At 33.7% G+C, this 144,179-nt stretch overlaps 5 protein-coding genes and 2 long non-coding RNA genes across 15 annotated transcripts in view; 2 read left to right on the top strand and 5 right to left on the bottom strand.

Moving 5' to 3' along the window:
* Window positions 1-22,798, bottom strand: part of LOC139780831 (uncharacterized) — a 91,110-nt gene extending 68,312 nt beyond the window's left edge. The window contains exon 1 of the mRNA XM_071719538.1: window positions 22,506-22,798. The gene's annotated coding sequence lies outside the window, so the exon portion shown is untranslated. The remainder of the gene's footprint in view (window positions 1-22,505) is intronic.
* On the bottom strand, window positions 16,475-18,481 carry LOC139780832 (uncharacterized). Its single transcript, XM_071719540.1, has one exon. It carries the CDS (start codon window positions 18,293-18,295, stop codon window positions 17,075-17,077), a length of 1,221 nt encoding a protein of 406 aa, XP_071575641.1. The 5' UTR covers window positions 18,296-18,481; the 3' UTR covers window positions 16,475-17,074.
* A 9,457-nt stretch (window positions 22,799-32,255) lies between the features above and the next one.
* On the bottom strand, window positions 32,256-34,435 carry LOC139780836 (uncharacterized). Of its 2 annotated transcripts, none has more exons than XR_011720353.1 (2): window positions 33,117-34,435; window positions 32,256-32,996 (listed from the first exon to the last, which is right to left on the bottom strand). XR_011720353.1 is itself a non-coding variant. In XM_071719545.1 (2 exons), exon 2 carries the CDS (start codon window positions 32,970-32,972, stop codon window positions 32,286-32,288), a length of 687 nt encoding a protein of 228 aa, XP_071575646.1. In that variant the 5' UTR covers window positions 32,973-32,996; window positions 33,117-34,266; the 3' UTR covers window positions 32,256-32,285. The 2 variants fall into 2 exon arrangements, 1 of the variants encoding a protein (XP_071575646.1); XM_071719545.1 differs by having other exon boundaries at window positions 33,117-34,266.
* A 37,442-nt stretch (window positions 34,436-71,877) lies between these two features.
* Window positions 71,878-73,806, top strand: LOC139780830 (uncharacterized). The gene is made up of 4 exons (XM_071719537.1): window positions 71,878-71,968; window positions 72,046-72,159; window positions 73,231-73,480; window positions 73,794-73,806. Exons 1-4 carry the CDS (start codon window positions 71,878-71,880, stop codon window positions 73,804-73,806), a joined length of 468 nt encoding a protein of 155 aa, XP_071575638.1.
* LOC139780829 (uncharacterized) lies at window positions 73,807-75,171 on the bottom strand. The gene is made up of 3 exons (XM_071719536.1): window positions 74,519-75,171; window positions 74,343-74,442; window positions 73,807-74,265 (listed from the first exon to the last, which is right to left on the bottom strand). The coding sequence occupies exons 1-3, from the start codon at window positions 75,169-75,171 to the stop codon at window positions 73,807-73,809; spliced, it is 1,212 nt and encodes a 403-aa protein (XP_071575637.1).
* A 2,872-nt stretch (window positions 75,172-78,043) lies between these two features.
* Window positions 78,044-141,475, top strand: LOC139780835 (uncharacterized). 8 transcript variants are annotated; one of them, XR_011720350.1, is made up of 6 exons: window positions 78,044-78,339; window positions 79,193-79,284; window positions 79,821-80,221; window positions 139,696-139,883; window positions 140,144-140,308; window positions 141,172-141,475. It is a non-coding gene; the product is annotated as an uncharacterized lncRNA (long non-coding RNA). The 8 variants fall into 8 exon arrangements; XR_011720348.1 differs by lacking the exon at window positions 79,193-79,284 and having other exon boundaries at window positions 78,047-78,339; window positions 79,800-80,221; XR_011720345.1 differs by lacking the exon at window positions 79,193-79,284 and having other exon boundaries at window positions 78,047-78,577; window positions 79,800-80,221.
* Window positions 104,576-105,427, bottom strand: LOC139780834 (uncharacterized). Its single transcript, XR_011720344.1, has 2 exons — window positions 104,892-105,427; window positions 104,576-104,791 (listed from the first exon to the last, which is right to left on the bottom strand). It is a non-coding gene; the product is annotated as an uncharacterized lncRNA (long non-coding RNA).
* Window positions 141,476-144,179: the final 2,704 nt, after the last annotated feature.

Here is a 144,179-nt window from a genome sequence, read left to right as displayed (position 1 = left end):
GCGTTATACAATTACGAATACAATCGCTTATTGTTATCTGCCCAATATAACAATGTACTCGAAAATGAACTTGGGCTCTTTTAGAGAGCAACTATTTATTTCACCATCAGAACGTATTTGAAATTTTTTTCAATTACATATAATTATATATTTCACGTTTGCTAACATAATAATAGTATTCTCATCACAGTTACCTAACGTTTCTCACACTACTTCCGAGGACACGTGCCGAGGACGCGTGATTTATGTCCTCGCATTCAGAGGGGTCTCAGGGAAAAAAAATCTCGGACAAGAGAGCCCTTCCGACTTCCCCGAGGCCGGGAGCGCGAATGAAACTGGCGACAATTTCGCCCATCAGCGTGGTATTCAGACCGGCCTTCTTGGTCTCTTCGTGAATTATAGGACCTTCTTCTCCGTGTTAGTTTACGTTGGCAGTGATATATCACTCTTTAATAGTGCGTCTGTCTCGCAACGATTTCGGTAACCGTTGCGTTCCTGGCAGCAGTTGCGCGAATGACGCCTCTTTTTTATACGAAATCGTTCGTTTGAATTTGTGATGAGGAAGATAAGTGGGACTAACAATAAAAAGCCTAGAATCGAATGTCATGCGAGACAAATTATTCGAAAAGAAAATTTGCAATCTCTTTGTTTTCAATAAAGTATTTTTTATAGCTTACGCACATACGCTGCAATAATTTTAATCTAAACCTACAATGATTTAGACTTACTTTTTCAATAATTCAATAGTTCAATGATAATTACTCTAAACTGAAATAATAATAATAAAAAATTTCAAATATTTCACAAAACGGACCGCTCGCGGATTATATCATAAGAAGGAAGTTAAGATATTACTGTATCTTATCCTGAAATACATCGCACCTATAGTAGTAAACGCTTTAACGTTGGTTACATATTATAGCGGAAAGGCAAGAGTGTTTTACGGTACGCTGGAAATAACGATATATCTGAAGTGTCGATTCCAAGGAAGTCTTAATCGGCACGGAATAAATTCTCCTCTCTGCACATTCTTCTACCTTTCCCGTCTATTGAAAACAAAATTAATAATATTCTTGTTTAGTTATTTATTACCATTCGAAAATTGATGCATTGCGCATTTCTCGTTCTCGGAATGCAGTCTCAATCATTCAGCGTATTTTATCACGTGTTACAGTTTTATTGGATAGTCTTGCTCTTGTTCCTATAACAGAATACCCTTCTAACGTTCTCTTTTTATAAGCTAACCTTCGTTATTCCACGAATAATCTGTTTTCTTAATTAATCGAATGCCATTATAAATATCACAGTAAAAAAATCAATTATTCTAACAGTAGGGGAGACCGGGGCCTAACCGTCGCCGGGGTTGAACCGTCAAATCAAATATCTCGGAACCTGTATATTGTGCGAACTCGCTATTAACATTGTAAACGCTGCTTATGGTACCCATGTGACCAACGGAGTTTCGGCAGGTTACCTGCCGTGTTATGATTTTTACGAGGGTAAACGTGTTTTCGGAAGGTGAAAGTTACATTTTCTGCGCGTGGAAATTTTGTAATATCTGCAATAATATTTGCTCTCCAAATCTCGAGGTACGTGATTATAAAGAGTAATGCATGCTGAACACGAATCCAGTGTAGTTTTTTCATTATCGTTGATGTCTAATATTTCGTGGGCGATCAAACCTGAAACTTGTGTTTGGGGTTAATCCGTCAGTAAGCAGTCCGGGTGCATTTCCAAAGCATTTCCGGGCATTTCCAGGGTCATTGCATATGGAATATGGATGAGACGGGAATTACAACCGTTCAGACACCGAATAGAGTCATCGGACGTCGAGGAGTGAAACAAGTCGGGCGAGTGACTTCTGCGGAAAGAGGAACCCTCGTAACTATTTTTTAATAACGTTTCGCATAAAAATTTTAAATAAATTTTTATATTTTTCTCTTAAAAAACAATTATTAAGATGTATCCTATCATTTTTCAGGATTAGATGTACGTATATGTATTGAACATGCAGTGTGACGGTTAAACCCCGGCATTTTTGAGATTTCAATTTTTCCACCGTTGTCGTTTTTGCTCTATACCGGTTAAACAAAGCGACGTAGATAAAAATTTCCTATATAAATTTTGTAGCTAAAGGTTCACTCTTTACAGTGGTATACCACATTTAACTAAAATTATTTATTTTTTTGTTAAAAATCGGCACCGAAAAAAAACTGACGGTTAGGCCCCGGTCTCCCCTACTTGTTCTAATAAACTGATTCTTCTTGATGATTAATACGTAAAAACACATACATATGTGTAAAGAAAAATTCTTGATTTCATAAAACTTTATTTTTATTATATTTATATTGTTTGTATTAATTTGTTTAATATCTCGAAATATTTTTCTTTATTGAAAAATGAAAAGTGAAAGCTTAGATAATCAAGAAAAAATATATAAAAATATATTCTTTATCTTGTCGGGATAATTGGCGGCTGTTCTTCCGAAAACGTCCGTGCTCCGATTTAGTTGAAACTTTGTGAATAGGTTCCTTTTAGATAAAAAAGACATATACCAAAAGGATTTTTTGCGACTCCAAAGTTTAGCAACTTTTTTAACATTTTTAACTTGCTGCCTCCGCGCATACATTTTCCACGCGAAACGAGGTGTCACATGGGTTTACAACTTTCCATGCGTGGAAAGCTCAAGCATGTACTTTGCAAGGCACACTATGTGTCTAGTTTAACAGTAGTGGAGCCCCCTGCAGAGGGAGGCGGAACCTACTGCCTTTACGCATACACTTTTCACGCGAACTGAGGTTCACCCCCACCCCCCTGCTTTCGGGGGAGGTGCGGTAGCCTCTCCCCCGCTTATTACGTGTGTACTGTTTATACACACACAATTGAAGTATTATTTAAAAATTTATATTAACTTTCCACGCATGAAAAGTTCACGCATACTTTTCACGCGAACCGAGGTTCATCCTCACCCCCCCCCCTGCTTTCGGGAAAGGTGCGGTAGCCCCTTCCCCGCTTACGTGTGTACTGTTTATATACACACAATTGAAGTATTATTTAAAAATTCATATTAACTTTTCACGCATGAAAAGTTCACGCATACACTTTTCATGCGAACCGAGGTTCACCCCCACCTCCCCCCTGCTTTCGGGGGAGGTGCAGTAGCTCTTCCCTCGCTTACGTGTGTACTGTTTTTCTTTCTCTCTCTCTCTCTCTCTCTCTCTCTCTCTCTCTCTCTCTCTCTCTCTCTCTCTCTCTCTCTCTCTCTCTCTCTCTCTCTCTCTCTCTCTCTCTCTCTCTCTCTCTCTCTCTCTCTCTCTCTCTCTCTCTCTCTCTCCTCTCTCTCTCTCTCTCTCTCTCTCTCTCTCTCTCTCTCTCTCTCCTCTCTCTCTATCTCTCTCTCTCTCTCTCTTTCTCTCTCTCTCTCTCTCTCTCTCTCTCACACTGCTAATTCTGTGTATATTATTATACTATGTGATAGATTATATAAATTGATATCTCGAAAACTATGCATCGTAGTTTACAACGTTTCTGATTTTCTGAAGTTTCGCCAATGATGTTTATGTTATGACTTTGACGGGTATAACTTTATGGTTGTTTACATTACTTGAGAGCTGTTTTGGTTTGTTTCGCGTGGAAAATGTATGCGCGGAGGCAGCAAGTTAAAAATGTTTAAAAAGTTGCTAAACTTTGGAGTCGCAAAAAATTCTTTTGGTATATGTCTTTTTTATCTAAAAGGAACCTATTCACAAAGTTTCGCCTAAATCTGAGCACGGACGTTTTTGGAAGTTTCGCCAGCGCCTACATTCTAAATTACATAATGTAGAATTCAAAAATTATATAAAATCACACTGTTTCTAAATCCCGCAGACTTAGAAAAAATTTCAAATTTTAGTCATCTCTTTATATATAAATCTTATCTCCAATTATAATTTGAACTTATTCAAACTTTAATATTCTTACTGTGCGACAATGCGATGAGAGAAAATTGATATTATGAAAGGTAATGAAATTGAGTCTACCGCTATTTATTAACATTTCAGCGCATTGAGACTCTTCCGTCTGTTTCCACTTCGGGAAATCATTATTAAATTATTCCCCCCACGGCGTATTCCGTGAAGAGATGCATAATCCCGCCATATTCGCACGCAAGATTCCGTGGAATGAGTTTCACTTCGTCCCGTGTAATCGATGATATAGGTATAGCAAGGTGAAGGAAAGCGTATGCGAGGTTTAAGATGTAGGAAGCACTTCGAGATATACCGCGCTTATATATCGTGCGGGTCTAGCTCAATTATTTACCGGTAGGTCAAATCACCACGTGTCGCACGATAGCAGTCTTCGTAATAATTTTCCTGCCGATAGCTAGACACACAGATTTTGTCGTGATATAGATTTACGAATTGGCACGCGAAGCGATCTCGTTCTGTCGACGGTTACGATGCTGTGATCTCCGGCAGATTCGTCATCGCTCCTGTCGTTACAGTTGTCGGAACGAGAATCGAGTCATATGCGAATACCGTCTTGATCTCCTCTCGGAACTAAGGACAGTTATCTGCAATTCCGCCGATGAGTCTTCCATTATTCATGCTCTATGAATAATCGCACGAACGGATAACGCCCGACAAGCAGCGAGACGATGGCAAACAGCACGAGATCGGAAGAATGATGGGATGGAATTTGCAACGGTGGTGCCCAGTGCTTGTCGTTCGGAATTCATAGAGCAAGTACCGGTGATGAATTTTAGAAATGTGCGAAATTTCCCGATGAAACTTTGCGTTCACATGGATGCTATCTCAGGTTTTAATTAAGAAAATTTTTAATTTTGCTGATATGCTCTAATTATTAATTGAATGCTGTTAATTAATGATTTAATAATTTGATTTAATAATATTGAATAAACCGTGCGAATCTGCTCAAATATTCCTATAGAAATCCTGAAATCATATCATTTCTTCTCTATGTATAATACTTATATAATAATTTGATGAGTATTATTATCTCATCTAATTTATTCAGAAACCATTGAATTTGAATAATATATAAATATTATTTGTAATCTTGTTACCTTGAAAATCTTGAAAAATAGTAAAAAAAGATCTAAATTTGTCTAACGTGTAAAAAAAAAAGGATAATGTTATTTCCGGGGCCCCTCAATTTGATAGGTGTGTTTGATAGATCTTTCACTGAGAAAAAGAATGCCGCAAATCACAATGCGCTATGATGCATAGTTTTCGAGATATCGATTTTTAAATGTAATAATAGCAATATTTTGTTGTACGGTATTACATGGGTTTGTAATTTACCACGCGTAGAAAGTTCACGCATGTACTTTGCAAGGCACACTATGTGTCTAGTTTAACAGTAGTGGAGCCCCCCGCAGGGGGGCGGAACTTACTGCTTCCACGCATACACTTTCCACGCGAAACGAGGTGCCACATGGGTTCGTGGCGTGCTTTACGAGCTCCTGCTCCTCCCCCCTACCTTAGAAAAAAATCTACATGTACAATGTATTTATAAATGTATTTATAAATAGTGTAAATATTGATAAACAAAACCAAAAACCCAAAAAAATTTTTAAACTAAAAAATGTCCAAAAATTAAATGTCCACGTCTTATATGTCTGTCTTAATCTTAGTTCTGTCCTATATTTGTCTTTTCCTTGTCCTATGTGTTGGAATGCACGGCGGACGCCTCCACGCGGCACATTCCGGGTAACGCTTATAAGTTCCACCAAACAACTGTACAACGACATTGCTATTATTACATTTAAAAATCAATATCTCGAAAACTATGCATCGTCATTGTGATTTGCGGCATTCTTTTTCTCAGTAAAAGATCTATCAAACATACCTATCAAATTGAGGGGCCCTAGAAATAACATTATCCCCCAAATTACTTTGTTAAATATCAAGTAATTCAAAAACTTTTTTTATTATAATGCAATCACTGCAATCTTACCTATCCCGCGATAAACTTTAATGTACACCGCGATAGTTTCGCTTTAATGCGTTCTATCTGTATTCTGTCGTCACGGGGTGCTCACCTTACTACATAATTCGATCGATGACTACACAAAGACGTAAATGATAGCTCAGATATAGGTATGTACAGTTATGTATGTCATTGAGTAGGTACATAAATATGTAGGACATAATTTTTCCCTTGTTCACCGAAACAAGGGAGGAATTGTTGGACACGTTTCTCGAACAAAAAAATTTTCATCTTCGATAAAAATATACGATTTCGAAGCATGCGATTTAAATCTTTTATACTTGTCGAGTCCTTGATTGCGAATTTTCAGGAGATAATAACGCGATATTTTTATTTCGATGTGGTTACTCCATTCCAACCAAACGTGCAAAAATTGCGTCAGGTTGATACGACAAGGAGCGCAAGCGGTAAAGATATCAAACGGAAGGGAGGTATCAAGATATCATTACGTGCACGGGAATATCAAGATATCGTTACGCGCGCTCCCGACTGCTCCGTTTTAAGAACCCATTCATTGTCTCCCGCTTTTTTGCGCAGCAGGATCGCGCTGTGGCATGTCGCTTCCGTTTCTCACGAAATATCGCAATGGCTCCGCATCCACTTCAGAACGAACATTACAACTTTAGTAATGTAGTTTGCAAACTTGAAACGTAAATTTAAACTGTGATTAATGGCGTGCCGACTGCGAACTTTATATCCTACGGTTAAATGTCGTTTTGTATTCCGCACAATTCTGATTGTGTTGAAGTTACGAATATAGAAGTTTATTTAAAGATTCAAAGTTTTGCATTCTAAAAAACTGTAAAAAGACGAAATATTGTGATTCAATTGAAAAAAAATACATGAGTTAATTTGATCATAAAATATGGCTTGAAAAAGTTTTGGAAACGTAATATCTTCTTGTACATTTGTATTTTTTATTTTTCACGAGTTCTATAAAATATATAGCATGTAGGAGTTTCGGTCATGTTTTATTCAGAATATATATTAAGTGGCAATTAGCAAGAAACATGTTACATTTGATTCGAATGTAAAACGCGACAGCATTTTTCAATCCAATTTTCTTTTATTGTCAATTTGCGTGGATTATGGTTATAAATCGTTTCGTAGATAAATATAGTATCCATAGAAACATCAATGAATGAGGGATAAGTAAATTATCACGTGTAAATTATTAACGTACGAGTGTCGTGGTTTGCCACTGTTTCGAAATCGATGGCGATGGTGGATAAATTGTTATTGACAATGTATCAGCAGCTTATGTAGATTGTCGGTGAATAGTGGATGGCAGTTCTGTTCATTAATAAATCCTACGTAAATCCTAGCAAAAGTAACTTATTTTTAGCTAAGTATATAACAATCGGGCGTAAGTATATAACGCATATAAATGTCAGAATTTATCGCCTTTTTTTAAATCTTTGGACATCCGGGATAAAATTCTATGATTTATTTATAAAACGTTGGCTAAACCAATTTTTATTAGGGAAGACCGCTATAGTTGGTACACTTTTTTTTAAGATTTTTTTTACACGTAACTAATAAATGGAATACAAGCCGCAAAAGAATTTTTCAATAGCCGCATGCTTATACGACACAAAAATTATTTTTTTAACTGAATAGTATATAATTAATTTTGTTGCACCAATAACAATTATAAGGTGACGACATTTGTAACAACCAGCCCCATATACGAGGTAAGTTGTTACAGTACTGGATTAAGTTGTGAAAGATCCAGTTTTCAAAGTATAATATATTTAATAAAGGAAAATAACAACATGTAGCAATATGTGTTATATTACATTTACATTGTTGAGTGCAAAATTATAATATAGATATAATTTAACTGATGTTCTGTATTGACTGGTTCTGATACCTACGTAATAAGAGATGTTAACGGTGAAATCTTACATAAGATTAAAATATCTGTCGCTGGTTATACCGAGGTTATGTGTTACATCGACGGAGTTGGTCGAAATTATAAGTAGAAAAGCAGTAACAACCTACCCGTCACAACCAGCTCCGACCTGCCATATTTAGATATTTGGATTATTGTTTAAACAAAAAAATGTTTTAAGACATTAACATAACTGGAAGTTGCTACGTTTAAAGTAAAGATTTTAAAGACACAGTTAGAATTATGATATAATGACCAGATTTATAAATATAATATTTAATACATCACTGATTTATTTTACTTTTGGCTATACAAAAATAAAAATATTTTCTGTTTGTGAAAATACGCTACTCAGCCTAAAATAACTAATTGAAATATTGTCGCAATGTTTTTGCGGAAATACTATATTTTTTATGCAATATTATCTTTTGTCACGGTATATACAATAAGTGCCGTGTACCAACTCTTGCCCCATGTACCATGCCCCGGTCTCCTCTACATCTGTTTCCAGTGTTTCCACAGATGTTGTATATTAAAAGACGATTTTATAATAACTTATGCTGCTGGGTAAGCGAAGAATTTTTTGTAGCACTAAAATTAGAATAACTTGCATTATCGTTCGATAAACATCATTTTATTCAGAAATTTCTTATTCTGCGTAGAATTATCGTTGTAAAGGTAACGTGACGGTAAGTATATACGAATAAAAATATCACATGTTCGAGGAATTAAATTTTCAATAATGCCGAGAACTTAGTGCATACTTGGTACGTAGAATGGTATTCAAAGGTATATAATTCACCGATTTGACGAGAGGTCATTTTCTATAGCGGGAATTGTAAGCTATCGCGATCGATTTATTTGACGGACTCGCCGCGACATCGCCGTGTTACGAGTCCTCGCGGGACGTGAGGATCCCCGATCACGTCCCGATGAATACGTAACTGTTGTCGTAAATATCCGACCGTGGAATAGCTCCGGTTACGAGAAACGCCTTTCTCTCTGGTCTCGCGTTCAATTTCCAAAGATCCGTTTTGTGCGAGGCGTCGTCGTGCGGCAAGGCGTCGCGACGCGACGCATCGCGCGCGCGCGTCCGTCTTTTCAATTACCCCACGGGAAGAATAAACAGCGATCATCGTAAACTCTCGACGGTGCGAATCGCAGAATGCCGGCTAAGGGCTTGTGAGGTGAGAGAGAAAGAGAGGAGATACGGGTGTGTAGCCAGCACCCACGGGTGCCGCGTTCGCGAGTGTTTTACGGCGCGTTTAGACTTGACGTTTATTTTATGACCTTCTCACCCCGCGCGTCCCCTCTCTCACCTTCTCGTCCCGCGTACGAAGGGTTGATGCGCGCCGAACGCAACAACCATAATAGGCAAAACAGCGTGAAATAAATGCCCGCGCGCGGCGTGTCTCTTAACGACGACGATAAATGTAGCTTGCTATTGACCATGTCGTACTTGACATCAATGTGTTATTACAGGTCGAAGGCCACCGCCGTCGAGTGAATGAATTATATTAATTGATAATAACACGCTCTTCGAACGACTCCTTCTCTATGATGATTACGTCGCTATATTCTTTTCTAGTAGTAGTTTTCTAGCATTTATTGTATGTCTGGCAATTAATTTCTTTTGCTTTAATAATTACATTATTTTTATATTTAAAAATTAGAAGGGGGATTATTTCTGTACTCCTAAAGTTTTTGTAAATATAAAAATAATGTGATTGTTACACATTGTACTTTATTTTAATTAAATTTTTGCTAAAGCATCGCAAAAATAAATTATTTCTATATAACAACAATTCATCTCTGTATAAATAGTTATATAATATAACAAGCGGGCATTTAAATACAATATAAAATAAAATTGGAAATTGTTTCTTTAATCTGTTCAGCCTTGCATCACGATAAAACTAACTGATTTATCCCGGGTGACAAAAAGTTTATTCTCATAACGAGCAAAGAAGCTTAAAAAAACTCGGTCTACCGGCACAAATGTCGTGCTCCACGTGACGAATAATTCCGCCTAACGGTACTCGTTACATGCCATCGTTGCAGGTCCTCGGATTCATTGCGAGATCGATCGTTCGTTGCGTTTTTGCTCGTTAAAAGTCTCGTTGTCCCGCTGCGATTTCGGCGCAACTATATTTGCATAGGTTTTGGCTCTCGCTGCGGTTGCTCTCGAAGATTTAACAGGGCGTTAAGAAGTGAAATATTGACCAGTCGGGCTTCGCCGAGCGGTTGAATCGTCACACAAGTCCCCCCTTTGGCATTCAAAGAATACGTAACAAATCGATTTTTGTAACAAGCTTCTTGTAGTAATCAATATCTTCTAGATCATAATTCGTCTTTTATTGGCTCTTAAGTATCTTGCGTATCTTTTATAATCGTTATTCGAAGTAATATCAGCGTGCGGTCGTAACTGCGTATGATCATATATCAACGCATTTATTTATAAATTGATATTAGTCATCCGTCAAGATTAAGCTAAAAAATGGCTTTTAAATAAATGAAATTTCGCAAAAATGTCATTTGGATTTTACATTGTGTAAAGTTTTAGAATAGTAGTAGTAGTAGTAGTGGTAAGCGGGGGGTTCTACTTGAGCCCCCGATGGTACCTAGATCCTAAGATTCTTTGTACCTCCCGCTCTTTCTTTGCTAGGTGTTTTGGGGCCAGGCCTTAGCCTATAGTACCTGGTTTATCAGGTCTGTCACCCTACCACTTTTCCAAAATCCTGGTGTCTTTAGGTACTTTAGTCCCAAGCTTTTGGGGGTCTTAATTAATTGCCTACGATGGCACCGTTTCTCCGCACGAGCCCCACTCGTGCGGCGGAACGCAGTCTGGAATATACTGGTGGAAAAAATTCCTGTGATCAGGTGGACTCGAACCCGGTACCTCGGGGTTATGAGTCTGGCGCTTTCCCACTAGACCACACTGCGCCCCTAAGTTTTAGAATAAAATCCTAGAAAATAATTTACAAATTTTATCATTTTTAACCTGTTTTAGTGCTCGTGTGGAGGTCAATTTGATTTATATTTTAATTTATTTATATTTTGTACATTATGTGTAAACAAAAGTCTTTTATTTTTACTTATAATTAATTATATAAACTGGGATATGTTTTAAACAAAATAGTAATTTTTAAGGGTTAACACTGTTTATGCGTCTAAATCATTTTTATTCGAGCACTTATGAGTTAGTATACGAATAATCTGTGTAATAGCATAACAAAAATAAAATTAAATTATGTATAGTGTATTAAATTATATGGATATAACAAGATAACAATATTAGTTAAATAAAGTATAATAAATGTAATTTCAATGTAGTTTATTGTACAAAATATGCAATTAGTTCGCGTAGCTTCACATTGTTAATCGAGTATAATACGCATGTATTAATAAATTATTGCTATTCGAAATCATTTCATCTACCAGTTAAGAGGAATTTATTGCTATGTAACAGCATGAATGCTTCATAGCGTATATTGCATTAATAAATTATATGTTAAAATCATGCGGCAATGATTAGTGAAATATGTCAAATACGTATGTACGGTACAATTCATGATACGTATTGTACATTCAAAGCCTCGTAATGCTAAATTCTAATACAATAATTGTATTAATTGTAATAATTATTATTACTGTTGATTTTGAGATTAGTGAGACGATGATTTAATATCTTTCAAAAGATTTTCTCTCGATGCGTTGTAATCAATATTTCAAACGTGAACATAATCGAACTTAATATATTCGCGGCTACTTATTCCTTACCGTGCTCTGAACGAGATTAGCATTACATAAAAAGTATAAAGCCTTTTGAAAAGGAGGGGGTGTAAAAGTGGCCGTTTTGTGCCCCGATGGGAAACCTGTGAAACATTTTTTTCCACCTTATTTAAGGTTGAAATAAGAAGGAAATAATGGTCATTTACCCAGGAAACCACGGGAAATATTTTAAAATCTATAATAAATGTGTTTAAAACGTCTGTTAAAGTAACTGTGTTTGAGCGGTTTAATAAAAGGTGAAACGTTTTAAAACAAGCACTACATTTCCATTTAATAAATTTTGCATCATGAAATTGTATATAATATTTTTATTACATTTAAATATATATTTTTTATTACATACATATATATATTTTTTTATACTTTCTGTATATACACATATATGCAGTCACATAACATTCATCTTATTTCTGTTCTGTTTCTTTACTAACTACGTCAACCATTTATGAAAAATATTCAGATATATTTAAATAATTATTTTGAAAATGATTATGATGGTTCATCTGAATCAGATTCTGAACACTAAATCTCGTAATCTTTCAAATATATCTGAATATTTTTCATAAATGGTTGACGTAGTTAGTAAAGAAACAGAACAGAAATAAGATGAATGTTATGTGACTGCATATATGTGTACATACAGAAAGTATAAAAATATATATATATGTATGTAATAAAAAATATATATTTAAATGTAATAAAAATATTATATACAATTTCATGATGCAAAATTCATTAAATGGAAATGTAGTGCTTGTTTTAAAACGTTTCACCTTTTATTAAACCGCTCAAACACAGTTACTTTAACAGACATTTTAAACACATTTATTATAGATTTTAAAATATTTCCCGTGGTTTCCTGGGTAAATGACCATTATTTCCTTCTTATTTCAACCTTAAATAAGGTGGAAAAAAATATTTTACAGGTTTCCCATCGGGGCACAAAACGGCCACTTTTACACCCCCTCCTTTCAATGAATTTTCATAAGTCCCTACGTACAGTATAGCAGAGTGATAAAATATTCGTAGTGAACTGATACCCTATTAAGAACCGGCCTGACGAGTGTCTCGATTAACATCACGTGTTAATTCAAGAGACAGCTCTGACTTCCATGCGGACAATTTACAACGTGGCGAACAATTACAAGGACGAAAGTGGAGGGTCGTTATTAGGGCATAATTTGCGAAACTCGAAATTGTCGGCCGAGGCGGTATGAGACAGGCACGACAGATTTATCGTCGACTTATTGTTGGTGCTCGTTTAGCGATCGATAGGGAGTAGTGAGTTTGCAGATATAATCTCGCGGCGCGATAATTATTTAACGAACTGTTTCAATGTTGAATTTTCGTCTCGCATTCTTGCGCACGGACTCTCTTGCACGTGTTTAACCACGCACCGCCGCCGGACCGACTCTGCTACGCTGGCTGCGCACGCCCGAGCAACAGACTTATTACACACGATGTAATTAGTTCTCAGTGATTGGAAGTATAAGCCACACTTGTACCTTATCCAGGATATTAATGATTCAATGCGCAGCGTGCGGCAACGCTTCTATTCTCATTTCCTCGACGATAGAACCGATATTTAATAAGGGAATCTTATCTTCTCATGCATTTTAACTAAAATCTTATGGAATTCTCCAACAAATGAGCTTCACAATTTTCAGCACAAAAAAACATCTTTAGAGAGAAACTGTTTTAACTAATTTTAAGAAAAATTTTTTGTCTTTTTTCATGTATTTTATAAACTATAGTACTTACATTATTTATACAAGCAATTTTTGATAAAAATATTATTATTTAAAATGATTAATTAAGCCGTTTTTCGGCGACAATTAATAGTTTATTTTTCGCAGCATCCAGTTGCATTAATATCGATAAATATGATTTTCTTTTATGATTACATTAGATATCACTATAAGTGTTTCTTCATTGAGACATCTATTGAGACATTTTTTACATTAATTTTTTTCCTTTAACACTCAAGTGGATATAAAATTGGTAAATGAGCATGAGGCATTGTTGCACGGCTGGATGTGTCATTATTTCTAATTAGACATCGAAAGCCTCTTACAGAGGAATGTCGGTATCGAGTAAAACGGAATCAGTATTACCGGGTGACTCGTAGTCGTGATAACGAATCTTCGTAACGATCGCACTTAATTATGGGTCGCGGTGCCAAGATTCCACCTTGACACCTTTAATTAATACGAGCTCTGTAGGTGACATATTTATGACAATCACGCAAGTCAAGGGTTGAAGCATCTCTTTCTTCTTACGAAGGGTATTTTCCATTTTTTTTCGCACGGAATGGTATACCTCCGTGTTGTATAATATAATCACAAAGATATGTTATTTAATTCTTTATAAATAATTATTATATACTTTAATGAAACACTATCTTAATAACATAACATAAGAGTGAAATTAATTAAAAAGTTATAAAAAGTTGAATTAGACTCATACATGGAAAACATAACACAAAATATAGAAGCTTTTTCCGATAATTATACATATATTATTGTCTAAAATCGATAACTGATGAATACTGCAATTGGTTGCAAGGAAGATAAATCATGGAATATATAAATAATAAATATTATTTATTATTTACGCTAGTTTTGTAGCAAGTAACATTTTCACACGAATTATACATTCTGCTTGAACTGTTAAATGTGTTAGACGACACACTTACTAACGGATGCGCGTATTTCTTGAAAATTGTTCGAGTAGTGTTTCTCATGAGAAATCTTTGGACATTCAAACAGATATGTAACACCTGGCGACAGGTGCTAGGGAGCATATCCGTGCTGTCTCATACTAAAGATCCGGAAGGGTTCTGTCTAGTAATCTCACGGATATTACTAGGATATACCAAGGATATCCGTTATTATTTACGTCTTTCGCTTAGAGAAAAAACATTTTAAAACATAAATGCATAGATCTCTGGTTTAATATCTATAGCATTTCAAGATATGTGTTTTACAAATATATTAAATTTGTATCAGTAATAAATGCATATATAATAAAACTATGCATATTATTTATATAAAATATAAAATAGTATAAAAAAGGATAAATAGAATAGAATACAATATAAATGTAATGTATAGTCTCTTTAATTAGAGCGTATATCAATTTCAAAAATTTATGGCACCATCAGTTTACCTGTGTTGAAATATATGTGGATTATCGCATGAATTGGTACAACGATGACAGTAGGGATAGAAAATTCATCTTCGAACACTGTAATTATGAATATCCAGTTTTCTTCAGGTATAATAATTACAGTTACAATGTTTCCCCGATACTTAACTTTTATATATTACCAGGATACGTAATTCTTAGTGGCTGTTATATCCTTATCTTGACGCCTTGATTAATATCCAGCAGGATAACGTGTATTAAGAGAATATTATACGCAATTTATATGTCAGTCATGTTACCACACAAGCGCAAACCGTGTCGCCTTGCAACATCGTGTCCTAACAATAATTTAAGGTTTCGATAACAGGAAAAATCAAGTATTGATCGATATAGTCACTATAATTTTAATATATTTGAATATATTATCGCCCGCTTGTGTCAAGCTTGCTTAATCCTTCTACATTCGTAGATTATCTTACGACGCAATTCCTATGCCGTATTGGTGCACGAGACAACTCACTCCGTGTTAGAAGTTGTTGCATCAGAACGATAACTTGCGATTTAATTAAAACACACGCGTGATAGTGGTTATTCGCACCACATTAAATATAGTAAATATAGTAAATATAGTAAATATAGTAAATAAAACTACATACATATAATACATAGCTAATTTCCTCCTTCCATAGTTAAAACAATATTGACTTACTTTAAGTAATATTTTGTGCGTGTGTCGATTATTTTATTACTATGTATATACATATATTTTATATTTTCACATTTTTCACCGCGGTACTTGTTTCACTAATTTTGTCCCAACAAACTGGATTTGGCGGATCTTGCGACACAGTTAACTCGCACACATGTGTGAAACGTACAGTATAAACGTCCGTTGATTTTTTAACTTCTGCCACAATTTCCGGTTTTTTCTTCCATCTTTCGCGGTTTCCTTCGTGACCTTCTCACGGGATACTTCATCCTGTTCAACAAAACAGTTTCCGCTTTTTTCAACTGCCTATCACCCCTTCCAAAATACGATTTTTAAATATATAATTTTCCGTCAAAAATGGTTAATTCTCTGGAAGGCTAATCATGTATAAAAAATGCAAATTTTCTTTCTTTTTTTTTATTTTTCAACTTCTTTTTTCTATAGTTAAAATGTATTGTTGTAAAATTTGTTAAATCCAAAAATTAAAAGAATTGATTTAATGACAATCTTTTATTTATAACTTATTATTTTATATATTATAATTAAGTATCTCAATATCTATTGTTAGTTAAAAATAATAATCTACTGTCGTAAAACTCGCCAAAATCATTATTACTACATTATTAATACTCTGCAAATCTATTTTCTATAAAACCTTTTTTAATATTATATATTAAATATAAATTAAATTTCTGAGAAGTCCTTCGTGTATGTCTACTTTAAACGACCCTTAATTTCCTTGCTGCTATTTTTGAATCCTCTCTTGGAGATAATTATTTTTGTTCAATTGGCTTTCCTTCAACGTTCTTCTCTCGTGGTTCAATTTCTTTGACGATATAAAACTGTCTCCATAAGCCTCATTCGTATCTCGCGATCAGATCGACTACTTTAACGGTTCTTGACATGGCATGTTCTAACGGTACGTAAATAAATAACCAAGATTCCACCCCAATAATTAACTTTTTATTAAACGTAAATATTACATATATGTGCAATCGATCGCCAATCTTTATGAATTCTTTTAGATATTCTAAAAATTGTTAACAAAATAATTCATAAATTTTTTTTCAAAGTAAATAATGAAATAAATTTTAATCTCTTATGAATTTTTTCCTTTCTTGTTAATAAACACATAAAAAGTTGAAGAAGGAACACGTTTTTTCTTCATCTTTAACATTACTGTCGTCGACAATCTCAGTTTTCTCCTCGTAGATCACTGCAATTCCTTTGGCCTTTCTTTCTTCGATCTCTCTCTTGGCCTCTTTCCAAGCGATTCTTTTTCTACGTATATATAACATTGCACTTCCTTTTTAACTTTACTCTCTTCGTCGATCTTAGCTTCTTTCTCTTTATCTACCAATCTTAGTTACTTGTGAATACTGTGATTACTGTGAATTCAGATCGACCATTGCTTCCGTGGACAACTAGTACAATAGTTTTTCATTATTATTTTCTTTACCTTCTTAACGGATTTTCTCGCTGAGAGTACTACTATCTAGAGATGAAATTGTCTTACTATTAGTTAGGCTTTATTATCTCGTTTAATCTTTCACGTCTCCATCGTCGATATTTTCAGCGTCCCGATTTTTCTTCGTCAATTCGTCAAGGATCTCTTGTTCTTCAGCCGTGAGAGTCGCTCTATTCACGAAGTCCGCAATATTAGCTGCGTGTATCATCAACAAGCGTTTTCTCTCTTCCTTCGCGCGTTCCGCCTCAACTAGTTCCAATCTCTGTTGCTCTTTAGCGATTTCCTCAATCCTAGCAATCTCCTCCTCGCGAATCCTGCGGCGGTGCTCAATCAAACTCTCCAGGTCCTTCCGGTACTGTACTTTCATCCTTCTCTTCGCCTCCGCCGTGCACCTCGCCATCTTCTCATCTTCCATAATCTTTCTCATAACTTCCTCGGCCCATGCTCTATCCTCCTCCACGAAACGCAGTTTGCACTGTTCTGTGAAGACTATCTGTTCCCGTAAAGTAGCCGCTAGTTCTTGCTGCATCTTTTTCCTACGCATCGCCTCCTCCATCTCCCTGATTACAAGCTCGCACCTAATCTCTTCAGCTACAAGATCAATCAGTCGCTCTTCCTTCTCTCGTTTTCGAGCCTGAGCGTCCAGGATTATTTTCGTTGTTTCCAGCAGGACACGCTCGCGCCTCTCCATCTGCTCCTGTCGGAGTCTGCTCACCTCCTTCGATCTCTCCTCTATCTCCTTCAAGTACTCTAGATCTTTCAGTCGCTTTTCCTCTTCCGCTTCACGCTCCTCCTGTCGACGAACCTCCTTCATCTCCTCGAAGATCAGTTTCTCTTGCCTCGTCCTCTCCACAAGCTCGGATTTTTTCTCCAGCGCCTTCGAGCGTTCCTGTTCCTCCTGCACTCGGTCCACTTCTTCCAAGAACTTCCTGTACTCACAAGCCTCCTCCACAATGACTCTTTTCTCTTCCTCCTTTCGTGTCAACTGCTCGTCCAGCTGCCGCCTGTACGCCTCCGACTTCCGTAAGATCGCCGACCGGCACCGGAGATCCTCCTCCAACACTTCCTGTTGTTCCTTGCGGATCAGGTCGGCGATCTCGCGTTTTCGCACGAGCTCGGCGTATTCGTGAGCCTGTTTCTCATCAAGCTGAGCCTGCAGCCCTTTCACCATATAGGCACGCCGTAATTCAGCCGCCAATTCCGCGATCGCGTCATAAGACTCGCGGTTGCGGCAACTGCGACGAAACTTCGCGAAGTACAAAGCGCTCTCGTTGCTCGGGGGTATTTCTTCCATCGTTAATAGTTGGTTTTTGTTCTATGGATCCGAAAGAGATCGTGCGTTCGTACGACAGAGATAGTGGAATTAGATGGGAGCCGTTGATTAGCTGGGCTGCGTTTTAACACGTTGGAAGTTGGTCATAATCTTCTGGTTTCGCCTGCAAGGGTTACGCTAGTTCATTACAGTCTTGTAGAAAATGGATTAACTTAAATGCGGAAATAATAAATGTATCTATACATCTTTAAGAATTCTTATTGCAATTTATGTAGGCGTTTGCGATGTATAGCATAAAAGTATAAGATTTAATATGAGTAGTGATCCAATAATAGGTAAACGTGGCAATAGAATTATGTAATTTTACGCAAATCTTAGAATAAATAAATAATTAGTTAAAAAAATATTAAGGAATAAAGAAATGGCTTACCGGAATCATATGCATATATGATATATATAATATATAATATTGATTATTATATATTATAATATATAATAATATATTATAATATATAATATATAATAGTATTAAATATTTGTATAGAGTTAAACTTGAACGATTAAGTTTGGTATTTAATTCGGTATAGTTATTGCGTTATAGTATTCTTCTTAAATAAATCGACCAAATCAATTTTCTCTTTATGATGCTACCGTTTTCCAGAATTTTCATTGATTCATAATTACAATATTACAATGGAAATAATAATAATAATAATTTATTTATTATTTAATAATAATAATAAATTTATTATGCTAATACGTTGACATTTATAATTTATTATAACAATATGTTGACATATACATATAGAGTAATATAAGATTTTACATTTTAATATTTATTGAATAATTACGTAAACTGATCTTGTTACAATTGTATGTATGCATTGTTGCTAATTAACTCTTTTTTTAATGGCTTGTATACATTATGTACAATACATTCTAATTCTGTAAATTAAAATATGCGTAGTATATCTTCATAGGATACTCTTGAAAAGCTCATGCATTAAACATCGCATTATTTTGGTCGATTTCTGCTCGTTAAGCGAGCCACATCATATTATCGTTTTTGTGTCTGTACACTTTTCTATTCATTCTCTACCGCGCGAAGGCGGACGTGCTAATTAATTAACGCGTCGTCTGATTCGACATCGCGCGACTCACGCGGGAAACATGCCGCGGCGCGGCGAGAAAGAAGCGCTCGACTTGTCAGCAACAAAAAATTTCTCGCGATGCGGTTTGCACCGTTGCTACGAGTTGCATTTGCATCTCGCATGACGCGAGACCTATGCTTGTGTATACCGAGCCGCATCAACGTTCAGATTAACGGTAGCCTTCACGTTGGCTACTACTACTACTTTTTCTTCTTCTTTTTCTTCTCTTTCTCTCCCTCTCCCCCCCCACATTTTTTCCTTGCGAGATTTAAGCGCGCCTTGGGAATGTTCGCACACGCATTGAATTGGGTTAATCCAAATTTAGCAGTGAATGGGAGAAGTGAGCTGCGATGCCGCTATACTTTTTCCGTAATAGCTCTATTGTTGATAATAATGAAAATGAAAACTATTGTTAGGTTTCAAGTATTGTGTGTTCGATGCATAAACAAGCCTTGAACTTACTTAGGATCATGATGATTAGGCGCGTTTGCGTGAGATAGGGGCATGTTCGTTGTCGTAATTATATTATAAGATGACTATATTCAATAATTTATATAAATAGCATGAGAATTTACTTATTCATCCTTGAATAAGATTTATCAATGGTAAAGTAATTAGCGATTCTACTAACGATCAAGAAACAGGAAAGTGAAACGGATGTAATTTATGCCATAATATTATTATTAACAGATATTTAGATTTATCAACAAATTCTTTTTAATTGTTTATCATATAACATTTAATATCTTTAATATATCTATTATATTGTATCTAATATGATGTACAAATTAAAATAGAAATAATTTATTTATGTAATGTTTGTCAGAAGATTAGGAAATCGGGTACCTATTTGCTTTCATATAGGTACATACATACATGTAAGAGGATGAAGCACGTTGCATACGAGGATCGATCTAGAACGCGACGAAATGGCTTACAAATCATCGTTCGAGTTTTCTAAAAAGATACCAAGATTGAATCAGCACTCTGTCCCTATGACTTTGACATATGCGTTCTACAATTGCGAGCCGCTTGTTCGACTAAAGCAGCTGCCGGTTTGAGTGCAAGACTGTAATTTACTGAAGTGCCCACACAGTTAGCGTACGTTTTATCAAAACATCAATGGCAGGATTTCGCAATAACGCTATTGATAGGTAATAATTCAACTATCTCTTAGCTTAATATAATATATTAGCTTGCATTAAGTAAAAATTATGACTCCAAATTCTCAAAATGTATGAGAATTATTTGGCTTCAATCAATATCAAGACCTACAATTGCATATTACAATTACAAATAACTTTGTTAAAATTACATTCCATTAAAATTGCATTACATTTATTGCATTATAAAATAAGAAATTTGCGAATTGTCTTATTATGAAATATTATTTTATACCAGTTTTGTAAGAAAAACTTTTATTAAAAGCAATATTTTATTTTTAAAATAAAAAGTATTAAGGATTATTTCCAAGATACAGAGAAATTTCTAAAACGTATTTTATCACAAAAATTACAAAGATAAAGTATATGATACTTGGAAGATGTTCTCTTCAATATCAAAGAACAAAGCGTCGAGCTTGAGCAGTAACCTTCTTGGGCGATTCAAAGTCGCTTATTTCATTAAACAGCAGCGACTCTTGCTCAACGAACCGTTTTGATTTATGTATGAGCAACGATATAATTGTTGCTGACCGTTAAAATGTATGTAGACATTACTAATAGCGCAATATCGTTTGCTCGGTTCGAGAATAGTTCGAGCATAGCTTTACGCTTTATGCATATGCAACAGATTTTATAAAGTAAAACGTTCTAAGAAATTATGAGCATTTCAATCTCGTACATTTAGTAATAATTGTTTTAAAGACGTATTGTAGAAAGATTAATGATTGTTCGCGTCCAAGAAAAATTTTTACATTAAATATCTTGAGATTTCTAATCTCTAAGAATAAAACAAAAGAAAGAAAGTTCTACAATTCCATAATAAATTAGAAGCAGACAGCAGTCCCACAATTTTTCACTTTTAAATTTAAGGACGTTCTCCGGTCCTTATACTAGAGAAAATCGATTTTCTTAGGATTTTCTTGAAACTGTGAATATACGTTAATTTAGGTGTGCTTTATGCGTGGTATAAATTTCAGTACCTCTTCCGGTATAAAAAATAAAGATACTGAGCCTCAAAGTTTCAACTTTTATTAATGAAAAGGTTTTCCAGGCCAAACGGTAAGAGATACGAGGTTGGCCAAGAGGACCAAAGTTGCTCCTCTCGTCGAGTTCTATAAGGAAAAAATGCCAAAACTAAAAAAAATTAAATTTAAATTTTTTTTTTGAAACTTTGAGGCTCAGTATCTTTATTTTTTATACCGGAAGAGGTACTGAAATTTATACCACGCATAAAGCACACCTAAATTAACGTATATTCACAGTTTCAAGAAAATCCTAAGAAAATCGATTTTCTCTAGTATAAGGACCGGAGAACGTCCTTAAACTATTACTTTTATTTAGTTTTTTATTTTATTTAATATATTTAGTTTAGTCTCAAGTTTTATTTTATTTAATTTATAATTTAACTTTTTATTAATGCAATGAAAGATAAAAAGAGAGTTTGCACATTTTATCTTCTTAGAAGAAAAATTTAATGTGAAAAAAAAATGTGCTTTCTTCGGTATACTTAACAATTTCACGAATCCTTTTTGAGTTTATAACGATCATCTGTGCTATCTGGGAAATGTATTCCAATAAAAATACAGTAAAAATGGAGTAATATCTTTCTGACTCATATAAAATTATTCCAAACAAGATAGAGTGCAAACACTTTTTTTATCCACTGTACATTTCGTTAAGTTAACTTCTCGGGGTTTCCTGAGAAAACTTCAATTACACGAAATGTATCAAGATTCCCAGTTTTCACCATCTATTATTGTATCACTGTATATACTGAGAGTAAAACCTCGTCAACTAATCCATTCACAGTTAATATTGATTGTATATCGCATTTTTTCAATGAACGCGGTGACTTCGACCGCACGAGAACGCGTGCGCCGTCGTGAAATTATAACTATGAAAACAAGATAAACGTACCCTTTGTGCGCAGGTCCGTGGACACCAAATTTGTGTATGAACCGCAGCAGCCACGTGCACCAACACACTAAATGTATAACAATCGAAGGTACATCGAGAAACAAAGGAATCTTTAGTTTCACGCCGGACACGTCGTCGCCGTCGTCGAGACGGACGCAAACCGGGGCGACGAATCCGCGCCGCTTCGAGATCTCCTTCGGCGTTTCCGGCCCCGTCGACACGTCGTTCAATTTGCCGACTCGAAACACGCGACTCGGAGAACGCACAGGTTTAACACGAACGCCACGGCGGATTGAGACCGACTAACCGGCTTTCCGCGTCGGAGCACACGCGAGCCACAGCACCGCTCTTTGCCGCGGCCCCTTTATAAACCCATCCCTCCGAGTCGGAGACTCTGACGGGCCCCCGCGGGAACGTACGGCCCTGAAAAGTGGATGTCGGGGGCGTGTGATTATGTGTGTGAGATGCTAGATATGCGTAGAGTGCGAGGGTCGGAACGGAACACGTTGGAATATTCGACTCGGTTTCGTAACCGCGGCGAACTATACCTGTGGTTATCGAATAACTGCACCAAATATAATTTCTAAATATATTCGGATATTCTTTCGATACGGTTTAATTGTGCTAGCCTAGACGCGACGATAATCTGTTATATCTGGGAGAAAGTGATAATGATACATTGCAATATATCTTAATTTAAAGTTGCTGTTAATTTTAATACATACAGAGTATCTCATTTTAAAAGATTCACACAAATATTTCAAAACCCATAAGTTTTAGAAGGAAACTTTTTAGACAGTTGCTTAGTGTTGAGGGGATCATCTGATGTGTGTGTGTGTGTGTGTGTGTGTGTGTGTGTGTGTGTGTGTGTGTGTGTGGTGACCTTTATTTGACCTTGGGTTAAGGTCAGAGCACTATTTTAAGGTCAACTTAGTTTTTCCAAACAGAAACCTCTATTTTTTATTACATATTCTTGTAGTTGATGTCGAGACGTTTACAAAACACTATAATAATTAAAGCTCTTTTTCGTTAAAAATTTCCTGAGATATTTTAAATTCTGTCTTGATATTTTAAATATAAAATATAAAATATCTTGTAAAGTATTCACTTTTCTGTATTTTACCTTGATTCTTTTATACGTAGAATAATGAAAGAAATCGAATAAAAATATAAATTTTTATATTTGCAATTTTGCAAAATGTATTGCAATAGAATTTTTAAAAATATTTTTTTATTATTTTTTTACAACAATTGATTTCTTTTATTATTTTACGTTTAAAAGTATCAGAGTAAGATCATTGAAAAGTGAATACTTTACGAGATATTTCATATTTTATGTTTAAAATATCAAGACAGAATTTAAAATATCTCAGGAAATTTTTAACGAAAAAGAGCTTTATTACAGTGTTTTGAAAACGACTCGATATCAAATACAAGAATATATAATAAAAAATAGAGGTTTCTGTTTGGAAAAACTAAGTTGACCTTGAAATAGTGCTCTGACCTTAACCTAAGGTCAAATAAAGGTCACACACACACACACACACACACATATCAAATGACTCTCTTAACACTAAATAACTTTTGTCTAAAGAGTTTCCTTCTAAAACTTACGGACTTCGAGATATTTGTGTGGATTTTTGTGCTGGAAGCTTTTGATATAATATAGAATGTCTCAGGTTTTTCCGTACAAAAGTTAGAATTTCCTCAGGACGAAATTCTAACTTTTGCTATAACTTTCTAATAAATTATTTTGGGGTTTATGTTTATAAACATAATTTAAAAACAAAATTTTTTTCTTATTTCTGCTCATAGAACATACTACTAAAGTTTGTACGGAAAAACTTGGGACACTCTGTATATGTTACATTTTGCATTTTTAAAAAGAAACTTTGTTCAGGAACTTTATAAATTAACACTTAGTATTAGAAGTTTCATAACATCCGGATTGTGTTGCGTTCGAGAAATGGCATCCTGTAAAAAGAGTGCCATACAGGAATGTATACATTTCCTTATCTTTATTTACTCCGCTCACAAACCGTGCCGAAAGGCAGTACTGCACGAGTGTCAGAATATAAAGGCAAATTGGTTCCATTTTTATGGATTTTGATAGCGGTTGTCGGCCATCGCCATTCGCACTTTTGCGAGAACCTGTTTCAACGTCGCGGTTTGGAGGGAAATGGCGCATAATCATTCAAGAATCTGAGACACGTCGGGCTCGACGAAAGCTGTGACGGTAAGAGATACGAAGCGAGATGTATAGAAAGATATAGAGAGTGCTCGTATTTAGAAATGGTTTTAACTGAAGGAGAACGTGACTTAATAGCATTATTAAAATAAGCTCAACGGCAGCGGCGGCGGCGGCGCGGCGGCGGCGGCGCTATTACTCCATAGAAACTGGTCGTTTTAATAGAGTCGTAAAGCAACTTGATATGAGGATAGTGACACTAATCACCGTAATATGCAAGCGCCTTTATTGTCCTCTCGAGTCCTTACGCGCACGAGCATGAAGAACTGCAGGGGATTTTAATCTTGGAAAAGATTATTTAAAAAAGAGATAAGTTAAAACGCTGCATAAATCTCGTGCCGAAGAGATATCTAATATCTTTCTTTGCGAAGAGTAATGAATGGCAAGTGCGCGATAACGCGATGGAAAAGGTATTATATTATCACTATCAAAAGATGAATTCATTAGAATATGTACAATGTGATAAAAAAATATACACACGTGCTCAATACATACACATACGCAATATAATAAACACATAACAAGATATATGATAAAAATATTTGTGTGTGTATATTGCAAAATATATATCACAGAGAAAAAGATTTCTTTGGATTTAATTTATATATGTATATATATATATAGCATCCAAACAAAGACGATTAGAATGGTCCAAACAAACTAATATGTCGATCAATAACTACGATTGTTAGATTTTTCAAAGAATATGTATCTTCGTCTTAAATAAAAAAGTTGTTTTAAACGAAAGACATGTTCTCTTTGGCTTCAATGATATTGTTTTATTCAAACAATATCAATGCTTTATAGAAAATGTCTGAAAAAATGTATTGCTTTACATAAATAATTAGCTTATTTTACTTAAACAATTATATATTATTTATTTATTTATATATGTAGCGGTTGACTACCACATATACAGGGTGTCTTATTTTAAAAAACGCACCTCGATAATTCTTCAACGAAGCATTTTCAGCAAAAATGTTTCAGACAAAAGTTGTACGGTTTCGAGGAACACATAAGATGGTGTCATTAGTTTGACCTTGAATAGTTGCTTGAAGGTCACGTGAAGGTCACCTTCAATTTTTTTAATAGAACCCCCCATATTGTAGTATATCCTTTGAAAGGGCATAAAATAAGAAAAATTTTGGCGCAATTTAGAGGTTGATACGTTGACCCATTCAAAAGTTATTTAGGTTCAAAAATTGGTTTTTCCTAAATTTGACCCCAAATAACTCCCGAATGGGTTAACGTATCGACCTCTGGTTTAAGCCAAAATTTTTCTTTTTTTATGCCCTTTCAAAAAATATACTACAATATGGAGGGGTTTCACTTAAAATTTTTTAGTGCCCCAGGAAGCACCAACTCAAAAATTTTAAATGGAACCCCCTGTATTGTATAGTATATTGTTTGAAAGAGCATAAAAGAAGAAAATTCCTGGCGCAAACCAGATGTCGATACGTTAACCCGTTCGAGTGTTATTTAGGATCAAAGTTCGGCTTTACGTGATCTTCAAACGCCTATCCAAGGTCAAACTAATGACACCATCTTATGTGCCCCTCGAAACCGTACAACTTTTGTCTGAAACATTTTTGCTGAAAATGCTTCGTTGAAGAATTATCGAAGTGCGTTTTTTAAAATGGAACATCCTGTATATAAATAAATAAATAAATAGTAATTAATTGTCATATCTATCACGCGGATGACCCGAGTGATGGATTCTAATGATGTGTAGAATCCTGTGAGTGTTAGATAGGCGCTTTCATCGTGGAGTTTTATACTAGGAAATATAAAAACACTTTTATTATATAAATTTGGTCCAAGTTATCCATTAAGCCTAGTAAGAACTTGATCTGCTCACTGGTTGACGAGATCTCAAAATCTCGGGTACTCGCAACTCGTCGCGTAAAAGATCCACGGTGCGGTCGCACTTCACATACCTACTTGGCGCGAGACACTGTGTCTCTTGATACGGTCTCTAGTCGAATTTCACATTTGAGTAATTAGGCCGCCTAGCGGTGAAAGCGCTTATCATTCGCAGTGACTTCGGAATTTTGGCAAAAAATTGTAATAGTTATTTATTGGAAGATATCACTTTAAATAATAGTGTTCTTTCCATTAAATATAATATAGTTTTCTTGAATAAAACACAAAATTAAAAAAATAATAAAAAAAAATTTCGTATAAGTATATGTTGTTTCAATGAAACAAATAGGGGACTACTAAATGTAAAGAAACCTTTTTCTTTGTGATATATTCTCACATTGAAATTTCTATATTTATATAATTCTTAATTTACGCGTGTCTTTTACGACTGCCGGCTAAAATATTAAATATGACTAAAGTGAGTCGTTACGCCGGCCATTTGAGAGGGCTCGTGATTAAGGTATGGACGATACGTAAATGCCCCCGAGGGGGATCATTTGCGCTCTCCTCCTGTTCCGCGCGAGAGAGCAAGAAATAGAAGAGGTGGGCGAGGAAAACGAGGAAGCGCGATGGGAATAAACCGGACGATGACGATGAGAAATATCTAAATTAACGTGAAGGAGGAGCGTGGCACATGTAAGATTAAGGCTGGCTCGCCCGACATGACCGTCCTGCCCCGACATGATACATCACTGCCTTATACGAAATAAACGATTCTACGAGGATGCATGGAAAGCGCACTCGCATACGAGAGATGTTTTCACAAATCTCGACGCGGCAAGGCATAGAGATGATTTATAAAAGCACCGGACTGAGGCGTTTGAGTAGTAAAGTGTAAAAGGGTGAGTGGTTGAAGAAAGCAAAAAATAATTTTATTTTACTTTCAAGTTTGTGTTGACGCGTAGATTAATGCCTTTTAATGTCTCTAATACTTCTTTTATAACATTAACACGCAATTTCTAACTAATACACATATCAAAGAATATTAAAATATCATGTTAATTAACTCTTCGTCATCAATCTGGGACTTTAAGACTTAAAGACCCAAGCGAAATTTTTTTCTTGCATTTCTTCGTGAAGAGAAGGAGATAGTGTTTGGTATCTTTCCTTAAAAAAGTTGATAGTAGAGGAGAGGTTACGCTGCCGCGGTAACACCAGTTTCCATTAATGCGTGTTCGAGCAACGACCTCGGCAACGACCCGGCAAAATTAAGTCTGTACTCTAAACGATCCAGATGACGGCGTTAGTGTTTATCGACATAAGTAAATGTCGTTTTTTTTATTTTTTTACTATATTTTTAATAGTGTGAGATTATTTTCCGTGCCCGGTCGGTAATCGATGATCGAAGATCACGTATCGAACGTTTCGCGAAGTTGTGCGCGTCGACCGCTCCGATCGTTAAGGGGATGCTGGAGACAGCTCTGTTTTACCGCGAAATTTTCAGACACACTAATCTTTTGATTGATTTCACCGAATTAAAAATTTTTTGTCCAGAATTAAAGTATGGACGATAACGAATACCGCAGACACCATTTGCGTATGAAAAACGAAAAAAAATTAGAAAATTACAGTTTTATTTTCGATTCTGTGGTCGACTCATGACAACATTTGCTGCACATAAAAGTTTTAGACTGTGTACGTATACAAAAACCTGGCAGCGGTCTCGGAAATACAATAAAAAAGAATCCTGCGCTTACAGAAATGAGCTACGAACTTTAATATAAGAAAAAAGTGTGTTTGAAAATTTCATATGCACATGTTACGCGTCTCCCCGAATTCAGCCAAAAACATACGGATCAGTATAACGGGTAGCCCTAGAGCAGGCGCTCTGTAGGTATGTGTAAGAATCGGTGAGCACTTCTTTATCGACGCTGATCGAGTTCGTCTGCGGCTCCAGCATCCCCTTAAGAGTCAGTCGGAGAGAGCCAGAAAGAGCAAGTCGAGCAGTACAGAGCAATCCAAAGTAACGAGTCGCGCGAGTGATTATATCAGATTGTAAGACAGTATTAACGTAGCACGTTTTGCTACGAGACTATTGTAAGACAGTAAGAGTTACGTTCGTCCGAGATACGAGACTATATATACGAGTGATCGGAAAAGACAGAGTTAAGAGTTCATATTTGCATCGTAACTTATTCACTCCATCGTTTTGTTAATTAATCTTTATAACTTGCTCAGAATAAATATAACGCTAATCATTTACTCCGACTCCACAACCATTTATTAATAATCCTACAATAGTTTTTGCTAATTAAAATACTTCTATCATTAATAGAGTATTATTTACAAAATGGCGGAGAGAAACGCCGAACAAGACGATATTTACTTTTTATTTATAATTTTCTTTTATATTTGTAATGATATTTTATATAACTAACAACTTTTTTACAATAAAAATTTATTTGTTAGCAAAAGCAAGTTAAATTTTATTTTTCTCTGTATTTAGCATACGAATAAACCCCTCTAAACACCACTTTCATTTGTGAAAATAATTATACCTACTTTTTGGAATCGACCCAAATAAGACTACATTTTTTTGAAAGATCAAAAACTGAAGTACAAAACTCTGTAATAATTTTTATTAATATTTATTCGTTGCAAAGTTATACATTTTTACACAAATTTTTATTTTTTCCCATTTGTGTTCAAATTTTGCTTTGTATAAACAATTAGGTTCAATATTTGGCTTTAAAACTTATTGAATACCTATATTGTAATATAGATGTTGACAAGTAACTCAGAATATTTTTGTATTTTTTGAAAGCCTAGAACATAAAAATAACATAGGATGGATTTTTTTCTAGGCTTAAGGGGCTCCTGCTTTAATTTATATTAAGTATATGCATGTATTAATTACACTTTATCTATATATATAAACTAGCTGGTTACCCGGGCTTCGCCCCGGAGAACATATGTAATAAGGGCTTCGCCCCGGAGGACATATGTAATAAGACACACAAATAATCTCTCTCTCTCTCTCTCTCTCTCTCTCTCTCTCTCTCTCTCTCTCTCTCTCTCTCTCTCTCTCTCTCTCTCTCTCTCTCTCTCTCTCTCTCTCTCTCTCTCTCTCTCTCTCTCTCTCTCTCTCTCTCTCTCTCTCTCTCTCTCTCTCTCTCTCTCTCTCTCTCTCTCTCTCTCTCTCTCTCTCCTCTCTCTCTCCCTCTCCCTCTCTCGATTATTTCCCGAAAAATTGGAAAAATTAAAAAAACCGGTTCCCAAAAAGATCGGTTACGAAAAACTATACACTTTATAACACTCCCCGGAAAATTCTACCCCTGTTTGATCTATAATTCTTTAAGATTCGGTCAATTATTTCCCGAAAAATTAAAAAAACCGGTTTCCAGAAAATCGGTAACAAAAAACTATACACATAGTGGCACTCCCCGGAAAATTCTATCCCTATTTCATATACTTTTGGTAGAAATTTGATCTATAATTCTTTGAGATTTGGTGAATTATTTCCCGAAAAATTAGAAAAATTAGAAAAACCGGTTTCCAGAAAATCGGTAACAAAAAACTATACACATAGTGGCACTCCGCGGAAAATTCTACCCCTATTTCATATACTTTTGGTAAAAATTCGGTTCAGGGGTTTGGGCTGGGCGTTGATGAGTCAGTGAGTCAGTCAGTCAGTCAGGACATCTTCCTTTATATATATAGATGAATGTATGTTTGTATGTTTGTCCGCTATGCAAATCTACAGTTTTCAACCGAATTTTAAAGAATTATATATGAAACAGGGGTAGAATTTTCCGGGGAGTGCTATAGAGTGTATAGTTTTTCGTAACCGATCTTTTTGGGAACCGGTATCCGAAATTTTTCCAATTTTTCGGGAAATAATTGACCGAATCTTAAAGAATTGTATATAAAACAGGGGTAGAATTTCCCGGGGAGTGCCATAAAGTGTATAATTTTTCGTTACCGATCTTTTTGGAAACTGGTATCAGAAATATTTCCAATTTTTGGGAAATAATTGACCGAATTTTAAAGAATTGTATATAAAATAGGGGTAGAATTTCCCGGGGAGTGCCATAATTTAAAGTGTATAATTTTTCGTTACCGATCTTTTTGGAAATCAGTTACAAAATTTTTCCAATTTTTTAGAAAATAATTGAGTGAATCTCAAAGAATTGTATACGACGGAATCGAATTTCAGTCGATAAAAAAAGTGATATCTTTCAATTTATAGTATTTTTGTGAATTGGTGTGTATGTATGTTTGCTTAATTGAATTATATATGAAACAGGGTAAATATATGTTTAAAAAGATATCCCGCATTCATGAAAATAATAGAGAGGGTAGAATTTTCTGGGGATAGCAATGTGTATTATTTTTTTTGTTAGCGATTTTTTGGAAATCGGTTTCGAAATTTTTCGGGAAATATATGTAATTTTTAGGGTTTCTTTTTTCAAAAAAAAAGAAGTTTGACCACGAACTACTTATTCGTTAATGGACCGAATCTTAAAGAATTATATATGAAACAGGGGTAGAATTTTCTGGGGATGGCAATGATGTGTATTATTTTTTGTTACTGATTTTTAAACCGAATCTTAAAGAATTATTTTTAAAAATCGGTTCCGAAATTTTTCGGGAAATATACATAATTTGTATGGTTCCTTTTTTCAAAAAAAAGTTTCATTTTTCACAAAAAATGTTATTTTGGGAAATCGGTTTTGGGAAACCGGTCCCAAAATTTTTCTAATGTCTGTCTGTCTGACCGCGAACTACTTATTTATTAATGGACCGATTTTCTGGAAACCGGTATCAAAATTTGTCTAATTTTTCGAGGATGATGTCGATGAAGAATAAATTAATATAAGAAAATAAAAATAAAAATAAAAAAATAAAAGGGCTTTTATACAAAATTGTCTAAAAAAGGTCTCTTTTCCAAAAAAAAATGTTTTGGGGGTAAATATTATTATTCGGGGCAAAAACATCGTCTACTGTCTAATAAATTAGCCCATAGAGGGTTTTGGGAAGGGGTCGAAGCGAGGGGAAAATGTCTGCTGGGAAAGAATGTTTATTAGCATCAGTTGCGTTTAAAATTTGATGATCAATTTAATTTGTGATATTATTATTCTACTCTCACAGTTTTCAAATTAGAACAACCAAATTTGGTGTACTATCTCATGATACTCTAACTTAGACCGTAGAGGGTTTTGGGAAGAGCTCTGAGCCCGGGGACAAAGGGCCCTCATACAAAGTTGTCTAAAAAAGGTCTCAAAAAATGAATTTTTTTTAGGTAAATATTACTATTCGGAGAAAAGAAGGAAGAGCTTTTGAGCCCGCGCGAAGCGCGGGCGAAAAAGCTAGTATTATATAATTTTATCTTTAATTTTTTATTTATCAATAATTTTTTCTACCTAAAAAGTACCATTTTGATCCTCCTGAATAATTCAACTTTTTTGAAGATATTGATTGATTGATTGATTGATAACGTGTACTTTATTACCCACATGGGGTCCAAAAGGGCGTTTTGTAGGGACGTACCCAACCCTTTACAATAATTCCCGTCACCCATTACATATAATACATACAATACATTAGTTTGGCGTTTTATAGAGACGTACCCAACCCTTTACAATTTTTGCATTTTGTTATCCCCCTCCCTACCACTTCCAGCTCCTTCCCTCCGATCCCTCCTCTTCCTCGTCGGAAATCATTAGAAGATTTTCTTCCATCTTTTTTGAAATTTCATCCTCTGCTGACCTGCTTGACTTTCTGTTTTGCTTCTCCTTCCATTCCTTTCTCTTTTCTCTCTCTTTTCTTTCTTTGATCCTATCCTCCAGTGACTTGTCTTCGTCCATTTTTACTCTCATTCTGCTTCCTTCTCTTCTTCTTGCATCTAACACTTTCCATTTGTCATCCTCGTTTCCCAACTTTAGCAGCATCGTGAGCCATTCCCCTCTCTGCCCTAGCACGCTCACCTCCTTCAATTCCACCTCCATCTTCAATCTTTTCGATATCAGCTTCTGCACTTTGCTCAGGTTTGTGCCGCCTTCCCCCCATATCACTTTCTCGACTCTAATTATAATGTTTTTCTTTCTTTTTTCTTCCTCGCTCTCCTCATTGTCTTTGAAACACCATTTTCTCTTGTATGTGTTATCCCCTCTCTCTTCGCTCTCGTCCCTCTTCCTTTTGCCTTGGTCTTGTTCCATTCTGTTCATCCTTCTATCCATCGCGTCCCTCTCCTTCTTCAGCTCCTTTATTTCTCTCTTGAGATCTTTCAGTCGTTCGTCTATTATCGCCTCTATCACCTCCCTGTCGACTGTTAACGCCACTTTTCTGCTCATCATTCCTCTACTTCCTTCCTGCGGTATCTGTGGATAGTAGAAAATGTCTGATTAATACCTCTGCTTATATGTACCTTTCTCCTCCTCCTGTCCTCTGCCCGTCTCTCTCATTCAATTCCTTAGATAACTCTTTCTGCCGCTCTTTACCTTTACTCCTCCGTCGTCAACTCTTTCTGCTGTTCCTGCCTTGCTTCTTTTACTGTCGCTTTCTTATCACCTTTATTCTCGCCACGTGCACTTCTCGCCTGTTTTCCTCGATCTGTTACTCTCTTCCATCGCACTCTCGACCTTGCCGCCGATCCATTTTACCCGTTGTGGCGGCGTGCATTGTGTACCCGCCTTGCCATTTCCGCTATTCTCACCTCTAGTACCACTTTCTCTTTCTCCCGGGTTAAAGGAGTATTGTATCGGCTCATTCTGCTCCGTTCATTCAATCTAATAGAATACATTCTTTTATACCTCCCTCATCTTCCTTTTCACTTCCTCCTCTCTTGTTGTTCCCCTACCTGCTTATCTATCCTTTATGTTCCCCTGCTTATCTACCTCGACGTAGGTTCCCTTCATTCCTTTTCGATGTCTCGTCCTGCTTAGTCCTCTTTCGGGAGGTTATTGGCTCTTCCCCCTGCACTTTCCGTTCTTCTCCCTCTCTCCTCTTGTCTCATTTCCTCTACTGCTTTCATCCATTTCTCTCCCTCCCCCTTCTCTCCCAGCAGTCTACCCACCACGTCTTGCCATCCCTCTCCGTCCCACTCCTCCCATCTGGCACACTCCTCCCATATGTGTTCCCATGTTTCCTCCTCCCTCCCACACATCCTGCACCTTCTATCCTCCTCTTCACCCCAGTATAGTCCCTCCCTCACTTCATTACCAAGTCTGAATCTTGCCACCCTGCTCCATCTCGCTTCCTCCCATCCTTTCTTTAAATAGTCCGGGATCCCTTCCTTCCTTATATTCTTATACCACCTGTTGTACTTCGATTTCGTGATCTTTTCCATCCTTTCTTGTCTATCCTTCTCTTTCTCCTTCTTTTCCAATTCCTCCTCCTCAAGCTCTTCTTCTTCTTCCGTTTCTACTCCGATCCCTTCCAAGTAGTCTTTTCTCTCATGCTCCCATTTTCCTATTATCCTTCCTCTCTTCCATCTCTCTTTCATTTCTTCCATACACTTTCTCGCTATTTCTCCTCCTCTACCTTCTCCCAGTTTTCTTTCAAACCTCCATGCTCTTTTGCTTGCTCTAGCTCTCATTTTCTCTCTTTCTAGCTCGTCTCTGACCATATATCCCGGCGTCCTCCAGTTTACTCCGATTACCCATCTTAGATATCTCTCTTGAATACCTTCAACCTCTCTCCTTTCCTTCCATCCCCATATTTCTGCTCCGTATCCCATCACCGTCCATATCAGGGTGTCATATAGCCAGATTCTTCTTTTGCAGTCCTTTTTCCACATCCTCTTTCCTATCCCCCACACTTCCCTCATTACTCTTGCTGCCTATCTTCTTCTCTCTCTAATGTGCGCCTCTTTTTTGAAGATATCAATCCGCATTATTTTTTTTAACGCTTATCTCTGAAGTAAAAAATCTTAAATAGATTTTTTTATAGATACTGCATAGAAGAAATTACAAATTTTTAAACAAATCCATCTCTTTCCTTTATTCTTATTTAAAGTTTATTAAAAATAAAATATTAAATAAACGATGTTTATCAAAATAAATATAAAATCGTCAATTACAATGTAGACAGATGTTTTGTGAATTTTTTCAGATTTTTTAAAATACTTTAAAGTAGGAAAAATAACGTCGGACACGACAGACCCATTTAGAACTAGGAAGGTTCTAAAAAACGTATGCAGGTGAAGGGTTAAAAATATATTTTTCAATAAAAAATTTTGTTACTTTTGAAGATACGTTCTTATTATATTCCACCAATGTGTGTATTAAATGGCCAATAAACAGAAATTTATATCTATTTGCAATTAAAAAAATTTTAAATTTATATTGTTATTATAAAATACAAAATTTTAAATTATAAGTTTTTCTTTATGAAGCAATGATAAATAACTTTGCTAATTGCGAATAATCTTATTTTCTTTGTTAAATATCTAGTAAATGTTATGTCATATAAATATAAGATTAGTGTGAAATTCGAACTTTCTTACTTATTTATTCATTAATTTTAATATTTATTTATTGATTTATTTACTAATTTATTTATTCGTGTTTTTAAAACACGTGTAACCCGTGTACACGTGTAATACACGCGGGTACACGATACACGTGTTTATACACGTAAATGTTAATTACACGTGTAATTCGTGTACCCGTGTACACGTGAAATAAGGAGCTCTAGTTTACAGGCTCTATGAACAGCGCAATAGTGAATGGTAGTGAATTGCGGCGTTTGAAGCAAAATAGCTTGGCGGCGGCAAGTTTGCCGATAATTTTCTCTTTCAGCGGCGGCGGAATTGGCGGATGATAAATTTATCGGCGGCGACGGCGAACGGCGGCGTTAGTACATTTTTTTAAATCCTCCTGACTTAAAATAAAGTTCAATTTTAACTTTTCATAAATAATATGAACAAAAATAGCAAACAATAAATACTCAGCACTTGTTTTCAAAATACGATCACTTTATTAGCATTACGAATATCTTTTCTTTCACAAAAGAAAATAAAATTTATCTTAAAATGTTATTCCTGACCATCATACGTAACAAAAATAAAATGTAATTCACTGTATAACCATCAGATATCAGACTTCTTTCTCTCTTACTTATTAAACATTTCTTCACATATTAAGTTGTATAAATAATATGAATAATATAACTTATACTTAATGTAAAACTTATTTTACTGACTTTAAATACATATCTTTTATTAATTTGAAATTATCGTGAATAAATAATATTTTATTAGATTTTGATGGTTTTAACAAAGAACGTTTTGCTGTGATAAGCAAACCTGCAGAAGAAAACGCGCGTTCAGATGCTGAACTTGTAATCGGTATGGCATAAATGCAGCATACCAATTTGTACAAATTCGGCAGTGACAACTTCATTTTATTCTACCATTGTAGAGGATCTTCGATAACAGATTTTGACATATGTAAATACTTTTTAACTTCGACAAGAATAGGATCTTCAGGAGGAATAATGCTTGTATGTTTCGCAGCCAACTCCAATCGTAATTTTTTAACTCCAAGACACGTCTTATTAAGATAATCTGCTTCTTTATTAGATGCCTATTATGAAAAAGTAAAACTAAACATGAGAATCTAACTTATATATATCATAAAAACAAGTAGAAACTTGCACATTGCTTCCTCATAGTTATTAAGTGTGCAAGTAGAAACTTGCACATTGCTTCCTCATAATTCTTAAATGTGCAAATAGAAACTTGCACATTGCTTCCTCATAGTTCTTAAGTGTGCAAGCAGAAACTTGCAATTGCTTCCTTATAGTTTTTAGGTGTGCAAGTAGAAACTTGCACATTACTTCGTCACAATTTTTAAGTATGCAAATTATTTTTAGGTGTGCAAGTAGAAACCTGCACATTGCTTCCTTATAGTTTTTAAGTGTGCAAGTAGAAACCTGCACATATTGCTTCCTTATAGTATTTAAGTGTGCAAGTAGAAACCTTCGCTTACAAAGCTTCCTCTATGAGGAAGCTTGTATTTTATTCGATGTATAATTATTAGTATTTATTTGTTTTGGCTTCCTCATAGAGCGAAGGTTTCTACTTGCACACTTAAATACTATAAGGAAGCAATATGTGCAGGTTTCTACTTGCACACTTAAAAACTATAAGGAAGCAATGTGCAGGTTTCTACTTGCACACCTAAAAATAATTTGCATACTTAAAAATTGTGACGAAGTAATGTGCAAGTTTCTACTTGCACACCTAAAAACTATAAGGAAGCAATTGCAAGTTTCTGCTTGCACACTTAAGAACTATGAGGAAGCAATGTGCAAGTTTCTATTTGCACATTTAAGAACTATGAGGAAGCAATGTGCAAGTTTCTACTTGCACACTTAATAACTATGAGGAAGCAATGTGCAAGTTTCTACTTGCACACTTTTTTATTATCTTAAAACATCATTTTTTGATGTCCCATTTATTGAGACTTGAGATGTTCTAACTGTTCTCCTTAGAAAGAGATAGTACGAATAGTAAGTGAGTAAACTAAAGTTTAAAGTTAACCGACGTTTGTAAAATCACGACAATAGATTTCCTCGTCACCTATGAGGTACTATTGTTGACGCGTTTTTTTTTTAAGTGGTTTCCCCTGTAGGCCTAATCCACTAAAAAATAATATTAGGATGTAATCGAATTTTTATGATTATAACTATAACATCGAATTTATTCGTCAAAAAAGAAAAAATTTAGAATATTTTTTCTATTTATTATATTTTTTACTGTATATGTGTATACATATAAAAACTCGATCATTTTCTAATATTATTTTGTACACGTTCGTCTTTGTGACAAATATGATGTCTTGTTCAGACAAGATGCCTTGTTCAGACACGATGTCTTGTTTAGACTCGATGTCTTGTTCAGACACAATACTTTGTTTAGACACGATTTCTTGTTCAGACTTGATGTCTTGTTCAGACACGGTACCTTGTTCAGACACGATGTCTTGTTCAGACACGATGTCTTCTTTAGACACGATGTCTTGTTCAGACTTGATGTCTTGTTCAGACACGATGTCTTGTTCAGACTTGATGTCTTGTTCAGACACGATGCCTTGTTTAGACATGATGTCTTGTTCAGACTCGATGTCTTGTTCAGACACGATGCCTTGTTTAGACACGATGCTTTGTTCAGACACGATGTCTTGTTCAGACACGATGTTTTGTGCAGACATTATATTGTTTATACACTCGTCTGTGACAAATATAATGCCTTGTTCAAATGCAATGTCTTGTTCAGATACGATGCCTTGTTCAAACACAATGTTGCAGACATAATTTTTTTACAAATTAACATAATAATATGTTAAACATGTTGTAATAGAATTACTTGTATATGTTTTCTTTATTTAAAATATTACCATAAATTATTATTCTTCCGGAAAAGGCAGTAATTCTTTTTCTTTAATAACTCTCAGACAATGTCTACGCATGTTTTGCATATTTATTGAATATTTTTTATTAGATGGATTTTCTCCTCTTGCTATTGATATAGCAAATGCTGCTGCAAATATACACACGATGCTAAGTCCGGTTGCTTTGTAACTTTTTCAAATATAACATTGTTCGTGTTCAAATTAGGGTATCGCTTTTTTATGTAGTTTTGTTCAAATAATGACAGATTATTATAAGTGTGTTGCAAAATACAAACTATCATATATATGAAGTTTATCTCCGTTATAATAAATACAGTGCCAGTGATTGCCGGCTTGAAGACCTCCAACAATCTGAACATCTGGCATAAAGATCGAATCAACCTAATGTAAACCAGTAATAAATAGTACATCAACACGCTGAAAGTGAGTTTTATTCTCTATTATCTTCATAATTTCGTTTAAAGGTCTATCATCTAGCCACGAATCTTCTTCTAACACGTTCTCTTCTAGAGTTTGTGGTGGTTGGTAAATCTCTACACATTTTTCGTTATCGTTTATAAATGCCTCATTAGTATGACAGGACGTTATATTAATTAAGTATTCTTCTGAATTATTTTTATTCTTGTTATTAGAAATATCTTCCCTGAATACTTCAAATACGTTTGGTTTTGATATTTTGTTCTGCTTATTTAATCCAATAAAAATAGGTTTATGATCTGAGAAATAAGTTTTGTATACTCCAGCACTATAATTTAATATTCCCTCTGATATAAATATTACATCTATCTGCGTATTGAACTTTGTAGTTGATACTTGTGTGCCAATTGCACGTTTAAAGTGTAATTTATTTAAATGTTTTTCAAAAAATCCTCTTTCATTATATGAGTCATAATTGAAGTCACCTATTATAATTCTTTCATTACTTACTGACTTGCTTAAAATATTATTTAGTTCATGCACAAACATAGTTCTAGGTGCTGATGGAGACTTATAACCAGTAATGATTTCCACCTCATTTATGGTTATACGTATTAAGTCTACATGACGGTATTGTCCATTTATAATTTCATCTTTTTGTATGTGATCATCTATAAATGCGTTCAATTCTTTTCTGATAAAACATATTATTCCTTTTGGTAAACGTTTATCATAATTATCTGTTCGGAATAAAATATTAAATCCTTCAAATGTCAAATCATCTGTTGTGATTGTTTGTGATTCTGCAAAAACTAATAAATCGGCTTGTTTATACCATTTATCACAAGATATATTCATTAGATTTTTATTCAGAGATCGTACGTTCTGGTATATAATTTTTATTTGATTTCCTTCTATTACTTTTGAATATGATAATTTAAGATACTTCTCTTCTCTTAGTCGTTTTATTTCTAACTCCAAAGAATTATCTGTGGATGGTTTTTTTGGAGGTGTTAAACTTCCAAGAATGTATAAATTCGATAATTTTGTCACTCTACTCAATGCTACGTATAGCATTGGCCTCGTCATACGACAATTATTTCGTAAATCTATACATATATACTTTTTCGTAAGTTTGACCTTGGCTTTTATGTATTGTCAAAGCTTCGGCGGGTGTGATGGGAAATTGTTGTCTTACGATTTGATACCCCATTCTTTCATTAATGTTTAATACGACAGAAAGTGATGATATAGGAACCAAACACTTTTCCAGAGAATTTTTATTAATATACTTTACGTATGGTCTCCGCTGTTCCATACCAATTCTATTATTATTGAAATCTAGCCATATTTTAATTGGTTCTTCTGTACCTTGTTTAAACGTTATGTTTTTCAATATGCCACAAGCTCCGTTAACTAGGCCATCTTCAACATCTATATTAGTAACTATCATGTATTTAATACCTACTTTTAATACTACTTTGTAAGCCAAGCCACCACATTCTGTTCTTTTTTTTTTTTAACGACGTTAGTAATTTATTTCTCAATTTACTGTTAACTTTTCCTAAAACTGTGTCTTTGGCTATACATTCATAAGTTTTACCGTTTTTTAAATTAATTTTTAATTGATTAAAACTATCTACTGAACGATTATCAGCATATAATCTGATTGCATCTTTTGGAACATTTTCCTCTGACGTTTCTCTAGACTTAATTAGTGCAATATTATTTTCAGACATTGTTCCTCTTGCAAGATTGTTAAGAGTTTCAATAAATGTTTTATCTTCTTTTTGTCTCATTATTTCTGTCAACTCAAAATAATCAAATTCATTCCATAGAACATTTTCTGAAAATAAGCTTAACATGCACGATTTTGGGCATAAATATATTGAAGTATCCATAACTGGTGGTAATTGATAAAGATCGCCGACCATTAGGACAGAAACGCCACCAAAACTTGTATTACGACCCATTATTTGTCTTAATCTTGTATCGATCCGACTAAACATCGTACTACCCACCATCGATATTTCATCTATAATTACTAATTTTAATTCAAATAAGTTTTCTCGAATAGTATTTTCCACGTCTGCTGACAGTTCTGGCATTTGTCCTCCATACTGTGTAATTGGTAATGCAAAAGCAGTGTGTAACGTTACGCCACCTATTAGAAATGCTGCTTTTCCTGAGGGTGCGCATAATAATATTTTTAACGAATTGTTCTTTTCACTAGGTGATGTATAGTTTTCACTCCGCTAATGTATAGTTTAATTGGTAAATTATTAGTTTTGAAACAATGTAAAATATGCATTGCAATTTCTCTTTGTTTATCATTTAATTTTTGAAGTATATTCATCATTTCTTCTTTTGTGGCTTTAGGAGGACTACTTATTTTTCTTCTACTTTCCTTTGAACAATCCGCTACACCTGTTTGACCAAATATATCTATCTCTTGTTCTTTTTGGATTTTTGTTTTCATAAAAGATTCTTCCTCCTCATCTTCTATTTCTGGTTGATCTCTTTGTGCTTGAGTCAGTGCATTGTCAATTTCTGCATCACCTATCACTGAAAAATTTTTTCTATTTTTTTCAATTAAATGAATATTTTCTATATAAATTTTTTCACAATCTTTTGTCTCTACATCATCTATTTCGTTTTTCCAAGGCAAGAACAATAAAACCTGTTCTCTGAAATAATTATATCGATCTTCTTGCAATTTGTAACGACGAAATCTAATAATTTTATGTCCTTTCCGTTCTCTAATTTCTTTGTCTTCATCATAATCATCATCGCTATCACTTTTGTATGTACTCTTTTTTTCTTCACAATTAGATGCGTATTCGGCCAGACAAACATCTGAAAATTTATGAAAATTTCTATTCTCGTACTTTTCAATTATATTTTTGTAGTATATATCTGTTGAATCGTCACTTAGTTTTCTTAAATGTTTTTCATTTTTCAACATACGGACACGCTCTTTTTGTGGTACAGTATTAATATAAACCAAAGCTCTACTGCATAATGAAAGTGGTAAGCCAAGGACATGGTAAACGTGTTTTTTCCGCGGGGAGCAACAAATCTGTCGTTTAAATTGCTTGTTTTAGCAGCACGTGAAATTGTATCTTAACAGTAAAGAACTGAAATTACAAATACAATATTAATATGACAATATTAAAGATACATAACAGAGTGATTGCGAGTAAATTACCTTTATTCCTTCTACTTTTTCAACAGAATTAGAACGTGAGAGATAGAAAAACAGCAGATAAAAATAAATAAAAATAAAGGAAACCAAAAAGAAAGTGAAAAGGTGAGTTGGCATAAGAAAAAAAAATATTTGATAAAAAAGGCAACTAAATTTAACTATTAAAATGCCAAAATTAAAGAAAAAAAGTGTAAATTTAAAAAATAATAATAATAAACTTTTGATGAGTAAATTACGATCTGATAAAGAATATAAAGAAAAAGAACAAAAGAAAAATACCAAAAAAAGAAACATGAAACGTAAACGTGAATATGATTGTTTTTCGACTGATAAAAACGATACGCAAAATGTTATTAATAAAAAAATAACAAATGACAGTGATATTAATAATATAAAGAATGATGAAATTGAAAATATGATAAAAGAAAATATACAACAACAAAGTAAAGAAAGAGGAAAAGCAGTAGAACGCGTAAAAAGAATACGAATAGATCCTTCGTCATACAAGGAAGCCGAAAGACAAAAAAACAGACAACGCATGACGCAAATACGTCAAGATCCTATGTATAAAAAAAAAAGAAAGAGACTGGAATCAGCAAAGAATAAGAAATAAACGTCGAAATCAAGTATTTAAAGAAGCAGAGAAAGACAAAAATCTACAAAGAATAAAAGTCAAAAGAAAAGATACAAGTTACCAGATAAATGAACAAATCAAAAATAGAGATAGAATACAAGTTTTGCGAACGTTACGGGAAGATCTTAACTACAACGCTAATGAAAAAATTTTTGATATTGAACGTAAAAGATTATTAAGACTTGACGATTTTTTTAGATATCGAGAAAACTACAGCAATTCTGTTCGGAATAAAATAAATAGTGGCATCAAAGATACTGAATATTATCATAATGTATTGATAATGAAATTTTTAAAAAACAGAAAATTTGGACCAGATATAGTATGTGTGTGTTGCGAAAATTTGTTTTTTTTTTAAATCAGTAGAACGTTTTAATATTACGAAAATACGAAATAAATTCAGTGACACAAAGATTGCAATTAATGAATTTATTAATCAAATTGTTAATAACTCATCGGAATACGTCTGCAAGACATGCAAAAAATATATTCCGTTCATGCAAATAAAAGCATTTCAACCGTATGCTATTAATCCTCAATTATCACTAAAAGGAAGTATAGTTAATATCCCAGTTGAAATTATTGAGATGATAAATGTTTTACCTAGAACTTTTGATGAAATGTCGACTATTCAATTAAAACTGAAAAGGCACATGGAACATAAATCTGATTACATGTATGAAACTATAAAACCAGCAAAAATTTGTGAAGCTTTGGAGTACTTACTACAAACACCTTTGTATAAAAAAAACAATATAAACATTGACAATAATTTTTTTTTTTAATATAACAGAAACTTTACTACAGAATTGGAGTTTATTGTCGATGCTAATGATAAATGCGATAGCTACAATTATATAAAAAATCCATCTGATGTAGAAAAACACGATTTACCGATTTATCGCCAAATTCAAAAAACGTCGCCTATACTTCTTAAAGCGTATTTGTGTTTGTGAATGAGTGTGTGTGTGTGTGTGTTTGTTTGTGTGCGCGCGCGGGCGAATGTATATAGGGGTGTGCGTGCGTACATGCATATTTGCGCAAAATTAAATATTTTATCTTCAAAACCATGCTTAATATTTTGTAAATCCTCTTTATTATTTTAGGGATAGAAAGACCAGTCTTTTCTACCCTTATTTCATATATAATTCTTTAAGATTTGATTGATTAGATCCATTTTTATACACGATCAAAGGTCTATAATTTCTTTTATATATGAAATATGTGTTGCAAATTTTTAAATATCGGGCTATTTATAGTTTTATTATATTCTTGGCAACTTTTCTAATTCTATTATATTCTTCAGTCTTTTCTACCCCTATTTTATATATAATTATTTAAGATTTTGTTGATTAGACCCAGCTTTATAAAGTTTCTATGTATGTACGAATTCTCCGAAATTTCAAATGTGTGTAACACGAAAGACTTATGTAACTGATATGAACTATGTAAGACTTATATATACTAGGCTTAATTACAATATTAAGCCTAGATTTTGTAAATCTAGATACTGTAAATTACCTAGACTAGGTATTGCTTAGATATATAGTTTATAAAAACTGTAATAAAAGTTATATATAGCTTAATGGACAAAATTCATATACACTAATTTTTTTATTGTATTAAAAGTATAAATTAATTTTATATAGCATATAATCAAATGGAACCGAATATGGATATATTATTAAAAAATATATTTAATTATATTTCTTATTTTATATAAAAACAATGTCACTCAACTGGACAATAAGTTTTACTAGAACAAAAATATTTGTTAAAATATGATCTAATCTAAAACGTTGCTTAATGTTAATAAATAAAATATAAAAATAAACTAACCTGCTCATTTCTAATATTCAGGGGAACCATTTTGTGGATCATATATATTAAAAATTCCTCAGGCGATTGCTGCTTGTCTGCGAGATATTCAGCAACACCTCTAACACTTTGAAGAGTCGGATCCAGAAGTGCTTTGCAAACATGAGTTTTATAAAATAGTTTCTTTAAGTTGTTTTACTACGAATGAATCGTATTCATTTACACACATACTACTCTCAACTTCTGCCCTGAAAATATTAAAGAAGTAATTGATACAGCAGCATCTATTAACTCAGCTTTTCAAATTTGGCGGCGCAGGGGTCTACGAAACGCTACGCTAGTACGCTACTGCTGTTCATGGAGCTCGCATTCAGCTGCGATTTCAACTGACGCTAGAAACCAGCGGCAAATATAGTCATTATAGGCAAACATACATCACCCGAAATGTATGTTTGAACGTTTTTAACTTAAAAACTATTGGACCGAATTTTTGCCACAAGTATATGAAATAGGGGTAGAATTTTCCGGAGAGTGCTATAGAGTGTGTAGTTTTTCGTTATCTATTTTCTGGAAACCGATTTTTTTAATTCTTTATTTTTTAAATATTAAAAAAATTAAAGAAATCGGTTTCCAGAAAATAGATAACGAAAAACTACACACCCTATAGCACTCCCCGGAAAATTCTACCCCTATTTCATATACTTGTGGTAAAAATTCGGTCCAATAGTTTTTAAGTTAAAAACGTTCAAATAATTCCAACTTGTGATCAGTGAGGACAATATGGCACAAAGAAACTACTTCCAGACGTTGACAGGAAGAAAGTAATCTGTCTAAGCTATTATCAGCGATTAGGTATCCGAATCTGTAACCAAAATCATATAATTATTATAGTACTTTAATCACAAAAAAATTAATGTAACTTTTCAAGATGCTCGCAAGAAAAGCAAACACACAAATTTCGATAAAGAATACGGTAATATGTATTTTAAAATAAAATTAAAAAGTACACACTTATACAAGTTAAGATACACTTTTCGTAAATTCTTACAGTCCGCGAGGGCGTTTATACCCCGCGACGTAAGATCACACGTATTCAGCAAATTTATTCCTTCAAAGTCTGGACACGAATTTCTCAACTCTATTGCAACGGCGTCTAGGTCTACATAGTTGTAATATGTTCCCTGTAAATGTAATGCTGGGTCTACAATGCGAGTCGCAAAGTCGTGAGTCGCAAGAATTGACCAATCACAGTCGAATTTGAGGAGAATAATCGACTGTGATTGGTCAATTCTTGCGACTCACGACTTTGCGACTCGCATTGTAGACCCAGCATAACTCACGCATCCGTTGATTCTTTTGCAGTATTTTGCAAAGACGTTTAGTTTTTATACGTGTAGCAGAAAGATCTAAATATTCCAAACCATTTAGATTCTTGATACACGAAAATCCTTTATTGTCTATGCGATGGCAATGATTTAGATCCAATTCTTAAAAAAATATGTATCGGTTATGGTGTTAGAAGACAGGTGTAACATTGCGCAAAATGGCGGCCGGAGAATACGACAGCCAATCAAATGTTTATCCAAAATGTGGCGCCACATTTAAATGCAGCATTAGGCTGCGTTCTGCCCGTATCAGACTACGGATTGGGATTGAGATTGGATTGAAATTTGACCAATCAGAGCAAAGTTTACTAAACTTGAGATTAGTTTTCTCTGTTCTGATTGATTAAATTTCAATCCAATCTCAATCCCAATCCGTAGTCTGATACGGGCTTTCGGGGAGCGCGCTATTAGCGGTATTGAATCATTCTGTCTTTATCGCTCATCAGGTGTAAAACAAGGATTCTTTTTTAATAAAATTTTGAATTTTTGTAGAAATGTTTGTTTATGCTCTAACTTCTGCAAATTTGGAGATATCGATCTATTTCTAATTTTATTATATTTTTCAGTCTTTTCTACCCCTATTTCATATATAATTTTAGAATTATATATGAAATAGGGGTAGAAAAGACCGAAGTAAAAATTGTTTTTTGAGTTTTCGATGCCAATGTGTTGCTTATGTTCGAAAACGTCGAAAAATCGTAGAGTATCATTAAAGGTAGGTTGGTGTTGAACCTCAAACTTGAAATCAACCAAATCTTAACGAATTATATATGAAATATTAAAGAATTATATATGAAATAGGGGTAGAAAAAACTGAAGAATATAATAGAATTAATAAAAATTGGTAATAATGAAGGGGTTACCGATTTTTATCTAAAAAAACAGCTAAATTTACCAAAATTTCTATAACTCAAGAACTGATTAACCAAATTTTAAAGAATTATATATGAAATAGGGGTAGAAAAAACTGAAAAATATAGTAGAATTAATAAAAATTGCTAATTATGAAGGGGTTACCGATTTTTATCTAAAAAAATTTATATGATTGCCCTAATTTCCGCAAATTTTGAGATATCGAGCTTAATTTTTTTTTATGAATAGAGTATTATTAAAGATATGTTGGTGTTGAATTTGGCAATAATCGGTGAAGGGGTTACCGATTTTTGCCTAAAAAGTGTACAAGTTATTCGTTAATAGACCGAATTTTAAAGAATTATATATGAAGTAGGGGTAGAACTTTCGGGAATTGCCATAAAGTATACAATTTTTCATTACCGATTTTTGGAAACCGGTTCCGAAATTTTTAAGATTTGGTTGATTAGACTCAGTTTTATACGCGATCAAAGGTCTATAATTTTGCTCGCATATAAAGCTAAGTCTAATCAACCGAATTTAAAAGAATTATATATGAAATAGGAGTAGAAAAGACCGAAGTAAAAATTGTTTTTTGAGTTTTCGATGCCAATGTGTTGCTTATGTTCGAAAACGTCGAAAAATCGTAGAGTATCATTAAAGGTAGGTTGGTGTTGAATTATCTTTTTTTTGTTTATGGTATAACTTCCGTAATTTTTTAGATATTGGAATGTTTTTTTTTTAATCGATAGAGTATCATTCAAGGAATGTTGGTATTGAATTTGGCAATGATCGGTAAAGGGGTTCTTTTTTAAAAAAATTTTGAATTTTTTTAGAAATGTCCGTGGTTGCTCTAACTTCCGCAAATTTGGAGATATCGATCTATTTCTAATTTTATTATATATTTCAGTCTTTTTTACCCTTATTTTATATATAATTTTTTAAGATTTGGTTGATTAGACCTAGCTTTATACGTGATCAAAAACAAAATTAATATAAACGAAAAAGTATAATTAAAGAAAGTTAAGGAAGGATAGAGGTAGATAGACTTTTAGGAAAAAAGTAAGAAGATGCAGCTTGTAAATTTTATGAAAAAATTTGAAAAAAAAATTGTGCAAATTAGAAATTTGCACTTGGCTTCCTCATCAAATTAAAATTGTGCAAATTAGAAATTTGCACTTGGCTTCCTCATCAAATTGAGATTTGGAAATTTGCACATAGCAAAGTCACAATTTTGAAGTGAGAGAGTAGGAAATTAGCAAATTAAATCCACAACGTATTGCTATTTTTAGTTTTTTTAGTTTTTTTAGTGAATGTACATAATTATGTACACAGGCCCCTAAAGGGTTAAGTGTGCAAGTAGAAACCTTCGCTCACAAAGCTTCCTCTATGAGGAAGCCAATACAAATAAATACTAATAATTATACATTAAATAAAATAAAAGCTTCCTCATAGAGGAAGCTTTGTGAGCGAAGATTCTACTTGCACACTTAACTCTTTAGGGGCCTGTGTACATAATTATGTACATTCACTAAAAGAACTAAAAAAACTAAAAATAGCAATACGTTGTGGATTTAATTTGCTAATTTCCTACTCTCTCACTTCAAAATTGTGACTTTGCTATGTGCAAATTTCCACATCTCAATTTGATGAGGAAGCCAAGTGCAAATTTCTATTTTTTTCATAAGGGTATACTTATGTATACATATATACATACCTTTCAAATTTTTGCATATCTCTGAAACTTTAAGTAATGCAAGATTGTCAACAGATGGGCAGTTACTTAATCTTAAGTGCGTTAAACGCCTGCCGCAATTATCAAGAAAGTTTATAAAATCCGTGACATTAAACTTGCTTCGTGTAAGATCTAACTGTTGCAAATATTTACATCTAGATGTAAAATAACAAAACATATCATGCATATCTGTGCGAGATACATTTTGCATGTTCAAACGTGTATAGAGTTTATGGTCCTGTATTAAATTATCAAAGCGTTCGTCTACATACGAGGGTCGTTCAATAAGTCCTTAGAAAATCCAAGAGATGGCGTTTGTAGTATCGAAAAAGGTTTGCTTTTAGTAAGCGTCATCTCTCACTAGACTGCTGTTAAAATTTCAGCTATATCCATCACGTGTTTTCATTTTCATAGTCGATTGAAGCAACAAACTTTTGTGATGGGTGCCACGTTTGCTCTCAGTGGAGAATAAACGCAAATGGAATATTAAAGTTCGAATTATTACAACATCCACCGTATTCACCAGATTTGGCCTCCAGTGACTTTTTTTTATTTCCAAACTTGAAAAAATGGCTCGGCGGAAAACGATTCACGTCGAACGAGGAGATCATCGCCCAAACAGATGCCTATTTTGGGGACCTTCCGAAATCCTACTTTTTGGACGGCTTAAAAAAGTTGGAGAAACGCTGGGAAAAGTGTATCGAGCTAAAAGGAGATTATGTTGAAAAATAAAAAAAAATCTACCCAAAATAACATGTTTTTCTATCTTTTTCTAAGGACTTATTGAACGACCCTCGTATTTCATGCGGTGTAACGTCGTCAGATTTAAGTTTTTAAATATGTTTAGTAGTATTTCATCTTGCAAAAATAGAATATAAAACTTTAACTACACAAGATGACATTACAATAAATATTATAAGAAATAAACTTCTTAGGATACTTTACAGGAAACACACAAACTGCAACGTGATAGCTCCTTGGATTCACCCGAAGAGAGTTTCGAATGACTTCTTGATAAAAGAAAACGTGAGTATTTCTGTCTAAGAGATTGCACATAACAAGGAATTATCTCTCGAGAAGTCCTCACACCGCTGCAAGTAACATCGGCAAAATAAAAGGATTTGAATATTACCTAATGTCGACGATAATAATTAATACCTTTTACAAATAACGCAAGATTTAGGAAAATTTTCTTGTAGATGAATTATATCCAAGTGTGCACTTTTCAAATCTGCTGTTAAATTATCATCTTCAGGGAATGGAGAGTACATGCAGTTAATTTTTTTTAACAGATTAGTTAAACTCTCGTTAGTATTTCTAGGAAGGATCAAATCTGATGTACCAATAAGGATCACAGCATCTAGCTTTGTGTACCATTGCAAAAATGAGTTGCTCTTAAATACTAGTCTGAGCATTTTGGTTTTAAAGTTACACGGGTGCAATAAGGGTGGAGAAAATAATCTTGATGTTGGGGACACAATTTGAGGCGATCCTTCCCACAACAGAAACCAACTTTGATTATTAGAATCTTGAGCCCTAATTACGCTTCCAGGATGGTATATTTCGTATAAAGAGACTCTGATTGGATATACAGCTTCATGAAACTCGATATCTTCAAAATAAAAAATATAATTAAATTCTTTTCTCAACCCAACTTATTTAACGATATCTTATTTATCAATTTAAATACTACATACCAATATAATTATTTTCTAGTGTCGCCTGATAATCTACATTAGTACACTGAGAAAAAGATTTCTTTGGACCAAATAAGGCTCGTTAACAGATAATAAATGGCATGGTTGGATACGGCGAATCAAATCAATTTGTTGAATCAATGCAATCGTTAGTTTGTGATAATAGTGAATATTTCTTAGTAGTTAAAGAATATAATTTTGGCACAAAAGTATATTTTGTTACATTGATACTGGCGATGCGCCGCGTAGCGGGCGCGAGCCGAACTCTCTCGCCGCGTGAGAGTGCGCCGTCGTGAGACAGGTTAGTTTTACACTACTGATGACCAGTCATTGCGATAGTAATCCTGCTCAGTACGAGAGGAACCGCAGGTTCGGACATTTGGTTCACGCACTCGGTCGAGCGGCCGGTGGTTCGAAGCTACCATCCGTGGGATTATGCCTGAACGCCTCTAAGGTACGCCGAGCACCGAGCACGAAACAAAAGCAAGATTTCTTATCTATTAAGAAATATAGAGTTGGCTCAACAAATCGCATTCAACATGTCAACTATATCGCCGAGTTGACACAAATATGAATGATTAGCAATACCAACAAAACATTCATTTATATTAAATATAATTCGTTTGCTTGAAATAAATATTTTAGAAAAGTGTCAACCAAATATATTTAATTGACATAAAGAAACCTTTTTCTCAGTGTAGGCCATTGAATAGGTTCTTCGTTTTGCCATGGAGATGTTGAGATATCGACATTATTATCATTATTCTGAATTAAAAAGTCAAAAAGTTTCAAATACTACAAATTTTTGTAGCATAAATTTAGATTGCGATTATTTTGTATAAGACAATATATAACAGATAATACCAGGAAATATACACATACCAACGTTAGGTCCCTGAAAGGTAAATGAAATAGTTCTCCATAGTTTAGAAATTTGGGTGGTCCAATTATGTCAGGGGCAGTATGAAATATGTAGTATAAAACAACATTGTAGTTGTTCTTAGGAACAAATCTGTTCTTCACAAATTGATAGATGAAGTCAACACCATCCTCTTCTCCTACCCAGCGAGAAATGACCCATCGAATCGACGTCGAATTGACGTCGAAATCATCGATATTACATCATATCAAAATAATGCTCGAAATTTGAAGATTTATTTTGATGTTTGTGCTTTATGACATTTTTTAAAAGAAGAGATTATATATATATTTGTGACATACATTCATCACGCCAGACTGTAAACAAGCAAATTATGTATTTTCTGTTAAGACATCGATATTTCATCATTTCGATATCGATTCGAAGCTATTTTGATTTGCCTGTCAAATATATAATAACCCACTCGGCATGTTATGTTGCTGAAATATTGAAATATTCGGAAACAATGCAGAAACACTTCATTAACATCTCACTTGCAACTATGCATCTAAAATATTTCAAAAATGTACCTGCACTATGTTTTTTTGCAATATTGCATTAACAATATTTCTGAAATCTTTCAGAAAGTTGTTTACAATATTTATAAGTTTCTGTAATATTGCAAAAAAAATGTAGCAGATGCAATATTTCAGAAACATTTCCAAAGCACTACAAAAGCACTATTACGTTTACTTTACACGAATAATATTTCTGTAACATATCAAACGCAACACCGCATCTAAAATACCTGTGAAAAATCTCCGAAAGATTGCGTCGGTAATGAAAAATTGAATTGCAGGCAGTGAATTTTCTACAATATTGCGAGAGAAATATTGCAGATGCAATGGTTTAGAAACATTTCTGATACATGATAAAACTATTATTACGTTTGCATTGCACGCGTTATATTTTTGAATGTTTCACATACAACATTGCATTTGTAATATTTCCGAAAAGTTGCTGACAGACTTTAGAACTTATAAAAAATTAAATTTATTATTATATAATTATTGCATTTTTTCTCTTTTATTAAGAATTTTCTGATATTCCAAATTTTGTCATATGGCATTTTTAATATAAAATATAAAATATTTAATAATATTTAATATAAAATAATATTCGACGCTGACTGGCAAAAAAGATTTATTCGTATATCTGTATTGTTAATATTGTTATGCGATAGCTTTATGCTCACCAAAATAAGCAAGTATAAGAAAGAAAGAAGCGTCAGAGTCAGAGGATCACCACTACCCTGTTCGATCATCGATGTCAAACGACAAGGCGCCGGTATACTACTTGGATGGGTGACCGGTTGAGAGAGCGGATTTCTTCGGACAAACGCGCGACGGCTATACGCACATATACGGCTTAATATATTTTTTCTTGTTCCGGTAATAAAATATTTTATTTTTCACATATCAACAAATAGTTTTTGCGTCAGTAAGAAAATTTTGTTTGCTAATACGAAACATTTTTTTAGTGTAAAATGTATTTGAAACATTTCTGAAGTGTTTCCGCAATATTTCGTAGATATATTTGAGAAATACTTTATAACATTGCCGAAATCTTTCAGCATGGTCGCATTTGAAATAATTGCGGACATTGAAACATTGCCGAAATGATGTAGAAACGGTCGTGAAAAATTTCTGAAATATTAATGAAAGATGTAATATTTCAAATGGAATTTTGCAGAAATGCCTTTGAAATATTACATGCCGAGTGGGAACATTGCCATTATATAGATTGCAATATGAATAAAAAATTATATTGTATTGGCATACATGGATAATGTAAATATTTTATAATTTAAGCATTATAATAATTGCGTTACAATATTAATTTTTTTAGGCTTCCATTTCCATTAAATAGTTACTTTATAACTGTAAAAGTCACAACAAAATTCCTGTTTGTAATTTGACAATTTTGAAAATTAAAATATTATATAATAGGTACATTTTCAGTACTGCATCCGCTCATTTATTAAACAAGAAGTTAAATTAAGCAACTAATTAAATTATTAATATTAAATATTAATACAATAAGATATTTGTATTTACATTTATCAAAATAAAAAATAAGCTCAATTATGAAAATAAATATTAATAATTGGACTTATTAAAAATTAAATAATTTGTTCAGATATATTGCGCTCGAATTCTTTTCGCGTTTTACAACGCCCGATCGTTTCACATTAGATGGCGCGACGCGCGAGTCGCCACTCTCAAAGAGCCCCCACCTCCTTCCTCACTCGTTAGGTGTCATGGCCGCACTTGGTTGCGTTTCTTCGAATGTGTCGAGTCCGTTATCTCTTTCTTGACGGATTGATCGTTGCGGCGCGTGTTCTGGAGACCAACCGAGCGAGAGTCAGATCACCAGGGAGAGCTCACCGCCAGGAAAGGGAAAGCTGCGGCAGCTAGCGTCCGAGAGAGAGGATCGAGGCGAGGAGTCCGGTCCAGCGAGCGGGGCCATTAAGAGATTCTCATTGGAACGTCATATTTGAAAACAGACATTAGTCAAAAAAGTACAAGGGCCTCTGCTAGAGTTTATATTCGTCTTGAGATCTGAGAATTACACTGATAGAAAAGTTATACTAATGGTAACAAAAAAATATAGTTGTTTACAGATAATAAATAATTTTGTTACGATAGCAAAATGTAATAATTTTTTGGTTGACCAAGCAAAATTTGGTAAATTTTTTGAGTTAACTAAACAATATTATTTGGTTACTCATTTGGTTGTAGTAATTATAAAGTTTGATTGTAGTTACAAAGCAATACGGAACGGTATGATACCTGCAGTTAACCTAACAATTTCTTAGCTCGCCGTTTGACAGTCACCATCGTTTGAGCCAAAACAACATCTGCTCGTAAAATTTGCAAGCCTGCCAGGAAATATTAAATAAACAATGTTTATCAAAATGATTATAAAATCTTTATCTACAATGTTAACACACAGATGTTTTATGAATTTTTTAAGATTTTTTAAAATACTTTAAGGTTATGAGAAAATAACGTCAAAGGCGACAGATCCACGTTATCAATCGAAAGATTCCAAATAACGTTGTCAGACGGAAGGTTAATATATATTATATATATATGTATGTATATTAGGGTGATTCAAAAAAACCTTCTTTTTTTATTTTTCGCGATACACCCCAAAATATCAAAGCTTACCTAAAAAAAGAATTTTCCTCAAAAGGGGAGCAAAATCGAACAAGTTTTAGAGGTCGCTACCAGCGATTTTCAATATTTTCGATTAAAAAATCCGTTTTTTTTTTCAAATATTCAAAATTGCATAACTTTTCGAGTTTTAATGATAGAGGCATGAAATTTTCAGAGAATCTTCGTCAATTCATGTAGTTTATGAATATTGAGTTAAAAAATTTATTTTCGGAAACAATTTTTTTACGTTTCTTTTGTTTATAATAAAAAAATAATTGTCTATAACTAATAGGCGCCAGCGATCTGGGATTTGGTTTTGATTTTAAATTACATCTAGGTAATCCAAAAACACATTTCAATAATCAAATGCTTGAACATCGGTGAATTTGTTGCTAAAAATTTGTTTAAACAACAAATTCAAAAAACCACGTTACCCGTAATGTAGAAATAATGCATGTCATAATCTTTATTTAGGTGTCTGTATTGCATTCCAACTTTTGTTGTCAAATTTAAGTTGATAGACTAATAAATTATCCAAATGCTACATATTCAATAGGGTGATTCAAAAAAACCTTCTTTTTGTATTTTTCGCGATACACCCCAAAATATCAAAGCTTACCTAAAAAAAGAATTTTCCTCAAAAGGGGAGCAAAATCGAACAAGTTTTAGAGGTCGCTACCAGCGATTTTCAATATTTTCGATTAAAAAATCGGTTTTTTTTTCAAATATTCAAAATTGCATAACTTTTCGAGTTTTAATGATAGAGGCATGAAATTTTCAGGGAATCTTCGTCAATTCATGTAGTTTATGAATATTGAGTTAAAAAATTTATTTTCATTCAATGAATATGTAGCATTTGGATAATTTTTTATTCTATCAACTTAAATTTAACAACAAAAGTTGGAATGCAATACAGACACCTAAATAAAGATTATAACATGCATTATTTCTACATTACGGGTAACGTGGTTTTTTTAATTTGTTGTTTAAACAAATTTTTAGCAACAAATTCACCGATGTTCAAGCATTTGATTATTGAAATGTGTTTTTGGATTACCCAGATGTAATTTAAAATCAAAACCAAATCCCAGATCGCTGGCGCCTATTAGTTATAGACAATTATTTTTTTATTATAAACAAAAGAAACGTAAAAAAATTGTTTCCGAAAATAAATTTTTTAACTCAATATTCATAAACTACATAAATTGACGAAAATTCTCTGAAAATTTCATGCCTTTATCATTAAAACTCGAAAAGTTATGCAATTTTGAATATTTGAAAAAAAAACCGATTTTTTAATCGAAAATATTGAAAATCGCTGGTAGCGACCTCTAAAACTTGTTCGATTTTGCTCCCCTTTTGAGGAAAATTCTTTTTTTAGGTAAGCTTTGATATTTTGGGGTGTATCGCGAAAAATACAAAAAGAAGGTTTTTTTGAATCACCCTAATGTATATATATAAAAGTTGGTTAGTACAAGAGTAAAGTATTAGTTAAAATACAGATAGTGAATTGGTTTTAGTCTTAAAATGTTCCTCAATTTATGTGGTCCTGAAATATGCACAATGAGATTTCTATGCTCATCCCCTTCGGCCGACCTGAACATGAGCATCCTATACGTACAAGAGTAAAGTACCAGTTAAAATACAGATAGCGATTTGGTTTTTGTCTCAAAATGTTCCTTAATTCATATGCTTTCGAAATATGCACAATGATATTTTTGTGCTCATCTTTTTTGACTGATAAATCTCCCCAAATGTGAACACCATACTTACAAGAGTACCAGCCGAAAGGGATGAGCACAAAAATCTCATTGTGCATATTTCAAAAGCACATAAATTAAGGAACATTTTAAGACAAAAACCAAATTGCTATCTGTATTTTAACTAGTACTTTACTCTTGTACATATGGGATGCTCACGTCCAGGTCGGCCGAAGGGGATAAGCATGGAAATCTCATTGTACATATTTAGGGAGCACATAAATTGAGGAACATTTTAAGACTAAAACCAATTCGCTATCTGTATTTTAACTGGTACTTTACTCTTGTACGTATGGGATGCTTATGTTCGGGTCGGCTAAAGGAGATGAGCATGGAAATCTCATTGTGCATATTTCGAGAACACATTAATCGAGAAACATTTTAAGATAATAATTATTTCGTTTTCTGTATTTTAACTGATACTTTACTCTTATATCAGTAGTACATATATCTTTTTTTGTGTATATCTTTTAAACTATTATAAATAGACTAATTTTGTTTGAGGTACTTGAAAGCACATAAAAAGCACATAATTCTAGCATATTGAGTTTTTTATTTTATATGTAATTTTAATGAATAGGGATGCTAGCTTACATCAAGCCAACACCCTTACTTTTAATTGCGATTTCCCATAAAACTGCTCAAGTACAAAAATCGTTAATAGAGCACATAATTATCACATAAAGAGCACTTAATTTCTGCATATGTGTAATTTCGGTTTTTTTGTGGGAGGGGTGATAACTTAACAGAAATGAGATGCTGACATATACATAGGGGGAGTCCGGGAGAGTTGAACCACGTTTTACTTAAAGGTCCATAAAATTTAGTGTAATTGATCTATAGATTTTTTTTATGTCAAAGTAAAGCTTTATTATGGCTACAATTTGTGGATTTAATAATTTCAATACGTTTATAAACGTAAATGTTATATTAAATTTAAAAAAAAAACGAGATTTGGTTCATCTCTCCCCAAAGGGTGGGAGACATGACCCCCCCGTGTAGGGAAATTTGACCATATCCTATAAACTCATGGAAAAAAATAATAAAAACATATTTAGACTTTAGTTTATTAAGAACTCACAAATTTGGACATTAAAATCACATCTCTAATGTTTTCATTAAGCTTTTTGAACAAAGAGCTCAATCCGAGCACGTTAAAACACGTTTTTCTCACTCACAGTCGAAACGCACTACCGAGCGTCATGTTGTCATGTGACATAATAGCGACCGATGACCCGTATGTCGCAACTTAACAATTGCGCGCTTGGCGCAAAATTTGAACGAGATATTTGAAATGGTTCAACTCTCCTCTATGGTCAATTCTCCCGGACTTCCCCTATATATTATTCTTATGTAATGTTTTGTTCCGGTAACAAAATATTCAATTTTTCATCACAAAGGATTATTGGTATTATATCATACCAAACAGTCAACAAAATAATATCGGCGTGGTAACCAACGGTTTATTTGATCACATATCAACAAATAGTTTTTGCGTCAGTAACAAAATTTTGGTTGTTTCAACGAAACATTTCTCTCAGTGTGTATGCTTTACTTTATGTCCACACTGAAAAAAAATTTGCTTACTTTTAGTAAATATATTTACTAAATTTAGATTTACTTAATTTAAATAAATAATGTTAAAATGTAAAACTTATTAATTTGACTATAGTAAACTAAAGCATTAAAATCAGAAAATGTTTTCTTCTTGAAACGTTTACTTGAATCAAATTCAGGTTTACTATATTACAGTGTAATAGTTATTGAAATATAGTAAATGAATTTTTAAAATACTAAATCCGAATCTTTTAATTTTAGAAATGGCACTTTAATAAATATTTGCTTAATTTCACGTTTCCAAAGTTATAAAAATAATAAATAGAGTACTTATAAAAAATAAATATTTTTTTTAGTGCAATTTATTACATTTAAGGAAACGTATACTGAAATAAAGTTAATATATTCGACAAAAAAAGGAAAAAAATATTTTATTTGTAAGCATTTTTAACTCGACGGAATCCTATAAGTTCGCAACGACGCGCGACGCTGCTAGGTGGCGTATGATGGAAAACGTTTCTCAAATTTAAAATATATCCAACCATAATATACACGGAGAAAAATCGTTAGTAAACGTTACATAGTTGCTAAGTAAAATTTACTAAAAAAGTTGAGCTGGACTGGCTAAGCTGTATTTACCAACAGGGTTAGGTAAAAATTACCGAACAAATTGATAATTTTTACTTGATTAGTTAAGCTGCAGTAGTTAGGTAAATTCTACTCAACTGTATAAGTAGGATTTACAAATTTTGATACGGTAATATAATAATGAACAATTATAATACTTGCAAATAATAATTATGTTTAAAAAAATTGATTTGTATGTTCATACAAGAAGAATATATTTTAAAAATTAAATATTATTTAGATATAATTATTAAAATAGATAAGTTCCACTGCTTCAGAAGATTTTTCACAAAGTCATCTGCCATTGTAATGTTTTTCTCTGACTTTGCGCAGTTGAACTGTTTTAATGCTTGGGACGATTTATTGCAGCTGCGACGATTGAACTTTTGTCGCTCGTACTGTTATCGCGTTTCGCTCATGTTACCGCGGTCGCATTGGTAACGCAGCGCGTAAAGGTTAACGTGTCTTAAGCCCGGTCTACATAGGCCGCAGTTCGCAAAACGCAAGACACACGCACAGTCCACATGTCAATCTAACCTCTATACACAGAGAGGTTAGATTGACATGTAGACTGTGCGTGTGTTTTGCGTTTTGCGAACTGCGGCCTATATGTAGACCGGGCTTTAGCGCCGCGGCGTTGCGTACCCCAAAAGTTTAGGCCTATCCATTAGAGCTGAGTCTTTATTTATTTCTTAGTTTGACCATAGCAAGTTAAAATTATCATGACATTCAATTGAATTTTGTCTTATACTAGGTATTATTATTGCTAGGGAACCTCGCGAACTGGAAAATTCTGATTTTAATGAAACTTTCCACACATGTAGGGGGAGTAAAAAGATGAATTTAGATATTTTTTGTAGCTGCCCAAAAACAGTTTTAAGGGGTGAAACCACTGCTCATATGTAGAGCGGTTTTTTGCTTTTCTCGATATATCTCGAAAAATATTTGAGATATCAAAAAATGTTTCAAATAAAAGTTTTATAGTAAAAACATCTTTATTCAACCACATTAATAAAATTTCAAAAAAAAATTTTTTTTTAATTTTTAATCAAAATTTTGTTTAAAAAATTATTTTCAAAAAATATTATTAATGTTGCCAAATAGAGAAGATTTTACTGTAAAACTTTTATAAGAAACATTTTTTGATATCTCAAATATTTTTCGAGATATATCGAGAAAAGCAAAAAACCGCTCTACATATGAGCAGTGGTTTCACCCCTTAAAACCGTTTTTGGGCAGCTACAAAAAATATCTAAATTCATCTTTTTACTCTCCCTACATGTGTGGAAAGTTTCATTTAAATCAGAATTTTCCAGTTCGCGAGGTTCCCTTGTGAGTAATATTTGCTTAACTTGCTAGGTAAATTTTACTCAACAGTAGTTCCGGCGATTTTTACTTAATATATTTGGTAAATTTTGCTTAATTTATCAGTTACATTTTACTTAACTCAAATTCTGCAAAATTTGCTTAGCGAACTTAAGTAAAATTTGCTAACAATTTTTCTCCGTGTATAAGCAGACTCCTTGCGAGGCGAAAACCACAGAGTCCACTGTCGTAAGACTCATATAAGTGGAAGAATCCCTTCTCTACAAGGATATCTCTTGGCGCTTGGACGCCAATTTATATATGTTTTAGAAAAAATGTTTAAAGTTTTTACTTATAGGTAAAAATAATTTATAGAAAAATTATTTTTTTAAATTAAATAAATATTATTAGAAAATCGTTAACTTATAAAACATAAGATTCATATCTCTATAAATATTGACTATATTGTACAAAATACTTCTTAAAATTTATGAATTCTTTATTTAATAAAAAAATGCATTTTGTTGAAAGTAATAAATATAATTAGAAAATTACTAATTAGTAAAAAATAAAAATTATATTTCAATAATTATTAACTGCATTTTAGTAAATACTTGTTATAATTAATTAATTATTTCCTTTATAAAAGAATTATGTTGTTCAAATAAATACATACAGTTTCTTATTTTAAAAAAATACGTTTACAGTTGTATGCAAACTCGCCATTTACTAAAATTAAGGAAATTTTCCTTTTTTTTAGTTTTTTTTTTCAGTGCACGTTACGACAGACGTCTCGTTCTTTGTCATCAGCCTTTGTCATCTACTCTGTATACGAGAACGAGGAAGGCACTTCGAACAGTTCTTGCATTAAAATATAAGAATATTTTAATGCAAAGTGGATTAGACCTACTGGGGGTACCACTTAAAAAAATGCGCCATGCTATCTGCCGCAAGGTGGTGTGTGGAAATGATAGCGCTCTATCATTTTCTTGCCACAGAAAGAAAAAATAATTATTTTTTGGCTCGCGATCTTATATCGCGATTGCTATTCATGTACGCACAATTCACACGCAAAAAATATCATTCTAGTGCTAGAAAAACCAATTACTCCATTTTAGTTCTCTTTTTTTAAGTAACTGTTATCTTCACAAAGAATATTTTTTTGACAATAATCTTAAAATACACTCATTATTCTCTTTACTTAAAACAAATAATATTCTGAATTCAAATTGTTTAATTCTTTAATTAAGAATATAAAATTAAAACAAAAATTTGTTTTGCTTATTATTTTGACTTTTCTTTGATAAAATTTCATAATGTTCTTTGAAGGAGTATAAATTCTTTTTTCCAGTACATGATAAAGACATTTTCTAAAATTTGTGATGAATACATTTTAAGATTATTATCAAGAAAATATTCTTTCTTAAAGAACCCCGTTACTTACCAAAAGAAAAAAAGTAATTCCAGAATTACAATTGTGTACATAATAGAAATTCAAGTATTAAACTTGCGTAGGGGAGACCGGGGCTAAACAGTCTGGTTTTTTTCGGTGCCGATTTTTAACAACAAAATAAATAATTTTAGTTAAATGTGGTATACCACTAAAGAGTGAACCTTTAGCTACAAAATTTATTAAGGAAATTTTTATCTACGTCGCTTTGTTTAACCGGTATAGAGCAAAAACGACAACGGTGGAAAAATTGAAATCTCAAAAATGCCGGGGCTAATCGGTCCCCCCCCCCCCGGGGCTAATCGGTCACACTGCATTTTCAATACATATACGTACATCTAATCCTGAAAAATGATAGGATACATTTTAATAATTGTTTTTTAAGAGAAAAATATAAAAATTTATTTAAAATTTGTATGCAAAACATTATTAAAAAATAATTGTTTTACCTATTCCATAAAACAATTCAGGCACGTGAATACAGAGGTTAACCAAATCGTAAACTCCCCAACGGCACGTCACATTGTCAACGCGGGCAACCACGGGGAACACGCGTGACGGCGTTCCGGTGCCATAGGATCAGCGCGGACCCTCGAGCAACCTAACCAAGCCGCGTTTCTCGCGGGGGAGCGATAAATAGCGACAGGGGTGTTAGAAAAGCTCGCGGTGGAGCGCGACCATTTTACCGACTCGACGGCGTCCTCGCGCCGATTCCTCGACGCGCCGACGACGACGACGACGACGACGACGACGACGGCCACGACTACCACGACGACGACGGCCACGACCACCACGACGATGACGGCCACGACCACCACGACGACAACGGCCACGACCACCACGACGACGACGACGACGACGACGACGACGACGACGATGACCACCACCGACACCACCACCACTACAACGGCGGCGACAATGACGCCGAGACGATGCGGCGAACGCTGGACGATGCGGTCGCACGCGCGACTGTCACTGACACAACGACCAACAACGACGATTTACCGCGGCCGGGAGTCGAGACGATCTACCGCGCGCGCGGCATGTCAACTCTCGCGCGGAAATCGCGGGATCTCAGAGCCGTGCCGTGCCTCGCCGTACCTCGCCGACGTGCCGTGAGCGCGAGCGATCTCGAAAACGACGGTCCGCCATCTTTTCGGTCCGCCAAAACACTCGTTTTGCGACGATACGTGCGTACCATTTCTCTCTTACACAAACTGACGCACGTGCAAGGGAAGACAGAATCACGCTCGAGGGAAACCTAACCTGAAATCACCGTGAGCTGAAGTTGTGCGCCCGGCGCGCCACAATGACGAGATTAGCCCGATTAGCCCCGGGTGCTTGTAGACTGATTAGCCCCAAGCACAAGTTTCAGGTTTGATCGCCCATGAAATATTAGACATCAATGATAATGAAAAAACTACACTGGATTCGTGTTCAGCATGCATTACTCTTTATAATCACGTACATCGAGATTTGGAGAGCAAATATTATTGCAGATATTACAAAATTTCCACGCGCAGAAAATTTCACTTTCACCTTTCGAAAACACGTTTGCCCTCGTAAAAATTATAACACGGCAGGTAACCTGCCGAAACTCCGTTGGTCACATGGGTACCATAAGCAGCGTTTACAATGTTAATAGCGAGTTCGCACAATATACAGGTTCCGAGATATTTGATTAGACGTATTTACCCCGTAGACTTTTTAGCCCCGGTCTCCCCTACATAAGTAAAATTCGGGAATTACAATTATGTACATAATTTTAATTTTGTATTATATCTTTGCTTTAGACTTTACCTTCTATACAATTCACGGTAGTTTGCGTTTGTTTATTATAAATTTACCATTCGTTCTCCGAGCTTTACACGGCATGGTCATGTCTCTAGTGTTTGTTCTTTTACATCTCCTGACCGCATATTTTTAACGATGACAATAAGATTTAAAACTTGACGCGCAATCATTGTAAGTTTTTATACTTGTACCATTATTTATTAATTTCTGTGTAATATCAGTAATTTGTGTTGTTGCAGCATTGCTAAATAATTGTAACTTGATAAGGACCCAAAGCAGAGGTCGAAACGTCGTTGTGATTGATATTAAATTTATTGCCAGTTAGGCCGATAAATTTTCGTGTTTTAATAATTTTAATTCCCGAAAAATTTTTATGTCATAACATAAAATAAATTCGGAATTAATATTTTGTCTAGACATAATTTTAATTCTGCATTTTCAATTATAGCTTATTAATAATTCGATGAATTATAAGTATGTCTAGACATAATAATAATTTTTTTTTTTTAGTATCAATTTAATTTGGCAGAATTTTTATGATGGTATTAAATAACAAAACGGCGTGCCGTATACGCACACGCAAAAAATTATTATTCTAGTGCTAAGAAAACCAATTACTCAGTTTTCTCTTCTTTTAAGTAACGATGATCTTTACAAAGAATGTTTTCTTGATAATATTACTTAAAATAAATAATATTCTGAATTCTAATTATTCAATTCTTCAATTAAGAATATAAAATTAAAACAAAAATTCGATTTGCTTATTATTTTGACTTTTCTTCGATAAAATATTATAATGTTCTTTAAATAAGTATAAATTCTTTTTTCGAGTACATGATAATGACTTTTTATAAAATTTGTAACGAATACATTTTAAGACTATTATCAAGAAAATATTCTTTCTTAAAGACAACCGTTACTTACTAAAAGAAAAAAAGTAAATTGAGTAATCGCTTTTTAAGCAGTAGAATTGATATTTTTCTGTGTACATGTATGCATGTATACACGTATGTACATACATACGTACGCACAAAAAATTTTTCTATGCTGTTAGAAAATTTTATTTTTATTTAAAAAAAGGCGAGAAACTATCATCGCTCAGGACGGGGGTCCAGCGTTACGCACCGCTCGTGCGTAGCTATCGCCGCTTGTAATAAACAATTGCCCGCGCGCCAATCGCGGGGCGGCCGCATCTCGCCGCGCGCTTGCATTTGGCGGTGGGCTGGGCTAATACGTCGATTTTTAATCATTAATAACTCATCAACTATTGCGAAAATTGCAAAATGGTACATGACTTTTCGACTCAATTTGGTCCGCTCTATCTGGATACGAGCAAAGTACCAAATATTCTGGGACACCCTGTATATATATATATATATATAAAATTGCAATAATAATTTATTAATGTTATGTCAGCTATAAATAAATTGATGAACTTTGAGACAAATTTAATCGCATAATGCTAGAAATTTAACACATATACATATATAGGATTCCGAAAAAATATCTTTTTATTCAAGGTACAATTGATTCTTTTGCATAGAGTAGCACATTGGATTTCTAATCGAAAGGTCATAGATCTCCCTAAGAAATATACTCTATTTTAAACATTGCGATGTTTTAAACACGCGACGTTTAAAAACAGAATACCTGCGATAACACCATCTTTCGTTCCAGTTTCAAGAATCACAATTCGATCATCACCTACATTTCTGATATGGAGTTGTTCTTTGCGTTTACGTCATGCAAGGAAGCAACAGACGTTTACGCACGAGCAATGATTTAATTAGAAAACTCAGTGTTTAGTTCTCGCTGTCGATGTTCATACGTCGCTGTTCTACATCGCAATTCGTTGCTATTGCGCCCCCGCATGTTATCAGTCGTATCAAGAGAATTGTATATTTTTTGAAACCTATTGAAGCGTACTCTTTTTTAATAAACACGCGAGATAAAAATTCTGCGGAAAATGCGCAAATTAAAATCTTGTAATTCCAAGAAACACTTGTCGTAGAAACAGTTTCATTAATCACTAACGCAATTCGAAAAAAAATTACTCAGAATTATCATTCCCAATTAATTAAGCCTAATAGAGTATTAATTCAAATGTGCAATATGTATGTATCTCGATAACATTTCAATAAAAAGTCCGTTCATTTTTCGATAGTACGCCCGCGCGAATTTTTTTATCGTCTGCATGTGTATATCTGGATACGTCGTAATTTGGTAATCAGTTTAATATAGTTGCCGCAAATGGACGAATCTCTTTGCTAAAGATGTAATGCCTGATTTATACGGCATTTTTGAATACGCAAATTTATGAGTAGGGGAATTGTGCCTAAAACGACATAGTGCTAGTTTAGTGCTTAATATCGTTGCTAGAGGAGTGCCAGTGCATTAAACAATGAAATCTAAAGTGTCTTTAGTACTTGTTGCAAGTTGATAGTGAGTGCACACTTGTGAATGGGAATTTTGCCATCTAATCGAAAACGTTGAATTTGTGTTTCATATGTATATTCCCTGTAATTTAATTTTTTAACATTTGGATTATCCAATCTTGACCCAGTTGGTGCTACGTGAACGTTTCTACTAATTATAGTATTTTTACTAAATCAGTGTCGCCTTTATTACAGACGTGTAATAGCATTGATTCAACGACAAGAAGGGTTTAATATCCACGGGTATTAAAAGCGATATTACTATTTTCTATAAAAGATTCCAGATATTTAAAATAATATTATGCGAATTAATTGAATTCAAGTATCCATAAAATATTTATTTATTACAATTATTCATAAATACCCTAATTTCACAGGATATAATATAAATAAAAGCGAGTACCTAATCATTTCTTTAAACTTAGCGAACAGAATTATTTATCCATGAAATATTTAAGAATTCTAAAATCGAAAAAGATGATTTTTTACATAAGAGATAATTAAAAAATGTGTAAATAAAATTCCCTTTTTCTTTTTTAGGAAAAATTTAAAAAATAGTAAAATTAATAAAACATTGTTGTGTTTTTAAAACTTTAATAATTTTTAACAATTTTTTGTGTCATATAGCACCCTCGTCTTGATAGTAGGGGAGACCGGGGCTAAACCGCCAGTTTTTTTTCGGTGCCGATTTTTAACAACAAAATAAATCATTTTAGTTAAATGTGGTATACCACTGTAAAGAGTGAACCTTTAGCTACAAAATTTATATAGGAAATTTTTATCTATGTTGCTTTGTTTAACCGGTATAGAGCAAAAACGACAACGGTGGAAAAATTGAAATCTCAAAAATGCCGGGGTTGAACCGCCACCCCCCCGGGGTAAATCAGTTTCAGGTTTGATCGCCCATGAAATATTAAATATCTACACTGGATTCGTGTTCAGCATGCATTACTCTTTATAACCAGTATGCATTTATAATCATCTACCTCGAGATTTGGAGAGCAAATATTATTGCAGATATTACAAAATTTCCACGCGCAGAAAATTTCACTTTTCACCACGAAAACACGTTTGCCTCCGTAAAAATCATAACACGGCAGGTAACCTGCCGAAACTCCGTTGGTCACATGGGTACCATAATAGCCCAGTCAAATGGGTATTTTTCAAGGAAATAATACTATGTGCGCTGTAACTAGCGTGGAAGTGTGTCTTTTGGGGTTGTAATGAAGATACTAAAAGCCCACCCCCGTACCATCGTCGTAGCAAAAATAGGGGTGCAAAAAAGGTCCCAAAAATTGGTTTTTTGCCAATAACTCAAAAAGTATCGCAATTAGGGGAAAAAGTGAAGACGTGAAAGTTGTAGAGAATTAAATTTCACACAAAAAAGGTCCAGAGAAAAATTTTGTACGACCAATTGCAGTCGATCTAGATTTTTTTGAAATAATAAGTATTTCATGACACATGGAAAACACATGAGCGCGTCGCACATTTTTTATCGATAGTTAGAAAATGGCGACTCGAATAAAAAAATAGTTCAAATAGAAGTTGTAGACAATTTAATTGCGAACAATTTCCATTTTTTTTTTTTCGATACGATCAATATTGACAGAGATATGAATTTTTGAAAACATTTATTATCGATCCTCGAGTATGATTTTTAGTGGTAAAATCGCTTGTAACTCAACATCTGTAAGTTTAACGCAAATATTACATCCGATGAAAGTGAAAGATAATTAAATTTCGAAAATTTTGATGTATATGCAAACTCATTTTGGATATATGCGTAGGTGATAATGCTAATAAACATGAAAAATTGTCATTTTTTGTGGATTTTGTCAAAAAAAGTCACTTTCGGTTAGCTGTAGGTCAAAATGTCTGTCTACATTTTTTAAAGAGAATTAAATTATCTTTAAAACGACGTTTGGTTCATCTTCGTACGATCATTTGTTAACAAGTTACACTGAAGCCCGACTACCTGCTCGCCCCATGCTATCCGACAGCATGGGGCTTTCTTGTGTACTATTCGTCCTAAAAATATCGCACCGGTACTGAATCACACCTAAATGTATGCAGAATGACTTCCAATACTTGAAAAAATTTTAAAAATTTGTTAAGTACATTATTTTTAACTTTGCAAATGCTCCAAAATTTCACTTTTCTGCAAATTCAAAATCACAAGCATTTTCAATTGTCCGTTTCATAATACTACTTATTACAAATCGAATATCAAAGTATCAGTTTTGTAGGAAATTTTATCAGCTTTAATTTTGATCGGATGAAATTTCTTCGTAAAATCAATAGAAAAGAAGATACATGCAAAAAACTAAATACAAATGCCACTTTTGCATAATTTCTTTAAAAAACACCACTTTTCGAGGGTTCTTTTTTTAAAGAAATCATACCTTTCGATGAACTTACAGTGCTGTATTACTTTCACACACATATAAACTACTAAAAATAGGTGAAATCCAATTTTTAAAAAATTATTACGTATATATTTTTTAAATATATTATTAATTTCGTATGAAATTGTATTTTTCATGAAATTTTTAAACAGCTGTAACTTGTTAACAAATGATCGTACGAAGATGAACCAAACGCCGTTTTAAAGATAATTTTATTCTCTTCAAAAAATGTAGACAGACATTTTGACCTACAGCTAACCGAAAGTGACTTTTTTTGACAAAATCCACAAAAAATGACAATTTTTCATGTTTATTAGCATTATCACCTACGCATATATCCAAAATGAGTTTGCATATACATCAAAATTTTCGAAATTTAATTATCTTTCACTTTCATCGGATGTAATATTTGCGTTAAACTTACAGATGTTGAGTTACAAGCGATTTTACCACTAAAAATCATACTCGAGGATCGATAATAAATGTTTTCAAAAATTCATATAGCTGTCAATATTGATCGTATCGAAAAAAAAAAATGGAAATTGTTCGCAATTAAATTGTCTACAACTTCTATTTGAACTATTTTTTTATTTGAGTCGCCATTTTCTAACTATTGATAAAAAATGTGCGACGCGCTCATGTGTTTTCCATGTGTCATGAAATACCTATTATTTCAAAAAAAATCTAGATCGACTGCAATTGGTCGTACAAAATTTTTCTCTGGACCTTTTTTGTGTGAAATTTAATTCTCTACAACTTTCACGTCTTCACTTTTTCCCCTAATTGCGATACTTTTTGAGTTATTGGCAAAAAACCAATTTTTGGGACCTTTTTTGCACCCCCATTTTTGCTACGACAATGGTACGGGGGTGGGCTTTTAGTATCTTCATTACAACCCCAAAAGACACACTTCCACGCTAGTTACAGCGCACATAGTATTATTTCCTTGAAAAGTCAAAATTTCAGCCCATTTGACTGGGCTATAAGCAGCGTTTACAATGTTAATAGCGAGTTCGCACAATATACAGGTTCCGAGATATTTGATTTGGCGGTTCAACCTCGTTGGCGGTTTAGCCCCGGTCTCCCCTAATTACTTGATATAATATATGTATATACACAAAATCTGACAAAATCTATTTACATTTTATACAGCAATTTATTCAGCAAATTGAATGGTTTCGCCTTAAACGCAACACAAAAACATATTATGCAATGCGACGTTGCTTTTCTTCCTTTCATATTTTCTACCGCCTTTTGTTATGCAACGATACAATGGATGCAATTTTGTAGTAAATGCATTGCGCACGTTGAAACTTTGCCGCACATCTGTGTAGACAATATTGAAATCGACCAAAAGTTACTGCGGATCAAAGTTTTCTTGTCGTGGATCGACAGCAATCCATTTCCCGTAAGGCATGTAATTTTAATTGAAAAAATAAATTGCGACAGTTTTTTGTGTGTGTAATTATTATATGGAGGGGTAAAAACTATAGTGGTGTAAGTCACATTTTTTTTGAATATTTTCTCGTGTGCATAGATGCAATCTGTACAATATATAAAGTGGATCTATGCACACGAGAAAATATTTTTAAAAATTTGACTTACACCACTGTGGTTTTGTTTTTACCCCTCCATATATATGTAATTATTATATATATATCTATATATATCTATATAGAAACGTATACATATATACATTATGTTTGCGTATATTAGAATGAGCAGGATTATCAATCCTATTCGAGAAGTATATGTTTAATACGTCTAAATACCAATAGATGAAAATTTTATTAAAACATACGTCGAAAAATTAATTATATGGATTAATACTTAATATTATTGTTTTTTTCTAATTTCGTATATTATTTCCGAAAGTAACATGCTCGTACTACTTATTTTTGTGCTATTTTTATGTATTAAAAAAATGACGTTAGATCACTTTACTACTACTAAGAACAAATCTAATTTTATTTTACTTTAACTGTAAAGAATCTAATAGTATCTTCCTTTTTTTAAATTTAATTATCCCAAGGCATCAGTTTTTTGAAAAAAAAAGTTTGTAATTGTTTAATAACAATTTATCCATTTATTCAATTATCTATTAAGTACATCAAGTTCTAAAATACGTCTTTATTTTTTTAGAAAGAAAAAAAAATAAAAGTAAAGTCACAGCTAAACGATAACACTGAACAAAGCGATTTCAAGCCGGAGATTCATCTGTCGCAACGAAGCGTAAAATTTATATAACAACGCTTTTTCACTGCTAGCCAAATTGATATAGGAATGAGTTTTAATCCCAAACCACCGTGGAATCCCTGTAGCGACGTTACATCCTGTTTCATACCGGACGGATTTTTATTTTGGTAAAAAAGCGCATTGACGTCAGCATTCGAACGAAGCTAATTCGGTTTTCGTCACACACGTTCGATGTATTATCTTGTTTCATCCAGTTACAACGCTTTTTTGTTTTCAATCATCCGTAGAAGATAGAAGATTCGTTGAGGCGATAGATTGCACTTTCAGTTTCGTTCTTGAGATTTTTCAAGATTTAAAAGCACATCAAATATAAGAAACAAAATATGCTACTTTTTTCGAGCTTACCAGCAGCGATAAAAAATAAATATTTTTTTTAACGGAAGCTTAAACTCACGAATACGGCGTTACAAAGAATTAATATCTAAATTACAAAAAATAACTTAAATAATAAGAGAAATAAGACCATTACCATATATAATCAATCAATATTAAATAAGCTCAGATCATTTCCGGTCCGAGAGCTTGGATCTTAGTAGCCTAATAATATTTCTTGTGTACTACATGTGTATATTTTTTCCAATATTAATAAACTGCGCGCCGACTAACTTGTTAGACTTACAACACAGCTCCCGTTGGAGTAGTAAAATTGACTTAAAGAATATTTTTACATAACAACTTAATAATAAATGCGACAGTATAATTAACAACTTAAAATAGTATGATTTGCATGTAATTGGCATATTATTTGATTAAGTCATATACAGGGTATTTCGTTTTAAGTGATACAATCGATTATCTTAAAAATAACACATTTTCGGGAAAAATGTTCTATATAAAAGTTGTAGGGTTTCAAAGGGGACAAATAATGATGAAATTAATTTTCGAAAAAATTGATTTTTTAAAGTCATATGAAGGTCTTCGCCATTTTTTTAAATAGAAGTGTATGATTTTTTTACATAATATGATTCTCCTAATTATTCTACATACAAAAGTATTAAGGTAGAGTTACCAGAAAATAAATAGTTTACGAGATATTTTATATTTTATTCTGACACATTTTGACATAAAATATAAAATATCTTGTAAACTATTTATTTTCTGGTAACACTTTATTTATGTACAGAATAATAAGATGAATTAATTGGTGTAAAGAAAACACATAGTTGTTTTTCAAAAAAATTATCCAATTGCAATATGCGACTACATCTCTTTTTTAAAAGCAACAATGTGTTTTCCTTACACTATAATTGATTGACCTGCATAATGAGTATGTAATATGCACTCTGATGGAACGTAATTTTAATTTTATTAAATCGATTAATTATAATCAATAAAATCAATTAATAATAAGGAAAATATGAACGGGGCACCAGTGTTAAAGCGACTATATGTGTATAAGCGACTATATAATACAAAAAATAAATCTTTGCTTCATGATTTTGCTCAGTACCCTTCACCTTGTAAAAGCGTAGCATTTAGTCGATGCGTTGAATTTAGACGGAAAATATCGATTCTTTATTGAATTCAAACAATGACTGTTGCAAAGTTGACTGTTTGGTAAGTGGTTTGCAAATTTTTACATACAATGGCTACGTTTACACCCTGAAATTAGGCCGCGGCCTGTACCTCAAATTCGACCTAAATTATTTAGCCCGCCTGCTGTAAACACTTGATAGGCGACCGGACCTGGCTTCAGGTCAGGCCGCGTATTTTAGTGACCCGACCTGAAATAGGCCGTTATCATTTGCGGTGTAAACGCGCGACACGTCCTAAAAGCTTTATTTGCTTGTTCGGATTTGCTACAGTTTCAAAGTGACAAGAGCCGTCAAGCGATTTATATTTAAAAAATGTATAAAAAGTCGTGTTCAAAAAGTTTTTTGAAAAGTTCTTGTTCAGCAACTGCTGCTGTTCCTGTTCCTGTTCCTGTTCCTGTTCCTGTTCCTGTTCCTGTTCCTGTTCCTGCCCCTGTTCCTGTTCCTGCCACTGTTCCTGTTCCTGAATTATGTGATGATGATGGGATGATTGGAGATAAAACTTTAAATCAGTCATCGAAAAGAACGAAAGTTCCTCCTGTTTTTGCCCCTGTTCCTGTTCCTGAATTATGTGATGATGATGGGATGATTGGAGATAAAACTTTAAATCAGTCATCGAAAAGAACGAAAGTTAAAGGATTGAACTGGACAGACATCGAAACACAGATATTCATTGAATTATGCATCGAAAAACGAATAATTCAATTAATGGACGGAAAGCGCCATAAGCATATCGATATATACAAATCACCAGAACCGAATATGAAAGAAATGGGTTTTATTAAAACTGGCGCACAAATGAAAACCAAATTAAAGCATTTAAAAGAGGCATACTTTAAATGTAAACGAAGTAACAGCGTTAGCGGTGCCGCCCGTACGAGTTTTCAATTTTATGATGCTATGGACCAACTTCTTGGCGGAAGGCCATCCGTTGAAGCAATTAACAATCATGGCATTGATTCATCTAGTGCCCAAGATGCCAATAATCAAAGTAAGAAGAAACTTATTTGTATTAACTTTAATTATTATTTAGTTATCTTGTTCTTTATTAATACAATATATTTTCAGTATTGCCTGTGGATGAAGCATCAAATATGGAAGATTCTTTGATTAATGTAGAAGTAGAAATAGAAGAAATAGAAGGAGAAAAAGAAAACATAAAATCTGCTAAAAAAACAAGTGGTTAGTATTTTTATATTCCATCTATATATATATCGTAAAATTGAAAACTTATACGGGCGGCACCGCTAACGCTGTTACTTCGTTTACATTTAAAGTATGCCTCTTTTAAATGCTTTAATTTGGTTTTCATTTGTGCGCCAGTTTTAATAAAACTCATTTCTTTCATGTACGGTTCTAGTGATTTGTATATATCTATATGCTTATGGCGCTTTCCGTCCATTAATTGAATTATTCGTTTTTCGATGCATAATTCAATAAAAATCTGAGTTTCGATGTCTGTCCAGTTCAATCCTTTAACTTTTTCCGATTTCGTTCTTTTCGATGACTGATTTAAAGTTTTATCTCCCCCCCCCCCCCCCCAATCATTCCATCATATATATATATATATATATATATATATATACATATATATATATATATATATACAGGGTAGACCATTTTAATCAATCCACGCGAATAACTCGAAAAAGAAGTTTTTCAAAAAAAATTTTCATACAAAAGTTTCTTGACTTCGAGGGGGACATAACGATATACCATAATATATAAGGTGTTCCATTTAAGAAATTGAAGGTGACCTTCATGTGATCTTCAAACGACTATCCAAGGTCAAATCAATAACACCATCTTATGTCCCCCTCGAAGCCATAAACCATTTTTCTAAAAGATTTCTTTGAAAAACTCCTTTTCGAGATATTTGCGTGGATTGATTAAAATGGTTCACCCTGTGTGTATATATATATATATATATATATATATATATATATTATATGGAGGGGTAAAAATCACAGTGGTGTAAGTCAAATTTTTAAAAATATTTTTTCGTGTGCATAGATGCAATTTATATATTGTATAGATTGCATCTATCCACGCGAGAAAAAATTTAAAAAAATTTGACTTACACCACTATGACTTATGACTTTTACCCCTCCATATATATATATATATGCTATTATATATTATATATATATATATATATATATATATATATATATATAATAGCTATTTCAGCTAGTTTACATAATATTGTTTTTTAATACAAAAACGGGCGATAATTGCAGTTTTTACCTTCAGGGCGGTATACACAGGTGAAATTGGCGCAGAACTTCGCAGAAGTTTTTGCTAAATGTCAGGCACAGCAAATGCAAGGAGTAATTGAAAAACAAATGGATATGTTTAATGAGTCCACGCAGGCGCAAATGATGTCTCAACGTCAGTGGGAAAAGGAAATGTTAGAGAAGGAACATGATCATCAACTTAAAATGTTAAATAATTTTATGGCAGGAATGCAAGCAATGCAACATAGGAACAACTTTCAGCAACCGTATCCAAGCAATTTTTATGAAAATTATCCTCGTCCACCATTCTCGTCGACTCCAATTCCTTTTCATTCATCTGCCCCATTCATAAATTCATGTGGCTTACCAGAACCATCTCCCCCAATATCAACGTCATCCTCATCGTCAATATACACAACTTCATCTTTACCTTCATCATCTTACGGACATTCTTTTCAGACAAGTATTCCAATGTCTTCACCACAATTAACTTCGCGTTTATTTGATTTAAATAATATGAAGTAAATATACATGTATAAATAAAAAAACTATATTTATTGTATTCTCTGTTTATTTTAGTAACGTACAATAATTATCGTAACATACTTTTACGAAGCGGGTAATGCGTCGACAGGTAGTCTGTTAAATGCTGACGAATACGTGATCCAGTGACGTCGTCACGTTCCCGATTACTCATATCCATTGGCTGTTGATATATTATTTGTGCTTCAGCCACATAATTAAGCCATTGCTGAATAAATGCTTCATTTTTTATTTCTAACAAATTTTGCAAAATGCAACAAGCACTTGTAATGTTTGGAACGAACAAGTAATTAACATCAATCCTTTTTAAAAGTATTCTCCAACGTTCTTTCAACCGCCCAAATGCCATTTCTATTGCAACCCTCGCTGAATTGAGATAAACATTGAAAGACTCCTGTTCGGCTGTAACCGTACCAGGATAGCTTTTCATTACCCATGGCAAAAGTGGGTACGCTGGGTCTCCGACGATAAAATATGGTACTTCCAAGCCATTGATATTTCGCGTGTTCTAAAATATAAATTATAAAATAATATTTAGACATGTGATAAGGTATAATTAAAAAAATATATTAATTGTTACTTTACCTGTGGAATAATATTTTTAACATTCCTGTATAAATTGGAGTCTTTAAATACTGCAGCATCATGAGTATTTCCAGGGTGGCGAATACAAATATCTCTAAATCTGTACATAAGAAAATTTATTAATTATGACCTACAGTATCATCCTGTGATTAATATAAATTGTAAATAATACACACCTGCATTTGTCATCGACAACTGCCTGTAAATTAAAAGAAGGCCAACCCTTACGGTTAACGTAATCCCGATAACCCTCTGACGGTGCTAATATGGGTATATGAGAACCGTCGATGCATTCGATAATTTGCGGTATGTGGGAAATTCTCTCAAAACGTGATGCTATTTCAGAAGCTTCAATTTCATTTGGCATTCGCAGAAAATCTGGCATTATCAATTCATTGATCGCATTTACAACTCGATACAAACATTTTTTTACAGTGGACTTATGGATGCCAAATACGTTTCCAACTACCCGATACTCTGCGCAACTTGCCATTTTATATAATGCAACAGCGACTTGTTTCTGAATTGATAACGGTTCTCTTGATTTCAAGAAAAGAGGCTTTGGCTCCAAATTCGGTTGTAACAACGAACACAGATAATCAAATGTATCCTTTCGCATTCGAAAACTTTCTAGCCAATCTGAATCAGTGTACGTCGTCAGAACAATTTCATTCCAAAAATGATTACTCCTCGGTTTCATCCATATACTTCTTTCAACTCTTATTGCGTTTAAATACGTTTCCAAAATGTTATTCATTGGTAACATGCGTGCATAATGCGTAAGCATTGCCATTTGGAGCCTCTGCAATCGTTTAATTCTGTCCCACATCTGTCTTCTTTTACGCATAATATTCATAAAAAGAAGATTTCTTCTTCTATTATTTTCAAAAATAAATTGGTAATAAAACTGTATAAAATACTCCTCGGGTGTCATTATATAAAATTAATGTACTTGATTCGAACTTAATGAATACAACACTTGTTAATCGTCAAACTGTCAACGATAAAAATATCTAAAGGCGTAACTTCAGACTGAGCTGTCAAATATGGTAAGATTCAGGGCGATCCCAAATACGATCCCGTCAATTTTTTAGGTCTCTTTCGGTGTAAACGAATGATGACTAGACCTACTTTGGATCACAATATAGGTCAGGCCGCGATCAGGTCGCTGGGTGTAAACGTAGCCATTTTCTTTAGGTTTGCTGATCTCTTGTTTTTTATGAAAAAAATGAGTACCTAGTTAATATTGCGACATGTTATTACTTGAACGTGGTAACCACATTTACGCCCTGACTTAACATTCTCACTACATATGCGTTTCTCACTACTTGTTCCAAGATCTCAAATTTGTTTATTATCAAAAGCAATGAATTTAATTTGCCAGTAAATAATTTAAAAAAATAACGTAGGTAGCTTTTTGATCGACCAAACTGACAACCTTTATTGATATATTTCACAACGTTTCGACCATAGATTTTGGTTCTTTTTTAAATCATATTGCCGTGTCAATTTTTTACACGTTTATTTTTATACATATATAATTTTACTTCCTCGTGACGCACAAATTATATTATTTTTTAAATCTATGACTTAGTTTGGACATTATGTCAAGCAAATCAATAATTTTATGAGTATATTACACACTTGAAAAGGACCAAAATCTATGTTCGAAACGTTGTGAAATATATCAATAAATGTTGCCAGTTTGGTCGATTAAAAAACTACCTACGTTAATTTTTTTATTTATTATGTGTCACACTGAAGAGGATCTAAAAGTTAGACCAAAACGTCTGTATTTTGTATGTTTGTATTAAAGATTTAATTTTTGTATTGTATAGATATAGTCGCTTTAACATCAGCGTGACGCCCCGCTCTTGCTTATTATTAATTGATTATATATTTTGAGAGCATTCTTTTTTATTTTTGGATAATCAATAAAATTTTTTCGGAATTAAGTTGCAATTATATCAAAGCCATATTTATTTTTAAATCATTACTTACGTTGCAACAGGCTAATTAACTCTTAACGTCATTAAAGATTATTTAATAAAATATTATCAAAATAATCAATAACATAACATATATAATGATTAATCATTCTTTTAAACAAGTACAAGATTTATATTAATTATTAAATTTATTTTGATAAAAATCCGAAATAAATAATAAAAATGTCCGAGATAATTTCTAAAAATTACAAAGTAATCTAGAATATAATAATCTTTTCTCTTAAAAGAAAACTAAGAGGTTACTGTTAAAATTAAAAACTGTTAAATCTATTAAATTTATTAAATTATGTATATACTTCCTGTTAAAATTTCGCGACCCAATATTTCGTGCAACGCGAGTGTTGAACATGTAGAATGTAAGTACATTTTCCGTATATTCGTGAACAAACGGGTTCGCAGATGCGAAAACTCGAAACTTTCTCCGATGGCTTTGTCGGATTTTGACAAACGCGTTGGGGTAAAGTTACGGAAAGTTCACGACGTGAAAGACGACGGTTAGACAGGTGACTCCGTACGATGAGATTTTCTTTATGCTTGGAGCGCAAGCGTCAAATCAATTAGGGACGAGTATTTTATAGGCGCATATGATCATTCGCGCCGATATATTTACAAAACAACAGATATATTCGCAAAACTTCTCCTCGCCCAGGATTCAAGTACATCAGGAACCGATATAATTGTAGTGATTTCAATTCTCGTTACCATAAAAAGTTTTCATGCATTTCGGTCTTTTTGATCGTGTACCTTAATAATGTTATCTCATTGAAGATTTAATTTAAATTAAGTGCATATTAATATAATTATCTATAGGCAATTTAATATGTATTTTATGAACATTTAGATTATGAAGATATTTCAAATAATAATGAGTCAGATGAATAAAAGTAGAACGAATACTGTTAGGGAGAAATAACGAAACCGTATGTTACATTACACGTATTATTATATACATTTTGTATAATAATCCTTTGCTTTCTGCCACAAAAAATATGCTTTAGTTTTTAAATATACTCACTTTCAAGCGCCAAGCTAGATTCATATCTAGCTTCATATCTAATACTCATGTATTCTAGTCATTTAAGTACAAAAGTTCGTTAAATACAGAATTAAACATAGAGTCCGCATTTTTTTATTGTTTATATCGCTTATTTGCTAGAACAACAATGACATAACTCAAAGTTTTCCAAAAAATCAATTTATGTTTTAAACCATTAAAATTTAGTAATATTATTTTTAAATGCGATTTTGGCGTAATAACTGATTGTAGAAGAGTAAAAGTATCTAACTATATATTAGCTCCTCATTCAGTGTATTAAATTCTCAACATTCTTTTGCAAACAAAATGACGTGACCAAAAATGTTATTTTTTAGTTATATCATTGTTGTACCAAATAATGAGCGATATATCTTCAATGCAGTTTGCATGAATTATTATAGAAGTCTCTGCTTTAATTTCGAGAGCAAGCAAACACTCTGATAGTATAAACAATTATTTTTTTAAATCTCTTTAAAGCGAATTTTTATTCGCCCCCGCAAAAGTGGCAAATAAATACGAGCACAGAATTCGCTTGTTTTTCTTTATGTAACTCAATACGTTTGCAAAGCCCTCGTCTACGGGGCTCGTGCAGGTTACGAATCAGCCCTGACGCGACCAGCCCCCACCATCGCCTACCAGTTCTAACGGAGCGGGCTGTGTCGGGGGCGCCTGGCGCGCGGCAACCCCCCGGTGCTCAGTAGCTGCGCTTCCTCCGCATCAGGCGTTACGCACGCGTTTCGCATCCGGATCCGTGGTGTGCGTTCTCAGTAGAGGCGGATATATCTCGCGAATTCTCTCGCGCGCGCGGCAAAAGGGGGAGCCGATCGAGTGTATATCGCGATCTATCTTGCCGCGCGAGCGTTTCCCGCCCGGTCGCGCGAGCAATGTACTCACGATCTTCCTGAACTTCGATCATTTCTTAACATTGTCGTCATCTTCATCGCTTAACGCCGTTAGTATCGCGTTTCGTTCTGCTATCGGTGCGTCCGGGGCACTTCACGACAATCGGAAATAAAATTTCAATTTTGTGCGTCTGCCATTAGATGCTAAGCGAAATAGATCGCGCTCTTCATAGTGATCCATTAATCGTATCGCGAATAAACTTAAAAATTAAATTTGTCTAAAAATTTCCTTTAAAATTGTGGAACGCTAAATTTCAGCGTTCAGCAGGAAAGATTTACCGGTGATATGTGAGATAATACTATAAAAATTAGTTTTATTAACAGAATGTGTTTCTGTATTTTATTTAGTTCTTAAAAAATTCTTTTAAAAAATATTTCTTTAAAATATCGGTTTTATATTGTTATCAAAATTTGTACTTGTAATTGTTATATGAAATTATATTCAATATGAAAGAATATGAATGATTTAGCGATAAGTTTGCTGGTTATACGTGCAACGAGCTGTACGATCGAAATGCTATTTATTTTTCATCGAGCAAATCGATTTTTTGTAAAAATCCTTTTATTGTTTCAAATATTCATTATAATATTATTTACATCAATTACGCATGATGTTTCACATGTGCAACATAATTGCAGACCATGTATTATGAAAATTTTGATCGACTGCATCATAAAATTTTATTCGCGATAAAATCGATATTTTTAAATAATGAACTACGCATATCTTCTTTATAGTACAATTTGTCGCTTATTTTTCTACATTTATGGAATTGAAAAAACAGCAATCTACTCTACATAGTTTTGAAACACGTAATGTCCATTATTCCGTTATTAACAATATTCAGACGTAGCTTACTGCGATCTGCTAAATTATAAAAGTCGAACTTATATATAAGTTAGTAAAACGGTAGATACTGAACAAAACACAGCCTGTCAGCCTGGAGCACCAGTTCATCCACACGATGGTGTCCCTTACGTCAGAATGGACCGAGGTCATATTTACTGACCCACCTCTTTTTGACCTCATTTAGCGCGTTGTAGATATATAATATCGCGGTCGCGTCCATATATGATTCAAAACATTGTACTTTATCTGGGTTAATAATTAATAAAATTCTTGGAAATTAAGGTAACGGTGTATCTAAAAGGAAGGCTCGTTAACTTTCCAATTATTTTCAATTATTCCTCTAATTATTTCTTGGACGTGTAACGCATATAAGATGATTTCGGGGAGATTAAGATTATAGAATTATTTATGTATCTAATATACATCTGAAACACGTATATTTAATTACTCTAAATATATGGTTCTATATTTTTTAATAATCTTCATACATTCACAGGATACTTATAATTTTCTTTTTAAGTTAAAGGACTTTATTTATATAGACTTAATATTAAAAAAATTATTTGAAGCTATTCTCAAAATTTTGTTAGAAAAATACGTTTCTATTTTACAATCACTATGACGAGCGCTCATTGAAAATCGCGCGTCTCTATAATTTAGATTCTGCAATTTCACGTACAGATCTTACACCGTTCTCGTTCGTGTCACTTGTGAATGTAAATTTTTGACAAGGACGAACGAGAGTGCGTACGATTTTCGGTTATCGCGTATTCGCGCGGGACACCTTCGCCGTTTGCGGAAATGGTTGCTGGAAAAGATATACAAGAAGAAGCATGATGGAATAACGCGGTGCAAAATCTTCGATAACCGGACGAATCACTGACCTTTATTCGCAGGTGGAAGGATATCTAGTGATTGAGTGCGCGATCGAGAAGAACTACCGTTCGCCGTCGGGTCGTCGGATCGATCTCGAAACGCTTTTCATTCTCCTTCGTTCATATATTTCTCGCTGCATCTCGCGGGATTTTCTTCGACGTCACATCAAAGGGACCGTCCTCCGTCGGAATTCCGTTACGTTGAGGGTGAGTAACTTTCCCAGAAAATCCGCAACCTGCGCCGTCTCAACTTTAAATCAGATTCTACGAAAACAGCCAATTCAGCTAAAAACGTTACAGTCCCGCTGTTGTTGACTTTATTTTTTTTTTCTTTTAATACCTATGCCCGCGATTATATGAGACGACAATCATCATATCTTTGTTCTGTTATTACAAAATTAAAGGTCTGTATTTCTATACATATATTTTAAAATCCATTGATCATTATTCAAAATTTGATTTCATTATTGTGTAGAGATTTGAACAATAATAAAATGTTATAACAAACTAACAAGAAAAAAGAAAAAGAAAGTATAGAAGGATAACAAGCCATATCTTGAACTTGTAATGCAGTCAACGTAATTAGCGCTTTTTAAATTGAAATAACTTTGGGTAGCTTCCGTAATACTAACGCAAACTATTTCAAAAATATATTTTTGAATACGGACGTTTCTGCAATATTATTTCGAAGTCAGAAGGATATGAAGTAACGAAAATTGACTATAGGATGTAAAATTGTTTTCTCATCTCGTTCCTTATTTTTACTAGCAATAATGTTGCTTTATCTACATAGTCATGATAATTAATGAGCTGAATGAAAATTTAAGCATCTTCGAAGGCGTCGGTGGATTCGGAGGCCAGTAGTGCAATTCTGTAACTCGTTATGCCGTCGTTATGAGCTATAACGACAATTGCGCAGCTTTTTTACCATATAAAATATCTGCGCAACGATAGTCGATACCTCATAACGAGTTACAGAATCGCACTACAGGAAAGTCAATCATAAGCCGTTCGTAGATGATAAAAGTGCCTTTTCACGTTGACGCTCGACGCTCATTTTCAGCAAGCAAAAATCTTCTGAAATAATATCTTTTATTTATATATATATATCCATAAAATATTATTACTTGAAGATATTACTTGAAAATAATTAATATTTTACGTATTTCGAAGTCTATGTTTGATTATACTGGGACGATAAACGGTGATTCAGCGACGACGCTGAATATTAAACAATTTCAACTTCATTTCTTTGACGCTAGCGTCAAAGCGAAACCACCACGTTTACCTTGTTGACGCTCATTTTCAGCGTCTCATGAATTGGCACCTTAAGGTCTTGCAAACACAAACTTTCTGACGCTCATACGTGATATACATTTTCCATAATACACGTTACCTTTTGTCAGAGCGCGCACTTAGCACGTGTCTCGGAATAGCTATCGATTGTCATTTACCTAAATTACGAGCTTTTTACGTAGGCCGATAAGGTCAGACGTGACTTTTCACAGCTATAGCCGGGTACCGTATCGCAACCAAGACGTGCCGTCGCGTCGGTTTTTCTTTATTTTTTTTCGTCCGATAGTTACTTATATCACGATAAAGCACACAAAATCGTCACGATTATTACGATACACATCTGTGTGTATCGTAATGTACAAATCGTTTTTTTTTCTTTTTGATATGCCGATAAATGACATTTGTTTTGCTCATTATACATCGCGATAAAGAAATAAATCCGGATATAGCAAAATGAAACACTAGCAAGACAATCTCAGTAATTCATAAAGTAATTTATGATGATAAGGAATCTCAATGAAACTGCGCGCAGTTATCGTGAAATTGTTTCCAGATTTTGATATTGTATAATGAAAATTTATTGCTTGCTTTATCGTTGTGTATATGTTTGATGTAAACAATGGAGGATGTAATTCTATTCTCCTTTATATAACAGATTCCGTGTTATAACTGAAACTGAATACGAGTTTCACGCTTTCCTATATAAATTCTATATTACTAACTGTTTATTTGATGAAATTATTTAAATATTATTGTACATATATATACCTATGATATTGTGCTGACCAATATTTTTAATTATAGAATATAGTGATATTAAATTCACAGATAAGAAGAATTATGCTCGAGAAACAGTGTTGGATTTATTCTTTCAAAATATTTACATTTTGACTATTTTTATGGAAAGTAATCAATATATGTATTTTAATAATTAATCGTCACGTCATGTCATACTGGCCAAGTCGTTACTTTGACATTTTCTCCTCTTCAAAGATCATTAAATTCATCATATTTCTTCGAAGATCATTGAGTCAAGCACGAGTCTCCTTAATTGCGTGGCGCGTTTATCGTCACGTTTAAAAGAATATACGCGGCCGAAGCCGGAGACACCACCTGCGGGCGTTGCTCAAGAATTCAATTAAACCATCGGCGTGCGAGTTTTACTCACGCGAGATGCAAATTGCATCGCTACACTTAATAAATACATGTTCCAGTGCAATTCCGCGGTTACCAGGCGAGCCGCGCGATCGATGTCTTCGCCGTAAATATTAATTTATAATATTACGCGCATATCTCGTGGCTAAGTGTTTTTCTCTATCGAGCGCTCCATGCGCTCGATGCTCGACAGGATAACAGGTTGCGCGATTTTATCGATGGCCTAATTGAAAGCGCACCTCGGGCGCAAATGCGCGCTCGGCACGAGTCGGCATTAACGATTTATCACGTGTCAATACGTATCCGTATTTCCTGCCTACTGCATCACCGAGAGATCCTACAGCGATCCGAACCATTTGCGAGGCCAACGTCCGACGGATGAACCGCCGTTTATTAAACACGTCCGTGAAGTCGCCGCGGGATGACGTGAAACGCATTCGCGCGCTGAATATCTTAACGAATCGCCGCACCGCGAACGTTTACAAACTCAATTAACTTCGCGCAAGATTGGCTACTATACATATAATAAAAGTCTCAAAGCGAATCGCGTGAAATCAAACGATCAAAAGTGATCATCGCAATTTCTGGGCACAATAGCAGAAACAGTTTTGTCATATACTACTGGAGATCATAAATAATAAGTAGCTATGTATGCTTATTATGCAATTAGCGCGATCTAAAACTCTAAATATACTATTTGTTGTGTATAATCGAATTTCAATAGTTTGAAGAAATAGTAAAATTGTAAAGTAATTTTCTCAGATATAGCATCTAACTTTTGATTGATAAAAATAAAACAAAACATATTCTTGACGTGCCAAAAGTATATCGCTTTTTGCTATAATAATGGTATAACCAAAAAATTGTTATTTTTTTAGTTGTCTGCAAAAAAATGATGCGGATTCAGTACACTGAATGAATAGCTAGTATATTTTTATTCCAAACAATTATTACACCACAATTACATTTAAAAATGATATTACAAAATTTTGACAATTTAAAACATTCAAGCTTATTTTCTAAAAAACATTGTTTTTTTAGTTATGTCGTTGTTACAGCAAATGAGATATGTTTATATATATTAATGTATACATATTAAAATACATTGCGTAGTACTTAATTCTCTTCATCATATTGTGTAGAATAGACTGGTGATATACCTACGTTAAAACTAACTTGCACATTATCAATCTTGCGCGTGATACGATCGCACTATTCGAGCTCATTGACTCTATTTATGACTGGCTCAACGATATCCCAATCTTTGCACGCGAAAAGGAGTTATATAAATTGCTGTTTCATGCATATGAGGCACAGAGATATTACGGTAAACCTGGGGGTAAACCGCAACTTACATAAGTTCACCAGGTAAATTAGATTAGGCGTTTCACGATGGTTTCGTTTTACAATAATGCATTTCATTGTGCTCCCTAATACCGGCATCAATAGGATTATTTCAATCGATTGCATTAGAAAACAGATAAACTCAGTCCAGTCTTTAAAATATTATCGTATTTTAGTAATCGGATCGATAGCGAGGTACCACGTCGCAACTACATCATCAAATGGCACTGCTATAATTCCTTTCGTATTTTTAGTCATGATTTATCACTTCAGGAGTTACTCCAAACTTCAGTTTATTTTCCTATTTTAAAACAGTTTTAGCATAATGTAGAAAGATTACTGGATTTCGGATGATTTTAGTTAAATCTCAAATAAAAATCGCAAATCGTTGTAGATAAAAAAATTCGTCTTTAACATATAATGAGTGGAGTGGAGTGGAGTGGAGTAATATAATATAAATGTGGAAAAAGAGGAAATTTAATAACAATCTATTTATATTTATAATATAAATTATTCAATTTAATGTACACAAATTTTAATAATCTTACGCTTTTTTAAATTTATTTCTACAATAATGATTCAAGGAACTAATAAGACACTTTTGTAATATTAGTTCTTAAAACAATTTTAATGTGTCTACGTAACATGGGAATTCATCGCTCACAAGATTGAAGATTTAATCAACTTCGCAGACTCACCCACGCGTTACGGCTTGATCGCCTTTAAACGCGAACGATGTCTCTAAATCTGGGCAACATGTGCGCTATTGTTCGCACATTTGCGATAAGCTCTCTTCCCAGCACCATTATCGCCTCGATACAGTTCATTACATCCTCCCGGTTGTTTGAACAAAAAAAAATGTTTACTTACTGACTGATAAATCGAGCTGGGAGTATTCCGCTATTCTATAAAATAAATGTACGACACAAATGTTTCTTTCATAAATAAAAAACAGCAGACAATGTGACGAAATTGGAGATTATGTATATTACAAAATAAATATATGTATTATGGTAATATGTATACATTAAAGAAAAATGTGTAAGTAAGGCAAAAAGAATACAATGAAGATTGATAGATGAAAGTGATAAATAATAGTGCCATTTATTTTATAGAATTTACTCAGTAGTCAGTACTGCACTACGTTTAAATAAACGTTCCACATAGGTACATAGATGTATTTTTTAAAATAAAAATGTTTAAAAAATTTAGAGTCCCGAAATGGAAACGCGGAACGTTATAAATTTTTATTCTCATAAAGTATATATAATCGTTATACAGAAATATCATTCTCTCTCTCTCGAAGTATGCGACGGTACGTGAAATTCAGACAAATATTGTAGAATAATATTCTGGAAATCTATGAACAAATATCGAAGGGAGCGTATATCCGGGATTTGGAAATAATGCAGTTTCGAGATTGGAGCGCGTTCTCCGTGCCGTCGATTTTGAAATTGTAATTTTTCAGACCGACGTTGCTTCGAGAAGATAATACTTCCGGAAACGATGACATTTCGACGCGACGCCGACGCGCTCTCTCGATGCCGCCCGCTGCCGTTCCGCTTTTCTGATTTCTTCTTCGGGTACTTTGCATGCGCATCGCACCGCATCGAAGCCGTGCAAAAACTTTGACCTGTTTCGCGATAACGGAGTTATCACGAGAGACGTACGTCGTTCCATCTTCGGCTTTGCACCACATGAGACGAATTAAATCCTTTTTAAAAAACAAAAAAGATCTTATCTCCCTGGTAGAAATGTATGCAGTTTTCCTAGCACCCTTCCAGTTACTGTCTAGTATTACTGCATTCTCATTTGTGTAACAATACTGCGTAGGAAATGGACAAGAACTTGATAGAATTTTATTCAGTATCTGAAGCAGTTTTCCTGGTAAAAATATATGCAGTTTGCGTGGACACCTGCCCAGTTATTGTCTAGTATTAATAGATGATTATTAGTTAAAATACTGCGCAGGAACTGGATAAGAACTCAACCAAGTTTCATTGAGTTTCCATTGTTTCCAAGACATAATGTAATATTGATTCAGTTTTATAACGTGCGCGTATTATACAGTCTGTATAAAATTAATTTAAAAGATTGCGTAAAGTGTTAAAAGATCTTAAAACTGCGTGAAGAATGAGTGAACGTGTAGAAAAACATAGAGCAAGGAAAAGGAAATTGGAGGAAATAAGGAATATGACAGGACAAAATTTTGTTGCAGAAATGACAACTAATAAGGCTATGATTGTAAGTGAGCAAAAGACAACAGAAATGTATATTAATAATACAGATTTGAATTGCGATGAGAACACATCAGACTATTCTGATGATAATAATATTAATGATATAAAAAGTAAAACTAAAACTAATCCTTAAAAATGAAATTTTTGAAGAAAAATGTAAAAGTGTTTATCTATATGCAATCCGAATATAAAAATAAGGTCAATGAGAGTGTCATACTGCAAAACATCTTCGGTATATAAAATATATTATATACCGCTACTTTTAGTATAATACGCACGAAAGATTTCCTGCACTATGACTCTCATTAACCTCAAAATTTTACATTTAGCAATCAAATATTACTAGAGCAAAACTGTCCATTTCTTTATCAGTAGATTTGCTTATTAATCAATTCAATCGTTCATTTATTGTCCAGTTATTGTTCAGTAAATGAGTTCAGATTTTGCGCATCTTTTGTGCGCAGTAACTGAAGGAAAAGCGTTACATCTTGATTGGAATCCCAAGTAGTTTTACTTCTCAGTTATTAGACAGAAGTTAATATAACTGTCCATGCAGTAACTGCTAAAAAAATGCATGACATTTCTATCAGGGCTATAATAATTTCGTCACGTTGTCGCCTGCGCGACATCGTTCTCTAATTTGTAAAGGAAATACGCGATGCACATCTGCGTAGTGATCTCGTTAGAACTGTTGTGTGCTCATGCTGCCTTAGTAATCAGGGCAACCTGCACAACCAGCGTTCCATTTGCACTCGCGTGATAAAAGGCGAGGGTTGCGTGGCGAGAAACGCGGATAAAACGCGATGGATTTCCTCGTCGTTGCGTAAATATAGTCTAGACGAATTAAAATGCGCGTTCCCTTCGCAACTTTGTCCGATTTCAACGGAAAAAGAAAAAAAAAGAAACGAATATCTCTGACGATAGAGTTTTAACTTAAGCGTAAAAAACGGAAGATGTCTCGGACGGTATTATAGTGTAATGTACTTGCATTTACTTTGGCAATGGACCATAAAAGCTCCGAAGGTTCACCGATACTTTAACTCGCAATCTTAAAGCGTCTCGCCAATTGAACTTTCTGATTTCTTACGCTCGACCGCTCTATCCTTAGGTCTCTCCGACCGTTTTATCGGCTTTGCGAAATGCATTACACAGGAGGGAAAGTCGATTTATGAGCACTTGGCTGACTTGGCTTGCGACTTGAATAATTTTATGGTAAGGCAAAGCCCATGTTACACGTATGTCTGTTGATCCTTTTACTACACGCAACTGTGTCGCTATCGAAAACGACAACGTTAAGCCAGGAAGGATTATTCGCCGAGTTTAACTGTAACTTTGGTCTCCGTTGCATCACGCAAAGCATGAGGAGAAACTGATATATGTATAAGATATCTTTTAATAAAATATTAACTACAGCCATATAACAAATATATTTCAATAATTATATTTAATAATTATAATTTATATAATTATTAATAAAAAAATATTTTTTAATAATTATATTTAATAATTATGTTTAATAAATATTTTATTAAATAAAATGCTGTAGTTAAAACGCTTCGAAATGTTTTGAGAAACAAAAGGGTAGAAAACTTTTTTGAATAATTGCAAAATGATAGCAGTCGTGCAATCGACCCGTATATTTATCACAAAAGAATGCTGTAACAAACAGCAACGCGATATTATTTGTTTCCAGGTGATTTAAAACTCTTCCTTTTGATCTTTTTCTGAATAAATTCTTTCTCACTTACCGCATCTAAAATACGATAAGTTGCAATTGTGAACAGATTCGTTTAAATTCGAATTTAATTACACGTATGAATCGTCGAAATGCCGTGTAACCTTACGGCTCGAAAAACAAAGTAATTTGCAAACTACCCACGCAATAAATCAACCTGAAAGAATCGTGTCCAATGGTGATCCAATGGTGATGTGACTCCGAAAAGGGGCGCGATATGATCTCGTTAGCGCGTAGAAAGATTTATCGTTAATTTTCTGCCCACTTGTCTGATGAGTGATTTAGTCAAGAATAGGATACACAAGAAACTATTATTCACTGTCTTTTCGATGTGTTATTAGCAACAGGATCTTCCGTTTTAATTTACAGTACTAAGTTTGTATCATAGTATAGTACATGCCGTCGCGACCAACCGTTCCTCTTTAAGACTTTAAACCATATACATACATTGTATATCAGACAGGATAGTAACGAGAGTGCAATAATAAAGTACAGAGGCTGGTGGGTTGCATAGAGGATAAAAAAATTTGCTGCTAATGATGTAAATAAAAAGACTTGCGTTTTTGGAAGAAAAAAATTTCATATTTTGCACATGCTAAAATATTCAAGATTTTCATACAGTTTCATACGCGAATTGACAACAGCAACAATACATTTAGTTGCAGTTAATTGCAGTTATGAATTAGAAAGCTCGGTGTAACTATGACAGCGTTAAAATAGACACAATGCGGCAATAAGCAAATCAATATACTTATCTGTATAATTTACTGAGAAGACTGTTAACGTTATCATTTATTTATCACGTCTTTGCCGATGCCGCGTATCCTGCCATCTCACTAAATCTAAATCAAACGAATACAAGAGCGAGCAAGATCTTGCAGTCGCGATACTTTAAATTTGCCTTCATACATTTTTCACAACACTGTTATATAACCAACGTCACAAAAGCATTATGCATTTTATTTGCACGTACGCAGCAAAGGGAAGCTCATTTATGAATCAATAATCCTTTTTATACTCCATCGACATGTGCCGCTTGACTTTAGGGCACTCGTACGTATCTCGCAGAAATAAATTGATTGGATTGGGTAGTTATTATTTCACAAACAATTCAATTCACACCGAGAAAAGCTGTACATATAATAAAAGAATTATCTGCATTAAAGACAGCAACATTGCGGTTAAATTCGCCGTAGATGCGTTTGTGTAACCTTATATTTTATTGCTTCCTCATGGAGGAAGCTTTGTTTTCGTAAATTCGTATATGAATCTTTGATTGCGTATAAAGTTGGATCTAGTCAACCAAATTTAAAAAAATTATATATGAAATAGGGGTAGAAGAAACCAAAGAAAAGATTGGTTTTTTAGTTTTTTCTGCCAATATGTTCATATTGTTGTAAAACGTCGAAATATCGCCTAAAAAAAAATGTCGGTATGTATGTATGTATGTGTGTGTGTATGTCTGTGCCAAATTTACCAAAATTTCTATAACTCCAGAATTAATCAACCAAATCTTAACGAATTGTATATGAAATATGGGTATAATTTTCCGGGAAGTGCTATAGAATGTATAGTTTTTCGTTATCTATTTTCTGGAAACCGATTTTTTAAATTTTTTTACCCGTAAGAATTAGAAAAATTAAAAAATCGGTTTCCAGAACATCGGTAACGAAAAACTACACACTCTATAGCACTCGCCGGAAAATTCTACCCCTATTTTATATGGTTTTAATACAAATTCGGTCCAATAGTTTTTAAGTTAATAACGTTTTTTTTTAATTTTTATAATTCTTACAGGTGATGCACTCCCTGGAAAATTCTACCCTTATTTCATATACTTGTAAAAATTCGGTCCAATAGTTTTTAAGTTATTAATGTTCAAACATACATCACCCGTAAGAATTTCATTATTTCATAGTTTTTAAGTGTGCAAGTAGAAACCTTCGCTCACAAAGCTTCCTCTATGAGGAAGCCAAAACAAATAAATAAATACTAATAATTATGCATCGAATAAAATAAAAGCTTAAGAACTATAAGTAAACAATTGCATGAGGAAGCAATGTGCAAGTTTCTACTTGCACCATTTCTCCATTTTTTTTATACTGATATGGATCATATTATAAAATAAACTATTGTATTACACGCTATACCTACATACGATACAATGCGTTATGTATTTATTCGCGCATTTTTTTATTTCCACTTCCGATGAAAGTGACGCTATAACGCTTTGCCAGTCTGATAAAATGGCAAACGGAAATAAATGTGAATTATATATTCTGAAAGAGCAGCTGTTCTAATTCTTTTAATAAGGCTTCTCTCGGGAATAGCGTTTTTATGCCCACAAAACCGCTATACCATACAGCTGTGTGATGGTACGTGTATTACACGTGTGCGGCAAATAATGTCACGTGCAAACGTGTTTTCCTTTTCGCTGGAATATTTGCATAATTACTCGATGCTTACTTAGCGATCGCATTCGATTGAATTAGCATTCTAAAGTTCATTGGATCATTAGGTCTAAGTAAACAATAATATTAGCATAATTGATCGCAGCGTGCGATTTTAACGTGGAGATTGCGTCAAGTTGAAACTTGCAACTTCCGTGTAAGACAAATGCGTGTCTGTGTACGAATGTAAGTTGCGTAAAATGATTTCGGACAATTGCAGCTTCCACGGAATTTTACTTAAACGGATATTGTATGCTTTTGCCCGCTTTCGTGCATGGGAAATTCGATGTCCTTGCACATAAGCAATAAGAACAGCCTTATCTTCTTGTTGAAAAATATATCGTCGTCATTTTTTATGAAAAATTTTCGCGCGAGACTTTGTATTATCTCAAATATTTTTCCTTGTTCTTCTGGGATCAGACTGCCTACTAAAGTCATCTTTTTCCCTATTTCCCCGCTGACACATTCCGCGCTGCATCGTATCCATAATGTAACGTAACGACGATCTTTTTCGCACGCGGGATAAGTCGGCAGATAAACCATAATACAACGACCTCAGCAGCTGTCTCCTAAACATAAGAACGCGAAAAAGTGCGACATAAAAATTTGTTTATGTGCTCTCAAGGATGATTGCCTCTGTCATAAGCAGCATTTCAGACCTGGATTACCGAGATAAACGGGGTATCACCAGTAAGTTACGTTTTTGATAGCAACGAGAGAATAATGCGTTAAAAATACGTTAAAAAATAACAATGTAAAAACAATCGTGGACATAATGCGCGTTTAATTAATGTATATAACATAATCGTTAACTTCCTCTACTGCATTCGGATCAATACAGATAAACAACTAATTGTAAAATATATTAAGCGCAATTAAATAATTCGGTCACAAAAACACATTTCTGTTTTGATTTATTTAAAATGTATTGTATAGTGTAATTTATAAAATAACCACACATGTAGCTTTATATTTTTCGTAAAAAAGCTGAAGAGCATAGATTAACGTAAAATTTTATTTTCAGATTTGTACGAGTAACAAGAGCATTATAACAGCTCGAACAATCCGAGATTTAGTTCTGATCGATCTTTAAAATGTCAAAAGCACACGGACTATTTTATTGAATATTTTATTGAGACAGAAAAAAATGCATAGGCGCGGTTTCGGCCAAAAATCTGAGTTTCGGTTGGGTTTCGGCCGAAATTGAAAGGCAGTTTCAACGAGAAACTCTTTATTTTCCACAGATTCCCCAAAGACTTGTTTAAAAAATATTGTTATTTCATGTTTAGAAATGTTGTTATTATTGAAATAATATGATTGTGATACTAAGGATAATATATAGCATACTATAGATTGTGATAATATGTGTAATTATTATTTTAATAATTAAATTATAATATTTATAAAGAGAAAGTACATAGTACATAGTACATAGTACATAGTACATAGTACATAGTACATAGTACATAGTACATAGTACATAGTACATAGTACATAGTACATAGTACATAGTACATAGTATATAGTATATAATATACTATTTATGTGTGCGCGTATATATAATATGGTTTTTCTAGGATTTCCATTAAAGTTTCGGTTTTCGGTTTCGATTTCAACTGAAATTAAAAAAGATTGTTTCGGTCGGACTCTACTTAGCGCTGCCGTTTTACTGCTGCGCTCTGAAACAATTCGCTCACGCGGTTCATTACACGCACTCCCACTGTCGTTCGTCCAGGATTAATCTGTACGACGCATTTCTACGACATTTCGGGCGATCGATAGTATCGATTCACCTACGGAAAAAGGGTCGCCGCGCATTACACGTATGTTCACCGGTGTGCGCATCGCGGGTACTTATGTACCCTGGGTGGGATATGACCTCGTGTATGCCATGCGATGCGCGCGATACCCGGCCGGCGCGGGCGTCCGCGTTGCCGTATCGTGTGCGACAACTAGGGCGATACTATGTCAGATCGGCATTAAAATGTTTCCCCGGCAGTCTGGCAGCGGGAACGCGCTGATTTAAGCCGCGCATCATTCCGCCGTAGGTCGTAATTATTTCACGGGAGATACGCGAGACTTAAATTTCCGTCCACCAGTCGGCTTCAGACGGTTTTGACGTCAACGGCCAAAGCCGATAATTCGTCCCGGCGCGGCGGCGTGTATGCCGTTATTATCGTGCCGTTCTTGATTTTGCTGTCGCGAGTTAAGTGCCGCGTTGTTTTGACGCGAAACTCAATGCGGAGAAGAGAAACAAAGTAAAAGCGAGCGACAGACTAATTAGTTTTGAACTTAAATAATGAAATGTGGTACTTATTCTTGTATAAACGCCAAACGAACAGTTTAATATTGATTTTTTAATCAAATAATTACGATGATCCTGATAAGCATGGTACACACATAAATCGATGGATAACTGAATTGGAAGATAAATCAAGTTTTCTATTAAAATTGGTCGATTCGCTGGCAAACTTTTCTTATATTCGCTTATTGTAATATTACCGTCGATTACCAAGAAGCAATTAGTCTTGTCTCTCAATTATCACACTTCTGAGTTCCTAAATTATTGAGATTTACTTTCTAATTATATTTAGAGTTGTTATAATCTTGATTTGTTGATAATAATATAATATTATATGTATAATAATAATAATACAAGTAGATGTATTAATGATGTAATAACACTAATTATATACAGTATAATAATTTATCTTAAAGCTAGATAATATTTTCCAAATATTTACGGTTATCTGTTGAAAGGAGTTGTGTGTTGTTTGTTTGTTTTTTTATTTTATTTTATTTTATTTTTTAGAGAAATTAGAGGAAAATTATTGTTGAATTATACGAATCATTTACGGGCAAGTGATAATTGTGATTGAGACCTTTCTTTCTCTCGACGAGACCTAATTTATTTTATCAAGGGACTCCAATAGACCTTTGTTAAACCCTCTGCTATCAACTGTATCATTGTAGGCGTCTCTAATCTTGGGGAAAGCTTTCTCACTGTCTTACGTAGGTTTCAGCTAAAATATTTTCTCTTCTTCTGTGATATTCGGTGAGTTAATAAATTAAAGCTGAATTCAGATTGTATAAAATTATAGCAATTTGTTGTTAAGTTAAATAAGAACTTTTTGAAACAAAAATTATTTTGTTTAATATAAAATCCAAGTTTCAAAAATTTACTGAGATCTTTTTAAGATTTACGTGATAATTTCTCAGCATTTATCTAGTTAATTGTTGTATGTATTTTAAAATATATTAAGAATTATTAATAGATGCATCTATTATTATGTATTATTTTTCAATGTAGGGGAGACCGGGGCGAAGTAGTCACTATTTTTTCGGTGCCAATTTTTAACAACAAAACAAATAATTTTAGTAAAATGTGGTATACCGTTGTAAAGAGTGAACCCTTGTTTCTCGTTCTCAGCTCTATTCTGTCATCTCTCAGGACATGCAGCACATATTATCCAAGTGCTCGTCGGAATCCGACCACTGCTGCTTCTTTGATTTTTGCCCGAAGCCTCCATAATATGGCTTGGTGACGACTTCGCCCCGGACACAGATTTTAAGTTTGATCGCTCATGAAATATTAGAAATCAACGAAAATAAAAAAAATTTACTGGATTCGTGTTCAGCATGCATTACTCTTCAGAATCACTTATCTCGAGATTCGGAAAAAATATAATATTTAAAATATTTTCAATTTTTGACGCGCAAAAAATTTTACTTTTGACCTCCGAAAACACGTTTGCCTTAATTAAAAACACAACATGGTATATAATCTTACCAAACTCCGTTGGTTACATAGGCACCATAAGTAGTGTTTACAATATTAATGGCGAGTTCACACAACATACAGATTTCGAGATAATTGTAGTGACGACTCCGCCCCGGTGACGACTCCGGTTTCCCCTAATCATTTCTTGACAGTATTATAAGTTTTATTGAAGAATGGTACAGAGTTCATATTCATGAAATACAATTGACATTAAATATACTATTAACATGTCACAAAAAGTATGCTGATTGCTTTTTATTGTACTGCCATATTAACATCGTTTTTCTTTGGAAAAAATAATTTTACAGTAAAGTTTAACGTGCATAACCAATTTTGTTATGTCGGAACTTAAAATAGAAAATTTGCAAGATTTTCTTTCCAATAAAAAATTATGTGGTCTTTTAAAACTTTTGTTTCATCTTAAGACGAAGTTTAATCGCCTCAATTTTTGGTCATGATGATGAATAACGTTATGAGTTATAGAACTTTGTGTATTGACGCTTTTTTGTTGTAAAACAAAATATAAGAAAAGAAATTATTTTTTTAGCAAAAAATAAGAAATTACGATTAATTAAACTTTATTTAATAAACATCGAAACCTTGTCTTTCAAACTTTATGTTAGAAGAAGTTTTACATATATTTTAGTTCAGATAAACATTTGATATTAGAAAAGACCCAATTAGGTCTTTTATATAAGGTAATAGTCTAGCCATTAAATTTCCTCAATTTTCCGCTATTAAAAAAGAAAGCAAGAATGAATTCGAGAGATTCAATTTTGTTCTACGATACTCACACAACACGATCCGTTCAATATTAACGCAATGTAAAACGGCAATAATAACTGTGTCGAAAAAGCGACGAAAGAACCATGCAATATAAATAGCATACAAGTAGAAGGGTTACATGTGGCCTTGACTGACATTAAATCGGTTTGCATATCAGCGGGGACGTAATGATTCACGTATATCCACATAAGATAGACCGTAGTATCAGTTGTGCATTATTAGCGAGCGTGGATCGATCCTCGATTGAAGTTTCGTCATGACGCGAAGAAGCAGCTTTGTCCATTTCCTTCTCCCCGCCTTCGCGAATTCAATAAAAATCAGGTTTCTGCATGTATCGCTCGGGTAGTTCAACATAATTAATACGTTCTGTAATAACTTTGAACCAGAACACGGCTCTAAAACTTTGCAAGTAGCGGAGACCCTACCGCGCTTCTGATTTAGGTCTAACTGGGTCTGGGGAGTTACCTAGCGGCAGCCATTATTATAGTATTAATCTAGTTTCGCTTATCAAGCCAAGTAAAGTCTGTTTATTACTCATTTCCCTCTGTATACGTACGAAATACGATGCATTTCCATCGATCTATGTGTGATCCTACACGCTTTATTAATTGTTCTATAAAATTATTAAGCGCGCGCGCGCGCGTTTTTTAGAAATTTATTATAGAATTTACTTATTTAGAGATAGATGATCCTGAGGGCTCTTTATGAATTTTTTGGAAATATTTGGATGATTTAATTGTGAGAATGAGATCGGCTCGATTTCGTAAATTGATGTGGTTACGTATAACCTTTCAAGTGATGTTTACGTTTTTTTTTAAATCTTATGATAATAAATCCAGTAATGGAAATATAATTAGAAAAAGTTTATTTGCACATGTGAAGGTGTAACAACACTTTTAATTCACTCCGATATCCGCTAAGATACAAGTAACTCCAGTACGAATGACAACACTTTCGATGCTCGGAAACACATAGCGATCTTGGATATAAAAGGACTGAGTGAAAACGTTAGTCTGTCGTTAAACAAATGTGGATTGGACACTCTATATGCTATTCCGAAAAAGCTTGAGATGATTGTAAAGCGTGGAAAGGATAAGTTGACTAATACCAAAGAAACTGAAGTGGTCTACAATTGATTGCAACGATTGCAACGTATCGTATATAAGACAAACTGAAAGACATGTAGAAACCCGCGTTAAAGAACACCGAAATGACATAAAGAAGTATGACGGTAACCATTCGGTCGTTAGCAAACACACTGGCTAACATATCATGAATTTAATTGGTCCACACTGGAAATTTTACACTGGGAAAAACATAAGAGAGGAAGAGAAAAATAGCTAAAATGTTTTTTATCAGAACACATAATAATACCATTAACTTGAAAAAAGATACTGAAAACTTGAATCTTTTATACGATACACTGAGAAAAAAAATTTCTGTATTTTAGTAAATATTAGTTTGCATACAACTGTGACTCCATTTACTAAAATAAAGAAAATTTTCTTTTTTTATTAGTAGGTATATGTGTATTCACACTGAGAACAAAATATACTAATAAAAAGGAAAATTTTCTTCATTTTAGTAAATGGAATCACAGTTGTATGTGTTGTAACTAATATTTACTAAAATACAAAAAATTGTTTTCTTAGTGTAGAGTTATACAATCCACTTAGTCTTTGTTCTCTTGCTATTGTGTTTACACTCTAATGACTTACACCACATGATTGGTAAATGATACCAGTTTGCTATTGGCTGTTGGTGGGATTGACCGTTTTCCTCGGTGCTCTATATACAATGGGACCAATCACGAAGCCACACTGGGTTCTTTGAGACAACGTCACCGTTACAAAAGCAGTTTGCCATTGGCTGTCAATTAGGATTGACTGTTTCTCTCTGTGCTCCATGTACATCGGGACGATATACGAAGCCGCACGGCGAGCTTGAGATAATGATACCGTTGCAAGAAGCTTTTTAACCTCGAGGATACACGCAACATGAAAATCCGTATTTTGAATTATTTTTGTTATGTTAACAGATTTTATAATTAAGATGTTTCGTAGAACAGCCTCATTGTAAATCTATAACTTAGTTTACACTTGATAAGGACCATGGTCGAAATGTTGTGTATTTGAATATTATATTAATAAATGGCCAGTTAGGTCGAATTAAATCATCTCCTTTGTTAATTATTGCTGGCGAAAAACAAAATTACCTCACTTTTAATTTATTTGAAACTATTATTAATTAAACATTTAGAAAATAATGAAACAATACTTTTAATTATAATTTGCTAAATTTTAATTGTTCAAACGAGAAAGATATATGTTTTATGCTTTATTTAATATTATACATTGTTTTAGGTACTATACTCTTTCTCGTTAACATCTCTTCAAACTTAATTTTTATTATTACACAAATATCTACAAATAATAATGTCAAATAAAAGAGAATATGCATATTACAAAAAAAGGAGCTTTACAATTTTATCAAAGTTCATAAAAAAAACTTTTGTATAATTATATAAATACATTTATATAATTATAAATATTTATTATTATATTTAATATTACTTCTTTTTTATTAATATATTATATTAAATTTATTATTAATATTATTTTTTTATAAATTCAATATTTAATTTTTAATAATTCAATATTTTAATAATTCAAAAATTACTTAAATTAAAAATAATTTATTGTTTATTATTTGGACAAATGTTTTTAATGTATCTGTTTGAAATGAATAATATAATAATCGCCTTTAAGAGGCACTTTTTCTAGTATGGGATGACCTTGCCTTGTAACATTTGATTTCAATCATTCTGACATATTGACGGTCCCGCGTTCGGGGAATAAATTGTCTTTGCGATTGATATCTGCTAAAATCGGACAGAAATATTTTTCACATTGTTGCGATATTAACATATACTTAACGAAGGCCAGGGTCATTGATGTATGTTACTATTTAATTTCTTATAAAAATATTCAAACGTCTGAGTGGTAAAATATATCAGCGCGTTAGCATTTATACTAATTTATAATAAAAATGATATATTATTGCCGTAAAATTTTATTCTACATCTATTTTAATTATATCTCTCAGTGCTTCTATATAATTTTTACTTTTACTTTAATTTTATTAATTTAATTCACTATCTTTATTTCAAACTAACTTTTGAATTCTACCTCTCGAATGTAATAACAAACTACATAAAAAAACGAGAAAAAACGAATATACCTCAGAGATTTTTTTTTAAATTGCTTCTATACCTACATCTACAAGCTGCTAAATAGGATAACTCCGGTATTTACGCCGCGCGAGGATTTACGCCGCAGAAGTCAGAAAAAATAGAAGGAATAGAGATACTTGCTCGCAACCACACTGTTATGTGTCTTTATGCCATATTAGTATTGTGTTGTAATTTCAGTTTTTTACTGTTAATATTAACGAAACCGTGTGAGTTGAATCGATTTCTCACCGTAGTAAGTAGCGCAATCATGTATTACGACCTACGTAAAATGATTACTGTAGGGAATGTAAAAGGTTTAATGGTTATTTCATGATACATAAGTGTAGAGGAATAGTAAAGGATGGAATATACAGCAAAATTCAAGTGCATAGCTCTTGTATTCTTTGTTTAGCTTGATATCTTGTATATCCCACCTGTTTAGGATATACGGCATTTTTAGCGTGCGGGATTTATGCCATAGTACAGACACTCCGTAAAAATCAAAATCTCCTGTGTGTTCTTTTTCCTTCTTTTTTTGGATCGTATAACAATAAATTTTAATGCATCTATCGTTCTTCTATTTTCTTTTTAAAATCTTTCAGTTTTATAATTTGTTTATCATTTTTACACCTTAATAAACTTTTTACATACATTTTATAACTTATTATGACATTTTATTGCCTTATTTATAAACATTATTTGTAATTTTTTATAAGGCGTATATATTTTACCCTGTCATATATCTCACCCTTATAGGATATATGGCAAAAATGCAAGGATTTCTAAAAGTTTTTTTTTATTAAATACAAAGAATGAATATTTCATATTTCTATTTTTTTTATAGTAGTAGACAGTATAAAGTTTTTATTGGTATAATTCATTTGCCTTAAACATAGTAAATAGTACTCGATAAATTAAGTTTTCCTTAGCTGCGGCGTATATACCGGTGTTACCTTAACACTTTTCAAAAACAACGACAAGTTCGTACGAGTTCTTTTTTGCAAAAGCAACCTGCTATCATATACTTAATATCTTATAATATTCATGTTTATTAGTCGCATTTATTATTCGCGTATTCAAAATGTTTAATTAATCGAGACGTATTTCGTGTATCGAATGACGAATGACAGGGAAATTAGTCTCGCGTTAACATATAATTTATAAGCCGTAATATCGTGCATATATATATAGGTACCAGTCATGAGGTACTTTATTAGTTGCGCCTAATTGCGTTTTACGAGCGTTCGAAGTTGCCTGTGCAACGTTGCGTTTCGTTTTACACAGTTACGGGTCACGCCAAACGAACACGCTTTGCGTGTATATGCAAGAAAAAAGGAAACGCGGCTATTTTTGCGAGCGAACGGGAGATACGAAAAACTAGACGAGGAAATTTCTCTTATCGATTTATTCCACCGATTCATCATGCGCGGCGCATGCAAAAGAGTTCGCGCGCGCCGTTTTACATCTTATCGTACCTCATATGATAATGCCCACGCTAGCTGTTATATGTGATAAATGTAAAATAATTTTTCAGAATACCGCTGTCCTGAAAATGCATTGTTTTAAAAAGCGGAGAATAATGTGTCTGGTGCCGTAATGCGCGTTCAATACCAATGAATCAATGTTTAATATTAAACGTGCATCATGAAAAAAGATTGGTTTGAAAAGATATACGCGATAATATATAAATATATATTTCATCAAATTGATTCTTTTAATCGTATTATATTTCCCCAAGAAGCTTACAAATTGAACAATCCAGAAGCATGAAACATGTAAGAAAAAGTTATAAAATATGTATATATTTTATATATACATATGTGTTATTATTGGAAGATCAGTATATCAATGTTTACTTTTCTTATACAGAAAAAAATATTATATAATATCATTTATAATATTATATGTATTTTAATATAAAAATTATATTCCTCTTTTCCAAGATTTTGTTGTAAAGCTATTGAATGCGAGCTTACAATTATTCTCGTGTAATAAAAGCACAAGATTCACGTAAAAACTTTTTACAAGCAAGCTGATTGTCAGTTAAAATTAAATAGAGCGGAGAATTATTTAAGAAGCTATAGCGGCTTCAGTGTTTCACGTAATTCAATTTCTCACCTATCACGAACAGTACGCAAAATTTTACGCCCGGTGAGATCTCAGAGGGAAGATTTAAGGGGAGCCCGGCTTTTCATTCACGTTGCGCGTCGACCCACTTTGCTCGAATTTACTGCCGATTGCCGTCGGCTGGGAGAAAGGTAAGCACTCTGTTCTGTTACGGTCGTGTCTATAGCGAAGGGAATTCAGGTAGTATAGATTAAGACAAACTCTGTCTGAAGGAAATTCTTCTATTTCGCTTGACTATCCTCGGATAAGATGCCTTTATCTTACGGCTTTAGACTTTTTTTCGCCCCTCAAGAACCCAGTCGTTCTTTTATAAAAGAAACTGAAACTTTCAGAACGTGAACGGTCCGTGTTCTTTAGCGCGATAATACATAATACATAATACATAATACATAACTAAAGGTGATAATGGATAGTAAACATTGACTGTCCGCCGTTTACAGAAATTATGCAAAAGCTAGACGTATCGAGCCGTCTATTGAAAAAAATTCTAAAGGTCAGATGTGTACAATAATATGATGAGTCATGCAAAACAAATTTCCTAATCTACAAGAGAATTTTTATATAATTTAATATATCCTTCATCCTGTCTAATAAATTAATATATCCTGTCTATTTATTAAATTTATATTTTAATATAAAGAATATATTAAATAATAAAATAAATTGTGGTTAAGAATTAGATTAATCGTATGCATTTATATGATTAGATTGATTTTTAAATCACACTTATACCTACACACATATAGCAAAAGTATCCGTACAGGGGAGATATCTTTTTAAAAAACCTTATATATAGAAAGTAAAGATTATTTAGCAATTTATTAAATGAGAGTAAATGCGACCAACTATAGTAAAATCACGATTAAAATTCGTGAAACCGCAGTTTAATAAAAAATTGAAAAATACTAGAATAGAATAATTTTCTCAGGTGATAATAAATTTAATACCTTCGGGTCTGATGGAAGTGTATAGTGTGGCAAAGAAAAAATACGGAACTTGACCCAAAAAATCGCATACCCACATGGTTAAATACAATCGTAGTCCATGCTGCTGCGCTCATACACTTCCAAATAAACACGGCGTCACCACCGTGTTTGTTTGGAGGTGTATGAGCGCAGTAGGCGTCGGCAATTTACATGTTATTGATAGCATAACAGACCATAAAATGTAGTTTAAAATAGAAATTTTTTGAAAAAAATCTTTATGTTAGTACACAAAAATTAGGAATTTGCGATAATTATATTTTCCAACATGGCAATAATTTTAAACGTATAACTTACAATACAAAGTAATGGCTTTTGTATAATGTATTAAAACACAATTGAAGGGTACAGGAGAAAAACGATATCAATATCCATCCGGAGTAATTTTGAGAAAAACACAATTTTAAGTTTCAGGACATCAGATATCTGAGGAAGTTATTGAAAAAATTAGTACAAAATTTAGTGAATAATGGAAAGCAGCTTTAGTGTTTACATTGTATGTATGACTCTGATGATTCTTCTCCACATCGGTTTTCCCTTGTATCCTTCAATTGTATACACCTCCGCAATCACCGGATTTCAATTCTATTGAATGTTTTTGAAGCATTCTTGGAGATACTACTAGAAAGAAGCAAATTTCCAATCGAGAAGACTTAAAAACCATTCTTCAAGAAGAATGGAAATCTACTTCATCAACCGTCACGCAAAACCTAGTGCAATCAATGCACTAGGTATGCGTCGAAGACTATGAATTATGATTAGTGCCAACGATTATCCTACAAAATATTAATCGTTTTATTATTAAATTATTAAAATATTATGTTATATAAATTTAAAAAAGTATACGCGAATACCTTTATGCACTAAAATAATATAATTTTGTATTTTTAATTATTATTAGGATAATATATGTTTTATGACATTTTTGTTTAAATGATTTTAAAAAATTTACTATCTATTATGTTTATTATTAACAATTAAATTGCTAATTAATATTTATTTTCTATAAATAAGATTTTTTTCATAAAAATTTCCTCTGTATAAATACTTTTTAGACTCACTGTACATCTTTACAGATACACATCTTTAAAAAAACACATTTTTAAAAGAAACTAAATATTGCAAATCTATCTATATATAAAATAGAATGTCTGTATGTATGTATGTATGTATGTATGTTCTTTATACACTCTTGAACTATTCGACCGAATTTTTACCAAAAGTATATAAAATAGGGGTAGAATTTCCCGGGGAGTGTTATAGAGTGTATAGTTTTTCGTTACCGATCTTTTTGGGAATCGGTATCGGAAATTTTTCCAATTTTTCGGGAAATAATTGACCGAATTTTAAAGAATTGTATATAAAACAGGGGTAGAATTTCCTGGGGAGTGCCATAAAGTGTATAATTTTTTGTTACCGATCTTTTAGGAAACCGGTACCCAAATTTTTTTCTATTTTTCGGGAAATAATTGACTGAATCTTAAAGAATTGTATATAAAACAGGAGTAGAATTTCCCGGGGAGTGCCATAAAGTGTATAATATTTCGTTATCGATCTTTTTGGAAACCGGTATCAGAAATTTTTCCAATTTTTTTGGAAATAATTGATCGAGTAGAAAAAGATTGGTTACGACATGTTTAATCCATGAACACTCCTTATGTTTGTCCACAATAAGGATATTGAAACATAAATCTAAATGAAGTCGTTTTAAGAAAAACGACTCCCGGGCGAAGCCCGGGTAACCAGCTAGTGTGTTTATAAATGTAGAAATTTCCATCATAGATAATTTATGTGGAAAATACACGAGAAAGTAACTTCCCTATAAGCACGTAATATTATTTAATATTAAATAATATTCTAGGCGTAATCTTAGAACATTAAATACAATATTCTAGTAATATTAATAGATGGTTATATGTCCGCTCCTGATAATATTATATGAATCTATATATATAAAAATGAATGTATGTATGTATGTATGTATGTCCTTTATACACTCTTGAACTATTCGACCGAATTTTTACCAAAAGTATATGAAATAGGGGTAGAATTTCCCGGGGAGTGTTATAGAGTGTATAGTTTTTCGTTACCGATTTCCTGGAAACCGGTTTTTTTAATTTTTCTAATTTTTTGAGAAATAATTGACCGAATCTCAAAGAATTATAGATCAAATTTCTACCAAAAGTATATGAAATAGGGGTAGAATTTTCCGGGGAGTGCCACTATGTGTATAGTTTTTTGTTACCGATTTTCTGGAAACCGGTTTTTCCAATTCTTCTAATTTTTCGGGAAATAATTGACCGAATCTCAAAGAATTATAGATTAAACAGAAGTAGAATTTTCCGGGGAGTGCTATAAAGTGTATAATTTTTCGTTACCGATCTTTTTGGAAGCCGGTACCAAAATTTTTTCAATTTTTCGGGAATTAATTGACCGAATCTTAAAGAATTGTATATGAAGTAGGGGTAGAATTTCCCGGGAAGTGCTATAAAGTGTACTATTTTTGTTATTAATCTTTTTGGAAACCGGTTTTTATAATTTTTCCAATTTTTTGGGAAATAATTGATTGAATTTCAAAGAATTATACATGAAGTAGGGGTAGAGGGAGAGAGAGAGGGAGAGAGAGAGAGGGAGAGAGAGAGAGGGAGAGAGAGAGAGGGAGAGAGAGAGAGAGAGAGAGAGAGAGGGAGAGAGAGAGAGAGAGAGAGAGAGAGAGAGGGAGAGAGAGAGGAGAGAGGAGAGGGAGAGGGAGAGAGAGAGGGAGAGAGAGAGAGGGAGAGAGAGAGAGAGGAGAGAGAGAGAGAGAGAGAGAGAGAGAGAGAGAGAGAGAGAGAGAGAGAGAGAGAGAGAGAGAGAGAGAGAGAGAGAGAGAGAGAGAGAGAGAGAGAGAGAGAGAGAGAGAGAGAGAGAGAGAGAGAGAGAGAGAGAGAGAGAGAGAGAGAGAGAGAGAGAGAGAGAGAGACTATTTGTGTGTCTTATTACATATGTTCTCCGGGGCGAAGCCCGGGTAATCAGCTAGTATTATATAAAATAATATTATTTAATGTTATAAAAATATTTTAAATTTCGGAAATAAACTATCAAATAAATAAACTATTTTTAATTTAATAATTAAAAAATTTATAAATATTTAATGAATAATAGTTCTAAAATTAATGTTACGAATGGTTATAAATATTGTCTATTAATCAGTGTGCGAGGGATATGTGAGAACATGAAAAAATTATAAATTTTATTATTTTTATTAAATAAAATCTTTGTTTATAATTTTGTATAAATATTTTAATATTATAATAATATCCAAGGAATGTTATATGAACGTTAATTTGTTGACTAGAATAATATTCTAAGAATTTTTTTATAATATTCCACTGATATTAAAATGATATAGGGGAGACCGGGGCTAAACAGTCCGTTTTTTTTCGGTGCCAATTTTTAACAACAAAATAAATAATTGTAGTTAAAAGTGGTATACCACTGTAAAGAGTGAACCTTTAGCTACAAAATTTATATAGGAAATTTTTGTCTACGTCGCTTTGTTTAACCGGTATAGAGCAAAAACGACAACGGTGGAAAAATTGAAATCTCAAAAATGCCGGGGTATAACAGTCTGCACTGCATTTTCAATACATATACGTACATCTAATCCTAAAAAATAATAGGATACATTTTAATAATTGTTTTTTAAGAGAAAAATATAAAAATTTATATAAAATTTTTATGCGAAACATTATTAAAAAATAGTTACGAGGGTTCCTCTTTCCGCAGAAGTCACTCGCCCGACTTGTTTCACTCCTCGACGTCCGATGACTCTATTCGGTGTCTGAACGGTTGTAATTCCCGTCTCATCCATATTTCATATGTAGTGAGCCCGAAATTCCCTTGGAAATGCACCCGGACTGCTTACTGACCGATTAGCCCCAAACACAAGTTTCAGGTTTGATCGCCCACGAAATATTAGACATCAACGATAATGAAAAAACTACACTGGATTCGTGTTCAGCATGCATTACTCTTTATAATCACGTACCTCGAGATTTGGGGAGCAAATATTATTGCAGATATTACAAAGTTTCCACGCGCAGAAAATGTAACTTTCACCTTCCGAAAACACGTTTGCCCTCGTAAAAATCATAACACGGCAGGTAACCTGCTGAAACTCCGTTGGTCACATGGGTACTATAAGCAGCGTTTACAATGTTAATAGCGAGTTCGCACAATATACAGGTTCCGAGATATTTGATTAGACGTATTTACCCCGTAGACGTTTTAGCCCCGGTCTCCCCTACTAAAGGATATTATGTGAAGTAAACATATAACATCAATAGAATAATCCTATGATATTAGAAAATATTATATAATATTCTCGGAATATTATAATAATATTATTTTAATTTTTAATAATATTAATACAACATTCTAGGAATATTGTGTGCTTATAGGGTTGTGATTCTAACATAACAATGCTTCTCTAATTAACTTTAAATATAATGAATTATTACTTATTTTATTCTGCATAATTATTATGTCTGTAATGATGTGTTTTGACCTTTTCAAAAAGTGTCTTTACACGTGTGTCGCATAATCTCCCTTCGATAGGAAGGCAAAGTCTTGTGCAATGCCCATTACACGATACAGATTATATTCATTCCGATAATAGGGGTGGTATATTCGATTTCATCCCCATGCGTATTTGCATGTGCATCTATATACATGACGTATATATACATAACGTCATACGCATACGAACAGTGCATCTCTATGAATCTCTAAATGCGTTTTATTTGCGTAACGACATAACGATATGATAACTCATCAGTATTATCTCTTTTTAAAAACATTTTTCGTAAAATGGTTTATCTCTAAATTTTTATGGTATTTCGTAAAACATAATAATTATTTCAATTTGTTTATCTATTAATACATCGCAAAAAGAAATTAGCAATGTAATATCGATCAATCGTTTTGCATCAGTAACGTTATCTTTCTGTAGCAGTTATAATCAAGCATTATGCTGAATGCTTTTAAGGCTCCTGGGTATTTGCCACAGCCATGTTGGATCATGACGTCAGAGGCGAGAAATGACATGCTGAGAATTGCGTGCTATTTTTAAATTAAAAAATATTTGGATGAAAAAAACATTTTAGATCACTTTAAGACACATAAAATGTTTCGAAAACTATCCTTTTCCCTTGACAGTTAATAAACAATTGTAAAGTGAATGTGATACAAAGCCTAGTCATGCGCCTGCGTACAAGCCTGCATGATTAGGCTTCGTATAACATTCATTTTATTAACTGTCAAGGGAAAAGGATAGTTTTTGGAACATTTTATAAGTCTACTACAGGGATTTGAAGTGTTTTTTCATCCAAATATTTTTTTATTTGAAAATGGTACGCAAGAATTCTCAGCGTGTCATTACTTGACGTCACGTTTTAACATGGCCGCGGCGAGAATCCAGGATCTTTAATTAAAAGAAATCACGTTTCATTGTGCAGAGAATAAAAGAAATATTTAATAAAAATACGTGACGCCTGCGATTAGCGTGAAAAATTCATTATATATATATTTATACTTATACAATATTCTTAGCGATTATATGCAGAGGATTAAGTCATAGTTCATGTGTTCTAACTTTATTCAATTTAATTGACTTTCTCATTTAACCTTTAGATATTATTTATACATGTTTCATTATAACTGCTACAGAAAGATAACGTTACTGATGCAAAACGATCGATATTATAACTAAATGTCTAACAGCTGTCTGGACAGCTTTTAAAATTAAATTGAAAAATTTTAAATGGCAGACCGAATTATAATTAAAATATATTTATAATCAACACCCTTAAATTTTTAATTATAAACTTTTTTGTTATAAAATTATTATTTAATTATTATTTAAATAAAAATGACTTAAATTACATTTATAACACACAAATAGAGACTAGTAATAGTATAATTTACATTTTATATAATTTTATTATATGTTAAAATAATAAATAAACAAAATTTTTATACTACTTATATACTAATGCTTAATATGTATACTAATTAAGCAGTACTAAATTATACTTAATATCAAAGTATCAAATTATAATAAAAGCATATATTATATTAAATTATAATAAAAACAAATAAAGCAAAGTGACAAATTAAATCAAAGGTAATAAATATATACATATAATCTTTTGCTTTCTCATAGAGGAAGCTTTGTTTTCATGAAAAAATTTTTTTTTCAGTTTTCTTTGCTAATGTGTTTAGAATGTTCTCTAAAAGGTCGAAAAATCACATTTTTACCAAATGTCCGTGTGTGTGTGCGTGCGTGCGTGCGTGCGTGCGTGCGTGCGTGCGTGCGTGCGTGCGTGCGTGCGTGCGTGCGTGTGTACGGATTTGATGTCCGTGGTTGCTCTAACTTCCGTAAATTTTGAGATATCGGGCTCAATTTTTTTTTAATGTAGAGTATCATTAAAGGAAGGTTAGTATTGAATTTGGCGATAATCGGTAAAGGAGTTCATTTTTTATAAAATTTTAAATTTTTTAAAAAATGTCTGTGGCAGCTCTAACTTCCGCAAATTTTTAGATATCAGGTTATTTCTAATTTTATTATATTTTTCAGTCTTTTCTACCCCTATTTCATATATAATTCTTTAAGATTTGGTTGATTAGATCCAGCTTTATACGCGATCAAAAATCCATATGCGAAGTTTATATATAGACCACGTATAATAGCTTGAACTCCCAAAGTCAACATCGATTTTACGTTGCGTCAATTGTAAAACCCCACTTGTGCTACTAAGCTGACCCTTTTTCAATTCATAAAAAGGTTAAATTTAAAATTTAAAAAAATGTTTAAATTAGAAACTTGCACATTGCTTCCTCATTATTACAGGTCGCTACCATTGCTCCTATTTTATTTCGCTCATATAAAGCTTCCTCTATGAGGAAGCCAAATTAATAAATACTAATAATTATGCATCAAATAAAATACAAGCTTCCTCATAGAGGAAGCTTTATGAGCGAAATAAAATAGGAGCAATGGTAGAGATCTGTAATGATGAGGAAGCAATGTGCAAGTTTCTAATTTGCACACTTTTTTATTTTTGTCTTTATTATAATGTTTCGCAATCACAGGTGCGATAATAAAGTTTCATCATTTACGTTGCGTTTTTCTTATTTGGAAAGGTAAGGTCGTCATTTCGCGATTTCCGTTAACTCATTATGCATTAATGGAACATGAGCACGTTGTAAAATGAGGCGTGGCTAACTCAACGCGTGCGCTCATGATTCTCCAGAGAATCTTGTGATTATTATCGCTCCCGTATCCCTCTACCCTTGCGCATCACGTATTCATGTCTAAAAAAAGAACTCAGCGACGGCTCTGTTTTGTCGCAAACGCGGTTGCTAGCCAACAAGCTAATCATCATACGGAATCAATAATTCCGTAGCGGTTGCATGGTTTTTGACGACACTGCACATACTGCAATCCCCCTCCCCCCCTCGAACTTTGCGGGGAAAGTAAAGTCCATTATTATAAATTAATTGGAGACATATTTCGATATGCTTTTGTATCGACAATGAATCTTTCAGTGTCGTCAACAGAGATTAGAAATTTATTTCCATATTAAAGACTATCTCTTCCTAACTGACGGAGAGAAATAGACACTTAGATTATGATAAAGGCGAAAAAACTCCAATTTTCAAGGATTCTTCAGAGAATTTTGCTATAAAGAGGCACTTTCTTCACTTTGACCTATAATAAAGTTACCCTGATTTGCTCCTTTCTCCTGCCTCTCCTTCTGCATCTTTGCCGTCCCGTTTCACAGCGGAGATACTTCAAAAATGTAGTAGTGTAAAGTGTATAAAGTTTACCACGTGTGTTCACAAAGGGCAGAGGGTGCGATCCTCCTCAAGACGAAGAGTGAGAATATATCTTCTTTGCTTCTTTTAATTAAGCGCGGCTTCTTCCGCGTCTCGACTGGAATATCGTTTTGCTCGCGTCTATGTTTAACGGACGATTTCTCTTCGGTCCATTACGAAATAGCATAATTGTGATTATTCCGCACGCGTACCGTTTTTAATAATACGCGATGGCCGACGGGGCGGGGGGATGTAAATTACATTCAGGTCGGAAAGCCATCGCGTGCGGCAACATTAACACACTCAGACACCCACGCTTATTAAACACGGGATACCATACTGTCCGGTCTGTATCAATTATTAATGAAAACCTGCTTGGCGAATATATGGAAATGGAGAATTTTCTTAGCGCAAGCTGAATAACATAGAGAAACTTTATTAATTCATTCCTTAATTGAGTTATAAACCGTTGTATTTTAATCAAATGATGTCCCTTTCACAGGTTTCTTATTCTTACAATTAATAATATCTATGTATTGGCGATAAAGTCGGAAGTTAGAATCTCTTTAGTGTTTATTAAATTTGATTTTAAAATAACGCTTTTCGCAATTGCCTGTAATTGCTAGATTTAAGAAATTTTTTTTCCAGAATTTTTTTTGCGTTTAGTATTATTGAATGATTTCATGGTATTTTATATTCATGCGTCTTGCGTTTAGTTTTGTTAGATAATTTTGTAATATCTTATGTTCATGCCTCTCTATATTTTATGTTTATTACTGATAGCCACTGACAATTGCTTATATTTGTTGATATCGATTTTAGGTAAGGGAAAATATACAGAACGAATAGGAAAAGGGATCCGAATTACATTATGATGGTGAGACTTGGGCTTATTTTTTCTAATTATTATATAGTCTTTGATTGAACATGGAGTGTATCATTATAATTACGGACAGAGAATAAAAAATAAGATTTACATAAGTTTCATTCAAATCTTATTACTAAAATGTAAATCTGGATAACAAAATGCATAACCGATAACATATCTAGCTCTCTTTTTATACCACCCACCAACAAGTCTCACTGTCGAGTCAAGTATTTTTATGAGAAAATAGGTCACCGCTAGCATTACGCTTTTGTGCAAAATTTTGAACAAGCTACACTTTCGCTACAGTACAATGTTATCATGCTTCTCTTCCGAGCTTCTCTCGAATCAATTCTCGATCAATGATTATCATCACAAAAGAATATCTCGTGCCTGGTAATAATATGTGGATTTTTATAGCACAATTGTATAGAATTAATAAATGTAAATGTCCTTTTTGAAAACAAAAAATAATTTTTGTAAAATTTATTTACAAAAATATGCATAAATTATTTTTTAAGTCAATTTTGCTAATTTTTTATAGAAATTTAAATATTAAAAAATTTGTAGTAGTAGAACTCAACTACTTCTATATGCCACATAGACATTTCAATACTTTTTCCGTGTATATAGAAGTATATCTTTCAGTTTTTCGTGAATAAAATAAGCTTTATCAAGCATGAGAAGTCGATGTGAAAGAATGCCCGTGCAATTTTTCTCTAAGAAAGAATCTGTTGAAGTCATTCCACTAGATACTCCTCTAGAGACACTTCTCGCCGAGGCACTAGAGCACCTCGTTCCAGACATTATTCTCTTCACCTCAGACGTCAAAATACGTTTTTGAGATACTTAAATATTCTATCAAATTATATCATATAAAATTTTGCTATTTACGTCATGATTACGTATAATAAAAAACAATAAAAACAATATCACATGTTCGAAACCCAACTATTGATTGCATTTATACATAATATTAAAATTTCTCTTTTTAATGCTATGGTAAGACTAGTAAAATATCTTCAAAAAATTTTTTAATTTACATAAAGTCAACTTTCTTTTCTAAAAATATTGAGGTAGAATAAAATCAAGGTTGAAATTTTTAGTCGAAAGCAAATAAAGATAACGTATACAATCTATACTTTCAAAAATTTTATTTTTTAATCAATATTAAAAGAGAATGAGAAAGAGAAAGAGAGGAGCCAATAAAAGTGATGCGGGTGTTGTTGCATATTACATACAATATTCCGTGGGGTTTTAGGAACAAAGATTGAATTTTTTAAACGCAATTGTTCTTTTTATTGGCTCCTTTCATTATCGATTGAATACTTGAATACTTGAGAGCACTTATAATCCCAATTTTTAATAATTCACTTTCTTATTAATTCAGTTTGAACTTATTAGATTCAAAACTTAAATAACATTTATATTTATATTGTAAACGCACTTTCTAGTTTTATTTCTAATTTTTCCAAAAATAGTACGTAATTAGAATTAAATCAATTTCAAATTTTTATCAGATTTTATCGACGGTAAAAATACGATCATAAATTAATCTTAGATTGTTTGTTTATTATATATAAGAAGATAATTTATATATATATATATATATATATATATATATATATAAAGAGTTTGTCTTTAAAATTATATTATATATGTTATTCTTATTAAAATGTTGTTATTGTGTTATCGTTGCAACTAATATATAAATTAATTATGTACGCAAAATTATAAACTTGGTCATTTTTACAAAATTTTGAAAACGTTACTGTTAAGAGCAGCATTGTTGTAAACATAAAGACAATGTCTGTCTTGCACTGGATTGCAGATGTCATGAATATTAAATCCATTATTGGATCTTACCATGCATACGATGTATAAAATGCGTTTTAATATGCATACTCTTTCAACTACGAAGTTGACGAATAGCAATGCATATGATAACGTGTTATGCTTATATGCAAATCACTGATACATGTATGCTCGATACAAGTTATTGATTGGTGTCATCATCGCAGTTTACTACAGTTTTGCGCACAACAGTATCGTGGTTCTTCTGCAAAAATATTTTGCGAAAGTATATTATCTATTATGAAAATATCGAAATTCTACTTACTATAAAAAAAACAGTCAATTAAGATTAACAAAACAATTTGAGTATTTGTAATAATCAAAGAATTAAGCAACAGTCGTGGATTACTTATTCAAAAATCATTGACTCGACAATAAGAATAAAATTGTTGAATACATTGTCGTTCAATTCTAATTTTCCTTAGAATAGAAGATACATTTACAAAAGATTCTTTTCACTTTATTACAATTCTTGGAATAGTGTTTTTAACTTAATAAATTTACGTAGTGCATTCGATGCTTCTGTCAATGCGATTTCATAGATCGATTTCTCAATCGATTTTTTAATGTAAATAATCCGCCCATCGATTACGCAATATTATCGTATTTTCTATTACCTCCTACTTACAGCGGATTAATCCGATCCCGGCAATATCCTGACATAGCACTGGATGATACCTAATATCCTAGATACCGAACCGTTGCCAATCGATCATTGCCTACATGCAAATGTCAGTGACAGAAATAGATTCAACATCGGAATAGTTCAGAAATATTACTTAGTAATGAGCTCCGTTTTCCCTGTCAAATTAACAATTAATAATCCCATTGCGGATAATTCATACGTAATGTATAATGAATAATACCGTTGACTCGACATGATGGTGATACATCGACGTACAAAATATATTTCCCCCAATCGATCTGTTATTCTACTGTCAGATCGTTGGTCAAAAGCTTGAAACTGATATTTTTCTAGGAAATAGATTGCTTAACTTCTGTGAAGTTAACATCTCCTTCGGAGAATTTCAATGTAATTGATAGAGTTCTGGCATTTCCTCAAAGGGTTCTTGATTAGAGTTATTTTAAAAGTTCAAGAATTTAAATAATATGTATAAATTAAGGACTTAAAAATATAAATACGAATATAAGAGTAATTTCTCTCTTAGAACTGAAGCTATTTTAAGTTTCGCAAAACTGTCAGATTTTCGAGAAAAATTTTTACACTCCATATCTACGTTCGCACTCTCATCAATATCCACATCTCTATATAATTTCTAATACGTTAAAAAAAAATTCACTCTCGGTGGATGAAACTCTGACAATTTTTTTACTCTTGGGTGGAAATTTTCCCAATTTCGGCGAGCGTAAAAGTTTTACGCGGAAGCAAGACAATTTCATCAAAGTTTCAAGAAGCCTCTTGAGAGTTCTAACGAACACTCGAGGCGATGAAATCAAGGGAAAGAGTAAAAATCTTCTTTATCAATTGTATCGAAATTCTAGAGACGGAGTGCTAACTTTAAAGATTGCAATCGATAGCGTGCATTCAAAATCAACGTTCAAAATTAACAAAGAAACTTTTATACGCAAGACGATTGTTTAGTTCTCATCTATTTTAAATAACATAGGAAAATGGGACTTGCTTTTGGTCCTTTGCGCCTCAATTATCCGCGCTCGTTCTCGAGCTTGTACAGCGGGCTACACAAGAGATACTCGCTATACGGCTACACTCGCGCATCGTTATACGAGAGTGCACACGAGCTTTTTGCGGTATGACTCGCTTCCTCCGAGGTTCCGTCGTTTTACCGGAACACAAAGTGCCTTGTTACCGTCGCGGGAGAAGGTGGTTTTCACGCTCAAAAGCACGAGCAACACACATCTTGTTCGCCGAGTGAGCCCCGCCGAAAGCAACGAGGGCTAGGATTATCCTTTACGGCTGTCCGCGCTTTTGCTTATTAAAAATATCGCGACGGGATTATCTCTCTTTGGCACGGAATGATAATTAGGCTAATGAGACCAGGGAGCAAATCGCGCGACAGCGGTCCACTTTCTGTCGCGATTAACGCGACGATGTTATAAGTCCGTTATAAATAGACCTCGTTACAATCCGATACAATCTTGACGAGCATACGCGGTAAACAGTCCTTGATCCTTGACGGTCTTATAAAAATTTCTCCCGCGAGAGGAAATTAATTAATATTAAACCCACGTTTGTATTGGTAAAATCGAGAAGGACACTCCTATCTGGAAAATCCGATAATCCGCTTTGAACCGCTTAGTAGCTTGCTATTTATAACAAGGATTTGCTACTCTCATTTAGAATATTCAACCATCACATTTGCATTTAATACTAACGAGGAAATAGTAAAAGTTGTTTTCTCTTTGATTCGAAACTCAGGATATTGCAAAGTTACGTAAAATCGTAGAACCGAAATCGTAAAATGTATATATCTTTGAATTGCTTTTAACCGTAGAAATGTGTATCTCTTTGAATTGCTTTCAACTGAAAATTAGTAGAAAACACTTTGTACGTGCTCTTCTTTCCAACTATATGATATATTATATAGAGAGACGTTTGAAACAGTACTACGCGATAAATATTACACGTTTGAGGTTAACATAAATATGTGTGTGTGTGTGTGTGTGTGTGTGTGTGTGTGTGTGTGTGTGTGTGTGTGTGTGTGTGTGTGTGTGTGTGTGTGTGTGGTGTGTGTGTGTGTGTGTGTGTGTGTGTGTGTGTGTGTGTGTGTGTGTGTGTGTGTGTGTGTGTGTGTGTGTGTGTGTCAATATTATGTGAAATTTATTTTATTAAATCATGAGGCTATGCTAAGGCAACATTTTTATCGCTTATTATTTAAGTGAAATTTTAATTAACGGAACAATGCCTTTTAAATGAATCTTCTTCCCTCTCTTTTCGAAACCCGAGGTGCAAGTAGCCTTCTTTCCTCTTTCCGTAGACCATGTCTGTATGCCCTTTGATAATTACATTCGGCAAAAAACCTCGGCTTCCATCGCGGAAAATCCAATAGTCTTTTTCATGACGTCCAATTCTACGAATCAATTCCACGCCGGTACGTCTACACAGAGAAATGCAGACTGAATCGACCAGTCAATCAATTTCTACAGAGAGTGTATAGAGACCTGTCGATTCGTTCATTGTGCTTCACACGCGTGCATACTAATTCTGCTATAATTACCATTGAAACCTGGACAATCACGTCGTATTAATCCCACGCTGTGGTGCGATTCTCGGCGGAAACTTAATCTTATTTCAAGCTTATATAAAGCAAGCCTGAGCCCTTAAGCATCTTGTGCAACTGCAAAGCAATTTGTAGAATTAGATGGTAATAATCGAATGCACGTACATCCAGTAATGTAATGTTCCGAGAGACCAGCTACTTGTGCAATAAAAGCCATGCAGTTTCCATAGTGACACATTTAGTCACACGCAATTTTTGCGAAAGCGCAAAATTAATCACAGTGAGATGGCGAAGAAATAGAATATTCTTTAAATCTCATAGAGTGGTTTACTAATATATTACAGTGCCACTAATATATTACAGTGATTACGATAGTCACTCCAAAAGAGAGGATAGTCATTCTAATTTGAGAAAATGCGGGCACTCATAAGGTAGGAGTGAATTTGTCACTCAAATTTTTAGAGCGGTTACTCTACCAGAGTGATACGATCTTACTCTACCTCTAAAACTCTAAAGCTATAGTAAATCACGATTCACTAAAGATCGACTAATAAATGACTCTAACAGAGTGAAATTTGCCAATTAAAATTGTACAGTGACATAATTCACTCCTATGCACTCGAAAGAGTTTCCTTTCACTCAAATAGAGTACGATTTTATTCCAACTTACAGACCGCAATTTTACTCTTTTTTATAGCGGCGAATCGCTCGAAGTGCACAGGCTCAATGTTTCACTTTTCGTTACACTTGCATTTTATTCGTTTTAAGTGATATTTTACTTTTCGATTTTTAGAGAGTATGATAAATAAAATAGTGAAATTTTATTCTTTCCGAATTTTCCAGAAAGACCAAAAATGTCGAGCTAAAAAAATTATGTTGCTGCACATTTTTGATTTACAAATCTTGGTTTCTATGCGTTTATAGATCATATTCATTTATCAGCTGGTCTCTCTGAAATACTTAAAAGACTTTTATAAATCTGCAGCTATACTTGTGCAATAAAAGCTGATTTCAAATAGATTTTATTACACATAACGGCACTTTTAGTCACACAAAGTTGCAAAATTGATTACAGTGAGATGGCAAAGAAATAGAATATGATAAATAAATATGATCCTCTTAAATGCATAGATTATTTTGTATATACATATATGTATGTATGTACGATATCTTTTCTTGCCGCGCGCTTGTCATACTTCTCTTGATGGTATATTCTCATAGTTGTTGCAACAACGCCGTGGTATATAGCAAATGCTACTACTTCTCGTAAATTCAAGAGCGGAAAGCGCTTCTGGGCACCCATATGTTAACATGCGACGTCCGAGAGAAGCTGGTCGGAATTCGTTCGTATCCCGGCGAGAGTCGGGACGTGTCATCGCCTAGGCGACGCGACGGAACAGCAAGCTGTCGGTGTACTCGACATTTACGTCCAGTTGGAGAAACAGTGTCGCCAGTGCTCCTGCGTAACAGGGACACGCTTTACACGTCGCTTAGATGCTCCACAGAAAACGAAAGTCGGTCATTTAAGGGGTGTCAGGATGCGGGAGAAGTTCGTGATAGCGTTGAAAAGTTGACTCTTTGCTCATCTCTGTGATCTTTTATGCATCTGGGTATGTTGTAATAATTTATCGTCCCATTTCCGTTCTATTATATATACAGGATATCTCGTTAACAGATTTAAAAAGGATTCTTCTCTTAACGGGGATTCCTTAACGAATTGCCGTTTATTGCGCACACAGCCCTTTTATATTCAGTATTATAGTACATAGTTAAATTGATAATTAAATCTGCACAGTTCTGATGAACAGGATTAAAACATACTCAACTTTAAGGATGAATCTTTTATTATTTAGCTGCATTCAAAGCCTAATTTACCGTCCATATTCAATTGCTTATAACTTAAAAGCACCATTGTCGTTTTAATATCTTAAGTTAGTCATACTCGGGTATAAAATATAGATTGTTGGACTACTCTCTAAATCTGAATCAGTGAATAGTCACTGATACCAGTGTAAAGTATGCTACTTTTCATGAATCAGTGACGTACTTTACACTGATATCAGTGACTATTCACTGATTCACAGTACTATTCACTGATTCAGATTTGATAGAGAGTATGGAAATTCTGTAAACATTTGTATTTTTCAATTTAACACCAAATATCTTACAATTAGCCATTAAAATAAAAATTCTATTAAGATTTATTTTCTGTGAGAATTGTGTACCTTTTTTTATATAGTTTAACTTTCATTAATTTATTATTCAAAAGTATTACGACATAAAAGTCACCTAATTAATACTCTTTTATACAATCAATCAATATTAAACAAGCCGTTTACAGTCGAGCCCGGATCTCAGTGTAGCCTAACAATATTTTGTATACTACACATATATATTTTTTCCAACTTTAATAAACTGCGCGCCGACTAACGTATCAGACTTACAACATAGCTTCCATTGGAGTAATAAAAATCCCTTCCCTCTCTAATTAAATCAATTCGATCTAACTTTTGACGCTAAGCATCTAAATAATCGTAAAGAATTTATTGCAAAAAATATTACCTCAGCCAGAGTTCAAACCTGGAATGCTCTTTATGTTTAACTTTCATTCTTTTCTGCTGAAAAAAAGAGTAAACTGAATACCATAACGATAATATTACTCTGTATATAAAGTAAGTAACATGAAGCAAATTATAAAAGCTGATAAATATTGGCATGAATTAATCGATTGATCGAATAAAATTGTTATTGAAATAGGAACGATGAATTATAGTGATATCTGGATTTAATAAATTATTTTTGGCAAGTATTTTGGTTTTACGGAATAACGGAATATGCAGCGAAATTTTGCGAAGATACATAACTTTTATTTTATGATAAAAGAAGATTGAGGAGTTAACAAAACGAACGAAATTGGAGGAAGATCATATAATTATATAACGGCAAGAACAATGCACGGAAAAAGGACGACCTTACTCTTGACTTCCAACGTGAAACTCGAGAATTTCTAATTGCTTCTCAGAAGTTTTTACTATATAGAATTCCCCTCCGAGCGTTATCCGGCCGGTAGAAGCATCTCTTCGAATGGTTTTCCCATTGGACTTCGAGATGCTTAAGGTTTCTCTGAACTTTCTCTTTCGTGAATTGCAAGAACGAGCCAATGTTAAAAGCGAAATAGGATCTGTTAAAGTTTTCATTTGCTGGCCTGGTTTTATCTATCAGTGTAAATAATATAGAGAAAGGATGGGTAACATAGGCCGATTTCTACCTAAAAAGTGTAACATAAGTTACATATGTGTAATATTTTGTTTTTTGGGTCGTTGAATACGATAATAGCATTTTTATCAGCGTAAACTCGTGAGAAAGTGGTTAAAATTCGCCTTAAAGGGGTCAAAATAAATTACTTTTAATAGTATAATAATTCGGTTAGTGATCAATTTTGTTTTAATTATTTAATTTATTACTTTTTTTAACTAAAAACTAAAGAAATACTTCAAAATGAAACACTTTAGAAATGTATAACTTACGTTACACTTTTTAGGCAGAAATCGGTCTATTTATTATCCATTCTTTCTCTATTTTTCCCTCTCTTCTTGTCTCAACACAATATAATAATAGATTCTAAAGAGACGTGAGATATTGCCACGTATGCTTCGACTTCGAATGCAACGTATATTTAATCTATATAAGTGCGGGGTGTTAACAGCGTCCTTATTCTCTGTTGCGAGGTCACTGTGGGCGAGCACTGCATTCAGTTTGCGTCACCGCAAACCTTCGCAGCCGTGATTGCCGACGGCAGGAGTAAAATCGAGGAATGGCGCGACCGCGAATCTTCACGCAGATAAATTAAACGCGTGTAAATTATTTTCGTGCTTTATTATGTCTCACTTGTAACTACGGTCATTTATCTACCCTTTAATCCGACTTCTGAACTAATGTAAAAAGAAAAAAAAATCTCATTTTTAGTAAGATAAAATTCTTTAAATTTTCCGTATTTCTTTTTATCTGTGGATCTCAAAATTCTTTGTAATTCCACAATGGTAAAAATTCCTGTCTTTTTTTGCTGTCTATAATTAAAATACCTAATATTAGCAATGATATTTTCATTGAAAAAACGATTAGTTCGAAATGTGCACAAGTCAAAATATGTTTTTGCGCTAAAAATATTTTCTTTACACAAAAATCTTACGGTACAACTCTGTTACCAGAAAAAGCAACGTTAAAAATTTTGAAGCAATTTTTACTTAGAAAAGCCTTATTTTAACTTACTCATATCGTCGAAAGTTTTACCATGTTAATCCACCGACTGATAAATCCGATTTTCATCCTCGGTCATAAAATTCGCCCTTCTCAGACTCTCGTTTACTCTTACCACCAATCGTCCTTTTTATTGTGCGAACGAACGCTCGTAAAAAGTAACAACCGAATACGTCGCGAAGTCCGACACATGCAATTACGACGCCGTCACGCACGTAAGGGCGATCGATCAATCTTTGGTCGAGTGGTGGACGGGAGTATACAATTGGCAATCATGTCACACCGATAGCCCCTCAATTCGGTATCAGATATTATAAAGGACGACGTATATCAAAGATCGGCTTGATACTGTATTGAATCGTGGATCGTCACCATCATTAACTGGAACTGGGTTGGGAAAAGAAAACTCGATTTTAGCACTCTTTTCTGCAGCAGATCAGTATCCATAGGAGTGAATTATGTTACTCTATAACAATTTTGATTGCAGGAAAATTTCATTCTGTTAGAGTCATTTATCAGTCGGTCTTTAGTGAATCGCGATTTATAGCTTTAGAGATTGTATCACTTCGGTAGAGTAGCCGCTCTAAAAATTTGAGTGAAAAACAATCCTCTCTTTTGGAGTGACTGTCACAATCACTCTAATATATTAGTGGCAAAACCACTCTGAGATTTAGAAAGCTTACATAATAAAATTGATAATAAATTATATACGATTTCTCTCGGTTCGAAATTTTATCTGTTATAGGTATTGTAGGGTGTCATATCTCTTTCGTTATTAATTTTGCAACTGTACGTGTAAAATATATGCAACATGTTATTCAATTGAGACAAGCGTACGTATAGGAATCAACGTGATTATTGAGCAAATTAATAAAATAATAAGCAATTAATAAGATTTCTTTCGATTATGATTAGACAATTAAATATTTCCAGATATATTTTTATATGGATATTTATTCTGCTTTGATATACTATAAATGTGTGATTACTTTCTAGATATTTTCTGACATCCAGTATATAAAGCTCGCCAGGAAATAGCTATTTGTTTATCGTGATTGATGGAATCAATCCCGTGTGGCGTAATTCAGGGAAATCGAACTTCGAACGAAATAACGCGAAAATATCGGGGAAAAGAGCAGATGGCGAGAACTTTCTGTCATTGATAAATTAAATCAAGGGGCAAGAGGGCACTCCCTCTCTCTCTCTCTCTCTCTCTCTCTCTCTCTCTCTCTCTCTCTCTCTCTCTCTCTCTCTCTCTCTCTCTCTCTCTCTCTCTCTCTCTCTCTCTCTCTCTCTCTCTCTCTCTCTCTCTCTCTCTCTCTCTCTCTCTCTCTCTCTCTCTCTCTCTCTCTCTCTCTCTCTCTCTCTCTCTTTCTTCCTTGTTCCCTTATAGCTCTCTCGCAAATTAAGGTATTTGCATTCGTCTTACGAGGTAACTGCTTTAGAGTTCACCCTTTTTCCTTAATCTCGCAAGATTCGTGTAGATTTATTAGAATGCGCGACGTAATAGACGATTCGTCTCGAGTGGAATTTATCCAGTCGGTTGATTTACTATCTTGTACCGAGAAAGCGAATTACTAAATGACGAGCACATAGGGCGGGTTCGTCTGCAAAACAAGGGCGCGCATTAAATGCCGCGCGAATGAATATTAATCGCATCCTCGGCGTTTAATCGCCATCCTTCTTCGCTCGCATTATTTTCCAAGTTAACGCGCACGTTTAATGCGCCTCGTTTACTGCCGTGGAAGAAGAACGTTAATGTTCCGAAACATTTATAACGGCGCTACCGCACAATGAACATACTTTTTGAAATGGGTATACTTTCTCGAAGTTCGTTTCGTATATAAGAAATATTATACATATATAAGTTTTATCTTTCCCTCTCTTTTTAACTTGCATTCTTTCCCGTTACGTTATTGAGGAAACAAAGCGGAGTTTTAATATTATCATGTGTGTGTTAAAATCTTTACAAATTAATATGCTCTTTTTAGAGATGTACGAATCAAGGATTTTTGATGTCAAATCGAATTTTATTTCCTCTTTTGAATGTGAATCGAAGCGAATCGAATGATTTCGAATCGAATCGTTGGAATATAATTTTCAATTAGCAATATAATTATTATTAAGTAGAATTTTAACATGTGGATAATAGGAGAATATTTTAATGTGAAAGAATAATATTAATTCTTTTGCCCTGGCAGACCACGCGCCGTTACTTTCGGACATAACGCAGTCTCAACCAAAGCTAGAACGATACAATCACACAATTAAATTGATATCAATTTAATTATATTAAAATATACTTTCGGAGTTTCCGGACGGTTTTCCGAAAAAATATTATTCGGACAAGCAAGATCCAGTCCTGACCGATTACGGTGTTTTCCCTTTGTTTGATTGTATATCTTACACGGTCGTATAATCTCATACTTATAGTTTATTTTATTATCAATACTTTATTATTATCAATATTTTATTATTTTATTATCAAAATTTTATTATCATAGCTTACTATTTTTTACGCAATACTTTTACTTATAATTTAATAGGTTCGCAGGGCATGTAAAAAATTAGAAATAAACTTTTTAACTGCTATTTAGCCGCTCAGTGAGCGGTTGTAATACTGAATGCACCTATTAACATGACCGTACTTTTGCTTATTAACGGGAAATATGATTTTATAAAATTGACAGTACATATGATTTGTATTCGAACCATCTAAATTCTAAATTTTTGAATAATTTGGATTCGAATCATAGAAATTCGAATTCGAATAGTTCGCGCATCTCTAGCTCTTTTATTCTTTATGACAAGTCAAGTTGGACAAGTCAAGTTGGACCTTGTTGAAAGCTCCACTTGTAATCAAGCCCGTGGCTGTGCTGGATTTCGCACGACGTCAAAAATACTTATCCCAAAATACTTTCACGCTATCGTACAAGCACGCGCGTGGAATGAATAATCACCGTCGATCGTAACTGTCACAAACGATGAAGCGGGACATATATTGTATTTATAAATACATATACGCAATTGATTTTACGAGAATTTAAGTTGCTTTGAGGCGGATATACGAACAATGGATTCCAAAGGAGGCGCATACGTATGATATGTCTATATAGCGAGAATGGGGGTGTCATGAAAGTGAATCGTACGCCGACATTTCATTTCACGATTCTTGGGATTCCGAGTTCCGATATCTCGTTTACACGAGCATTTCTACCATTTTCAGCGCTGACAGAAATAAAAGAAGTACACCGATAAAAATTACGATCGTAAATAATGTCAACAGGGTAAAATATATATCGATAATAGTTATCGATGATGCGGATCAATTTAAGCAATGACTCTTTGAGAAGTTGTTTTTTCGTTTTCAGTATATTACATAAATAGACAAAATATTGTCATCCAAGATCTCTATAAGGAAAATGTTACATTCATGATATATGTTCCTAGAATATGCAAGACGTATATTTATAAGACTTAGCCATATTCTCTAAATCTCATAGAGTGGTTTCGCCACTAATATAGAGTGATTGCGATAGTCACTCGAAAAAAGAGGATTGTCAATCTAATTTGAGTAAATGTGGGCACTCATAAGATAGGAGTGAATTTTTCATTAAAATTTTTAGAGCGACTGGCTCTACCGGAGTGACAGGATCTCACTCTAAAGCTATAATGAATCACGATTCACTAAAGATTAACCGATAAATGACTCTAACAAAGTGAAATTTTTTAATCAAAATTATAAAGTGATACATAATTCACTCCTATAGACTCTGATCTACTGCACTCGAAAAGAGTGTCCTTTCACTCAAATCGAGTGAGATTTCACTCCAACTTATAGAGCGCAATTTTACTTTTTCTTAGAGTAGCGAATCACTTAAAGTGCACAGGTTTAATTTTCACTTTTTGTTACACTTGCATTTCACTCGTTTTGAGTGATATTTCACTCTTCGACTTTTAAAGAGTAGATATCTCTTTCTTGCGTGGACAAAACACGAATTTCGGGACTTCCGTATTTCTCGATGCAGAAATACGAGAATTGTATACGAAAGTGATACCATGAATACTCCTCTAATTGTTTGTGTGATCCATTCGTAATCCACGCGACAGTCGTCCGTAATATTGCAACTAGAATTTTGGCGGTAAGGATAATTTCGAAAGGGTGGATTTAAAGCTTTATTCGTACGTGTAAAGCAGGAAGTCGGTCTATCCAGGAATAAATTGCGGAGCGGGTATTCAATTCGACATCGCGTTTTCGCGCGGACGTTGAATATGTTATGGAACATACCCTGACGCGTATAGTATAATAGAAGTGAGTTGCAAATCCTCGCAATAATAAAGAACGGATGCACCGTGAGTGGAACTGAGAATTGAGAATACCAAAACACATTCTACAGACTGAGAATTCTATGAGCACATTCTACGAATATATCCTTTATAGTTTATATTAAATATTCAACAAGCATTCAATATCTTGCGATGTTTAAATAAGTTTGGTTTTATCAAGCGCAGTCTATCGGACCTATGAAAAGCGAGGTGCGGAAAATATCTATTAATTATATCTTTCATTATAATCCTCATTATCGATAATGAGGCACTGCACTTGTTTATGGAATATGGAAGTCGGTTTTTTCCTTGCGAATAATGAGGGATAATGAGTATTTAAAAAGTTAAGCGTTTAATCTGACCTTTTTTGATTTATCACTTTTTAAAGAAATTTAATCAATAAACTCATCGATAAACTTATACAAACGAATAATCTACTTATGTTATAAGCGAAGCAATCTAAAAAACCAGTTTTAGAGTATAGAAAAACGTTTAACTTAAATAATATTTTTTTTAAATTAAAAATGAATATTTTTGTATAATAACTACATTATGTAATATAAAATTAAGAAAGACAATTTGCGATTGCGTCAAATATTCTCGCAAACCGAAACGTAATTAAATTAAATGCTATGTCACTCTTTTCTGATTATATATATATATACATATATATATATATATATATATATATATAGTTATAATAAGTATATATAATATATTTTATTGTTACAAAAATTTGTAGGAATAAAATACCTTGTTACACACATCACATCCACTTTCAACTATCGCCATATCGCACATAACATACATAACATACGAAAAATACAACAACCATTATGAAAACTTATGAAGCAATCACACTAACGACTTTGCATGCAGAAACGTCGTTAGCGGTTGCTCGAAATTTCTGAAAATTAGGTTTTGCTGTCGCAGTTAGCATCGACGGTCGCCACGGGAAGTTGTGTCATTACTAGGATTAATCGTAAAATACACGTTGAACCATTACGTTCTTCATTCGGTTGCGGTACCGCGAAATTACTGCGCGCTAGATATTACGCTGCGATATTTCGCGATCGATGTAGAAATTACCGCTCGCTATTCTTGGTATAACAACACTTTTGCCGTAAGTTTGTTTGTGGCGGCTCGCCTATAAATACATTTCGCAAAATAATGGTTTCCGACGGTTAATGAATTCGACTTTCTTGATGAAGAATTGGAGAAGTTATTTCTCAATTATCTTTATCAGTAGCACGATGCACTTGATGGCTAAAAATATATGATATTGAGAGAAAATAAATTAAAAGGCATTTTTAATATTTGACGAACTCTGTTTTACACTCAATTCTGAAATTTCCTTTTTGTAGTGCGAAAATAATTGAGAACATAATATTTTACACAAACACCTTGCAACGATTTAAAACAATAAACAAAATTTTTGTATATTAATTTTTCTTTTTAAAGAACTTAATGAATTTTTATTGTCAGAGATATTACACGCTATAGCAGAATTTGCATTAAATTCGGTAAATTTTGATTGTAATATGGAAACGTGTTTACCACATTAACCGCTGCATCATCGCAATTTACTGCACGGTAGACGTAATATATAATTTGACTTAAACCGCATAAGGCTATCTACATTAATAATTGCTTCAATAATTAGAAACACAATTTACGTTTAGTGGTAACTTATTTATTATAACAAATAAATAAAAGTGTAATAACTTGTAATAGATAAATAAAAGCAGGTTTAATAAAAAAATCATTTATTAACGATATATAATTAACGTTACTAAATGGCTCTTATATATTAGAAATACAAATTTTATAATTCTGATATAAAATATTTTAATAATTATAGATTATTTTGACGAGTTTGAAGGCAAATTTTTTTTAGAAAGATTTGTACAAGTATGCCCATTATTTGTTGCAATTTATTAATAATAACTATCTTGGTATCATTAAATTTTTAATTAAAATTTTCAAAAAAAGAGTCTACATGATAAACTCAAGTGTTTCTTTTTTAAAAATATATATCAAAGCAGTGACAGAAGAGAGAGAGGAAGTATTATTTACTTGAGATTTCTTGTGTAATTAGCAAGGTTGGGTAAGTTAACTTTTTTTTTTAACTAAGTTAAGTTAAAGTTAACAGCCTTGAAAATTTAACTTAGTTAAGATACAAGTTAATCCATAATGAAATTAATTGAATTAAAAGTTAAGTTAATAATAATTAGTAATTAAAAAGTTAAAAGTTAAATTTTTTTGTCGCCACGCTGGACCAGAACCGAAACGAAAACGTGATTATAATTGATCATATCATTTAACATATCGACTGATACATTTGCGACGGAAAAAGATTTCCCTCAGGCACTCAAACGTGCTTTTATACAATATAATACCTCGATACCATCTTCAGCTCATGTTGAACGGTTGTTCAGTGCAGGAGGACTTGCACTGAACAACCGTTCAACAATGAGCTGAAGATGGTATCGAGGTATTATATTGTATAAAAGCACGTTTGAGTGCCTGAGGGAAATCTTTTTCCGTCGCAAATGTATCAGTCGATATGTTAAATGATATGATCAATTATAATCACGTTTTCGTTTCGGTTCTGGTCCAGCGTGTTATTAAATATAGCGTTTGTTGTAAAGAGGTGGAAGCCAGTGGCCAGATCGACTATACTGCGTTTAGTGCGTTCACGGAGATAAGTAATAGTGCTGCGACTAGCGTATACGAAATGGGGCATTCTGAGCTTTGTGATTGGTCAATTCTTCTAGAAGCATACAACCAATCACACTACACGGAATATGGCCCCCCATATAGGAGTTGCCAGATGTTACAATAAAACCAACGCTTGGCCAATACTACGGCAGTCAATTGTCGGCCAAGGTTCTATCAGCCAGTGCTGGGCCATCACTGGCAAATAACTGGCTGCCTACCTATATAGAATAATCCGGCATTACAACGAAGACCAACACTTGGCCGATGGTTGGCAGCCGTACGTCGCCCAACATTCTGTCAGACAGTACTGGGCCATCACTGGCAAATAACTGGCTGCCTACCTATATAGAATAATCCGGCATTACAACGAAGACCAACACTTGGCCGATGGTTGGCAGCCGTACGTCGCCCAACATTCTGTCAGACAGTACTGGGCCATCACTGGCAAATAACTGACTGCCTACCTATATAGAATAATCCGGGATTACAACAAAGACCAACACTTGGCCGATGGTTGGCAGCCGTACGTCGCCCAACATTCTGTCAGACAGTACTGGGCCATCACTGGCAAATAACTGACTGCCTACCTATATAGAATAATCTGGCATTACAATGAAGACCAACGCTTGGCCGATGCTACGGCAGTCAATTGCCGGCCAAGGTTCTATCAGCCACCCGTGTAAAAATTTGTTAGGGATGGCCTTACATAACATAAGGCGCCGATCATTAGTTATTAGGGATGCCATAAGAAAGGTTTCCTTATTTTTGTCTAGTAAGACCCTTGTAAAGATTTGATAAGGATATTTTAACTTCATAAATACTTATTTATTAGGGCTAACCGGATGAGGTCCCGATCATTATTTATTAAGGATGCCATAAGAAAGGTTTTTCTTATTTTTGTGTAATGAGGCCCTTGTAAGGATTTGATAAGGATGTTTTAACTTTATAAATATATTTACGAACACAAAATTTCGTAATAAGCCGGCACTGGTTTCTGACATTCACCCGACATTAAGAAATATTATATCATATATCCAATTCAAAATTTTATTACTCTTTTTAAACTGAATTTGTTTCTTAAAATAATTTTTGAAAAATTATATATTTGCGCTGGTTATGACATATGTAGATTGTATATAACACTTACATCAAATTAAGAAGTAGTCTACCATGTAAGACAGTTGGCTCACGATCCAGAGGTCCCGAGGTCCCGAGTTCGAATTCCACCAAGGTAAGTGTGTTTTTCAAATACGAGAAAATATTTATAATTATAGACTGCATCTTAAGAAACAAATTTAGTTAAAAAATAGTAATACAATTTCAAAATAAATAATTTTTTTTATATCGGGTGAATATCGGAAATCAGTGTCGGCTCGATACTGGCTCGATACTGGCACGTAGCATTGTATCAGAAATCTGGCACCTGGCAACCAGTATTGGCGCAGTACTAAACCGATCATAAATCCTGTACTGGGGCAGTACCAGTAGACAACGGCTGGGCCAGTACTGTCTGCCAGTATTGGGCCCAAGTTATCATCCGGTACTGGCGCCAGTACCGCGCCAGTAGTGTTGCCAGTACTACGCCAGTACCCGAACTGCAACAACCAGTACTGGCGCAGTATTGGGCCGTTTCGTATGTAAACAAATTCACAGTTGAGTTCGAGAATCAAGGTCCTATACTATAAATGTAGAGTTGTAGGCAGGCATCTCGCGACGCCTTTATTTATGGCATGGTTTACTTCAAGAAAGTTAAATTAAAAGTTAATAGTTACCGATAAAATGTAACTAAATTAAGTTAAAAGTTAAAAGTCTAAAATGTAACTAAGTTAAGTTAAAAATATTTAACTTTTTAACTTTTTAACTTAACTTTTATCTTTTTAACTAGACACTACCCAACCTTGGTAATTAGTGAAAAGCTTAATTCGTGAAATTCGATTTTTTACAACTGCACGGAGAAAAAGTTACGGTTGCTACAACAGAATAATAATGTTAATTTTCGCCCATCCATACAAAAGGGTTATGGAAACCATAGTACTCTGGAAGTGACCTATATGGTTGCCCTAATCTTAGTGAGGGTAGCTACTATATGGATGTTGCAACCATAATATATGGATGTTACAACCATAATGAACAAATATTCACCCGACAAAAAAATTATTTATTTCGAAATTTTATTACTATTTTTTAACTAAATTTGTTTCTTAAGATGCAGTCTATGATTATAAATATTTTCTCGTATTTGAAAAAAACACTTACCTTGGTGGGATTCAAACTCGGGACCTCTGGATCGTGAGCCAACTGCCTTACGTGGTAGACTACTTCTTAATTTAATGTGAGTGTTATATATAGTCTACATATGTCATAACCAGCGCAAATATATAATTTTTCAAAAATCATCTTAAGAAACAAATTCAATTTAAAAAGAGTAATAAAATTTTGAATTGGATGATATATGATGTAATATTTCTTAATGTCGGGTGAATGTCAGAAACCAGTGTCGGCTCATTACGAAATTTTGTGTTCATAAATATATTTATGAAAAAAGTATATTTATAAAGTTAAAACATCCTTATCAAATCCACTTTATTCTATGCAGAAATTCTTTTGCGCGCGCAATGGAACTAAACTCTCAATCATGCAGTGATTCAGTGCTGTACCGTGCAGCTATATCTTATGGATCTCTCAACCATAATATTTGTGCTGCAGACCACATAAGAGAGATAGCAATAATTCTTTGGTTGAGGCAACCATATACGAGGGTATTGTAACCGAATGTCACGTATCGTAAGAACTACGGTTATGAAAACTGTATAAATGAGCATATCTTAACAGCTACATTCAATGTAATATCAATTTAACTTGAATTCACATACATTTCTTTTTCAATCATAGAGAATGTTGTTGTAACAACCGTAGCAATTTTCTCCGTGTGAGAAGCAACTAAGAAGCAATTTGTTTGAAATTACTCAAATAATCTAGCATTAAAGAAACATTCTTTTATTTTTGTATGAGTAAACGCAGCAGTTTTAAAAAAAATTATTATGCAATAGGTACACTGCAAATCCAAGTGTATTATTTTTACACGCACGTTTAAAAATGACAGAAGCTTTTTTTACGTGTTTCTTTATGTGTTAAATTACGTCATTTAATACGTTTAACGTATTAAATTAAAAGTTAATACGTTCAATCGTGTTAAATAACTTTGATTTAAAACGGCAAGAAATGTGTAAGAAGAGCTTCGGCTAAAATAATGCACTTTGCAGTGTACTAAACTTCAACTTATTCGTGAAAAAATAGTTTACGTTAGGAATTAGGTTTTGTTGAATATTTAGTTATGCATGAAAAAATAAAACATTGTATAAAATATGCTTTGAGGAATAATATTGTAGAATAATTTTTTTGCAGACGTTTTCACAAGTCATTTTGTATCACGCGTTGCTCTATTAGTCATCTGTGTATATCAACAAGTATCAAACAGCGCCAAAGCTAAATTAGAAAAATGTCGATGACTGTAGCCGTTTAAACTACACGGAGAAAATTGCTACGGTTGTTACAACAACATTCTCTATGATTGAAAAAGAAATGTATGTGAATTCAAGTTAAATTGATATTACATTGAATGTAGCTGTTAAGATATGCTCATTTATACAGTTTTCATAACCGTAGTTCTTACGATACGTGACATTCGGTTACAATACCCTCGTATATGGTTGCCTCAACCAAAGGATTATTGCTATCTCTCTTATGTGGTCTGCAGCACAAGTATTATGGTTGAGAGATCCATAAGATATAGCTGCACGGTACAGCACTGAATCACTGCATGATTGAGAGTTTAGTTCCATTGCGCGCGCAAAAGAATTTCTGCATAGAATAAAGTGGATTTGATAAGGATGTTTTAACTTTATAAATATACTTTTTTCATAAATATATTTACGAACACAAAATTTCGTAATAAGCCGACACTGGTTTCTGACATTCACCCGACATTAAGAAATATTATATCATATATCTAATTCAAAATTTTATTACTCTTTTTAAACTGAATTTGTTTCTTAAGATGATTTTTGAAAAATTATATATTTGCGCTGATTATGACATATGTAGACTATATATAACATGCACTTACATTAAATTAAGAAGTAGTCTACCACGTAAGGCAGTTGGCTCACGATCCAGAGGTCCCGAGTTCGAATCCCACCAAGGTAAGTGTTTTTTTCAAATACGAGAAAATATTTATAATCATAGATGCATCTTAAGAAACAAATTTAGTTAAAAAATAGTAATAAAATTTCGAAATAAATAATTTTTTTTGTCGGGTGAATATTTGTTCATTATGGTTGTAACATCCATATATTATGGTTGCAACATCCATATAGTAGCTACCCTCACTAAGGTTAGGGCAACCATATAGGTCACTTCCAGAGTACTATGGTTTCCATAACCCTTTTGTATGGATGGGCGAAAATTAACATTATTATTCTGTTGTAGCAACCGTAACTTTTTCTCCGTGTATGCTAACTATAATTGGATGGCAACGCAGTTTGAAAGGAAAGTTGAGCAGAATGCACATTTTTGTTGATGTTAGACTGTAGACTGACAGATCTTAATCTAACAATAAGCATTACAGCGTTATTCATATAACAGTAATAAATTGAAGCGGTAATAATTTTTTCGCGTATATATTTCAATAAATTGATTTCGATAACTGAGAACTATAATGACAGAGCAATTTCGATGCCAGTAATGCATATCATCATGGAATATCATTATTATTATATCTTCGAAATTATTTAATTAGCATGCGAAATTATGAAGGGAAAATAACATAATATCGATATAATTGTCAGATTTAATTGAAATAATTTAATAAAAAACACGAGAGCGCTCGTCGCTCAGTTTTGTCGCGGTAACGTCGACGCATTTCGCGCGAGGTTGCCATTCTGCAGAATTAAGAGTATTATTTCGGATATTACCATGCGCGTTTTATATTACATCGTTTACAGCGACGGCACGAAAATCGCTCAGTAACGCAGACGTTTATTTTTCTCTCGCCACGCTGAGCAAGCAACAGTCACTCATCTATTTATAACGGCATCGCACTAACCACCATCCGTCGAGTCTATTATCGCGTATAAATATAGAGCGCATAAAGAATGCCGATACGATGCATAAAACGCTTGAAAAGATTGTAAGGAAAAAAAAGATCGGCAATTATCGATTTGTCCCATCGGCGACATACGAGCGGAAATTACGTAATCTAGCTTTTGTGATGGTAAAATTTTTTTTTGATTAACATACCTTTATGTTGGTCTCTCTCTCTCTCTCTCTCTCTCTCTCTCTCTCTCTCTCTCTCTCTCTCTCTCTCTCTCTCTCTCTCTCTCCTCTCTCTCTCTCTCTCTCTCTCCTCTCTCTCTCTCTCTCTCTCTCTCTCTCTCTCTCTCTCTCTCTCTCTCTCTCTCTCTCTCTCTCTCTCTCTCTCTCTCTCTCTCTCTCCCCCCCCTCTCCCTCTCTCTCCCTCCACCCCCCCTCTCTCTCTCTTATTCTCTTGCTCTTTCTCTAATTTCATTTACTCTGCCATAAAATCTGCAAGTATCATTCTCTATTATTTTTAACTTTTCCTGTCGCTCGATTTTAATGCAACAGAGAACGTATCCAATCGTTTCGCTGCTTTATATATATTCACAATTTTATAATCTTTAATTAATCCTTAAGGGGATGCTGGAGCCGTCTGTATAACCGACAAAATTACCATTTTCTATGTATCGACTATATGTGTCCTTGTATAGACAAAGATATAGACAAGGATAGCACGCTACTACTGCATTGCACGCACACATACGCACGATACACATCGATATCATACTTTTATATTACGCTTCCAAATCTTGATTTGGGGGGTTTATTGATGTTGCTTCCTTATAGAGGAAGGTTTGTTTTCGTAAATTTCATATATGAACCTTTGATTGCGTATAAAGTTGGGTCTAGTCAACCAAATTTAAAAGAATTATATATGAAATAGGGGTAGAAGAAACCAAAGAAAAGATTGTTTTTTGAGTTTTTGATGCTAATATTATGTTCAGAGTGTTTTAAAACGTCGAAATATTGCATTTAAAAAAATGTCCGTATGTGTGTGTGTGCAGTGTGTATGTGCGGACTTGATGTCCGTGGTTGCTCTAACTTCCGCAAATATTGAGATATTGCTGGGCTGTTTTTTTTTAATCGATAGAGTATCATTCAAAGACGGTTGGTATTGAATTTGGCGATGATCGGTAAAGGGATTCTTTTATAAAAAAATTTTGAATTTTTTTAAAAATGTCCGTGGTTGCTCTAACTTCCGCAAATATTGAGATATTGGGTTGAATTTTTTTTTAATCGATAGAGTATCATTTAAGGAAGGTTGGTATTGAATTTGGCGATAATCGGTAAAGGGATTACCGATTTCTTCTTAAAAAGTGTATAAGATATACATGTAATTTTATATAGAGTATTATTAAAAGAAGGTTGTTTTAAATTTTGCGAGGTAAAAGGGTTACCAATTTCTGTTGAAAAAATGTGTAACGATTTCTGCTTAAAAAATGTGTAAGTTATTTGATGGATAAAGTATCATTTAAGAAAGGTATTGAATTTGGCGAGGATCGGTAAAAAGGTTCTTTCTTTATATTGAATTTTTTAAAATTTTAAATGCCTTTAACTCAAGAAGTGATCAACCAAATTTTAAAGAATTATATATGAAATGAGGGTAAAAAAGACTGAAAAATATAATAAAATTAGAAATAGTCCAATATTTCAAAATTTATCCATCCAATAACTTAGGGTAGATTGAGGCAAATCGGATTAATATAAGTTTTTAGACAATTTTTGGGACAATTTTTAAGACAAGTTTTAAGACAATTTTCGTTAGTGTTTTATTTTAAACGAGCTATTTTATTGTTCTAATTAGTAATCCGATTTGCCTTGGTCTACCTTTTTTTATTGTTGTGCAATTCAGGGAAACTTGTTTACGCGTTCGTACCAATGGTATATCTCTTATATGAAATACATCTTGTGACGAGCTGACAGCTCGCCACAACTCGAGACGCCATATTGGGATAAGAGTAAGATAAAGAAATCTGTACTTTCGTAATTTTTTCTCGTTTTCTATATAAAATCGGAATTCCCCTGAATCATTAATGTATGTACTGCAATTCTGGAGAAGGATTTTTAATTCTGTCAAATTAATACGACGCTACGTTTCGACAAAAAATGCCGGTAATACAGACGGCTCCAGCATCACCTTAAACAGCGAGTTGTTTGACAGACATCTACAGAGGGTTTTATTTAAATTTATAATAAAATATCTTTCATATTTATTTTAAACTTTCTTTATTAAATTTTAATTGATTTTACGGCTCAACGCTCCATTTTTCTTCGATTGATTTGTAATCTTGTGAGCCTTACTATTATATTTATATACGCGGGCGTACATGCGTTTCTTCAAAGTTTATAACCGGTTATTGTGAAAAATATTACCACATGCCTCGGTAGTCGAATTGGTACGACGCCCTTCACGGAATGAGGGAGGTTCCAGGTTCGAATCCTGGCTGAGGTAATATTTTTCGCAATAAATTCTTTACAGTTTTTTAAATAATTAAATCGTGTCGATTTAATTCCGGGGAGGGAAGGGTATTAATGTTCCAAGATAGCTGTGTTTCAAGTCCGACAAATTTGCGGCGCGCAGTCTATTAAGTTGGAATATATGTATATGTACAGTATGTACATTAAAATTCGTTACTTCTTTACTTAAGTATAGAATATACGAACACCAACACCTTGTTACGGCTCAACGCTCCATTTTTCTTCGATTGATTTGCAATCTTGTGAGCCTTACTATTATATTTAATTGATTTTATTAGATTCGATAAACAAAGAAAATATTTATTCCATTTCTTTATAATTTGTATAAATAATACTAGTTTTATAAAAATTTAGACTCAAAAAGACCTATCAAATATATGTATACCTATTTATTTTATTAGCGTCAAATAATAAAATAAATAACATGTTAAAAAATATCGGTATAGTTATCTATATAAAATGGAATACGAACATCGACATCATGAGAATATTTTATCCGTTTCAGTTTTTGCAACATTTATGTTTTACTTCATGGAAGTATAATCTGTCATTAGTATAAGTCACAAGAATTAACATGCTAGTGACGCTAATGTTCACATGCTTCTTCTTTAATCATAATGTATGTGAAAAATTTGTAATACTTTTTGACATTTTGAGTTAGAATTTCGCATCCAACGAATACATCGTAAATGTATACGTTTTAGATATTTAAATCCCCAAGATACACATTTAAACGTCGCCGTAGAATCGCGCAATTACTTTCTGAAAGTCGAAGAATTAAATATTACTCAAAACGAGTGAAATGTAAGTGTAACGAAAAGTGAAAATTGAGCCTGCGCACTTCGAGTGATTCGCCACTCTAAGAAAGAGTAAAATTGCGCTCTACTAAGTTGAAGTGAAATCGCACTCCATTTGAGTGAAAAGGGCACTCTTTTTGAATGCAGTAGATCAGTGCCCATAGGAGTGAATTATGTTACTCTACAATTTTGATTGGAAAATTTCAATCTCTGTTAGAGATATCAGTCGAACTTTAGTGAATCGTGATTCACTGTAGCTTTAGAGTGAGATCGTCTCCGAGATTACTCCGGTAGAGTAGCCGCTCTAAAAATTTGAGTGAAACATTTACTCCTATCTTATACAAGTGTCCACATTTACTCAAATTAGAGTGATAACCCTCTCTTTTGGAGTAACTATCACAATCACTCTAATATAATAGTGGCAAAACTACTCTATGAAATTTAGAGAGTACGCATTGAGCTTCAGGGATGTGTCTTTCTGAGGTATCCCAGAATTGGCATAAATCCGAGTCTTCCGTACAGACGGAGAGAAAGAGAGGGGAGGAGAGAGAGAAAGGGAGAGATTAAAACGAGAGTTTTTTTTCTACTGTTACGGGGTCAGCGTATGCATAATCCAGCTAATTACGGATCCAGATTTATGCAGTATGTTATGCAACGCGCAAAGCGCTCGTCACCCGGCCAAGTCAGAAGGAGGATGAGGGGAGGCAGGAGGGGAGGGAGAGAAAAGTCGTCGAACTTGTCGCGTGCGTGGTCGGTGTCTTGCAAGCTCTCTCGAAATAGCAGCTGTAAGATGAATGGCCGCAAAGTGATCGCTTTTAAGAGATTGCAGAATCCGCAGTTTGCATCACCGCACCGACGAGGTCGTTTCACGTCTGAAAAATGCCGTCAGTTCAACTAATTATGCCCATATATTAATGGAGCGGTAGCGTATAAACAAAAAGATGAAACTTTCTACGAAAATTTCAAATATCGCGCGAAAGAAAGTTTTGCATGATTTCCTGCTTGTTTATTTTTAATCAACAAAGATTGACATTCTTTACCACTTTTGAAATTTTTCGTAAACAGTGTTTGCATAAGGAAAAGATAATGATATTTGCCTAACTATTAAAATAAATAATGAAATCATTTTTTGAAATTTAATTCCGAGGCTGTCCTTCGCGTGAATGGCAGTATCTTCACTAAAGCAAGGCAATTATGCATAACTAACTTGAAAACGTGTCAATGTTAGTTTTCCGCGATGTCAAAGATTACCTGCTTCGTATCAAGATGTCGAGAAACTTACGGAGACTTTAATTAGGCGCGCCGTGTCATCGCGATTCGATCGTGGACACCGCAAGTACCCTTACCGCAATGCAGAGTGCACGTGTCGCAATTTCGTACGTGCATGTGCCCAAGTGAAGTGAGTACGATGTAAATATAACTTTAAGTGCCTTTTACCGCGCACGGCAACTCAAGATTTACAGTCGCGTGAAGTTCACGCAATTTGTTTCACGTACCTATATTAGCATACGAAACGTAATAAGAAAAAAATCCAATGTCACTCAGGTGGGCTATTTTTTCCCCGTGACACGCCGGTTTTCGATATGACGGACGAATAACAAACAGTGCGATGTTTGGGTTGACGGTCCCACTTTTCGGGGACGTATCCTTTTCTTAAGCGTTTACAGATTGCCTGATGAGTCTCTCAAATTTGTTTTAATTTCGCAAACTGTGAAAATTTAACATTAAGACTACCAAGGGGATCAAAATAACCCGTTTGATATTTTTAAATAATTTATTACTTATTCTTATAATATCTTAATTTCTAAAATGTTCTCTGATTTTTATTGAAATTACATAAATGATTAATTTTATTAATTTGTTTTCTCTTTTTCTCTTTTCTTTTCTAAGATTTCTTCGGTAGAAATAAATATAGATTAATCTCTGGTAGTTCTAGTGTTAAACATATTTAATCCCGCATTTCTCTAAATACAGTTTATTTAAATACATTTAACTGTTTACTGAAATTATTAAAGCTCCGTATTGCGTCAACGCTTATTCAGTTCTATCGTAACACTTGAATGGTATCTATAAACATTCAAAGTAAATATTATCAGAATATCAACTATTATTGGAAATATTAAATACATTTATTGTACGATATTTCCTTTATTCTTCTGAAATGCTTTGCTTTGTTTTGTTACGTGATGACGTTTATTTTTCCTTTTCTTTATTATTATCATGAAGATTTGCAGGTGACCTAGTTTTTTCTATTATTATTCTAGTCGCACATAAAAAGATATTATCGTTCCAGTCCGACGTCACATTCTATACGTAAATCGTACGTGGAGGCAATTACGCGCACTATGCTTCTTCCGGAAGTAACATTGGAGCTAATATTAGAACTAATATTGAAGATAATAGTTTCCGAAAATTCAACAACTTTATTCGATTAAGCTTCTAAAATCCTATTATGTTTTTTTTTTTGTTTAATCGACGGATTAAACTGTATTACTTGGCTGGTAATGCATGGCCACGGACAATAACGATTTTCTTTTTTACACCACGAAGCTTTGCTCTATCAGGCACGGCAAAATGTTCGGATGCTCGTAAAAGACTTGAAAGAGAAAGCCCGACCATTCTCCGTCCGATGAAAATATTTTTCACGGCATATAAGTCGTTGTGTTCAGTGGCGCGCACATAGGTGGACCTCAATGTTGGAGGAGTTAAAAATCGCTGAATAAATAATTGAAGCGTGATAAAGTGAAACACAGGAAACACTATATAAATAATGATTAAAATGATGATTACAGAATAGAAAATATTTAATAATAGAGCGTGATATGTGCAACGCGTATCAAGTAGATAGAATTGTTACTATCTGAATTCTTCGTTACAACATTAATATTTGATGTATGTTCAGTGGCTATGACATGCAAATCATGTCAACGTAAACTTCTGCTCGATAGGCCCTTTTCCACACCAAAACACAATTTTTTTAACGTTCCGTTTCTCGTAAAGAAAAGATCTAACTGTTAAACATCACGAGGATACTCTCTAAATTTCATAGAATGATTTCGCCATTAATATATAAGAATGATTGCGATCCATTCCAAAAGAGAGGATTGTCACTCTAATTTGAGTAAATTTGCGGGCACTCATAAGGTAGGAGTGAATTTTTTACTCAAATTAGAGCGGCTACTGTACCGGAGTGATCTCGGAGACGATCTCACTCTAAAGCTCGATTCACTAAAGTTCGACTGATAAATAACACTAACAGAGTGAAATTTAATTTTCCACTCAAAATTGTAGAGCGACATAATTCACTCCTATGAACACTGATCTATTGCACTCGAAAAGAGTGCCCTTTCACTCAAATCGAGTGCGATTTCACTCCAACTTATAGAGCGCAACTTTACTCTTTCTTAGAGTGGTGAATCGTTCGAAGTGCACAGCCTCAATTTTCACTTTTAGTTACACTTACATTTTACTTATTTTGAGTGATATTTCACTCTTTGACTTTTAGAGAATAATATAAAATCATCATATCTAATTGTTAATCGCTTACAGTCTCACTGCAACTTCTAAATTTTTTAATTACAGTGCAACTATTTCCGCATCATAATTTTACTGCCGCTGTCGTTCGGGAACGTTTCAGACCGAGTCAAGTCAAGAGATCTGTTTATCGCGCGCTTCATAATCCTCATATCGCCTGAAAACGCATTTCGCTTCCTCCGACAAGAGAATCTCTCGTCGGGGGCAGGGTGGGGGGTGGCGGAGACTGACGGTTCAACCTAAACAAACTCTTCTCCCACGACTTTACGCCACTGTGAGCGCGCGAGGCCGTTGCGGGACGCGCTCGTAGGCGGCCGCCGGAGTATAAAGGCGGCCCAACGTAAACCGCAAGCTCCATTTGTTGCTCGCAAGCCCCGCGGCTCGCCGAGGCGGGCACCACCGAACGGAGCCGGCTTTTGTCCGTTGTATTTTCGTTGGCACGGCACCCGGCACGGCACCCGGCACCGCAGCCGCGGTATACTGCGGCCACGCAATCCGGAGGAAAGGTCAGCCGGCGCCGCTCGACGACTCGTACGAGACAGCCGCGCAAATTGCTGAGACACCTGATCCGCGTCTGGTACTTTTATCGGCCACGCGATTCTTATTATTGGCCCACGCGAGCCTCTGCCGGATATGTGTTCCGTCGTGACCCGATTCGACTCGAACGTTACGAGTGCGATTCTTCTCGTGAGTGCGCGAAGCGAGCAACGTCTCAATCGAAATCTTTTCAGATACAAACAGTTAGTTGCAGTCGAGATGTAATTGTTTATTTATAGTATTTTTTACGCAATTTTTTAGATATGGAAAAACTGCGCGTCGCGATGCTTTGGCTGTTGAATTTTTAAAGCGCGCGTAAAATAAATAATATTTTGATAATGATTTTAATAAGACGAAACGGATTACACGAAATTGTATTAATATACTGTAACATACAGGGTATTTCCTAAGTAAGTATAAAAAATTGAAGGTGATATTCCGTGGCTTATTTTAGAAAGAAAAGGTTTTATAAACATAGGTCCTAAACTGCTTCGTTTTCAAAATACAAAGTGGCAAAAACGCATGCCCCTGGTGGATCTAAAAGTTTTTCATTGGTACTGGAAAATGGTTCTTAATACCACATGTACGCATATCGTATAAAATATCTCTAAACGTTTTCCAGATTTTCGAAATTTTCATTTTTTTTCCACAACTTTGACACCTTGTATTTTGAAAACGAAGCAGTTTAGGGCACATGTTTATAGAGCTTTTTCTTCTTAAAATAAGTCACGAAATATCCCTTTCAGTTTTTTGTACTTACTTAGTACAAAACGACCCTGTATTATGTTGAATATATGACTGAAGTGTTATTGCTGCTTTCTACCTTTCCAGTGGACTGTTGAAATATTCGAAACAAATCCTGCTCAAACAATTATATTATGCTAATTATTATTCTAGCAGCTATTAGTTCGATAGTAATTTCATAATAATTTCAAAAGATACGTAAATTTATTCGCGAATTAACGGTTTGTTTGTGCATTATTGCAGCTGTAATCTAGGATGAGCTCGCGAACGGATCATCGGGGATACCATTGGCAAATGAAACGCACGGCTGAATAATGTACTGTAAAGCGGTAATCTCGCGCTATCATTATTATGACGTAGCCCGAGAAGAAGGATGCAGCACGACAAAGGAGGATAGAAGACACGGAACGCTCGAAAAGATGCATGTACAGGTAATAAACCTTATATCGCTTTTAAGAATTTCTCCAGGATTGCTTTTGCAAAACCTTGCATCGATATTCCCATCGTAGACATAATTAAAGAACATTGAAAATTGAAGGATTTGCTGCTTTAATTTTTGCTTATAATTTCAAAGGAAATATTTCATTTCGAGTCGACGATTAGATGATATTTTGCTACAGATCCTGAAAAAAAAATATTCTTGTAAAGTTTGAATTAAATTTTTTTAGATTTGAATTAATTGTATGCGCAGACTGACGTCTTGCTTCTGCACCGTAAAGACGCACGGCTACAATAAGAAGCAGAAGTGGAGACGGACACGTGTGCGGAAGGATACGCGGTCCATATCCGGCCCGCCATCCTGGCGGCATGGTCCTTTGGGCCACAATACTAATCCTCCAAGGAGCTGGATTCGTAGGTGAGCGAAGAAGTAAAACGGAAAGCATTTAAAATATTTTATAAGCTGTTGAGGAACTTTGTTTCTCTATCTTTGTGGAAGGTATTGAGAGGATTGAACAGTTCTCGCAACGTTTACTTTTATTCGTATTAAGACAAAGTACTCGCTTGTTTCGCCTTATGAGAGACACTAACTTCTAACAATAAGTAGAGCTTGGCTCTACTTATAGTTGCACACAATTTTACTATTAAATAGTTACTATTACATAGTTACCTACTATTAAATACCTATTACTATTAAATAAAATAGTTACCACAATTTCACCATAATTTTTAGTGCCAACTACATTTTTACAGTTATTTTAACAATGCGAATTATAGCTGACTCAATATTACATTATTGTTGTTATAGCTTTAGCATGTATTTATTCACCCATAACATGATTTTATTCACTATAACCTATGATTTATGTAAGTCGTATTATAAATATGATAAAAATGACCAGAATTAAAAAATCTGTGTACCTATATAAGATTATTTTTACTATTATTAGCAATAATAGCAATAATAATCATAAATATTGATAATCACAAATAAGAACCTCAACCACGATTATTTTACTATGCAATTATAGTGACAAATATCAAACACTTATCTCTCAATGTAAATTCTAAATTTCAAAAATATTAAAAAAAATTTTACAAGTCGAATGTTAAAAGTTCATTAGGAAAGATCGAATTAAATTTTTCCTAAGAATGAATTTTACTTCCCTGATCGGTCGAGGGACTTGCAGCAAAGAAATGGGGATAGTTTTAATACAGCCGGCGTCTCGACGAGCGGATATTATCGTATAACGACAGGTACTCCATATTGATTGTTCGCAGGCTCGGTGACAGGCATTCCCGGCGTCCCGGAAAACATAACGGTGATGTTCCTGAATCCGACGTCTGTGCGCGTGTCTTGGAGTACCAGCCAAGTCGACCAGGTCGAGAAATACGACGTCACGTACAAGCCAACCGACGCCAGGTGCGTTCCAGCGATTCCGATATTGCGAGTAAAAATTCAGATTTTTATCTTGCACCGCGCAAACAGCATCCGAATAAAAAGTGCCGCGTTCTATCGGGTATCAGGTTTTTTTTTCGAAAGAAATAGAAATTTTCCAATAAAATGTTCCATTTGCTGTGATTACATCCTTCATAACGCCTAAATTCTTATTAACTATTATTCTTCGCACATTGTTCTTTGAAAACGTGGAAATTATTCACAGAAATTTTGACTTATCAAGTCAAGTATTCTTATATATTGTCGGTATCGCGTCTCGCGCACAATTCCTTCTACGTTGCGTTCAACAATAAGAACGCGCGAGTTTTATCGTTCGCTCTTATTCGACAAGAAAAATTTTGCTTATTCAAAAAAGAGGTCGATAATTCCTCGAATTAAATTATTATACATTTGTCCTGTTTTATATGTATAACTGAGGAATCGAAAGAATAACGCACATCACTTTCGTTCGTTCGTTCGAAAATCTACATTTCTCTCTTTTATCTTTCCTTCCTCTCGCACACTGACACAATTGAAACGCTGACACACTTACATGTCGCGGATTGCGACAAACTGCCGCATTGCAGACATTTAGGCTTATCGAATCTGGTATAAATGTATATGTATAAAAAGTTTCACAACGGCAACATACTTAATGTTGCCGTTTGTGCCAGACCATTTGTGGCCCGTAGGTGCTTGTTGGGGTAGGGTCGAGGAGGATAGTAAGCAGGTCGGGTTGTGCGTGATGCGTGTACCTGATCTCGTGAATGTTTAATACAACAGCACGCATATTACACGCCATCGATAATTTCCTTTAATCGCCGAGAACGTCTAAATGTTCTCTGAATATAATCGCGTATTATATATCTAATCGTTTAGAATTAGAAGCAAAATTATTTAACTATGTAGTACGCTCTTATTAATTTAGCTTTATAGTAGATGGCATGTGAGGAATATATCGATGAAAGATTAGACATAATATGTCATATTATATATATGTATATTATTTTATAAATATTAGTGAGCAAGACCTTTTAACTCTTCCTTGGTCGTTAATCATACTTGGATCTATCTTTATCTGTGTTTCAAATTTTCTTCTTAATCTGAAGATTTAGTTTATAATATTATTTATTATTGCGCGATTTTTTTAAGCTCAGCTAGATTAAATAAGCCTGACAATTGATTATCCAATATTAAATTGAGGGCTTCAGCATTAAAGCTTATTATTAGAGAAATATATTATAGAATAAATAAGGGCATATATTAGTTTTATAAGTATCTTTTTTATAAATATCATTTTTCTATCACTGAATAGCTATAATAGGATCTGTTTATAGCTGGATAACATATAGATTGATGAAATAAGCGATTAAATAGCATAAATTACGAATGTAGATCATATAAGCTTGGCTGCACGAATTTTATTTTTACAACGAAATAACTTTTCAGAGCGATTAATCTAAATATCCGTCCACACATCATACGCGGTATGTTTGGGCGTGCCTAAGAAAACAATTAGATTTCGCATTCTAGGAACACATTTGCGGTCCGCGTGTGTTTGCTTTTATCGGATCGATAGATGCACCGAAACGTGTAGATGAATCACAGTAGGATAGGTTTAGAGATAGATTTACAGAGGAATATGTAAACCGGGCGAGCGATGTCAAATCGATATTCACGTCAATTCGAAGAGGACTCAATATTAATTGAGATCTTTACCTCTTTTTGCGGCACAGGAATTATGACGACAGGTATTCCCGCTTTTTCTTCAAACGACTTTCTTTTGCTTAACCCATGAGTGCTCGCCAAATACGTCGCATTTTAAACAAGTGACATATAACAAATATTATGAACTTGCATATTTTAAAACATTATATAATATTTTATATTTTAATTAGATGAACAGAATCGATCTATTATCATATTTTACTTATTAACTCTCAATTCTTAAGATGAATTTAATATATTTTGGAATAACGTGTCAATCTAAAAAAACCCTTTTATTTTTTATCCCTACTTAATTTTTTATGTTTATTAATCAGTAAAGTTCCTTAATTTATCAACTTAATTCGTGCTGTTTACTGTAGCGGAGAGTGGGGGAAATACGGACACCAAGTAAAACCGGACACTGCCATTTTGGTATTTTCCTGTCATCCGGCCGTACCCTTCCGCGATAGTGTCACGTGTACGGGCTTGACTCGAGCCCATACACGTGACACTATCGCGGAAGGGTACGGATGACCGGGATGACGCAGGAAAATACCAAAATAGCAGTGTCCAGTTTTACCCGGTGCTCATATTTCCCCCATTCTCCCCTAATCGTGAACAAAGTTTTTTAGATTCTGCAAAATAACATATCTTAGAAAGATGAAAAAGATAATAAAACATATTACATATTATATATAATGTATTGTGCATAGTGTGACGTATTATGTGATAGAAATTTTTTTCTACAATGAGTTTTACATTTATAAAAATTAAAAAAATCTTATTCTTCTTTAGATGTTATAATTTTGTTAATTAAAACGATAGTAAACGAGGACCGAAAATGAAAATTGATAACATTATTTATAAGACGCTGCTTTATAATCGCTGTGTCAACACATAATTATTCTTGGATTAGGCAACATGGCATACAGCGCGACATACAATGCGAATACTCACGAGTTAATAATTAAACGCCGTGTGTTTTGTTTATCACCGGAACAAAGACCCCATTCTATGCGCAAATGTACCTATTGATGATGTTTACCATGATAGGTTGTGATAGGTTTCATTCGTGCTATTACGATCAATGTCTAAATTCTTGTATGTAATCTTTCCCGATTTTCGTTTAATAACGTAATGTCGT

This window comes from Temnothorax nylanderi, unplaced genomic scaffold, assembly GCF_030848795.1.
Source record: "Temnothorax nylanderi isolate EJ_2023f unplaced genomic scaffold, tnyl_v1.0 TNYL_tig0300_pilon, whole genome shotgun sequence".
Lineage (NCBI taxonomy): Eukaryota > Metazoa > Arthropoda > Insecta > Hymenoptera > Formicidae > Temnothorax > Temnothorax nylanderi.
Note: the sequence above shows the minus strand (reverse complement) of the source record. Positions and strands in the feature narration are given on the sequence as shown.

Excerpts from the sequence above, each read along its gene's own strand:
- LOC139780832 (XM_071719540.1), bottom strand. The coding sequence starts at position 18,295 with ATGGAAGAAATACCCCCGAGCAACGAGAGCGCTTTGTACTTCGCGAAG.
- LOC139780836 (XM_071719545.1), bottom strand. The coding sequence starts at position 32,972 with ATGATGAGCAGAAAAGTGGCGTTAACAGTCGACAGGGAGGTGATAGAG.
- LOC139780830 (XM_071719537.1), top strand. The coding sequence starts at position 71,878 with ATGGACCAACTTCTTGGCGGAAGGCCATCCGTTGAAGCAATTAACAAT. Across the intron at positions 71,969-72,045 it reads CCAAGATGCCAATAATCAAA|TATTGCCTGTGGATGAAGCA; the intron begins GTAAGAAGAAAC and ends ATATATTTTCAG. Across the intron at positions 72,160-73,230 it reads ATCTGCTAAAAAAACAAGTG|GGCGGTATACACAGGTGAAA; the intron begins GTTAGTATTTTT and ends TTTTACCTTCAG.
- LOC139780829 (XM_071719536.1), bottom strand. The coding sequence starts at position 75,171 with ATGTGGGACAGAATTAAACGATTGCAGAGGCTCCAAATGGCAATGCTT. Across the intron at positions 74,443-74,518 it reads GTTGTCGATGACAAATGCAG|ATTTAGAGATATTTGTATTC; the intron begins GTGTGTATTATT and ends TCTTATGTACAG. Across the intron at positions 74,266-74,342 it reads TTAAAAATATTATTCCACAG|AACACGCGAAATATCAATGG; the intron begins GTAAAGTAACAA and ends TTTATATTTTAG.